General features: G+C 44.3%; 4 protein-coding genes across 8 annotated transcripts; 2 read left to right on the plus strand and 2 right to left on the minus strand.

The window, feature by feature from the left end:
- Positions 1-342: 342 nt before the first annotated feature.
- Positions 343-42756, minus strand: BAG4 (BAG cochaperone 4). 2 transcript variants are annotated; one of them, XM_081221203.1, is made up of 5 exons: positions 42387-42756; positions 24764-24871; positions 9636-9890; positions 8506-8760; positions 343-7797 (listed from the first exon to the last, which is right to left on the minus strand). In XM_081221203.1, exons 1-5 carry the CDS (start codon positions 42654-42656, stop codon positions 7312-7314), a joined length of 1374 nt encoding a protein of 457 aa, XP_081077329.1. In that variant the 5' UTR covers positions 42657-42756; the 3' UTR covers positions 343-7311. The 2 variants fall into 2 exon arrangements, with proteins under 2 accessions (XP_081077329.1, XP_081077330.1); XM_081221204.1 differs by lacking the exon at positions 24764-24871.
- Positions 42757-43041: 285 nt separating this feature from the next.
- On the plus strand, positions 43042-52761 carry LSM1 (LSM1 homolog, mRNA degradation associated). Its single transcript, XM_081221205.1, has 4 exons — positions 43042-43249; positions 47366-47434; positions 48815-48930; positions 52276-52761. The coding sequence occupies exons 1-4, from the start codon at positions 43204-43206 to the stop codon at positions 52444-52446; spliced, it is 402 nt and encodes a 133-aa protein (XP_081077331.1). The 5' UTR covers positions 43042-43203; the 3' UTR covers positions 52447-52761.
- Positions 52762-64807: 12046 nt separating this feature from the next.
- Positions 64808-69992, plus strand: STAR (steroidogenic acute regulatory protein). Its single transcript, XM_081220730.1, has 7 exons — positions 64808-65060; positions 66049-66162; positions 66449-66576; positions 67701-67859; positions 67976-68160; positions 69045-69138; positions 69661-69992. The coding sequence occupies exons 1-7, from the start codon at positions 64997-64999 to the stop codon at positions 69772-69774; spliced, it is 858 nt and encodes a 285-aa protein (XP_081076856.1). The 5' UTR covers positions 64808-64996; the 3' UTR covers positions 69775-69992.
- A 3127-nt stretch (positions 69993-73119) lies between these two features.
- ASH2L (ASH2 like, histone lysine methyltransferase complex subunit) lies at positions 73120-101399 on the minus strand. 4 transcript variants are annotated; one of them, XM_081220729.1, is made up of 16 exons: positions 101118-101399; positions 100391-100457; positions 100126-100271; positions 97126-97214; positions 96750-96844; positions 93037-93132; positions 92217-92312; positions 91269-91344; positions 88707-88800; positions 87745-87962; positions 80468-80635; positions 79979-80172; positions 76180-76272; positions 74735-74833; positions 73947-74006; positions 73120-73850 (listed from the first exon to the last, which is right to left on the minus strand). In XM_081220729.1, exons 1-16 carry the CDS (start codon positions 101303-101305, stop codon positions 73743-73745), a joined length of 1887 nt encoding a protein of 628 aa, XP_081076855.1. In that variant the 5' UTR covers positions 101306-101399; the 3' UTR covers positions 73120-73742. The 4 variants fall into 4 exon arrangements, with proteins under 4 accessions (XP_081076855.1, XP_081076854.1, XP_081076853.1 ...); XM_081220728.1 differs by having other exon boundaries at positions 100126-100277; XM_081220727.1 differs by lacking the exon at positions 101118-101399 and adding an exon at positions 100675-100823.
- Between the last annotated feature and the right edge of the window lie 16319 nt (positions 101400-117718).

A 117718-nucleotide genomic window follows, 5' to 3' on the forward strand; every position in this document is an offset into this window, starting at 1 on the left:
AAGACACACAGAGACATTTTACAGAAGAGAATACACAGATGGCAAATAAGCACATGAAAAGATGTTCAACATCATTAACCATTAAGGAAATGCAACTTAAAGCACCATGAGATATCACTACCTACCCACCAAAATGGTTAAAATAAAAAATAGCGACACCACCAAATACTGGCAAGAATGCAGAGAGACTCATACGTTACTGGTGGGAATGTAAAATGGTACAGCCACTCTAGAATAGTTTGGTAGTTTCCAAAAAATTAAACATGCAAGTATCATATGACCCAGAACTACACTCCTGGGCATTTATCCCAAAGAAATGAAAACTATGTCCACACAAAAACCTGTACATGAATGTACATAGCAGCTTTATTCACAATAGCCCAAACCGGAAACAACCCATATGTCCTTCAAGAGGTGAATGGTTGAACAAACTGTGGTACATCCATATCACAGACTACTACTTAGCAATAAAAAAGAACTACAGATACAGGAAACAACTTGGATGAATGTCAAGAGAGTTATGCTGAGTGGAAGAAAAAAAAAAACAACCTCTAATGGTTACATACTATACAATATCATTTATACAGCATTCTCAAAAGGACAAAATTTAGAAATGGAGAACAGATTAGTGGTTGCCAGAGGTTTAGCATGGTGGGAAAGGAGACGCAGGTGCGGCTGTGAAAGGTCAACAGGAGGAATAGTCGTGGTGATGGGACTGTTCTGTATCTTGACCATACTATCAATGTCAATATCCCAGCAGTGACATCACAGTAAAGTTTTGCAAGATGTTACCATTGAGGGAAACTGGGTAAAGGGTACAGGAAAGCTCTGAATTATTTTGTAAAACTGCATGTGAATTTACAATTATCTCAAAATAAAAACTTTAATGAAAAAAATACAATATAGGGAATTCCCTGGCAGTCCAGTGGTTAGGACTCCGCAGTCTCACTGCTGAGGGCTGGGTTCAATCCCTTGTCAGGGAACTAAAATCCCACAAGCCACGCAGCATGGCCAAAAATTAAATAAATAAAATAAAAAATACAATACAGTTGGTACTCCTATTGATGGGTTCCACATTCACGGACTCAACCAACTATGACTGACAGTATTTGGAAAGAAAAAAAATTCAGGAAAGTTCCAAAAACTTGAATTTGCTGCATACCCGGCAACTATTTACATAGTATCTACATTGTATTTACAACTATTTACACAGCATTTACATTGTATTAGGTATTATAACTAGTCTAGAGATGATTTAAAGTATATGGGAGGATATGCATAGGTTTTATGCAATACTACAACATTTTATATAAGGGACTTGAGCATCCATGGATTTTGGTATCCACAGCAGGGTCCTGGAACCAATCCCACGGATACTGAGGGATGACTGTACTCCTAGTTCTTTTGGATTTCAGAAAAACAATCATTTTTAGTATTATGTCCCATGCCATATGTGGAACACACTGATACTAAAAGGTGACTTGTTGTTTATCTGAAATTCAAATGTAACTGAGAGTCCTATATTTCATCGGGCAATACTACCCTTGGCATTAGCTTACCAGGATAAGCTATATATTGCAAAATAAAAGAACATTTAAAAGTTGGCTAGAGAAAATGTGCCCTGATCTCAGAAACCCCTAAATCCTCCCTTCTCAGCAGCTGGCATCTCCTCTGCCTCACATTTTATTACAACAAATGTGCTACTGCCCACCACTCCTGATGAGAAAAGCCACATAGAGTATAAAACCCTCCTATCTTCACAGAGGAGTAAAAATTATCCAGATAATCCTCCCTTCTCAACTTCAACTCAAAATAGCTATTCCCTCCAAGAAAGATTATGAAACAATAATAATTAAACAGAATAGTCAGGAAGCATTTTCTAGAAGCAATTTGGGGTCTCCAGTATAACAACGCTGTAAAAAACACAACCAAGAAGTAACAGACATCTAAAAAATATCTCTAACATGAAAAAGATGGAGATTGAAAAAGAAAGGAAAATGCAACTTTGTAGGCAATTTATTTGAGAAGAAAAAAAATCAAGAAATTATCATTAATATCTTCAGAGATATAAGATGCTACACCCACAAACAAGAGCAGAATCCCATAGAGAACACAGAGCACAAAAAAATTCCTAGAAACTAAAAATATGATAGATGAAACAAAATTCAGTGGAGTTGGAAGATAAAGGTGAGTAAATCCCCCACAAAGTACAGCAAAAAGGCAAAAAATGAAAGTGAAAAGATAAGTAAATCAAAGAATCAGTCTAAGAGATCTGTAACAGAAACAGCAGGAATTCTAGCAAGATATAATAGAGATTAGGGTAGCAGAGGAGAAAAATAAACAAACAAACAAAACCCAAGAAAATGTTATAGGACTTAAGGGCAGGAGTTTCCAGAACGAAATGTGCCCAGCAAAATAGACAAAAACAGACCCACACCAACACTGTACTGTAGAGGGGACAAAAATATCCTATAAGCTTCCAGGAAGAAAAACTAAATTTTAAACAAAGGATCATGAAAACACATTTTCAAATATGCAAGATGGAAAAAAATTACTTCCTATGCACCCTTTTCCAGGAAGCTACTGGGGAACATGCTCTACCAAAATGAGGGAATAAACTGAGAAAGAGAAAGACACAGGCTATGGAAAAAAGGAATCCAACAGAAGGGGTAGAGAGAATCCCCAGGATGAACAGAAGACACCAGAATGAAAGTATGCGCCAGGGGCATACCAGTGCTGCAGTCACAGGGCTCCAGGAACGCTTCTTCAGGAGCCTAAAATTGATAAAGTATGTCTGAGCGGGCTTCCCTGGTGGCACAGTGGTTGAGGGTCCGCCTGCAGATGCAGGGGACACGGGTTCATGCCCCGGTCCGGGAGGATCCCACATGCCTCGGAGTGGCTGGGCCCGTGAGCCATGGCCGCTGGGCCTGCGCGTCCGGAGCCTGTGCTCTGCAACAGGAGAGGCCACAGCGGTGAGAGGCCCGCGTACCGGAAAAAAAAAAAAATGTCTGAGCATCTTAAGAGAAGATTTAGGGCTTCCCTGGTGGCGCAGTGGTTGAGAGTCCGCCTGCAGATGCAAGGGACACGGGTTCGTGCCCCGGTCCGGGAGGATCCCACATGCCCGGAGCGGCTGGGCCTGTGAGCCATGGCCGCTGAGCCTGCGCGTCCGGAGCCTGTGCTCCGCAACGGGAGAGGCCACAACAGTGAGAGGCCCGCGTACCGCAAAAAAAAAAAAAAAAAAGAGAGAAGATTTAGACAAATGATGGAGGGTTTCAGGTCAAATCAGTCATAAGCACATAGGCAAACAAAATAAGTATGACAAATGATTCACTCCAGAGAAAACAAGGAGTTGTTCAGGAAAAGAAAAGTAAGCAGTTTACTGCATGACTGAGCTCTGGGCAGCATTTACATAGTATAATAACGTACAACAGAATGACCATGTAAGTGGACTGAGAAATTGGAGGGATGAGAGCTGAGATGTGTGTATGGTAGAGGCAGAGAGACCTAACCTTCATCCTCTACAACAGAAAATCAGTAGAAATGACATAAAATTGATAAATCAAAAGGGAGCAATACAAGTGTGTTATTAAAAAAATATGGAGATAATTTTTTTTAAAAACTCAATTGAAAGTAGTTACTTTTGTGGAAGGAAAAATGGGAGTGGAATAGAAGAGTGCTCCTTTTCATAGAATTTACTTTTTTTTAAGATTTTTTTTTGATGTGGACCATTTTTATAAAGTCTTTACTGAATTTGTTACAATATTGCTTCTGTTTTATGTTTTGGTTTTTTGGCCGCGAGGCACGTGGGATCCTAGCTCCCAGATCCTGGATCAAACCCACACCCCCTGCATTGGAAGGTGAAGTCTTAACCACTGGACCGCCAGGGAAGTCCCAGAATTGACTCTTTAAATTGCTAACTTCCATAGAATTATTTGAGTCTTCAAACTCATAACTTTTTTAAAAAGAAAAAAAGATGAAAAAACTCCAGTCCTCGAGTATCCATCCCCCAAAAAACTTTTTTTAACGCCAATTTAATCCATATTCTTCAACTTAAAAAAAAATCTTCCCACCTCTAATGGTATTACACTAACCACCTAGAGAACTGTTTTCAAAACCCCATTTTTCAAAGCACTTAAAAGAATTCCCCACCAACAATGTAGAGACCAGCCCATCCTGCTAATACTTCATTGGGACTTAAATTCATCTAAATATTTACATTGGCGTTTATATTTAGAACAATAGTGGCTAATTATAGAGAACATAGCTGTGTTTAACATGCCAGATCTGGATAACTTTATTCAAGATTTTGACAGAAATTATCCCCAAAGTAATATTAAACTTAGACACTTTTTAAAAGTCCAGATGTGAAATACCAAAAAAAATCTGAATTCAGTCTAGAGTCAATACTAAATCAAGAACTGAATCAGATCCACAAAAAAATGAATACTATTTTCCTTCTTATATTCACTATATTTTCTGGCACAGCTTGCAATTTAGTTTTCCTTTCCTTGACATTGGCATTTGGAATCATTTTAACATGGTTTACACCTTTAAGTTCTAAGTCTGTACTTATCCTGAATACCTTATTATAATTAAAATTATAAATCCAGAAGCAATAGCCCTCCCTTACAGAAAGAATCCAATTAATACATGTAGAAGGAATAAGAGAAACAAAGTCACATTCGAACACCACAGTAGTAACAAGCAAGATCTGCCAGTGGATACAAAAATGTGTGGGCAAAAGTTTAAGCAGAAACAGGACATTTGCATAGCTCACATGATCTCTAGCAAACATTCAGTCATTACAAAGGAAAACACAGTAAGTTTACAGCAGAGAATCCTAGCAGACGCCACCTCAGGTAGTGGCTAAGTTTAATAACACCAGAAATACATTACCGCATCAGGTGTCAAGATACACTGTCACAGATCGGAGGACGCTATGATGACATGACAACTAAATGCGAGGCAGGATCCTGGATTGGATCCTGAAACAGTGAAAGGACATTAGTGAAAAGACTAGAAAATCTCTACTTTCAAAACTCTCTACTTTAGTTAATAGCATTATATCAAGGCTAATTTCTTAACTTGACAAATGTTCTACAGCTATGTAAGATGTTAATATAAAGGGAAGGTGAGCGAAGAGTATACAGAAACCGCTGTTTTTGCAACTCTTCAGGAGGTCTAAAATTATCTCAAAACCAAAATAAGAAACTGTTAAAAAACATACACACACACATATAATGTGTGTGTGTATAATGTGTGATTTATAGATAAAAAAATCGAGACTTCAGGGAAATTGGTATCTTGGGCACTCAGTTAAAAAATAGTGTTCTCGGGGCTCCCCTGGTGGCGCAGTGGTTGAGAGTCTGCCTGCCGATGCAAGGGACACGGGTTCGTGCCCCGGTCCGGGAGGATCCCACATGCCGCGGAGCGGCTGGGCCCGTGAGCCATGGCCACTGAGCCTGCCCATCTGGAGCCTCTGCTCCGCAATGGGAGAGGCCGCAGCAGTGAGAGGCCCGCGTACCGCAAAAAAAAAAAAAAAAAAAAAAATAGTGTTCTCTCCTGTATTAGTCATTGTCTCACTGGTTTATGTTAACTTAGCTTTAAGGTTCTCCCCCTTCTAAATATTTAGTTTCAAGTACAACTTTTAAATTTTCATAGAAAAGCCTTTTGTAACATTCCTATATTAGGCCAAAAATAAAAATCCTAGAATAAAATTGTCACCATATTATCTCATAAAATCACTCATACCAACCTAAGACCCAGCCAATATTTTTACTTTACTTCTTCTCGTCATATAATATGTTTGTATTGTTTTTTTTTATAGGGAGAGGAGATGGCTGGTGGATTTATTTTCTTGTTAATAGGCCTGGCAGTCAAAAAATCACTTGGGTATCTTATTAAGAAACAGCAGTTTTTCCAATAACAGATACTGCATACTGGAACTCACTTCAGATGAAAAAAGTAAGTTATCTACCTAAGTCTCTTCTACATGATAGCATAGAGCTACCTAAGCAAATCCAGCTAAGACCCTTGCAATATCCCTTCCTTAAATCTGGCTCTAAAATGACTGCTATTAGTGATGGTAAACATCTTTTTTATAAAACAGGCAATACTGTCTATGCAATTTATTCTAGAGAAACAAAGATAAACATCAAATCTACCTTTAAAAGAACACAATTTCCCACTCTACCTATGGCTGATTCATTCCCTGAGCATGAATCCTCTTTTACCCTCGTTGTTTCTTGCTGTAAACTGAGCAGATACACTGAGCTGAAATCCCCTCATAGGGATCCTGATGGTGAAGCTAATATTTTAGATGGAGAATAGCATTCTCAAATGGTTGTATTTATTACTTTTGCAGTTATTATTTCTACGTGCTGTGGCATTTAATTTTTAATCTGTGTTCATCACACTGCTCCATATGGAAGCAGCTGTACTAAAAAGATAATTAAGGGGGAAGAAAGGAAATTTTAAAGTGGATCTTCATCCAAATACGATTAAGACAGCAAAAAAGGAAATAGCCCCATTTTCATTCCTATACCCATGCCATTTCCAAATTAACCTTCCAATAGTAACACGAAAAATAGAAGTGGTAAAACTCTAACCTAATGATCTATACAAAAAAGGAGACAATCTACCTCAGGAACTTACTAGACAGTGCAATATATTCAAGTGGTGAAAAGATATAAATTCATCCAGAACTGCCATACTATCTGGCTGTCAGTATAGTCTCTTGAGTAATTATATTAAACATATTACTACAAAATGTACCAAGAAGTAGAGAATAACACTATATTTGTGAACTACAAGTAACAAAACAAAACAGAGGTCCAAGAAGGCTAAAGTCCAAGCTATAATTTACACACAAAGTGTACAGTGAAAGCAGTCACAATGTACAAAAATGTGACAAGTAATCCAGATGTTTAAAAAAACAGAGCCTGTTTGTCTCAGACAACATCCAGTCTTATCCGGTAGGTTTCTGATAAGCCTGTTACATAAGGTGGATTTCCCTCCTGCTGATAAGAAGCAGCTTGCAGATACCCAAAAATTTTTTAAGGGGTGAGTCTACTTGGCAATACTGATAACCCCACAGCTTCCTATTACATTCATTGGTCTGAAAACTGAAAACAACTCATAACCCAACTGTTCTTCCAAGTCCTTTACCAGTTTTTCAAGTTTTATATCAAAGGAAAGTTGGAATGTATTGCTTCTTTTCCTCAACAGGCATTTCAAAAAGAGGGTAATTAACCAAAATCAAGAGTTCTTTGGTCAAGTTAGTAACAGGCTTCCCCTTTGTTCTAAATCCTTTCATAATCCTTTTTTTTCCAATTTTTCCAGTATGGCCTGGATTTTACAAACGGCCTCTTTCCTGGCCTGCCGGACAGAGTCCTGGCCCCCAGTTTCAACTGAATCCAGTTCCAAAAGTTCCTTGGTTAGCAGTTCTTCCAAAAGCCAGTAGGCTTTGTCTGTCTTTTTTCCTACGAACTCTTGTACTTCTTGCTCAAGATACTGGACCTTCTCCAGCACATGTAGGATTTTTTTAATACTTGGGGGAGTCCCTTCATCTGAAGATAAACACTCTTCAGGAAGATTATTACTCTGATCTTGATTGCTGGGATGTTCGTTGGTGGCATTAGCATACAGCTGAGGCTCAGCACTATACTGGACTGGGGAATCCAAGAGCTCTGAATGATCATTGGTCACTGTTCCCGAGGACTCGTACTGATGGACACTGCAAGGAAAGTTGTGCCGGTTCATGCCTTGATCTGATTGGCTATAGGGGTATGAGGAATCCTTGGAGTAGGAGAGCAAAGAGGGGGAAAAAGCTGTTTTAATGGGGATCCATCAACATCAGATTTGTTAGCCCACATCTTTCACCTGACCAGGAAGGCACATGAGAAGACGCCCCACCCATAAAAGCAGACGGCCCTCCTTAATCATTTGAGACGACTACAGCCCTAAAAAGATAAAAGGCAGAGAATTCCTGAGTACAAAGGCTGGCATCTACCCCGAGACAGGTCATCATCATGAACACCTCACAATCTGTCCAGTGACTTAATAAATAGGAGTTAGATAGTTTTTTCCCCTAAAGGGATAAAACCTGAAGACAAATCTTAAAAAGGAACCTGGCCACAAGCAAACGATGTTCAAGTGTGTGGTTTCATAAAACCATGCAATTTCACATGGGTTTTGTCTTCTGTCAGGAGACTGAGGTAATAAAATCTAATCTTTGATTTTGTCTAACATTCCGATGGTATTACAACTGATTTAGTAAATGAGCATTCTCCCGTCGTTTAAAAAAAGGAAATGAACCTAAAACTGCTCTAAAAAATAAAGTCTATTTTAAATAAAAAGTAAACTGGGCTAGGTAAAGCTATAGGTAGTAGCCACCAACATTTTGAAGTTAGTCCCCATTTAACACAGACCAATGCAGAAGAAGTTCCACATTGCGCTCTCTTCATTACCCAGACATTAAGAGGACAACGTCTAGAAGCCTCCTACCTTGGGCTGTGGGGCTGGGGGGGAAGGAGGTGGCCGAGGAGAGCCACTGCTCGGCCATGATGAAGCGCTCTCGCTCACGTAGAGACTCCCGGGTGGTGCTGAGGGGGCAGCTGAAGGCCAGGGGTAACGGGCTCCCATGCCATAAGCCCCCGGAGGAGCCCAGGAGTCCTCCTGGGATCGTACAGTTGGTCCTGGTTGTGGAACACTACGATTACCATCCCCATAAGGATAGTGGGGCACGCTCACTCCAGGGTTCTAGATTGAGAGGAAGGAAATACACTGGTCATTGCTAAAAAACACTTAAAGAAGTAATGAAAATATTCTAGTGTAAACAGATTCAGAGATGCTTCCTCTCGGCTTAACAGGGTATATTTTAGCTGCTATGGGACTAAACTGTAGTATTTCTAATGAGTTGCAAATATTTTCTCCAAACCTAAAAAAGCTTGGTTCCAAAGATATCAGGGGCAGATTTGGTGACCATCAAACTCAGAAAAATAGGGCCTAAACTTCAGTGGCTGAAGCACAGCATATGTCTGTTCCACAGATACTATAAATAAATGGACCCATATGCTATAAGGAAGCACAAATAAAGACATACTAGAACTCTCCTTGAAGTGAACAGAGAAATAAACATGGGATCATTCACAGAATATTAAAAAATATAAACCTAACCTTTTGGGCTTCCCTGGTGGCACAGTGGTTAAGAATCCACCTGCCAATGCAGGGGACACAGGATCGAGCCCTGGTCTGGGAAGATCCCACATGCCGCGGAGCAACTAAGCCCGTGCGCCACAACTACTGAGCCTGTGCTCTAGAGCCCACGAGCCACAACTACTGAGCCCGCGTGCCACAACTACTGAAGCCCACACGCCTAGAGCCCGTGCTCCGCAACAAGAGAAGTCACTGCAATGAGAAGCCCGCGCACCGCAAAGAAGAGTAGCCCTTGCTCTCAGCAACTAGAGAAAAGCCCACGCGCAGCAACAAAAACCCAACGCAGCCAAAAATAAATAAATAAATAAATTTATTTTTTTAAAACCCCAAAAAACCTAACCTCTTGAAGTGGACAGAAAAATAAGCTTGGTACCATTCATAAATATGAAAAAATAAAAACACAACAGACGAATGCTCACCTGTGAAGCAGGATATCCTGGAACCTGCCCCCTAAGAGGGGCTGCTTCAGTCTGGCAGTCCTGCTGGGGATACATCCAACGAGAGACTGGGGTTGGGCTGTTGCCAGGTGAACGGTAAGTGCTTGGAACCTCTGTGGAGTAATTGGTCGGAGCATACCCGGATGTGTAATAAGCCCCCGGGTATGAGGCAGTATTTGTCCCAGGGCCAGTGGGGTATGGTGGGCCATATGCTCCATTTGTATAAGAATTCAAACTCTGTAAAAAAGCAAAGTTGGGAGAAAAAAAAGATGAATGAGTGGATGAGCTGAAATGCCCTCACTTCGAAAACTTGGAGAAGAAAGGAGATCAGGAACTGATGAAAATATGAACTACCTAAGCAACCCTTGAGGTATTCTTTCATATATTACAATCATATACATATCTTAAACTCAGATTATCGCCTTAGAGTCTGTGTCCTAACAATGGGTATATTGTGATGAAGGATGAAGTGATGGCCTTTAGTGCTTCTCAGCCATTTCCATAAGTGCACCTAACAATTGCACCTAACGGCAGGGAACTTGTCCCCACAAACTGAAGAGGGTGTTCCGGGAAACCTGGGAGAATGGCGAGAGAAAGAAGAAAGTAACCATAGTACAACAGAAAGAAAAAAAGACCACAGAGAAAGACCTAGCCCTGCCACTGGCTTTGTGTTTACCCTCTCTGAGCTTTAGTTTCTCCAGCAGGAAAATGGAAATCATAAACATATCTTGCAGGGTTATTGTAAAAATTAATGAGATGACATATATAAAACGCTTAGTATAGTGTCTGGCACGTAGTATGCTCAATGATTTGCAATTTTTATAATACAAATTGTTGTTAGTATTAATGTGGCAAGGTCAGGAAACAAACCCAGATCTGACTCCAAGCCTATGTGCTTTGTATTGATACTATCCTACCCTGCTTCCCCAAATAATAACAGCAGAGACAAATTCCTCATATATTGCTTACTGCAGTTTTACATCACCTATCCAGACTATTACTGACACCCAGAATCCTCAGTTTAGTAATCCAAACAAGATTAAAGCTAAACTCTAAATGATTACCTTAACATTTTCTATTAATTTCTACCTTACCTTGTTAAAATGGTAAAAACAGAATCAAGTTTTCCTGGACCCATCCTTCTAAAACTAGACAATCTTTCCCATTTTAGGTAGAAGAATAAGAAAAGAATCTTGTGATATTAACTAGACTTACCATGGTGATCATTTCACAGTGTATACAAATATGGAATCATTACGCTGTACATCTGAAACTAACATTATATGTCAATTATACCTCAATTAAAAAAAAAAAGAATCCTGATATCTTCTACAGTTGTTAATGACTGAAGAAAATGAAATTTAAGTTTGATTCCAAATCTACCACAACAAAAAGAGGGATAGATTGAAGTGGGAAGGAGGGCATAATTCTGTGGAAAATAAATTCTTAGCCACAGTTTTATGGCAAGAGGATAAAAGACAGGCTACTATCACCACACGGCCAAAGAATTCCATGCAGGGACAGGGGTGAGGGAAAATCCAGCCAGGCATTCCTCGAGCAGCCACTGTGAGGCTAATCAAGTCTTGTGCCTACAGGCTGCTGTGCCTAACCAAACAATCCCTTATGCAACATATACAGCTGAAGACTTGATTTAAAAAAAATCATGTGACTTTTTGTACTGTTATTCAAATTCTAGAAATCCTTCCTAAGGAAATTATTCGACTAGAGAAAAAATCATAGGCATGAATTTGTTCATCACAGCATGATTCACCATCACGCAGAATTGTAAACAACCTAACCGTCCTGTACTGATGGAATGATTAAGTAGACTATGGGCTACTCACTGAGGAAATTTTATTCTGTCTTAAAAACTCACTGTTAGGGACTTCCCTGGTGGCGCAGTGGTTAAGAATCTGCCTGCCAATGCAGGGGACACGGGTTTGAGCCCTGGTCCAGGAAGATCCCACATGCTGCGGAGCAACTAAGCCCATGCGCCACAACTACAAGGCCTGTGCTCTAGAGCCCGCAAGCCACAACTACTGAGCCCTCGTGCCACAACTACTGAAGCCCACGTGCCTAGAGCCTGTGCTCCGCAACAAGAGAAGCCCACGCATCTTAACGGAGAGTAGCCTGCACTTGCCACAACTAGAGAAAGCCCGCGCACAGCAACGAAGACCCAACACAGCCAAAAAAATAAAAAATAAATAATAAAATAAATTAATTAATTTTAAAAAACTCACTGTTAGAACTGACCAGACATCTAATGATATTAAAGAATTATTTGGGCTAGCGGCTGGACGGGCGAAGGCGCGAGTCCCAATTCCAAGGTCTCCCAGCACCACAGTGGCTCCGAGGACTTCCGGGTAAGATGGCGGAAGAGTAAGACGCGGAGATCACCTTCCTCCCCACCCATACACCAGAAATACAGCTACACGTGGAACAACTCCTACAGAACACCTACTGAATGCTGGCAGAAGACCCCAGACCTCCCAAAAGGCAAGAAACTCCCCACATACCTGGGTAGGGCAAAGCGGAGAGATTCCCGCACAGAGGATCGGTGCCGAGCGGCACTCACCAGCCCGAGAGGCTTGTCTGCTCGCCCGCCAGGGCGGGCGGCGCTGGAAGCTGAGGCTCGGGCTTCGGTCAGAGCGCAGGGAAAGGACTGGGGCTGGCGGTGAGAACTCAGCCTGAAGGGGGCTAATGTGCCACAGCTAGCCGGCAGGGAGTCCGGGAAAACTCTGGAGCTGCCGAAGAGGCAAGAGACTTTTTCTTCCCTCTTGGTTTCCTGGTGCGCGAGGAGAGGGGATTAAGAGCGCTGCTTAAAGGGGCTCCACAGACGGGCGCGAGTCACGACTGAAAGCGCGGAGCCCAGTGACGGGCGTGGGACGCTGGGGCTGCTGCCGCCGCCGCCAAGAAGCCTGTGTGCGAGCGCAGGTCACTGTCCACACCGCCCTTCCGGGAGCCTGTGCAGCCCGCCACTGCCGGGGTCCCGGGATCCAGGGGCGGCTTCCCTGGGAGAACGCACGGCGCGCCTCGGGCTGGTGCAACGTCACGCCGAACTGTGCTGCTGCAGGCTCGCCCCGCACTCCGTGCCCCTCCCTCCCGCCCGGCCTGAGTGAGCCAGAGTCCCCGAAGAGGCTGCTCCTTTAACCCTGTCCTGTCTGAGCGAAGAACAGACGCCCTCCGGCGACCTACACGCAGAGGCAGGGCCAAATCCAAAGCTGAGACCCAGGAGCTGTGAGAACAAAGAAGAGAAAGGGAAACCTCTCCCAGCAGCCTCAGAAGCAGCGGATTAAAGCTCCACAATCAACTTGATGTACCCTGCATCTGTGGAATACATGAATAGACAACAAATCATCCCAAATTGAGGAGCCAGGAGTCAGTGCTGTGCCTCTGAGGTGGGAGAGCCAACTTCAGGACACTGGTCCACAAGAGACCTCCCAGCTCCACATAATATCAAACGGCGAAAATCTTCCAGAGATCTCCATCTCAACACCAGCACCCAGCTTCACTCAACGACCAGCAAGCTACAGTGCTGGACACCCTATGCCAAACAACTAGCAAGACAGGAACACAACGCCACCCATTAGCAGAGAGGTGGCCTAAAATCATAAAAAGTCCGCAGACACCCCAAAACACACCACCAGACGTGGACCTGCCCACCAGAAAGACAAGATCCAGCCTCATTCACCAGAACACAGGCACTAGTACCTTCTACCAGGAAGCCTACACAACCCACTAAACCAACCTTAGCCACTGGGGACAGACACCAAAAACAACGGGAACTACGAACCTGCAGCCTGCAAAAAGGAGACCCCAAACACAGTAACATAAGCAAAATGAGAAGACAGAAAAACACACAGCAGGAGAAGGAACAAGATAAAAACCCACCAGACCTAACAAATGAAGACGTAATAGGCAGTCTACCTGAAAAAGAATTCAGAATAATGATGGTAAAGATGATCCAAGATTCTATTTCCCAGATCCAAAATCTTGGAAATAGAATAGACAAAATGCAAGAAACAGTTAACAAGGACCTAGAAGAACTAAAGATGAATCAAGCATCGATTAAAAACACAATACATGAAATAAAAAATACTCTAGATGGGATCAATAGCAGAATAACTGAGGCAGAAGAACGGATAAGTGAGGTGGAAGATAAAATAGTGGAAATAACTGATGCAGAGCAAAATAAAGAAAAAAGAATGAAAAGAACAGAGGACAGTCTCAGAGACCTCTGGGACAACATTAAACGCACCAACATTCGAATTTTAGGGGTTCCAGAAGAAGAAGAGAAAAAGAAAGGGACTGAGAAAATATTTGAAGAGATTATAGTTGAAAACTTCCCTAATATGGGAAAGGATATAGTTAATCAAGTCCAGGAAGCACAGAGAGTCCCATACAGAATAAATCCAAGGAGAAATACGCCAAGACACATATTAATCAAACTGTCAAAAATTAAACACAAAGAAATTATATTAAAAGCAGCAAGGCAAAAACAACAAATAACACACAAGGGAATCCCCATCAGGATAACAGCTGATCTATCAGCAGAAACTCTACAAGCCAGAAGGGAGTGGCAGGACATAATTAAAGTGATGAAGGAGAAAAACCTGCAACCAAGATTACTCTACCCAGCAAGGATCTCATTCAGATTTGATGGAGAAATTAAAACGTTTACAGACAAGCAAAAGCTGAGAGAGTTCAGCACCACCAAACCAGCTTTACAACAAATGCTAAAGGAACTTCTCTAGGCAAGAAACACAACAGAAGGAAAAGACCTACAATAACAAACCCAAAACAATTAAGAAAATGGGAATAGGAACATACATATCGATAATTACCTTAAATGTAAATGGACTAAATGCTCCCACCAAAAGACACAGATTGGCTGAATGGATACAAAAACAAGACCCATATATATGCTGTCTACAAGAGACCCACTTCAGACCTAGAGACACATACAGACTGAAAGTAAGGGGATGGAAAAAGATATTCCATGCAAATGGAAACCAAAAGAAAGCTGGAGTAGCAATTCTCATATCAGACAAAATAGACTTTAAAATAAAGACTACTAGAAGAGACAAAGAAGGACACTACATAATGATCAAGGGATCGATCCAAGAAGAAGATATAACAATTGTAAATATTTATGCACCAAACATAGGAGCACCTCAATACATAAGGCAAATACTAACAGCCATAAAAGGAGAAATCGACAGTAACACAATCATAGTAGGGGACTTTAACACCCCACTTTCACCAATGGACAGATCTTCCAAAATGAAAATAAATAAGGAAACACAAGCTTTAAATGATACATTAAACAAAATGGACTTAATTGATATTTATAGGACATTCCATCCAAAAACAACAGAATACACATTTTTCTCAAGTGCTCATGGAACATTCTCCAGGATAGATCATATCTTGGGTCACAAATCAAGCCTTGGTAAATTTAAGAAAATTGAAATTGTATCAAGTGTCTTTTCTGACCACAATGCTATGAGACTAGATATCAATTACAGGAAAAGAGCTGTAAAAAATACAAACACATGGAGGCTAAACAATACACTACTTAATAACGAAGTGATCACTGAAGAAATCAAAGAGGAAATTAAAAAATACCTAGAAACAAATGACAATGGAGACACGACAACCCAAAACCTATGGGATGCAGCAAAAGCAGTTCTAAGAGGGAAGTTCATAGCAATACAATCCCACCTTAAGAAACAGGAAACATCTCGAATAAACAACCTAACCTTGCACCTAAAGCAATTAGAGAAAGAAGAACAAAAACACCCCAAAGTTAGCATAAGGAAAGAAATCATAAAAATCAGATCAGAAATAAATGAAAAAGAAATGAAGGAAACGATAGCAAAGATCAATAAAACTAAAAGCTGGTTCTTTGAGAAGATAAACAAAATTGATAAACCATTAGCCAGACTCATCAAGAAAAGAAGGGAGAAGACTCAAATCAATAGAATTAGAAATGAAAAAGGAGAAGTAACAACTGACACTGCAGAAATACAAAAGATCATGAGAGATTACTACAAGCAACTCTATGCCCATAAAATGGACAACCTGGAAGAGATGGACAAATTCTTAGAAATGCACAACCTGCCAAGACTGACTCAGGAAGAAATAGAAAATATGAATAGACCAATCACAAGCACTGAAATTGAAACTGTGATTAAAAATCTTCCATCAAACAAAAGCCCAGGACCAGATGGCTTCACAGGCGAATTCTATCAAACATTTAGAGAAGAGCTAACACCCATCCTTCTCAAACTCTTCCAAACAATATCAGAGGAAGGAACACTCCCAAACTCATTCTACGAGGCCACCATCACCTTGATACCAAAACCAGGCAAGGATGTCACAAAGAAAGAAAACTACAGGCCAATATCACTGATGAACATAGATGCAAAAATCCTCAACAAAATACTAGCAAACAGAATCCAACAGCACATTAAAAGGATCATACACCATGATCAAGTGGGGTTTATTCCAGGAATGCAAGGATTCTTCAATATACGCAAATCAATCAATGTGATACACCATATTAACAAGTTGAAGGAGAAAAACCATATGATCATCTCAATAGATGCAGAGAAAGCTTTCGACAAAATTCAACACCCATTTATGATAAAAACCCTGCAGAAAGTAGGCATAGAGGGAACTTTCCTCAACATCATAAAGGCCATATATGACAAACCCACAGCCAACATTGTCCTCAATGGTGAAAAACTGAAACCATTTCCACTAAGATCAGGAACAAGACAAGGCTGCCCACTCTCACCACTCTTATTCAACATAGTTTTGGAAGTTTTAGCCACAGCAATCAGAGAAGAAAAGGAAATAAAAGGAATCCAAATTGGAAAAGAAGAAGTAAAGCTGTCACTGTTTGCAGATGACATGATACTATACATAGAGAATCCTAAAGATGCTACCGAAAAACTACTAGAACTAATCAATGAATTTGGTAAAGTAGCAGGATACAAAATTAATGTACAGAAATCTCTGGCATTCCTGTACACTAATGATGAAAAATCTGAAAATGAAATCAAGAAAACACTCCCATTTACCATTGCAACAAAAAGAATAAAATATCTAGGAATAAACCTACCTAAGGAGACAAAAGACCTGTATGCAGAAAATTATAAGACACTGATGAAAGAAATTAAAGATGATACAAATAGATGGAGAGATATACCATGCTCCTGGATTGGAAGAATCAATATTGTGAAAATGACTCTACTACCCAAAGCAATCTACAGATTCAATGTAATCCCTATCAAACTACCACTGGCATTTTTCACAGAACTAGAACAAAAAATTTCAAAATTTGTTTGGAAAAACAAAAGACCCCGAATAGCCAAAGCAATCTTGAGAACGAAAAACGGAGCTGGAGGAATCAGGCTCCCTGACTTCAGACTATACTACAAAGCTACAGTAATCAAGACAGTGTGGTACTGGCATAAAAACAGAAAGATAGATCAGTGGATCAGGATAGAAAGCCCAGAGATAAACCCACGCACATATGGCCAACTTATCTTTGATAAAGGAGGCAGGAATGTACAGTGGAGAAAGGACAGCCTCTTCAATAAGTGGTGCTGGGAAAACTGGACAGGGACATGTAAAAGTTTGAGATTAGATCATTCCCTAACACCATACACAAAAATAAGCTCAAAATGGATTAAAGACTTAAATGTAAGGCCAGACACCATCAAACTCTTAGAGGAAAACATAGGTAGAACACTCTATGACATAAATCACAGCAAGATCCTTTTGGACCCACCTCCTAGAGAAATGGAAATAAAAACAAAGATAAACAAATGGGACCTAATGAAACTTCAAAGCTTTTGCACAGCAAAGGAAACCATAAAGAAGACCAAAAGACAACCCTCAGAATGGGAGAAAATATTTGCAAATGAAGCAACTGACAAAGGATTAATCTCCAAAATTTATAAACAGCTCATGCAGCTCAACAGCAAAAAAACAAACAACCCAATCCAAAAATGGGCAGAAGACTTAAATAGGCATTTCTCCAAAGAAGATATACAGACTGCCAACAAACACATGAAAGAATGCTCAACATCATTAATCATTAGAGAAATGCAAATCAAAACTACAATGAGATATCATCTCACACCAGTCAGAATGGCCATCATCAAGAAATCTAGAAACAATAAATGCTGGAGAGGGTGTGGAAAAAAGGGAACACTCTTGCACTGCTGGTGGGAATGTGAATTGGTACAGTCACTATGGAGAACAGTATGGAGGTTCCTTAAAAAACTAAAAATAGAACTACCATATGACCCAGCAATCCCACTACTAGGCATATACCCTGAGAAAACCATAATTCCAAAAGAGACATGTACCAAAATGTTCATTGCAGCTCTATTCACAATAGCCCGGAGCTGGAAACAACCTAAGTGTCCATCATCGGATGAATGGATAAAGAAGATGTGGCACATATATACAATGGAATATTACTCAGCCATAAAAAGAAACGAAACTGAGCTATTTGTAATGAGGTGGATAGACCTAGAGTCTGTCATACAGAGTGAAGTAAGTCAGAAAGAGAAAGACAAATACCGTATGCTAACACATATATACGGAATTAAAAAAAAAAAAAAAAGTCATGAAGGACCTAGGGGCAAAACGGGAATAAAGACACAGACCTACTTGAGAATGGACTTGAGGATATGGGGAGGGGGAAGGGTAAGCTGTGACAAAGCGAAAGAGAGGCATGGACATATATACACTACCAAACGTAAGGTAGATAGATAGTGGGAAGCAGCCACAGAGCACAGGGAGATCAGCTCGGTGCTTTGTGACCGCCTGGAGGGGTGGGATGGGGAGGGTGGGAGGGAGGGAGATGCATGAGGGAAGGGATGTGGGAACAGATGTATATGTATGACTGATTCACTTTGTTATAAAGCAGAAACTAATTTAAAAAATTTAAAAAAAAAAGAATTATTTGGGTTTTTTTCCTTTAAGTTTTAATAATGGCATTGTGGTAATGTCTTTAAAACTTCCTTATATCTTAAAGATACATGTTTAAGTATTTACAAGAGACATAACATGATGTCTGGAATTTGCTTCAAAATACTCTAAGGATATATAAATGAAACATGATGGCCATGTATTGATAATTGTTGAAGCTGAGTAATGGGTACATGGGAGATTACTGCACTATTCTCGTTACTTTGGATTATGTTTGAAAATTTCCTTACTATTAAAAAAAAGTTCTTGGGCTTCCCTGGTGGCGCAGTGGTTGAGACTCTGCCTGCTAATGCAGGGGACACGGGTTCGAGCCCTGGTCTGGGAAGATCCCACATGCCGCGGAGCAACTAGGCCCGTGAGCCACAACTACTGAGCCTGTGCGTCTGGAGCCTGTGCCTCGCAACAAGAGAGGCCGCGACAGTGAGAGGCCCGCACACCGCGATGAAGAGAGTGGCCCCCGCTTGCCACAACTAGAGAAAGCCCTCGCACAGAAACAAAGACCCACCACAGCCAAAAATAAATAAATAAACAAATGTGGGGTTAAAAAAAAAAAAAAAAAACCAGCTTCTTCTCTAAAAAGTTATGTCTTCTAATTGGAGCATTATTAAAAAAAAAAAAAAAAAAAAAAAAAAGTTCTTGTTATTTCACCCTATAACATGTAAAGTACATACGATAAATGAAAAGTTGTATTAAAAGGCATATGTAAGGGCTTCCCTGGTGGCGCAGTGGTTGAGAGTCCGCCTGCCGATGCAGGGGACACGGGTTCGCGCCCTGGTCTGGGAGGATCTCACATGCCGCGGAGCGGCTGGGCCCGTGAGCCATGGCCGCTGAGCCTGCGCGTCCGGAGCCTGTGCTCTGCAACGGGAGAGGCCACAACAGTTAGAGGCCCGCGTACCGCAAAAAAAAAAAAAAAAAAAAAGTCATGACGGGTTCGATCCCTGGTCGGGGAACTAAGATCCAGCATGCAGTGAGGTGCAGCCAAAAAAAAAAAAAAAAAGTCATGAAATCCCAAGTATGTCTAGAAACTGGTGGGCTGCTTGGACCATAGCTACTTCCATCTATGTCCAAGTAGACTATTTTCATGAAGGGAAACTTGTATCTAAGGATAGCAAGCTGTGATTTGAAACTTGTCAGCTGACATGGCAACAGAAAATCTGAAACTGAGCAACTGCAAGAAGAATTAAACAAAATCTTTGATAGTCACTGAATTTCTGTAGAAGTCTCACTCTGAATTCCAGAAGAAATCAAGAGACTGGAGCTCTTAAAACTCAAAAAATATCCCCAGTGCTGCTCTTGCTCTAGAGGTAAATGTAAGTATGACTTAGCATTCAAAAGTCAAAATCTTGTCACATGATATGATTCTCATTGCAAGCTAAAGATTATCCAGGAGGTAATACTTCTTCCAAAAGTTGGTTTTACAATTGACGGACTGTTTATAGATGTAGAATCCAAAGAGGAGAAAACTGATCAGGTCTCTCACTCAGAAAGTGATACACTTGTTCAATGGATTCCCTTTCCATTTGGTACATGAATATCAAACAGCAAACAGACCCAATCCAAGTGGGAAAAAAACCTTTTTTTCCATTAGCAACACCACAATTCTTCCTGCTGTGCTTATCTTGAAAAACATGGAAGGCTTCACCACAAAAGTACTCCAAGACTTCATAATTATCAGCAGTCGACATCCAACTTGAGTTTCTACTAATACTCATTTCTGGAACTGCCAAATCTATTATCATCCACTGGTTACTTCCTCATGCAGTATCTCTCCTTATAGAACTATTCCAATTTTTGTCTCACAGGAGCTCCAAACCACAGTACTTAATAAGCTGTATTTTACAACCCAGGTCCCCTTTAAATTAAATGAAAAGGTGTTATAGGTTCTGATGAGAGTCCTTTTGTATCATGATTTCTCAATTCAGAACATTATAAGAGGACTTCAGTTTTGTTTCTTAGAGCATTTCTATTCCCAGGCACTCAGTGTTCTGTGCTGTAATCTCCCAGAACCCAAGAGAATTATCTTCTTTATCAGAAAATCAATGTGAAAACATCCGTCTTCCATCCTTTAGATACGTGGAAAAGAAGCTTTAGAAAAACAAGTTGCATTCATGACCAATGAGAGGATTTTAAACAAAAACACCCCACCACAATCATTACTAGAGAAGCTGTGTATTTATCATGCTTTTCCCAAGTACCCACTGGGTCAATGGATCAGAGCTACAACATGCATGTTTACAAATGATCAGCGTGGGAAGAACATATGTTAGCCTTGCAGTTACTACAGACATTGACGAAGGATGAGCTTATGATCATAGTTCAGAAACGTTCAAAGTTTTTAAGTCTTCTGAAGAGTAGCCTGGCAGCATAGCAAAGAAAACAAAGGAGTTCTTGGCCCAGTTTCAAAGCCCTGATACAGAGGCCAAAGAGAAAGAAAACACTTCTGGGGCTTCAGAAGATGCAGTCCTTGATGCAAATGAAGGCGTTAAAAGCAAATAAGAAGCAATCTTAGTTTGAAGAACTCAGAAAATACCTCATGAGTTTCATCAACAGTCTGGTGAGCCCAAATCTTCTGTTCTGAGCTGGTTTACTTCATGCTGCCTAAACCTGCTCCACAGACCGTCCGACCCGCTCCTCAACAACCCTTACTATTAGCTGAAAATGAGGAAAGCTGTATTTCAAAGACTGTCCCCTGTTCCTGCATAGCACACAGACTGCACCTGAACACAACAGGCTAATCAGCTTTGGGGACTGCTCAGGGGCCCTCCCAACATTCATCGATTCTGAAGAAACGGATATAAATTCCACATTACCAGGGGGAAAGTGCATGAAATTACGCACTCCCGGTTTATAAGAGAAGAGTGATCATGTGGCAAAGCTAACATGAGGCGGCAGATAGAAGGCAAAGGAGTGAAACCACTCAGTTTTTTAAAAAGGAAACCAGTCATATCTACATACTACTACAGGAGTCTGTTTTGGTCAGAAGATAAATGTATAATCCCCATGTGATGCTTCACCAGAAAATACACGTGTGCTAATCCCATACAAGCATATGTCTAGATACCTTTGGGTTTAGAATCCAACAATTTTTGTATCTAAAAGCTCTCTCAGATTATTGCTGTTGCTTTCAAAAAGTCATCACTAAATTAAAAGTGAATCTTTCTTGAATATAGGTAATATATACATGTAATAAATGCCTTTATCTAAGGGGGGGAATGTCATCTCCAAAAATAATCTTTTTTTTTTTTTTTTTAATATGTTGACTCCCTTTTTTTTTTGGCTGCGTTGGGTCTTCGTTGCTGCGTGTGGGCTTTTTTCTAGTTGAGGCTGGCAGGGGCTACTCTTCGTTGCAGTGTGCAGGCTTCTCATTGCGGTGGCTTCTGTTGTTGCGGAGCATGGGCTCTAGGAGCGTGGGCTTCAGTAGTTGTGGCGTGTGGGCTCAGTAGTTGTGGCTCACGGGCTCTAGAGCGCAGGCTCAGTAGTTGTGGCGCATGGGCTTAGTTGCTCTGTGGCATGTGGGATCTTCCCGGACCAGGGCTCGAACACGTGTCCCTGCATTGGCAGGTAGATTCTTAACCACTGCTCCACCAGGGAAGTCCCCCAAAATAATCTTTATCGATAGGAACAATTGATGAAATCAGACAAATTAACATTGCTGAGAAAAACTGTGACTCATGACTTTGGGTTCTGTCTTCCTCTTACATTAACTGTAAAAGTAATGCCTGCTACTCTCCAAATTGATCTACATGCAATCCCAATGAAAATCCCAGCTGCCTTTTGTGCTGAAACTGAAAAGTTCTTTCCTCATTCGCAACCATTGTGAAAAGTAATTTGGCTATATTAAATAAAGATGTACGTAACCAAACCCACCAATTCCATACACTAGGGAAATGCTTGTCTCATATGTTGTACAATAGAAAAGAGAAAAACAATGTTGAGTTAAAGAAAAGAAGCTGCAGGAGAATGCTAGTATGAAACCACTCATATCAAGTTTAAAATCATGTTAAATAATACTATAAAAATGCATATACAAGTAGTAAAAGCATAAAAACACATATGAGACAATTAATATAACTTTAAGAAATGGAAAGAAGTGTTATATATGGGGCTTCAACTGTACTTATTTTACTTCTTTTTAAAAATCTGAAACTTAAAAACTGACAAAGCTAGGAGCTAGATAAAAAAAAGATGTACGTATTTTCTGTACTCTTTCAGAATGCTTGAAATATTTTAAAGTTAATATTTGTCATAAGAAGTCAAAATTTTTAACAACAAAAGCAAAGGCAACAAAACAAAAGCAAAATTAAAAAGTGGGATTACATCAAACTAAAAAGCTTCTACACAGCAAAGGAAACCATCAACGAAAGGAAAGGCAGGGCTTCCCTGGTGGCGCAATGGTTAAGAATCCACCTGCCAATGCAGGGGACCCGGGTTCGAGCCCTGGTCCGGGAAGATCCCACATGCCACAGAGCAACTAAGCCCGTGCGCCACAACTACCAAGCCTGTGCTCTAGAGCCTGTGAGCCACAACTACTGAGCCCACGCGCCTAGAGAAGCCACCGCAATGAGAAGCCTGCGCACCGCAACGAAGAGTAGCCCACACACTGCAACGAAGAGTAGCCCTCGCTCACCGCAAGTAGAGAAAGTCCGCATGCAGCAACGAAGACCCAACGCAGCCAAAAAAATTAAATAAATAAGTAAATTTAAAAAATAAAAAAAATAAAGGCAACCTACTGAATGGAAGAAAATACTTGCAAATCATATATCTGATAAGGTAAGGAGTTAATATATAAAGAACTCATACAACTCAATAGCAAAAAATCAAACAATCTGATTTAAAACATGGGCAGAGGATCTGAATAGACATTTTCCCAAAGACATAGAAGATGGCCAGCGGGTACATGAAAAGGTGCTCAACATCACTAATCATCAGGAAGTGCAAATCAAAACCACAGTGAGATACGACCACACCGGTTAGAATGGCTATTCTCAAAAAGACAAGAAATAAGTATTGGATGAGAATGTTGAGAAAAGGAAACCCTTGTGTACTGTTGATGGGAATGGAAACTGGTACAGCTACTGTGAAAAACAGTATGGAGATGCCTCAAAAAACTAAAAACAGAATTACCATATGATCCAGCAATTCCACTTCTGGGAATATATTCACGGGAAACAAAAACACTAACTCGAAAAGATATCTGCACCCCATGTTCACTGCGGCACTATTTTACAACAGCCAAGACATGGAAACACCCTAAGTGTCCATCACTGGATGAATGGATGAAGATAATGTGATATATATATATATATATATATATACACAATGGAGTATTATTCAACCATATAAGAGAAGGAAATCTTGCCATTGGGACAACATGGATGGACCTTGAGGGCATTATGCTAAATGAAATGTCAGACACAGACAAATACCATAAGATCTCATTTATATGTGGAATCTAAAAAAACAAAAAAAGCCAACTCATAGATACAGAAAACAGACTGGTGGTTGCCAGAGGTGGAGCAGTGGGCTGGGGTGCAGGAACGGGTAAAGGGGGTCAAAAGGTACAAATTTCCAGCTATAAAATAAGTAAATCGTAGGATGTAATGTAGAGCCTGGTAACTATAGTTAACATATTGTACTGTAATGTTTGAAAATTACTAAGAGAGTATATCTTAAAAGTTTTCATCACAAGAAAACAAAACTTTGTAACTGTACGGTTACAGATGTTAACTAGACTTCTGTGGCGATCATTTTGGAAAGTATATAAATATTGAACCTTTACACCGTACACCTGAAACTAATATAATGTTATATGTCAATTATAGCTCCATAAAAGGTCAAATTTTTAGAAATAAGTACATTTTGCGTTTGTTGTTTCCAGGTCCTGAGAAATAATCTATCATGCATCAAGCTACCTTTGCTATAGGTAGTATCTGCCTAGATATTTCCTTATCTTTGAGCTAAAAACATTAAAATGATTAAGATAGAGTGCATTATATAACAAAAGCCCACACACCTTCACTATGAAATCTCCACAGGTTCTGAAAATAAATCGATTCAGTAAGAAAAAATGCAGAACGTCTGTCAATTTTAGACCCTACCTGGCCTTGCATTTCCGGTCTTACAGGATATGTACTTGGGTAAGGAGCCCGAGGTCGGGCAGGAGAATTCCAATAGTTGGAATTGTAGCTAGGATATGGTGGCTGCTCCTAAGGACAAAAAGGAAAATAGATTCACTTTTACTAACATCCTTACATCATTCTGAAAAGTTGATAGAGGTAGGTATAAGTATCGAAAAAAATAGGCAATAGACAAAAAGCAATGGAACCCCACTCTAAAATCACTCATTATTAAAATTGATGCAGATACATGGTCAATCACTTGCCCTAGAACAAAGCAAATATTAACTATTCTTGTGCATTATGCCAATTATAACAAATGATATATCTACTATGTCAAGTTAATTAGCAAAACCAGAGACATTCAATTCGTTTATCCCTCTCCAATCACTAACCCATCACTAATTTAATTAGTGCAGCACAACTGTAGTTCTTTGCCATTGTTAAGAAGAGTAGTATTAATACTTACCTATCTCAACAACTTTGAAACTTGAAGTAATATTTTACTACTAAACTTTACTTCAAATGCATACACCTTCAATACTCAACTTCTTTGCCTGGCCACACCCTAGTTTTTTCATATTCCTCTACTTTCTGCTGTGGCTAAGGTTTCTGCTGGCAGCCCACAACTAACTCAGGATCAGGAATTACGTAGAATAATTACCACTCCAAGGAGAAAATCTAGCTATGGCATTAATCTCTACAGCTTTTACTTCACCTCAAAAAGTCAGTGTCATCATTTTCAATAAGCCAATACACTCTGATAAGAAACTAGATCAACTCAAAACTTTTCAGGCTGTTTTAATATATACATTTGTCATCCCATAAGTTGAGTTATTTTGCTTTGAGCTTTATAGTTTAATTTGAAGCTTAAAGAGGATCTTCAAATCTTCAAATATGGTTTCACAAAGAAAATCACTGGCAGTTGCAGTCTCTGAGAATTTAATTTATCACCATCTGAGCTTAACTGCACTACTTACCAGTTTCATAATACTTTGTTTTCAAAGCATGCAATTATTCCACATGACATTATACAAGCCAGGCAAGTAACATCTCCTTTACATAATACAGCAACTAGAGCAATATAGAAACTAGCAACTTCAGATCCTAACAACCAAATTTCTCAATCAGGCAAATTCCCCTGACTAATCCCCCCCCTCTTCCCCCGTTAAGTGGTATTTGACTAATGAATTGATTTCTCTCTACCAAGAATTTGAATCTTAATTAAAAAGGTGAAAAGACCAGAGTTGAAGCTGACTCACTCCAGCAGTGGGGAACTAACACCTAAATCCCTAGAACTTCCTTGGTTTCTGTCCTTTCCTACCGATCCTCCGAAGCACCCCACACATTTGTACTACCTCTCCACCCACCCTGTCCGCACTCCTTCCTTACTCAGCTTCTCAACACCTTAAATCCCTTACCACTCTTTCCCTCGGATGTTCTCACCTGCAAAAACCTAACCCAGTTTAAATCCAGTGATCCACTGATTCCACATCTGTACTTCACCTAAATATCGGTGGAGGGAAATGCAAGCTCTCTGGTTTCACACAAGCAGACACTCAGCACTGCCTAGCAACTACACTACACTTCCTCAGTATGTTCATCCCACTCACAGAACAACTATTTCACCTTCTTGTCCCCTCAAATCTCCAGTATCCTCTTATCCTACCCCTCATTTTTCAACTGATAATTTTATCTCATATTATACTTAATATGGATCGAATTGGAGGAACAGGTGTAAATTCACATATTTTAAAAATGTAATTTAACCTTGTATGCAAAACAAACAAATATGGGTAAGTGACAGCATGCCAGTTTTAAACAAAGGATTTAGGACTTAATGCAAATTCTAGGAACCCATTTGCACTCCTGCCCTCCACCATGGACTAGAATATCCCATATAGGAGCTGTCATTTCAGCCTGAGTCCCAGAACAAAACACATGAACAAACTTGAACCCAACCCAGAACCTGGAGATGAGCCCCTGCAGCGACATCACAGAACAAAAGCAAGAAATAAATATTCATTGTTGTAAGCTGCAACTCTTGGAGTTGTTTTTTACTACAGGAAAAATCAACCGATGAGATAACTAAACATCGAATTGGTAACATAACCATACAGAAAAAAGAATTATTTCTAATGACTTTTAAATCATCTTACTTTGACTGTACACACTTAGTGGAATATATTCTAAAGACCAGATGAACTGCAAAGAAACCTAAATTGCATCCATTAGGGAACTATTAGTCATAATATTGATATTACTATCTGTATTAACAGCTTTATTGAGATATAATTCACTACCATACAATTCGCTCATTTTAAATTGTCAAAGTCAATGATTTTTAGTATATCCATAGAGATATGTGTGATCATCACCACAACCAATTTTAGAACATTTCAAAACCTGAAAAAGAAACACTGTTCCCTTTAGCTATACCCTCCTATCTGCCATTCCCACAGCCCTACACCACCACTAACCTACTTTCTGTCTCTATAGATTTGCCTACTCTGGGTATTTCATATAAATGGAATCATATAATATATGATATCTGGTAACTGGCTTCTTTCACTTAGCATGTTTTTGAGGTTCAACTATGTGGTAGCATGTATCAGCACTTCATTCCTTTTTGTAGCCAAAAAATATTCCTTTGTATACAAATATCACATTTTGCTTATCCATTCTGGGCATTTGGATTGTTGCCATTTTTTGGCTATTATGAATAATGATGCTATAAACATTCACGAATAACATTTTATGTGGACATATGTTTTCAGTTCTCTTGGCTATATACCTAGAAGCGGAATTGCTGGGTCATACAGTTAACTCTTAACAATTTTAAAAACTGGTATTTGTTTTCCAAAGAAGCTGCACCATTTTATATTCCCATCAGCTAAGTATAAGGGTTCTAATTTCTCCATCTCCTCACCAATACCTGTTTTTTTCTGTGGTTTTGTTTTTATAGTCATCCTAGTGTGTGTGAAGTCATATCTCACTGTGATTTTTATTTGCAGTTCCCTGAGGACCAATGATGTTGAGCATTTCTTCATGTGCTCATTGGCCATTTGCACACCTTCTTTAGAGAACTGTCTATTCAGATGTTTTGTCCATTTTTAAATTGGGTTATTTATATTTTTGTTGTTCAGTCTTAAGGGCTCTTTATATATTCTAGATACAAGTCCCTTTTCTGATAACTGATTTGCAAGCATTTTCTTCCTTTTCACTTTCTTGATCGTGTCCCTTGAATTATAAAAGTTCTTAATTTTGACGAAGTCCAATTTGTCTATTTTTTATTCTGTTGGTTGTGCTTTTGGCGTCTTATCTAGGAAACCATTGCCAAATCCAAAGAAATGAAGATTTATCCCTATGTTTTCTTCTAAGAGTTTTATAGTTTTAGTTCTTACATTTAGGTCTATGACCTATTTTGAGTTAATTTTTTTAATATTATTTATTTTTTGGCTGCATCGGGTCTTAGCTGCGGCACGTGGGATCTTTCCCTGTGGTACGCCGGCTCCTCGTTGTGGCTCATGGGCTTATCTCTAGTTGTGGCACACAGACTCCTCTCTAGTTGTGGTGCACGGGCTCCAGAGCGCATGGGCTCTGTAGTTGTGGCACTTGGGCTCTCTAGTTGTGGCATGCAGGCTCAGTTGCCCCACGGCATGTGGAATCTTAGTTCCCTGACCAGGGATCGAACTGGCATCCACTGCATTGCAAGATGGATTCTTAACAACTGGACCACCAGGGAAGTCCCTTGAGTTAATTTTTACATATGGTGTAAGGGTCCAACTTTATTCTTTGTATGTGGCTATCCAGTTGTCATGTTGTGCCATAGACTCTTCCCTCCATTGAATGGTCTTAGCATCCTTGTCAAAAATCAATTGATGGGCTTCCCTCGTGGTGCAGTGGTTAAGAATCTGCCTGCCAATGCAGGGGACAGGGGTTCGAGCCCTGGTCTGGGAAGATCCCACATGCCATGGAACAACTAAGCCCGTGTGCCACAACTACTGAGCCTGTGGTCTAGAGCCCGTGAGTCACAACGACTGAAGCCCATACGCCTAGAGCCCGTGCTCCGCAACAAGAGAAGCCACTGCAATAAGAAGCCTGTGCACCGCAACGAAGATTAGCCGCCCATGCACCACAACTAGAGAAAGCCCATGCACAGCAACAAAGACCCAATGCAGCCAAAAATAAATATAAGTAAAATAAATAAATTTTAAAAAATCAGCTGACCATAGACACTCTCAATTCTATTCCATGTAGACATATAGGTTATGTATGCCTTTTAATTTCTTTTTCTTGCCCGGTTGCCCTCGTTAGAACCTTCAGTACAATACTGAATAGAAGTGGCAAGAGCAGATGTCCTTGTCTTGTTCCTGATCTTAAGGGAAAGCATCCAGTCTTTCATCATTAAATATGAGGTTGGCTGTGGGTGTTTCACAGATGTCTTTTATCAGGTTGAGGAAATTTCCTTGAATTCCTAGAGTGTTTTTCATTAAAACGTTTTGGATTTTGCCAAATGCTTTTTCAGCATCTATTGAGGTAATCATAGTGGTTTTGTTTCTTATTTGAATGATATGGTGTATTACATTAATTGATTTTCAGATATTAAACCAACCGTGCATTCCTGGAATAAATCCTATTAGGTCATGGTACATAATTCTTTTTATATATTGCTGGATTCAGTTCGCTAGGCTTTTTTTGCAGATTTTTGTACATCCATATTCATAAGAGATATTGGTCTGTATTTTCTTTTCTTGTGATGTGTTTGCCTAGTTTTCCTCTCAGGGTAATAATGGCTTCACAGAATGAGTTTAGAAGTATTCTCTCCTCTTCTGTTTTTAGAAGAGTTTGTGAAGAATAGGTGTCAGTTCTTTAAATATTTGGTTAGATCCATTCAGATTTCCTATTTCTTCTTGAGTTAGTTTTGGTAGTTTGTATCTTTCTAGGAATTGTCCACTTCATCTAAGGTACCTAATTTATTGGCATACAATTAGTCATAATATTCCATTATAATCCTTTTTTATTTCTGTAAGATCAGTAGTAATGTCCCCTCTTTCATTTCTGATTCTAGTAATCTGAGTCTTCTCTCTTTTTTTTCTGGTTCAATCTAGCTAAAGGTTCATCAATTTTGTTGATCTTTTCAAAGAAACAGCCTTTAGTTGCAATGATTTCATCTATGGTTTTTCTATTCTTTATTAACTCATTTCCACTCTTATTTTCATTATTTTCTTCCTCCTGCTTGCTTTCGGTTTGGTTGGCTCATTTTTTCCAGTGTCTTGAGATGGAAGATTAGGTTCTTGATTTGAGATCATTCTTCTTTCTTAATACTGGCACTTATGACTATAAATTTCCCTCTAAGCACTACTACTTTAGCTGCATCTCATAAGTTTTGGTATGTTGTGTCTTCATTTTCATTCATCTCAAAGTATTTTTTTATTTCCCTTTTGATTTATTCCTCTACTTGCTGGGTTTTTTAGGACTGTTTTATTTAATTTTGACATATTTATGAGTTTCCCAAAGTTTTTCCTGCTATTAAATTCTAATTTCATTACATTATAGTTGGAGAACATACTCTGTATATTTCTATCCTTTTATATTTATTAATGTTTGTTTTATGGCTAGTATATAGTTTATCCTGCAGAATGTTCCATGTGCACTTGAGAAGAATGTATATTCTGTTGATGAACAGAGTGTTCTATAGACGTCTGGTAGGTCTAGTTGGTTTATGGTGTTGTTTACATATTCTATTTCCTTGGTGATCTTAGGTCCAGTTGTTCCATCGATTACTGAAAGTGGGGCACAGAAGTCTCTATTATTATTGAATTGTCTATTTCTCCTTTTATTTCAGTAAGCTTTTCCTTTGTGTATTTTGTTGTTAGGTACATATATATTTATAATTGTTATATCTTCCTGATGGATTGACCTTTTCATCATGTCCCTCTTTATCCCTAGTAATATATATATATATTTTTTTCTTTTTTTTTTGCGGTACGCGGGCCTCTCTCACTGCTGTGGCCTCTCCCGTTGTGGAGCACAGGCTCCGGATGCGTAGGCTCAGCGGCCATGGCTCATGGGCCCAGCCGCTCCGTGGCATGTGGGATCTTCCTGGACCGGGGCACGAACCCGTGTCCCCTGCATTGGCAGGTGGACTCTCAACCACTGCGCCACCAGGGAAGCCCCCTAGTAATATTTTTTGTTTTAAAGTTTATTTTGTCTGATATTAGCATAGCCACTCCAGCCTTCCTATAGATACAGTTTGCATGATATTTCTTTTTCCATCTTTTTACTTTCAAGCCATTTGTGTCTTTAAATCTGAAGTATGTCTCCTGTAGACAGCTGAGAAGGAAAAACCTCCTACTCCTACGTTTCTCCTTTATCCTCACACTGTTACCACACTCAGAACACTTCTGATACCAGATGTGGGGGGGGTTTCCCCCACACCAAGCAATTCTGCAACACCAGCTAGGTGTTCCACAATTCAACTTAATTCTGACACTTTCTATCTGGAGATAGCATTAGATTCCACGAGTTAGGGGCTCAGTCCCATGAGACTACCCCCCCCCTTACTTCAGATGCCAATTGCAAGTAGTAGGTCCCCAGGTTACCCACAACTTATGTCTGACTCGGCTACAGATCGGAGGTTCCCATGATCTCCTCCCTCTTGGATTTATTTGCCAGTACAGCTCAAAGACCTCAGGGAAATACTTAAATTTACCAATTTATTAAACGATATGATAAAGGATACAGATGAACAGGCAGATGAATAGATACATGGGGCAAGGTCTGGGAGGGTCCTGAGCACAAGAGCTTCTGTTCCTTTGGAGTTAGCTGTGTCACCCTCCCAATATGTGAATGTGTTCACCAACCTGGAAGCTCTCTGAACCCCATACTATTGGGATTTTTTTTTGAGGTATACGGGCCTCTCACTGCTGTGGCCTCTCCCATTGCGGAGCACAGGCTCCGGACGCGCAGGCTCAGCGGCCATGGCTCATGGGCCCAGTCGCTCCGCGGCATGTGGGATCTTCCCGGACCGGGGCACGAACCCGTGTCCCCTGCATTGGCAGGCGGACTCTCAACCACTGCGCCACCAGGGGAGCCCTACTATTGGGATTTTTATGGAGGCTTCCTCATGTAGGCATGATCAACCCCTCTCCAGTCTCTAAAGAATGGGGAATGAGGCTGAAAATTCCAAGCTTCTAATCATGAGTTGGTCTTTCTGGTGACCAGCCCTATCCAGGAGCCATCCATGAAAACACCTAGAGTTGCCTTGTCAGTATAAAAGACACTCCTGTCACCCAGGAAACTCCAATGGATATAGGAGCCCTGTGTCAGGAACCAGGTTCACACACCAAATACTAGAACAAAAGATGCTCCTAGTGCTCTTATGACTTAGGAATTTACAAGGGTTTCAGGAGCTCTACACCAGGAACCTGGGGCAGAGACCAATATATATATATTTTTCCCATTATCTCACACAGCATATAGTTGCATCTTCTTTTTTTCAATCCAGTCTGACAATCTCTGTCTTTGATTAGATTGTTTAATCTATTCACACTTGATGTTATTATTGATATAGTTGGATTTATATCTGCCATTTTATTTTTTTGTTTTCTATATCTCATATTTGGTTTTGTTCCTCTATTCTTCCTTTACTGCTTCTGCATTAAGTGAATATTTTCTAATGCAGCTTTTTAATTTCTTTAATGAGTATATATACATATATGTATTACATATATGTATATATATGTCTATCTTTCCTTGACCACACCTAGCTGTTAAAGCTCCACAGATTTCCAGCTAATTTCTTTACTGTTTACTTGGGACATAAATTGCTCTACAAACTGATCCAATCAAATCTGGGTTCCTTGGAAGGGACACCTCCCAAAGTCAGTGTTTGAGATGTGTTCCGACCCCAGAGGGCCCCTCCCAGTGATCTCTTTCCCTAGTTCTCTCCAGCAAACTGGCTGGCCTGCAGCCTGGTCTGTATCTGCAGTGAACCTACTGATCTCCCAAATGCCTTTCACGACACCCTCCACAGTTTTTGAGAACCTCCTTCGGCTTCAGCTTCTCCATATTCTGATGCAAATAAAGTCAGTTCCTTTGGGAAAAGAGTAGGAGCTACCGGTTTTACAGCCTGTATCTGCCTCCAGATAAAATGTCTGAGCTACACTCTGCAGTTGGGTTGGGGACAATGGTGTGCTTCTCTGAGACACCCCTGCTTTAAAAGCTGAGCACCTGGGGGGAAAGGGCAGTAGCCTCAGGCCTTCCCAGCTTGCCTTACAAGCCAGGGTAAGGGTGAGCAGAGCCCCAGTGTTCTCAGCAGTGCCCTACCCAAGGTAAAGCCTCCATTCCACAGGTAGGGACAGGGCATGGGTAGGAACCACCACTATTGGCCACACTTGCCCGGAACGTGGCCTTTGCAACAGTAGTTGGGGGCAAGATGAGCAATGTCGATGTGCTGCCCACCCAGGAGGACTGGGACCTGGGGAGCGAAGAAACTTTGTTTTATTTGCCGCTCCAGTCTGATGGAGTTTCTCTCTCACTGAGCTGGGGGTTGGGGGGTGGGAGAGGTGGAGGATGGCACAGAATCTCACTGTTCTTACCGAGTTTGAGTAAACTTTCTAAAAAATAAATGTTTCCTCATTTGCTAAATTCCTTAAGACCATTTCCAGAGACTTTAATTTGGTTGTTTTTTAAAAATATTTTTCACCAGTTTCACTGAGGACTGGGCCCACAGAGCTCCTCACGCTGTCATGCCAGAGCTGCAACCTGCCATTATTTTGAACTTATTTTATATATTATTGTAGGATTGTACAAGTATTTGTAATTACCTTAATATTGTTAGGAACCAAAATTTTCCATACAAAAGTAATAAATACAATCTAAGAAGTAAAAATAATCTATGACATTAAATTTGAATTAACACAAATATGAACTTATTTATTTTTCTATTTTAAAATATTGATACTTATTCACAACATTGAAAATCAACTTCACTCCAATAAAAAATTTTTTTTTTTTTTTTTTTTTTTTTTTTTTTTGCTGTACGCGGGCCTCTCACTGCTGTGGCCTCTCCCGTTGCGGAGCACAGGCTCCGGACACACAGGCTCTGCGGCCATGGGTCGCGGGCCCAGCCGCTCCGCGGCATGTGGGATCTTCCGGGATAGGGGCACGAACCCGTGTCCCCTGCATCGGCAGGCGGACTCTAAACCACTGCGCCACCAGGGAAGCCCTAAAAAATTTTTTAAATACTTATTTTATATAACTCTGTCCATTGAAAAGGTCTAGAAGCAATGACAACACAACAGCAATCAGTATACCGAGCACCCAAATGTAACTTCTGTACCAGTTATTAAGCGACTGGCCCTCAGCTCCAAACACAGCATTCTGTAACTGGCTCTGAGATGCAGGATCAGGAGTCTGCAAACAGTTCTCTTTGCCACTTGCTCACTATTTGGTTCTGCCAATAGGGGGCACTAGGTTAGAGGAGGGGAGAATAGACTTGCTCCCTCCTGCTTGCTCGCCTGCTTCCCGTTCCTGCCAGTGCCAGCCCAGCAAAGCCCTTCAACCTGGGGGCAGCATCAGTCAGCAGAGTCTGCAGACTCCTGGTTTCCCGAGAACTCCCTCACAGGTACCAGCACCAGCTCGGCAGTGCCTCCTCGGTGCCAGCTATACCAGGCCATTCTTCCAAGTTTCCAGGTTCTAATACCCCCAACCTCTTCTCTTTATTCCCCAGCCCCAGGAATTGAGGCTGTTTCCTGCAGTAACTATCTTCTGTGTTACATTTTCTCTTTTTACCTTTTCAGATCTCCAATACCCATTTAACTAATTTCCTAAATCAAATTCTCTCTTTTAAAAGAACTAGTGTAGGTTCTGTTTTCCTGCCTGGATCCAGACATATATAGCTTCTAAATAAAATTCTCCAATTAAAAAACTAAACAAAACAAAACAAAAACAAGGTTTCTTAAAAGAATGGCTGATTTTAACATCTGGGCCAGACTATACAATAAGCCTGGCATATCTTGTACCAGAAATCAAAGAAGCTGTCAAAAATCAATGGGTCAGGGGCTTCCCTGGTGGCGCAGTGGTTGAGAGTCTGCCTGCCGATGCAGGGGACACGGGTTCGTGCCCCGGTCCGGGAGGATCCCACATGCCGCGGAGCAGCTAGGCCCGTGAGCCATGGCCGCTGAGCCTGCGCGTCCGGAGCCTGTGCTCCGCAACGGGAGAGGCCACAACAGTGAGAGGCCCGCGTTAAAAAAATAAATAAATAAATAAATAAATAAACGGGTCATGTCAAAAGGACTTAGAAGCCAAGAAGAGGGGGCTCCCATTGGCATCATATGGGATCATTTAAGCAATAAAAGAATGACAGCAACTGATTGAGACACATTCAAAATACTGAATATATATATGTGTACACATACATACATATGTTATGTAAATGAGTTCATAAAATACTTTAAAAAACAGTAAGAAACAGTTCCCTTTCTGTAATTTTAATGGGGTTTAGAGATGAATAAAAATTACATCTTCCATCTTATCCTAGGAGTCCTTTTTTTAAAAGATGGATAAATATTTATACCTTGATTGTGGTACTGGTTACATAACCATATGTGTTTGTCAAAACTCACAGAACTATACCTTAAAAATGGTAAAATTTACAATATGTAAATATATCATAATTTTTATATGAAAAAAAGAATGTCCTCAATGAAGCAGTAAAAATTATTAATTTTATTAAGTCTTAATTAAAAAGACTGCCTTTGCTTTTTTTCCCCCCTTTTGGACAAAATGGAACAAATCTAAAAATATCCCCAGTAACAATGAAAGCCTGCAGCTCAAGGCCCTCCTAACATGACACTAATCCTATGAAATAGCGTTTGGTTTCACAGGAAGCTGGCTGAAGTTGACAGCTGTTCTATAGACCAAACTGCCGATTTTATCATGTGCCGAAGTCTCTCCAAACTTTTTATGTGCTGTCTGAAACTAGACAAAGGTGATGATAAAAGATGATGTAAACTAAACAAATATGATAAAAGGTTTTCACAAGTAGGAATAATGTGAATTAAAGTTTTTGTGGCAAAGGAAATTTGATTAAAATTATGCAAGAACATAATAAATTTATTTACTTTCTTCTCTTTTGAGAAGAAATACCTATATCTCAGGTGAAGGTTGGAGTCAACACCTTTCATGTTTATCATAGAACTATCTAGTCTCATAAGAAGTGGATGTATGGTTTACAAAGTGACTTGCCACCATGCCTCCAAAAAATAACCCCAGCCCAAGCAAATCTAACAGTAGAGGAATCTCAGTAGTGCTGGTACTACCAAAGATCCATTTACAAGTTTGTTTATATGTTTTGTAAGAATTAGACAAAAAAAATTATTAGAAAACTACATTACAAATTATTTTTATAGCGACATATTCCAAAATCACTAAAAAGCACTTTATGCTCCTGTACTGGCCATCATCACAAATTTCTCAGCTTTAACCTCATTTGGGTCTCTTCCGTGCTTCCCCACAGTGCCTCCTTTCCCCCAGCACCTGCTTCAACATTTACCATATCAAGTTCCCAGTGTATCCCATCCCAGTTCCTTTACCCTCAGATGACCTAGCCTCCTTCTTCATCGACAAGGACATCAGGAGCCAGGAACTCCTCCAATGCCCCTCTCTTACAACTCAAAGCTTCCTTTCTCCCCGTCTAGCTCTGGGAGAGGTTTCTCAGCTCTTCCTCACTTCTTAATTCGCTTCTCCCCAAGCCATATGCCATTCTTTTGTTAGCATCTTTTTTCTCAATCTACTAGCTTACTCTCATCAATTAAGTCTATCTGGTCTATAGTGTCATTCAAAGCTTGTGTTTCCTTATTTATTTTCTGTATGGATGATCTGTCTATTGGTGTTAAGCGGGGTGTTAAAGTCCCCCACTATTATTGTGTTACTGTCGATTTCTGCTTACAAACATCCTCAAGCCATCTCATCCTAAAAATTCTTCCCTCAATCCTGCTTCCCAGTCAAGTGACCACCTTCTCATTTACTAACAGTTTACACCACTTCTCCTGCCATCCAAACCCCCCATTCATTACTTAAATACGGTTTTAAACTCCCACCACTAAAATCAATGATACCTCTTTAATTGCCAATCGAACTGCTTCTCTTCAGTTCTCATATCACTCACCTGCAAAATACCTGTGGCCTCGCTTGGTCTGTATCACACGACGTTCTGATTTTCCTTCTATCCAAGTATTCTCGCTCATTGTCTTCCGGGTCCTCTCTCTCTCTCACCCATCCTAGATCTCAAAGCTCTCCCCTGGCAGCATAACCTGGTTTGGTAATTCACTTACGCTTCCATTTGATGACTCTCAAATCACTGTCTCCAACCCCTGTCTCCCTCCTAAGCCCCACATCTATTGTTTTGTTCCCAGACAACAACTCCTCAACACAACAGACTCTAAAATTGGACATCAAAAAACCACAAAACAAAAACAGAAAATCACAGACGTCTCTCTAATCAATCACATACGTTGCATCAAGAGCTCAGCTCTCAGTAACCACCATCACTAACTGGCTTTCAGCAGATATGAAATAAAGGCAGTACATAAACCCTTGGCCAGTCTTTGTAATTTTTTTTTAGGCTCCTCTATTAACCAATCACTAGTTCTTTTGGTACAAAACTAAACCAGGGCTTCGCTGGTGGCGCAGTGGTTAAGAATCCGCCTGTTAGGGGCTTCCCTGGTGGCGCAGTGGTTGAGAGTCCGCCTGCCGATGCAGGGGACACGGGTTCGTGCCCCGGTCCGGGAAGATCCCACATGCCGCGGAGCGGCTGGGCCCGTGAGCCATGGCCGCTGAGCCTGCGCGTCCGGAGCCTGTGCTCCGCAATGGGAGGGGCCGCAGCGGTGAGAGGCCCGCGTACCGCAAAAAAAATAATAATAATAATAATAAGAATCCGCCTGTTAATGCAGGAGACACAGGTTCGAGCCCTGGTCCGGGAAGATCCCACATGCCGCGGAGCAGCTAACCCCATGTGCCACTACTACTGAGACTGCGCTCTAGAGCCCGTGAGCCACAACGACTGAGCCCAGGTGCCACAACTACTGAAGCCCACGTGCCTGGAGCCCGTGCTCCGCAACAAGAGAAGCCACCGCAATGAGAAGCTTGTGCACCGCAACGAAGAGTAGCCACCACTCACCACAACTAGAGAAAGCCCGTGCGCAGCAATGAAGACCCAATGCAGCCAAAAATAAAATAAATAAAATAAAATAAATTTATATATAAAAAAACTAAACCATATATATCTTCCCATAAAAACCTGTTCCTCTTGTCATTCCTATGAAATCTTTATTCCTATGAAATGCTAAAAATTCAGAATTACCTTCTGTTTCTCTTGAAACCCTCACTTGCAGTTGATATACACCTTTGAAAATTTTTTGAGGGACTTTCCTGGTGGCGCAGTGGGTAAGACTCTGCACTCACAATTCAGGGGGCCAGGGTTCAATCTCTGGTCAGGGAACTAGATCCCACATGCATGCTGCAACTAAGAGTTCACATGTCACAACTAAAGAGCCCAGGTGCTGCAACTAAGGAGCTGGCGAACCGCAACGAAGGAGCCCGCCTGCCACAACCAAGACCCAGTGCAGCCAAATAAATAAATAAATATTTTTTAAAAAAATAAAATGTCTTTCGAATCTATGTAACTTGTTTTTTTAAAATGTATTTTTCAATTATTTTTATTTTATTATTTATTTATTTATTTATTTATTTTTGGCTGTGTTGGGTCTGCATTGCTGCACACAGGCTTTCTCTAGTTGCAGCAAGCGGGGGCTACTTTTCGTTGCAGTGCCCAGGCGTCTCTTTGCAGTGGCTTCTCTTGTTGCAGAGCACGGGCTCTAGGCACGTGGGCTCAGTAGCTGTGGCTCGCGGGCTCTAGAGCGCAGGCTCAGTAGTTGTAGCGCACAGGCTTAGTTGCTCTACGGCATGTGGGATCTTCCCAGACCCGGGATCAAACCCGTGTCCCCTGCATTGGCAGGTGGATTCCTAACCGCTGCACCACTAGGGAAGTCCCCTATGTAACTAGTTTTGAAACACATCCAAAAAATAAGATAGATAGATGTGATAAACATAATAAGTGCTAACCATAGAATCTAGGTGGTGGATATATTGGTTTTCACACACAATCTCAACTTTTCTAGACGTTTGAGAATTTTTATTAAAAAATGTTGAAAAAAACCTGTCTACATTCAGACATTGTTGAAACACATGGCCTTTTTGTTTCTTTTCTGACCTAAGTGGGAGCCTAACTAAGCTGTCTCCCCAAACCCTCCCACTGTAGCCGTCCTCCAAGATGGCTCCCAAAGACCCCTGCCTCCTGCATTCACACGCATGTGAAGTGGCCTCCCACACTGTGCTGGGGCTGGTCTCCACGACCAGTAGTATACAGCAGAAGTGATGGTGGATCACTTCCCAGCTTAGGTTAGAAGAGACTGCAGCTTCCAGCTTGCATCTCAGCACTCTCTCAGATGACTCGTTCTGGGGGAACACGTAAATCCCCCAGGGATCTGGTTAAAATGCACATTCTGATTCGGCAGGTCTGGGGCAGAGCCTGAGATACAGCATTTCCAACAAGCTCCTAGGTGATGCATATGCTGCTAGTGTAGGAATCAAACTGCAGTGCTGCAAGTATAGCTAACAAGGTAAGAAAAGAAAGAACACAGGGAGAGGTTCTCCGTTTTTTCTCCTGCCATATTTAAATAGGTTAATATAAAGTCAAGCCTTTGTAATGGTTCAGTGCAACATCATCTCAATACATTCAATTCTGCCCAGCAATGCGTCTCAAACATGAACGTGCATATGAATCACCTGAGGATCTCATTAAACTGCAGCAGCAGTAAGTCTGGAGCAGGAGAGATTTTGCATTTCTAACAAACCCCCAAGCGACACTGAAGCTTCCGGTCCACGGCCCACACTTTTTAAGGAGTAAGGTTTTATTTTATTTTTTTTTATATTTATTTATTTGGATGTGCCAGGTCTTAGTTGCAGCACGTGGGATCTTTTAGTTGCGGCACATGGGATCTAGTTCCCTGACCAGGGATTGAACCCGGGCCCCTACACTGGGAGCGTGGAGTCTTAGCCCTGGACCACCAGGAAGTTCCAAGAGTAAGGTTTTAAAAGGCTGTATACCTTTTTTTTTTAAAGTCTGACATGTTTGATTATATAAATATGTAAAATTTACATGGCAAAAACCACAATAAAGTCAAAAGATAAACAACGAATTTAGAAAAAAAATTTCCAACACGTGTGACATGTTTATCTTTTTTATTAGTTTCCTATTGCTGCATAAGAAATTATCATCCAGGGACTTCCCTGGTGGTCCAGTGGCTAAGACTCTGCACTCCCAATGCAGGGGGCCGGATTTCGATCCCTTGTCAGGGAATGAGATCCCACATGCCGCAACTAAAGATCCCACGTGCTGCAACTAAGACCCGATGCAGCCAAATAAATAAATAAATAAATATCTAAAATTTTAAAAAGGGCTTCCCTGGTGGCGCAGTGGTTGAGAGTCCGCCTGCCAATGCAGGGGACACGGGTTCGTGCCCCAGTCCGGGAAGATCCCACATGCCGCGGAGCGGCTGGGCCCGTGAGCCATGGCCGCTGAGCCTGTGCGTCCGGAGCCTGTGCTCCGTAACAGGGGAGGCCACAACAGTGAGAGGCCCGCGTACAGCAAAAAAAAAAAAAAAAAATTAAAAAAATAAAAAAAAACTATCATCCAATACTTTTCAAGTTTCAGAAACGTCAACCTGAAAGACAGACTCTTGACATGGTTTACAAATGCCCATGACACATTCCAGTTTTAAGCCCAGTCCCTCCAGCACCATCACCCACCCTGTGTGCACACCTGTACTCCACCAATACCTGACAACTCCCTGCACAATGTTAAGATCTTAACTTCTCTAACCTTAACCTGAAAACACACTTTTGCTTTGATAACACAGCAAGCCCAGGCAGTCGTCAGTTCAGCAGTCCTTCCTCTTTCCCTTCAAGGGAGCCTCGGTCTAGTTTGCCTACCTGTAGGCTAAGCATTTCATCTTTCTACCCTGTTATGGGACTGAAGTCCCACGGCTACTTATTCCACATTTAGACAGAAATTATGGACCTTTCTTCACAATTAACCTCTCACTACATGTTTTTTACTCATACAATTTTTAAAGATATACCATAAAACCCACCCTTTTAAAGCGTACAATTCAATGGTTTTTAGTATATTCAGAGTTGTGCAATCATCATCACTAATTCCAGAATATTTTCATCTTCCCCAAAGGAAACCCCATACCTTTTATCTATCTTCCCCAATGTCCCCAGGCCCCCAGCCCCTGGCAATGACAAATCTTTGTCTCTACAGATTTGCCTATTCTGGACATTTCATTTAAATGGAATCATACAATATTTGGTCTTTGTGACTGTCTTCGTTCATGTAGCATATTTTCAAGGTGCATCCATTTGTAGAATGTCTCACTACTTCATTCCCTTCTATGGCTAAATAATTTCATTGTATGCATATACCATATTTTATCAGTTCTTCAGTTGATGAGCATTTGGGATATTTCCCTTTTTGGCTATGATGAATAACGCTGCTATGAACATGTATGTGCAAGTTTTTATGTGGACGTGTTTTCAGTTCTCTTGGGTGTATACCTAGGAACAGACTTGCTGAGTAATATCCTAGCAGTATGCTTAACGTTTTGAGCAACTGCCCAAACCATTGAACCATTTTACATTCCCACGAGCAATGTTTAGAAATTTTATTATCACATTTTCAACCAATGAGGATGTTATAATTCCTGAAGCAAAGGAGACGTATGCCCCCACCGTATAACGATAATTCTTTACGAAGAATATTGCATTAACAAAACAGAAGTGTATTTCCGGCACGACGACACAGAATAAAATGTTAGAGGTCCGAATATACTGAGTGAGTTAACCTTTCACAGCCAGCAGTTCTTTCATCGTAAAATAGGAACGCTGTGATGACATTTACGTTGCAGTCACCGTTAAGATGAAATAAAACAATCCACGTAAAGGTGCTTTCCTACACTGATTATCCGTGATCCAATGCGGGGCAAAGCTTTAGGGGCAAAGGGCTAAATGCCCAGTTCCCTCCCCTTCCCTCACGTTCCTTCCCAGCGGGAGGGGTTGCTGAGTGACGGAGAAGGCTGCAGCCACCTCCCTTCTCGGGGAGAGCCGACCTGACGAGCCACGCAGGAAAAATTGTTCGGACTTGAAAAGCAAGAGCCGGGCCACTCCAGCCCAACCTCGTCCCCAGGCTAGAGATTCGCAGCCTGCTACTCAGCTTCGCAGGTCAGCGCAGGATCTTTTTTCCTCCTTTCATGGTAAGACATTTATTATGGTTGAAGCAGAAGACGAGGGGCAAAGAGAACACAAGCAAACCACCCCCTCACCCGCGACCCTAGTCTCTGTCTCTCCAAAGCCCCCCTAAGGAAAACACAGGAAACACGATTCATTACAAACTCTTGGAGGTGGATCAATCCCAATAGCCCTCACCCCCAAAGACTACCCTGTCGGACACCCCTGGGACATATGGCGCAAAGCGTACCTGGTGGCCTCCTCCAGCCCGACCCGGCTCCGACCAGGCGCCTCCAGAGGGATAGTAGCCATCGCCTCCTCCGCCTTCTCCCGGCCAGGTGGTCTCAGCCGGGCCGCCCCCGCGCACTCGCCAGGAAATGGGAGGCTGGGGGGGTTCGGGGCGGGGAGGATATATGGGCGGAGGTGGGTGCACGGGCACATCTCCACCCCCAGGCCCGTAATAGCGCCCATAAGACGGACCGTCACTGGGGCCGTAGCCCGAGCGCCTCAAGGCCGACATGGGCTCCACTGCCCCCGGGCGCTTCCCGCCCCCCAAGGCCGGCCCATTGCGCAGGCGCCTGCGGGGGAGCGCGACTGGACCGCAGGGAAGGGAGGGTCGGCCGGCAACAGCCAATCCCGGGCCGGGTCCCGCCCCCTCAGCTGCCGCGTCCTGAGAGTGGAAGGCCGGAGGTCCGTGACTCTGGGGTCTGGGAAGCAGGAAAATGAGGGGCGGCACCGTGTTCCTTAAAAGGGAGAACACATTTCCCCACTGTCTATCCAATCTAGATTCCTCTTCCCCCTCTTATCAGGGATGCGGAAAGCGTATCCCAGGACCGCGCTACGGCCCCGCCTCTTCTTGAGGACGGGCACGTGATGCCGGAAGTGGGTGGGGGTAATATGGTGGCGTTTCCGGCAGGCCCCGGCTGCTGAAAGCCGGGGTGGGGGAGTTGGTTCGGGTCCGGGTTCCTGTCCCGGTCCCGCCGAGGCGGCGACCGCGATAGGAGGAAGGACGTGTTGGACGCGCTGGCTCACCGCCACTATACATTGCAGCCTTATCTCAACTCAACATGAACTATATGCCCGGCACCGCCAGCCTCATCGAGGACATCGACAGTGAGTAGTTCATCTCCTCCGAGTGAAGTCTGGGGTGAGACCCTTCTTCCCAGGAGGGTGCCTCTTAGGAGGGAGCTCATAGAATGAGTCTGGGCCGGGGGCGGTGTGCTTTTAGTAAGGTTCTGGACGTCCGGCGTTGGCATCTTCCACAGGATGCAGCAGCCACGGGACACACCGTTTGCCCACCTCCTAGCCTGCTCCCTGTATCCTGTCTCTCGCAGCCTTCACCGGCCCCCGGGCAAGCTGTAGAATTCACTTCTGCTTTTCAGGGATGCGGCTGCTGAGGCCCAAGTGTGAAAGTTGGCCGCCTCCCCGGTGCATCATCTCCCACCTGCGGCATTTCGAAGTACCAGGTGGTTACTGGTGGATGAATGAGAATTCTTAGAGAAAGGATTCTTCAAGAAACGAAAAGAGTAATACAACAGCAGTTGGACTTAATTAGCACTAAACATAGGATTTATGCTGTGTGGCCGTTTGCAGTCTTCTTTTACCGTTGAGGGTATTTAGACTTTAGGGTTATGGTAATGGAGACCGCTGCCGGACCAGGTATTGCCTTTTCCAGAAAGACTTGAGTCACTTCAAACTTACTTTTTTCTTCTGTTAGACGGTTTTCTCTCGCACTTATTAAGACCTCCCTTATTCCTAGTCACCGTTCTGAAGAGGAGCTCACTTCTGTACAGTTGTCTTTCCTTTTTCCAAACTCTCATCTGTGAATTATTCCTTAAACATTTTTTAAAGTTGTCTCAATCGTGTGATCTGTTTCATTAACTTGTAATTGCTGCAAAACGGTTTACACACAGTTCCAAACAAGTTACAGGAATCTCTACAGTTACTATGTATGTAAATTAAAGAGTGAGTTTATGATTAAATTCTCTTCCTGTCGTTTGAAATCACTTTTTAGATCCAAATTAGTGATTTTTCTATTGAAGGGAAATATAGGTCGGACCAAAGTCATGTATGAACAACCACTGTACAAGCCTGTCTGTAATGGGTGATGAAATCCTCAGTCTTAGTTATCTGAGGATGCCCTTTTGCCCACACCTCTCTCGTTATGTATCTGAATTATTTGAGGCCCCTAACACATCCTGCCATTCTACTAAAAATAATTGCTTTTCTCAAGCCTCTAACCCCTTTTTTGCAGATTCCAAGCTCCTTCTTTACTGAAAGATTTGAAACCATTTCATATGCACCCTTCACTGTGACATTCAGACACTCTCCTCTCCTCAGTCTTTCTGTATTTTCGCCCATCCTCTCATTTGAATAGGAAGTATTCCTCCCTTTCAGTTTGTGTCTTATTTCTCTTTCCTCCCACTGCTTCTGGAACCTTCTTCCATTAATATCCTGTTGCTCTCATATCCTCTCTCGCTCCCCCTCTGAATCCTCCCCTTCATGTATGTTCTTGTCTGTCGAATCTTTTCTCAGTTGTGTTTCACCATCAAATTCCCATCCCTTTTTTCACACCTTTACCCCCAAACCTCTTGAGTAATCTCCCATTTTAACTCTACTTCCTGACCACCTGCAATAGACCACCTACCTCTATTAGTCCTGCAATCTGATTTCTTTTGTCAACACACTACTGAAACTGCAGTCTTAAAGACACCTTCTGATGCACTCCTCCGAGCTCTTCCGTCTCCTCTGCAACACTGTGATACCATTACCACGGGATTCTTCATTTTCTTGATTTCTCCAACACTGGTACTTGATTTTCTTACCTCTGCAACCGTTATTGTTCCCTAAAATAGATGGACACTTAGGTCCCATCTTTGGCTTGCTTCTTTCTTTAAATCTCTAGCAGGGCTCCTGGACTTTAATTATTATATCACCTCTTTGTGGACTTATCCAAAAACTGCTGTGATCCTGACTTCTTTGGCCAGTCTTACATCTCCAGTTGCCAGTTGACATTTCTACATAGGTGTCCTGATACCACTTCAGAACCACTACAGCTAATCACCTTCCACTGAGCTTGCTTCTTTTACTGCCAGCTCTTGGTAAATGGTCCTCCCTGACATGATGACTCAGAATTCCTACATCTTCTTTCACTCATCTCTTCAGCACCCCACTCTCTCACACATACCCACATATACACACGCACTTGGCTGATAAATCCCAGCCCTCATAACTGCAGTGTCTTGGTCCTCCCATCCTGTCCCTGCCCATCTCTCCCCTGGTTCCGGTCTCTTCTTCATGTCTCAGACTCTGGGTGTAGCCTCAAAACTGTTCTCTCTCTTCTGCCAGTTTAATCTTCAGAGTTTTCTTGTCCCCTGTGAAGTCACGTCCAAACTCAGCCTGCTCCCAGGACTTCTCTGACTTCATCTCCTGTTCTTTCCCTCACACCCTCACCTTTTCGCCGGACGCTTGGACACATAGCTCTATTTCTTCTGCCTAAATTACAGATTTCCCGCCTCTTCCCCTTCCCTGTCACTCTTCCTGTGGCCAAAACTGTCCAACTCAGATACCTGCTCCAGCTAGATATAGTTTCTCTCAGTCTCACATAATTAAGATTTGCTCTCTTGTGGCACTTAATTATAGCGCCAGAAAGCCTATAAATTCCTTCAGGAAAGAATCACTGTCTTGTCCCTCTGTTCTGCATCTAGCAGGTACTTTATCCGTGGCATTAAGGAACAAATGAATGACTTTGGCTACCTGTTCTAGTGACGGGCTGACTATCATTCTTCAGTGTCAGCTCAGGGTCACCTCTTCAGAGAGCTTTTCCCTAGCCACCCTCTCTTCTGTAGCTTCTTCCCCTCTTTTCCTCATCCTGCTATCTTGTTTATTATTCTGCTAGACTACCCACTATAGGGCTTTTTTTTTTTTTTTGGCTGTACGTGGGCCTCTCACTGTTGTGGCCTCTCCCGTTGCGGAGCACAGGCTCCGGACGCGCAGGCTCAGCGGCCACGGCTCACGGGCCCAGCCACTCCGCGGCATGTGGGATCTTCCCGGACCAGGGCACGAACCCACGTCCCCTGCATCGGCAGGCGGAGTCTCAACCACTGCGCCACCAGGGAAGCTATAGGGCATTTTTAAAAATTTGTTTGACTTTCTCCACCAAGAATATAAGTTCCTAAGGTTGGTGACTCTAAATGTTACTCTGTACTGCAGCAGTCCCTAACCTTTTTGGCGCCAGGGACCGGTCTCACGGAAGACAGTTTTTCCACGGACCCGGGTGGCGGGGCGGGGGACAGCTCAGGCGGCAATGCGAGCGATGGGGAGTCGTGGGGAGCGGCATGTGCAGCTTCGCTCACTCGCCCACCTCTCACCTCCTGCTGTGCGGGCCCGGTTCCTAACGGGCCTCGGACACCAGTCCACAGCCCAGGGGTTGGGGACCCCTGCTGTACTCTATATCGAGGCCCCAGAACAGCACATAGCTCTCCATAAATTTTATTGAACTTTTGTTCTAGTTTTATTATCAGTATCCTCATTCTGCACGTCTGAGGTTTTTTTTTTATTTAAAACCTTCCCTGATTCCAGAGTGTGAAATAGAAGCTCTCCATCTCAGTTGAGGGGAAAATAATTCTTGAATTAAGATCATAAAGATCACCTAGATTCAATTTCCAAATTTGCAGGTATAGAAACTGACATGACACTGAGAGGGTTTAACTGTCGAGCATCAGCATCTAGAACCAGTCGGCCAGGCCCCCTGACTATGTGCCCAGTCCTTGTGCCCAGTCCTTCCCCACTCTGCCGCCCCCTCGGATTCTTTCATCACCGGTCTTCTCATCTAAACACCGGGCTGCGGGGTCATCCCTCTAATTCCTCAGTGAACTCTGCCTTAAATACACTGGAAGAGGAAGTGGTGGAGCTTAATCTGCTATGAACTTTGTTTTTGTTGTTACCCTGTAAACTCACAGGCTAACCGACTTCTCATTGCAGTGGCTTCTCTTGTTGCAGAGCACGAGCTGTAGGCACACGGGCTTCAGTAGTTGTGGCTCACGGGCTCTAGAGCACAGGCTCAGTAGTTGTGGCGCGTACGGGCATAGTTGCTCCGCGGCATGTGGAATCTTCCTGGACCAGGGCTAGGACCCGTGTCCCCTGCACTGTCAGGCGGATTCCTAACCACTGCGCCACCAGGGAAGTCCCAACAGTTCATTTTTTAAAGATCTTTTTTTCTCTCCCCAGAAAAGCACTTGGTCCTGCTTCGAGATGGAAGGACGCTTATAGGCTTTTTAAGAAGCATTGATCAGTTTGGTACGTATTAGTCACAGACTTCTCCTGTACTCTGGATAATAAGAGCTGCCCACTGTATTTTTGTGTTGTTTCATATCGAAGTTTATTTGTCTGCAACTTTTTTCACGTGTCTGGCATAATGGAATATTGGTTTGAACCATTACATCATTGTTTTCTAAATTACAATTAGGTGGTTCAAAAGCTTGTGTTTACAAGCTTGTATTTCTAAAACTGGTTTTCACTAGAACATGTGCTGACAGTGTTCTGGACTATTTTTTATTTTCCCCATTAGAGGGAGCCAGATGATAGAAATAAACTCAGTCCACTGAAAAAGCTGCTCATTTGTACATTGGCTTGGGTGTGACTACTCTTCAAAGCAGTTCCTGCCCTGAAGGTAATCCCTCCCTGTCCAATGAAAAGTGGGTCAGAGGCCTTTGCTGAAGCTTTTTAGGGACTCCCAACATGAAGCTCAGAATTTTATACCTTGGGATACATTAGACTCAAGGTCTTGGTCTTGGTTTTGCCTCCTGCATTTTTCTAAAGAGACCTTATATTTGCTTCTGTCTTAAGGAACTTCTCAGTTCATATCAGCATTTGCTGGACATCTGCTTAGGTCAGTGGCTTTGGGCCTGAGGAAAAACAACATAATTGAAACACATGTAAGAATTATAGACGATAAGAGCACAGATACTGCGTTTCTTCACGTAAGACAAACAGCACCAATTGAAAGAGGAAAAGGAATTATTCTTCACAGATTGTGGTTCTAAACCTTAAGTCAAATTCATCAGACTACATGAGGGAAAAGTGGTCAATAGTGACTTTACTCTCAGATTACCAGATTATGGTTATCTGACAAAGGGAAAAAATAGGTTACCGTTATATCGTAATCCATGAATACCTACATTGGGTTAAATGAATAATGAATCCTAAGTACTGAAACAAAGTTAAATCTTCGGTAAATCATCACACACACATACCCACACAACATAGAAAAACGGTTTCCTTCCAAAAAACCCCAGAGTTTTAATTTCTGCAGTTGTTTGGGCTTCAGAGTTTTCCAAGTGCCCTATCATTTGTATTTTCTTATAGCCATGTTGATATTAGCAACTAACTCATAAGGAATTTAATTTTCTTCATTTATTTCCACCATCCTCCTTATTAGTGCAACATAATCCCAAATACTCTCTCAGTTTGCAGTTGTTTAAAAGTCTCCTAAGTGGTTTGTCTCAGTGTAATAGGAAGAGATTGTTTGAAATTTTAGCTTTTTCCAGAACTAGAAAGTTTGAAAATCATGTTCAGCTAAATCTTTCTACTCAAAATAACTGATTAATTGAGTGATGGAGCTTTACCTATAAAGTAATTTGAACTAAATATCTTTGTTTCTTCCCTGTACACTTATAGCTAACTTAGTGCTACATCAGACTGTGGAGCGTATTCATGTGGGCAAAAAATACGGTGATATTCCTCGAGGGATTTTTGTGGTCAGAGGAGAAAATGTGGTCCTACTAGGAGAAATAGTAAGTGAAAACTGTTAAGCTGCTATGGCTCTTGATAATCATGCCAGTTAGGTTTCTTTTTTCTCTTTTCAAGAAGGAAAAAATATATTTTCCACCTTCACCCAGCTTCTCAAGGAAACCACCCAATTAGCTTAGGAAAACTACATTGTAAAAGGAAAGCTACAGAGAGCAATTAACTTTGTTTCAGTGCCTCCTGGCATTTTAAAGGTTTTGATCCCATTAGCAGCAAAATACCATTGATTTTTACCTGATATCATAAAAAATACTGTCCTACATGGGAATTCCCTGGCAGTCTAGTGGTTAGTACTCCCGATCTCACTGCCAAGGGCCTGGGTTCAATCCCTGGTTGGGGAACTAAGATCCCACAAGCCACACGGAGCAGCCATAGATATATATATAAATATATATATGTAAATACTGTCCCACACAAATGTGTTTGTTAGTATGTTGTTATTGTATCTCTAATAGCAGAAAATTGAAGCTTGATACCTAACAGGAGAAGAATAATTCAATGAAATGTGGCTTGTTAACACTGGAATATTTTGCAGTCATTTAAACAGTTGGTTACAAATGGTTTTTCATGACATAAAGGTAATTAGTGGTGTTTGGGGGAAAGACACACTGCATATACAATGAGATATCTATGTTTTTTAAAGGGGGGAAGGAGAAAGAATGGCTGCAGAAGAAGCCTTTCTGTTAACTTTCTGAGGATGGGCTCAACTTCACTTGCATACTTAGCTCCCAGCCAAGGAGGAGAGGTACCTGTTATCTGTTGTCAGGAAAGCCAGCTGGCAGGTGAAAAGTTAAATCCTCTAAAGTGGTATTACTGTAGGTCTGTATGTCTTTGTGTGTGAACTATTAGAAAACTATTCCCCCAAAATATATATTAAAAGTACTTAGACATTTTTAAAGAAAATAAAACTTGATTTCACATTTTACATGAGACATTTACTTTAAAAGAAAAGTACTTTATTTAATACCTTTGACTTGATCCTCATGCTTCTGATTATTGGGCTTTCCAGGAAAATCAAACCTTGGCATTTGCTTGATTTTATCTTTAAAGTTTTCAGTAAAGTTTCCCAATCCCTAGCCACATCTTAAATCACGTTTACAGAAGTCTTTGGAGCGAAGTAGTTTGGTCCATAGCTTTTTTTTTTTTTTTTTTGCGGTACGCGGGCCTCTCACTGCTGTGGCCTCTCCCGTTGCGGAGCACAGACTCCGGTCGCGCAGGCTCAGCGGCCATGGCTCACGGGCCCAGCCGCTCCGCGGCATGTGGGATCTTCCCGGACCGGGGCACGAACTCGTATCCCCTGCATCGGCAGGCGGACTCTCAACCACTGCGCCACCAGGGAAGCCCTCCATAGCTATTTTTAATGGTAGACCATTTGAGAAAGTAAGGAGGTAATTTTGCCAGGGTCATGTTCATTCAGAGACCTCATGTCGGAAACAGCTGGAAACAACTAATCAATACTGTCCAAGTATTGCTATGAAATAACTTTTTCTAATTTTAAAAATATTGTTGTGGTTGATATTTTTGGTTTCGGTGTATGTTTAAGCAGCGGAAATTGTCACCTCTTTGTTTTAAAGAGGAAATGTATTACTTCGCTGTCGGGGGAAAGATTTAAGTTAAAATATCCACGCATACTGTGCTTCAGTTATATAGTAGTAAACACCACATCCATGTTTTCTGTGCTAGTTACATTGGCACAAACATGCCCCTGTGTAGATGTATGTAAAGAGAAGTGAACTTGTGTTTATTCTTAAAGCTTCATTGTTTCCTGGGGGCCCTTTTGTGGAGAAAAGTGCTCTTTTTTTTTGTATGTTATGGTTTGGATGCTGCAGAATTCTTATAGTGGTACCACTAAAGAAATATGGTTCAGGAAATGCTTACATAGTTCTATGAATCGGTAGTCAGTTTGAAGACATTATGAACCAATTCTAGGAAAACTCAAACCTAGAAGCCATTTGGATTCTGTAAACATTCAGTTGTTTGCAGAGTCCCTGGATTCTACCTCAAGGATGATGAGACACACGGCCTTAAGTAATAAGCTGATAGTTAGGAAACAGCATTATCATAACCACATGAACAGCTCAGCACATAATATTGAAAAGCCCAAGAAGTAGTACACTAAGCCAAGAACATTATCTTCCCTCCTGCTGCCCATGGGTTGTGAGGGAAGATTACACTTGATAATATATATTTTGCTGGATGCAGTTAACTTTTGACCCAGGGCAGGGCTTGCTTATGTAATTTATGTGGCTTTCATTCTAACCTTTCTGGTGAGAGTCCTCCATCTGCTGTGTCACTGCCTGCGGGTTCCGAGGCCTTAGCAGCATCTGAAGATAAGTATCCAGTGGTCGGCTGGAACGTCTGGAGAGTTTGTGTATGTGCTGATGCCTTCCCAGAATTTTATAATTAAAAGTCAGAGAGGAGGATGAGAAGTAAGAATGCCCTGTCGGTATAGGCTTTCCATGTTACTAAAACACAGAGTGACACCTGTATACTCATCTTAAGGAGAGTGAACCGAGTCTGTAGATAGATAATTTTATAGCAAGGTTCTGCGTTATAAAATTGGTTATCAAATGTTTAGAAGGTGTTCAAAAATAAAAATATTAAGCATATTATGCCATATTAAGTGGGAAAAGTAGCCAATATTTGCGAGAAATACATTGGGGCCAAAATGGTTTAGTAACCTAACTGGTCTGCTGAGGTTTTCTCTAGAAGACTTGTTGCCATGGAGGGGGAATAAGTCCTGTGTTATAATGTAACAACTCCTGGTTAATGCGACAGAGGGACAGTTTATTGCCTTTGGCTCGGGATGCAGCCAGGGCCTGGTGTGGCCGGGGGTGGGAGGTGGTGGTGCTACTTTGAATCAATGTTCTCTACCTTCTTACTGAACACAAACCCCCAGAAATTAGGCTGACTTTGATCATGTATAAATACAAAATTTATTTTAAGCCATCTTGACCTCAGTACCTTCTCTCTTGGATTCCCTGGGGTTGGGGAAATAGCTGTAAGCAGCCCTAATCTTTTTTTTTTTTTTTTTTTTTAAGAGAAGGAGTACTTGTCTAATGTAGGACTTTACTTTGGATACACGAAAGCTTTGTTACACATGCCGATACTGATCCCTGTTAAACCACACTCATATGTGTTCTATAGGAGCATTGCCAGCCATTTCTTTGTAAAATTTATCTGTCCATAGGATATTTCTGCCCTATCTCAAGTAAGAAAAATAACCCAAGCCAGATATAGGAATCCATTTAGGAACCGGTTTGCCTTTAGATCTATGATGTTTTCTATTCTTGGTCATCAGGTGAAGTTTTCCAAACCTGCTTGTTTTGTAGGACTTAGAAAAGGAGAGTGACACACCCCTCCAGCAAGTGTCTATTGAAGAAATCCTAGAAGAACAGAGGGTGGAGCAGCAGACCAAGCTGGAAGCCGAGAAGCTGAAAGTCCAGGCCCTGAAGGATCGAGGCCTGTCCATCCCTCGAGCAGATACTCTTGATGAGTATTAAGTCTTCTGCTCAGAGGCTGTAGCTCCTGGGGAGCAGGGGCTGTCACCAAACCAAGTGACACATTTGAGGAGAGACTGCAGAGCTTTGAAAAGTCATTTTTATTTGGAATTCTTTCACATATGCAACATGAAGAAATCGTGCGTTTTGTTTTGTTTTTTTAATAACAAAATCGTTTAAAGAAAACAGTGGCATGGACTCCTTTCACACGTCACTGTGGACCCAGCAACTACTTCTTTATATTGCTCTTCTCAACCCAAATTAGTGGTTACAGGGAATATTCTTCATTTGCTTGTAAATAAAACATGAATCTCAAAATTGCAATGTTATTATTTCCCACGTTTGAGTTGCCTTCAGTGAAGAGTCATTAAATTTCGGCTCTCAGGTATAAGCAGTCCATACAGCACATGCTGGGATCTCCCTTCTGTCACAATTCCAACCTGACGGAATGTTTTCATACCAGATATCCTGCGGGTCCTCCTTTCTCCCCTTGTCATGTTTTTATCTGATAAGAAAAACAAGTTTTCAGGCTTGAGGAGGGCTCTTTCCGTGAAGTTTTGCACTTACTGATTGTAAGAGAAGCTGGTGTTTGAGAAGCAGCTGTTTCTGCTTCACCAACAGCTATCCCAGCTGCGTTCCCTTGAGATCCACGTAACGACTTCTCTAAATATTCTGTTAATTTCGTTAGGTTTTCTAGTCCTTTAGATTGAGTCTTGAGCCTCGTATGCTGTGATCAAAAAGCACAGATAAAATGGTGTCGCAGTGACTGATATATCTAGGTTATTCTCAGCCAAGCCAAGTGATGCCCTTTTTCTGGAATGATGTTGATCACGCAGGAAGCGTTAAGAGGCTGTACTTTCTGTACTTTCCGAGGGTACAGGAGACATGGGTTAAAACCTGGACTCTGTTCTCTCTAGCACCTTGGGCTCAAGCAAGTCACTTATCCTCCCTGATTCTCAGTTTTAACTGTAAAATTATTCCAGATACTTATTTTATAGTCTGTTGAGCAAAGACATTCTTTGCAGGGAAGATATTTATAGCCAATTCCTATGTTTGAGTTATTTTATAGTATTAAATATACCACGTTTTATGAACTCAGATGTTTTTAAAACTGCCCCAAATACAGACTTCTGAGCTATTCATTGGGTTGGTTTCAAGGTAGCTAATTTGTGAAGAACAGTCGCACTTAATGATTTATCTAGTGTGTTTCATCTCTAACCTTACTGTTGAATAGCCAGAATTTGTTATTAACTTCCCACACAAAGGGAAGACTTGTGGAAGAGGTGACTAACTTTCACTACAAGAAGATGTTTTTTGAGAGTCAAAAGAATTACAGCCTTCTGTAAGCATTCTGCTTTTTTCTGAGCACCACCGTTTCAGAATATCCGGCACCTTCAAGAGATTCGGATTCACTGTACTCGTCTTTTCAACCTCCTTCAAACAGAATTCCAAATGCAATCAAGAGTCATGATTTATTCTTACGTTCAAAGAAGAAGAATTTCCACAGTAGTCCAAGCCATAGCTGGGCTTCAGTTATGCGTAATAATGTATTGCCTTTAGACCTTTGTCACACAGGCAGCAGCAAAGAGAGCTGAAGGGTGGAATGAGACTCCCTGCTTCCCTCCTGTTCGTCTCCCTGCTGCTCAGAGCAACGGCCTGCCCTCAACTTTGCCCAGTCCAGGCTTTTTGCAGGAACTGAAATCGTGCTTTTTTCCTGGACCACTGCGAGTACTCCTCTACTGTTATCAGGCTTCAGAATCAATCTCAGTTCTATACCTTTGTTTTGTCTTTAATAGTTTCTTCCAATAGGGGTTCCCATGAGACCACTTTCAAGGAAAACAAACAAGATCTACTGCAGCCCCTTTCCTGGCGATCTTTATTCTGATGTAACTGGGTACAGCAGCCTCTCTCTCTCTCCCCCAGCTGTTCTTTTCCCCTTTCCTTGGCCCTTGACCTTACGTTGCGTGTTGTCGGCTGAATTTAAGCCACAGTATCTGCTCTCCCCCGCTGCTCGGATAAACTCCCAACAGGCCCTGGATACTTAGCAGAACCAGATACCCTCATGCTGCCCATTGTGCAGGGCTTCTCAGGGATGCCGCGTCAGCATGAACCCCAGGGGTATGACACAGATGTGACGGCTGGAGAGTGGCCTCAGTTTTGCTCACAGGAGTATGGGTGGCAGGTCAGGAAGAGCGAGGTACAGACGGCAGATGGTGCAGGCCAGCAGGCAGAGCAGATGCAGCAGGCCCTGGACGAGGCCGGAATTTCCTGTTCTCTCTGCTTAGGACATACTTGTCCCAGATAACTGCAAGAATCCTTCCCTCACGACCTGTTTTAAATAGCACACCTCCCCCTTCCCCCCTCCCCCCTCCCCCCACCTATATCCTTGGCAGCTTTGCTTTTCACCAGAGCAAGTATCGCAATCCAACATAAGTTTCACTTCTTTACTGTCTGTTCCACTCCCCCACTAGAATGTAAACCCTTAAGGACAGGATTTTTGTCATGTTCATTCCTGTAGTCCCACATCTAGGATGATACCGGGCATATACCAAGTCTCAGTACATATTTGGGGGGTTGAAGGATGGGTTGATGCACAGATGGATGGATGGGGAATGCAGTGAATTCAGGCTGGTCAGATAAGATGCTTCAGAGACCACTGAGGCCTCAAAGGATGAGGACGGCAGGACGCACCGAGCATCCGGGAGCGGAGTGATTAGCAGAGATCCTTACACTGCATGTGGAGATGTTCTCCTACTGCCCTCACTGGAGACCACAGCCCCCCAGGCATGAAGAGTCTGGAGATGATTGGTGTGCCAACATCTGGAAGAGCGTCCCAGGGAAACGGGGTTGGGGATGGGGGAGGACTTGTCAGGGTTGCTGGAGGCAACAAATACTCTTTAGTCCATGTCCCTCCCCTTTGGGGATAAAGAGCAAGAGACTGCTTCATAGGTGCTTGCTTTTGCCAGCGAAGCAGGTTTTGTATCTAGTTAAGTGACCCAAGACCTCCTAGCCTGAAAGAATTAGGAAACCCATCCTAGAAAATGGCACGTACCTACGTGTCCCAAAGCTCTGGGGCTGTCCACCCTGGTTCGCACTCCCCCACCTGTCTACTCCGGCTCTGCCAGGGCTCCTTGGGAGCAGAAAATAAAATCAAGTCCTCTTCTTTTCTCCTGTCTCACTTCACTGCTTTGCCTCTCTTTTTCCCCCTTCTCAACCTCCTATTTTGTACCTATTCTTTAAAAAATATATATATATATATATTTTTTTTCCCCCTAACTTCAGACATTCAGCAGCTGTTACTGCAGGACCCAGGGGTAGAAAATGGTCTCAAATGCTGCTGCTCTGGAAACACAGAGCATTGAGTGGTGTCAGAGCACCAGCCGGCCAGCAGACAGAACCACAAGGAAGAGAGAGGGCCCAGTGCTGGCTGTATCCAAGGTCAGAAACCCAGATTGCCTGGGAATTCATCCCTAAGACCCAGTTTTATTGACGAATAAGTTTGCATACAGTAAAATTCACTCTTTTTTTTTTTTTTTTTTTGCGGTAGGCGGGCCTCTCACTGTTGTGGCCTCCCCCCCTGCAGAGCACAGGCTCCGGACGCGCAGGCCCAGCAGCCATGGCTCACGGGCCTAGCCGCTCCGCGGCATGTGGGATCTTCCCAGACCGGGGCACGAACCCGTGTCCCCTGCATCGGCAGGCGGACTCCCAACCACCGCGCCACCAGGGAAGCCCAAATTCACTCTTTTTAGTGTACAATTCTGTGAGTTTTAACAACTGCATATAGTTATATCACCATCACCCCTGCCCCTGTGAATTTAACTTCTCCCTCCTTCCCCAGCCCCTGGCAACCACTGATCTGTTTTCTGTCCTACAGTTTGTGTTGGCAACTAATTCAAAATTTTCTAAAAATAGTGTGCAGGTCAAATAAAATATCTGGGAAGTTAAACTCAGCCCACCTGCCTTCAGTTTGCCCTTCTGGTTTAGGCTATTACAGAAGACAGAGAGCTTTAACTGTGGCCCCTGCCAACGTCCCTGGCTCACCTGCTGGAAACAGGCAGACGAGAACAAGGGAACCAGTGTAAGGGGAGAGCTGAGCATCACCCTGAGATTTGTCAGGCATGAGAGGCAAATATGGGCTCTGCTTTTCAGAGAGAAACAGGAGATTTTAAAACGTGAAGAGCACACAGGCATAAAAACGAATGAAATAATGCCATCTGCAGCTACATGGATGGACCTAAAGATTATCATACTAAGTGAAGTAAGCCAGACAGAAAGACAAATACCATATATCACTTATATGTGGAATCTAAAATATGACACAAATGAACTTATCTATGCAACAGAAACAGACTCACAGACATAGAGAACAGACTTGTGGTTGCCAAGGGGGAGGGGGGTGGGGGAGGGATGGAGTGGGAGTTTGGGATTAGCAGATGCGAACTATTATACAGAGAATGGATACACAACAAGGTCCTACTGTATAGCACAGGGAATTATACTCAATATCCTGTGATAAACCATAGTGGAAAAGAATATGAAAAAGGATATATATATATGTATGTATAACTGAGTCACTTTGCTGTACAGCAGCAACTAACACAACACTGTAAATCAACTGCACTTCAATTTAAAAAACAAAACAAAACGGTGAAGAGCACAGGCTGTGCGTCCTGGTTTCTTCACTTCAGAGCTCTCCGAACTTGGTCCAGCAGCACCTCTCAGCTCCCTGTCTGCAAAATGGGGATCTAATAGCACCAGCTCTTTGGGTGGTGGTAAGGAGTGAACACGTGTGAAGAGCTCAGAGCCACCCCTGGCTCAGGAGCGCTCCACGCCAGCTGTTATCATCTGCTGAGGCCCCCCAGACTCATGGGATGCCTTCCATCCCCTCACTGAGCTTACACTTAGTCTTCTCTGTACAAATAAGAATAACAGGGCTTCAAAAAAAAAAAAAAAAAAAAGAATAACAGGGCTTCCCTGGCAGTCCAGTGGTTAAGACTCCATGCTTCCAATGCAGGGGACGTGGGTTCGATCCCTGGATGGGGAAGTTCTGCATGCCACGCAGCGCAGCCAAAAAAAAAAAAAAAAAAATGAGTGATAACATAATGGCAACCAACTCAAACTGAGGAATTAAGTGCTGGATTACATAAAATGTTCTCCGGGCTTCCCTGGTGGCGCAGTGGTTAAGAATCCACCTGCCAATGCAGGCGACACGGGTTCAAGCCCTGGTCCGGGAAGATCCCACATGCTGCGGACCAGCTAAGCCCGTGTGCCACAGCTACTGGGCCTGTGCTCTAGAGGCCATGAGCCACAACTACTGAAGCCCGCGCGCCTAGAGCCCGTGCTCTGCAACAAGAGAAGCCACCGCAGTGAGAAGCCCACGCACTGCAACGAAGAGTAGCCCCGGCTCGCCGCAACTAGAGAAAGCCCGCGCACAGCAACAAAGACCCAATGCAGCCAAAGATAAGTAAATTAAGATAAATTTATTAAAAAAAAATTCTCTGAAGGGAGGTAATCCATAATGACCTCAAGCCCAATGAGTTAAACTTGCCTTAACTTTCTGCTGCCCTCTCACAATGGCCCCTTTGGGGGAAAACACTCCACTCTTTAGATATTAAATAAGCACATATCCTATAAGCAGGATGGAAGAGCTGGAAGAAAATCAGTACTTATTGATAATCTACAATGTGCCAGGCTCCATGCTTCCCAGTCATTTACTAAACATTCATTCAGTATCTATTAATTATCTAGCACTGTGCTAAGTGCTGGGGAATCAAGAATTTGGAAAGGATCCAAGTCCTCATGGCGTTTCCAGGTCCTTACGGACGGAGCTCACAGACACGGGAAGAGGGGGGATCTACAGGTGTGCGGGCAGAGGGTCTACGGGAAAGCTCTGTTCCTTCCTCTCAGTTTCTCTGTGAATCTAAAACAGCTCTTAACACAGTCTTTTAAAAAAGGTGTGTGTGGGGAATGGGTAACAGTCTTATTGATACTGTGATAAATGTCTGTCGGGGGGCCCAAAGGTATTGAATTCTAACTAAAGAGTAGGGGGATGGGGTGCCCAAAGGGAAGCCTTTCAGGGGGTAACGCTGTGAGCTACCCTGAACGTGGAGGGCACCTCGGGAGCGCGCTGAGCTGGGCAAGACGAGAAGGGTGGCTGGAGTCGCGAGGGCCCAGACACTGGCTGAGAAGTCAGGGCTTGGTCCTGGGGTCTCTTGATGTATTGTTACCTGATTCAAGCCTTATAACCACCCTGAGAGGATTACACAAAGAAAAAGAAAAAGAAAACATACTGCTATTTTATAGATGAGGAAGTTCAGATTGAAGTGAGGGGCTCCCAACCATAAAGTAAGTGGTGGCAGTGGGATGGGAAGTCTGTCTGAACTTGACCTCTGTGCTTTCTGCCCTCCAGTCCACAGTTTCCCCACACGCCCCAGGTCGAAGGCCGCTGGCGATGCCCAGTACTCACCTCCTCGGGGCCGGGCCACACCAGCTCCAGGTCCCCCTCCTCAACTCCTGGCCTCTGCTTCCCGGGAACCTGCGGAGGAATCTTCCCACGCCCACCCGGCTGACCTCTGACCTCTGCCTCTCCCTCCAGCCTTGACTTCCCTCCGCGCCCTACAAACATTCCACAGCTGAGCACCCCTCAGATTTCCGCCCCCACCCCCGCCCGCTCCATGCTGTACCTGGAGCACCTGGCCCGCAGCCCCTCTCCCACCTGGCTGACTCCTTCCTCATCTGACTTCCCCCCAGAAGCACCCCCTTCCTCCTCCTGTGTCCTCAGGTGCTCCCTCCTCTGTACTTTGGAACCTCCTCATCTGCCCTACAGCTCCCCAGAGGGGGTCACATGGTTCGTTTTCCCCTGTAACTGTAGAGCTACACAGTGGACACTCAGCAAAGGATTGTTGAGTGAATGAGTGGGGTCCTCCCTCCCCGGCCCTGGGCCTTCCTGTCCAGCACTCTGCACGGCCTGGGCCGCATCTCTTCCCTCCCGGCCTGCGGTGCCCTCCAGTCTCCACCCTTGTGGGCTCTGCCCTCATCCAAAAGCAAAGCCAGACACAGAGGACTTCCAGAACCAGAGGGAATTCCCAGACGTCTCTGCCTACCTTCCTGCTCAGAGGGACCGTGAGAGTTAACAAGGCGCTCAGCCTGGAAAGGCTGAGGAAGAGAACCTTGGCCCAGGAGGAGGTCACCAGCACCCCACACCCATCCCAGAGTCAGTGGCAGGCTCTGACATCAGCAGCAGCCTGTGCCCCGATCCTGCAGTCTCCCCATACCACCTCCTCCCCCTCACGACGGCCATAATTCTCCCCAGGACAGCAATGGCAGGGCCTTGAACGTGATCTGCCGGCCTGTCCCATGGTAACCCCTCCCCTCCCCGACCGAGAGGCACGTGTGCACGAGGGCGCACGTGGGCCAGGACGGAGGAGAAGCCTGGGGCGGCTGGCCTGCTGCCTTCCCCCCGGGCCCCCCGACCTCTTTCCACGCCGCTGGCTCAGGCTGGAGACAAACAAGAGGCCAAGGCTCTCCCTCTGGTGCCAGCTTCCCTGTGACTCTGAGAGGGATGGAAACAAAGCCCACAGGCAGCGTTCCTAAGTCAGAGCCAGCTCCCCAGCTGCTCCCTGTAGAGAAGGAACAGGAACCTGCCCTGAGCCACCACCGCCGGGAGCTGAGTGCTGGGAGGGCAGGGGAACCAGCCCCAGAGAACAGACAGCAAACACACGCACACCATGACACAAATCAGGACCGAGACAACCCCTCTAGGGAGACCCACAGTAAGGGACAAGTCAGTTCCAGAAGGCTGGGTGGTTAAGGCCTCACAGCTCATGCGGGCGGCGGGCACGGGGGCCCTGGAGGGCGGGCCGGGCCGCCAGGCAGCCACTGCTCGGAGCGGAGCCCGGACAGGCGTTTCTCCGGGTCGCTGGCCGCATCCCACTGTGCCAGCATGGCCTGAAGGGGGCATGTGGGATTCACCTGCTCCCTCTGGACCCCAGGCACCGGGCTCCAGGCAGGTCCTGTCCGTTTCGTCCTTTCTAGAGTGAGGGGGACAGCAAGAGCTGGTGGGGGGCCTTCCCTCCATCTCCGTGCAGTGGTGACAGGACACGGAACTCTCTCACCTGGGGGACAGGCCCAGGACCAGGGCCAAATTCAGTGTGATCCTCTCGACCCCCAACCTTCTTGCCAGGTGAATCCGGCTCAGAAGCAACCTCAAGGTCAACCTTAAGAGGAAAAGATGTCATTGGAGACCAACGTGCAGCCTGGAATGAGATCCCCTCACTGGGCCTGGACAGGAGCGTGGGGACTGCAGAGGAGAGGCTGGGCCTCTCGCGAGTCCCCGTTCAGACCACAGGGCCCCCCAGAGTGGAAACACTGGGCTGGGCACCCCAATACCCTGTCTTTTGAACCTTTCAGCTCATGCCAGGCCCTACGGCACAGCCTGGCCAGCCTAGGTCACTCGGGAAAGCGTAAAGAAGGGCGTGGGGCATGGCCAGGCCCGGGCCCCCTCTCTTTGTGTCTCCGGCCCGTTCTCCCCTCTGCTCTGTGAGCTGACAGGACTCAGCCCTGAGGCGTGATCCTTGCTCCAGAACTAACCCCTGAGACGGGAACTGACCCTAAACAGGGCTTTGGTAAAGGCTGTTGATAGAAATGGATGCATCAATAATTGAGCAGCTGAACACACGAAGTGTCGGGGGGCTGCAGGAGGAGCCGTGAAAAAACGGACTGAAGGTTGTCGTCCCAGACCTGCCGCCGACCAGCTGTGTGACCTTGAACAGCTCATTTCCACCGTCAGTTGAAACGCACAACGTGAGAGCTATGACTTTTCAGTTTCGTTTGGAGACTTAGCGAGGACTGTAGCCCAGGAGCCAGCCTCACAGCTCTGAGGAACTGCTCGGAAGCATGTGTGAGTTAGGTGAAGAGGGTACGCGCAACAAAGCACATGTCTCAGGAGAAGGCTGCTGCTAGTCACGAGGAACAGGTATCTCCTTTAATGATTTTAGTGCTTTTTTAAGTAAGGGAAGATGCAAGAGTCCGGGTTCACAAAAGTTTTCTCCTGAAAATCTCTAACTATCTGAGGGCCAGTTCTGCCAGTTTTCCCAGAGCACAGAGTGCCTCATCCTGATCTTCGCCCTGAAGTCCTTTTAGGGGTAACTATAGGTCAGCGACTGCAGGGGCTGTAGAACTGGATGGTGGGCAACATTCCTCAGTTGGCAGTACCCTCCCCTTGGTCGTAGTTTTGACCAAGGTTTAGGACGCATCTCATGACCAGTTTGTCCCATGGCGCTAGGAAGGCTCATTCTTAGGTCTGGTGAAGATTTCGCTGACATAGGCCACTCAATGTGCTGTTACTGAACTAGGCCCATAACAGTCTTACTCGTCTGTTATAGTTTCCCTCTTACTGGAAACTACAGGAATTGTTTCCCTCTTACTGCTTCTTCCCATATCTAGGGTTACACTATTACAATCATTGATCTTATGTAGAACTATTTATTTGCTTAATCAAGTCGCCTAGTTGTCATTATTTTCATTGGAGGGTCCTTCTATATAGGTTGGAGAAAGTCCTTTAAATGATATATTTTCTAGTATATGTAATCTTGTTACAGGTCATGGGGCATCTGATCTTCATCCAAGGATTACTGTGATAAGCTCCAGAAACACACTTACAATGTCCTTTTTTTTTTTTTTTTTTTTTCCTGTGGTACGCGGGCCTCTCACTGTTGTGGCCTCTCCCATTGCGGAGCACAGGCTTCGGACGCACAGGCTCAGCGGCCATGGCTCACGGGCCCAGCCGCTCCGCGGCATGCGGGATCCTCCCGGACCAGGGCACGAACCCGTGTCCCCTGCATTGGCAGGCAGACTCTCAACCACTGTGCCACCAGGGAAGCCCACAATGTCCTTTTAATAATTCAACTAAACTTCACAATAATGTAACCAGGAGCCAACAAAAGAAGTGAGCCTTGGGCAGTAAGTACAAACTTGGAAGACAACTGACAACATTAGAACTTAATATCCACTAGAACTTTTTTTTTTCTCTAAAACCACCTTCATTTCTACCAAATATAGCCCAATTAAGGCTAATTTGTTTGCAAAATAAACTTGGCCTGATTATTTACGTAAGTGTAATTGATTATATAGGCTCTTTTAAATTATTTTTCCTGGAACTTTTCATAAGGAATTGCAGATTGAACTTTTAAAAGCCCTCTCAAGTTGAGCCAGGAAAGCCATGCCAAGGGCTTGCCATTAGATTCCGCCACAATAACTATAGATTTGGGTGAATTCCTCTCTTCTCAAGGTCTCCAAAATACCTTGACATTCTTGCACCTGCCAGGAGTTGACCTTCCTTATTCACCTGATAAGGCTACTGGGAACCTGAAAGTCTCCACTTTCTGGAGAGATCAAGTAGAAAGAAAAGATAAATGTTTCAGTTCTGCTTACAAAGGTCCAATTTACCAAGTTGCTATAAGTCATAATTAGCTTAAGGTTTCCTTATATCTAGAAAACAAAGATTAAAAGCCAGTGATATTTCTGACAAAAAGTCATAAAAATTATAACCATATTCATCAGTTATCAGCCATATATAACTAATCTTTTTAAAAAAATAAATTTATTTATTTATTTATTTTTGGCTGCATTGGGTCTTCGTTGCTGCGCACGGGCTTTCTCTCGTTGCGGTGAGCGGGGGCTACTCTTTGTTGTGGTGCACAGGCTTCTCATTGCGGTGGCTTCTCTTGTTGCGGAGCACAGGCTCTAGGCATGTGGGCTTCAGTAGTTGTGACACGCAGGCTCAGTAGTTGTGGCAGATGGGCTTAGTTGCTCCGCGGCATGTGGGATCTTCCTGGACCAGGGCTCAAACCCATGTCCCCTGAATTGGCAGGCGGATTCTTAACCACTGCGCCGCCAGGGAAGCCCTGTAACTAATCCTTGATCTTGATCCTTTAACAGTTTTATTAAGCCATCAGGGTTTCCAGTAGAATTCTTTAATTTCTTACCCAGTTCAGTGGTTAGTTCCCAATTAAGTACTTGTAAGCTAAGTTCTGTATGTATTTTACATCAATCTAGCTGGGGTGTTAGTCAGAGGTTGGCTTTCTGACACCCCTTAGTTGGCCTAATTGAGGAAAGACATTTGGCCAGCCTCACACCTAGTCACTCAGTCCAGACCATTCAGTGTCTTTCTGGAGGCAGAACTGGGGGTGGGGGGGGCACCCCCACCAGTATCTTTCAACTGGGCGTCAGGTACCTGTTATACACCACCAAATAAAACTCTGGATTATCAACCAGTAACTGGGAGATCTGAGAACCAGGAGAAACTCACCCAGATTCGTCTGGACTCGCTGAGGAGGTGGATGGGAATAAAAGGCCCTTGCTGCTGCCAAGGTTCTGAATCCTCATAGTGTTCAGACGGAGGACAGAAGTTAGCTCTGTGCTCCTTCACGGTCAGCAGAACTGTCCACGGAAAAAAAAAAACGTACAACAAGAGAGCTGTGAGTTTCAGTTCTACTGGGGGACTTACTGAGGACTACAGCCTGGGAAACAGCCTCTCAGATAGCTCTGAGGAACTGCTCTAAAGAGGGAGAGGTATGGGGGACGCTGGCTTACGTGTGATTTAGGGGAACGGTACCTGCACTCAAGCACACATTTTGGTAGAAGGTTGCTCCTGGTCACAAGCAACGGATTTCTCCATTCATGACTTTAGTGCTTTTCTAAGTATGAGAAGATGTAAGAAACCAGATTCATAAAAAATTTCTAAAACATTATAATATTGATAACTGTCTAAGGGCTCACTTTGCCTGTTTTCCCAGGGCACAGTGTGCCTCATCCTGATCGTCTTCCTGAATTCCTTTCAGGGTGTCCTGTAGGTCAGCAACCGCAGGGGCGATGACTTGATTCTTGTAGAACCGGGTGGGAGCGCCGTTCCTCCCGAGACTTCAGGCCCCTCATCCTGGGGCTGGGTGGCCTCTGCCAGCTCTGCCTGCCTGTACCCTATCAGAAGCCCTGGGTGCTCTCCCAGGGCAGAGCTTCTCAAAGCCTAATGTACAGTTCACAGAATACCTTCATGGCAATCACCTGGGAAATTTTTTTTTAAATACAGGTTTCAGAGCCTCAATTCTAGACTCGTTAAATCTGGAATTTTTGAGCATGAGGGTTACAAAGCTGCATTTTAAACAGCTTGCTGCTTGAGAACCCCTGTCACATGTGCATACTTTTTTTCTAAATTGCCTTGACCTCTGCTGCTCCTTTTTTTCTCTCCCCTCCATCCAGCCTGGTCAGGCACCAGCCTCCCAAGCCCTTTCCCCACCCCCGCCCGCACTCCCCGCAAATGGCCAAAGGCTCCTTGTGAGGCAATCCCTCTATCCTTGGTGCCTTCCTTTACACGATGAGTGATGGCTTTTTTATCTCCTGATGATGAAACACAGCCTTCAGCTGGAGGCATTTAAGGCGCAGGACGCAGGGTCCGGCCGCGGCTGCAGGACCCAGAGGCCAACCCTGACGGCCCAGGAGGAGAGGAGCCAAGAGCAGCACCACCAGCCTCCACGCCTGCCCCCACCGCCAGGGAACCATGCTCCTTGCCACGTTTAAGCTGTGCGCCGGGAGCTCCTACAGACACGTGCGCAACATGAAGGGTGAGATCCTGGGGCCCCCCTGTCCGGCCGACCAAGAGCCCGCAGGCAATGTCTCGTGGGGAAAGTGTGGGCTTGGGGGGGCAGGGGACAGGCCACTCAGGTCCCAGGGGTGTCGCTCACTGGGGGAGCCTTGCAAGCCTTCTCCCTCCCGTACCTCAGTGTCCCCCGTGCTGAAGAACAGAGTCGGATACGTAGGTTCCTGGGTGCCTTGCAGACTCTCATCCCCAGCCTCCCCTCCAGGGCTCCGAGCTGTCTTGGCTTCTTCCTGACTCTGCCTTTCTCTAGGATGGGTACCAAGGGTGCCAGGGAAGTCCGAGCCGCAGTGGCAGAGGCAGGAGTCAGCCTGGAGTCCAGGAAGCTGTGTTGACAAGCCTGAGGCAGGGAAGGCGGGAGACGGGGGGCGAAGGACAAGAAAGGGGAGTAAGACAGCCGAGGAGCACATAGAGGGAAGGTGGGTGAGGTGGGGAGTCTCGCTGTCATCGGTTAGGAGAACGAAACCAGGGCCACTGGAGTCAGTCCCCTGCTGTCGCTGAAGGGACCACAGACAAACCTAAGCAAGTCCTTTCTAATTACAATGGGTTCAGGTGGCCACTGTTTAGATGGAAGCCGCACTTGGAAGACCTGTACCTGGCGTGGGGCTGTTCTCTCTAGATCAGCGGGAACCCCCGGGCACAAGGAGCAGTTACTCACGCAGAGGCCACACAGACCTCAGGGAACGGGTGTCTGTAATTCCCCTTCTGCAGCAGGATAGGTTGTTCAAAGCTTCTCTCCCTTTCAAGAAGGAAACTTCGGCAAGCTTGAGTGGGGCCCCTGCCTCCAGGCCCGGCCAGCCCAGGAGGCAGGAAGGTTTCTGGGCCCTGGAGGTATTCCTGATCAAGCCACTTTCTGCCCCAGGCCAGCTTCCTCCTCTGTGACGAGATGAAGAGGCGGAACATTCTCTAAGGGGCTTATCTGCTCCTAAGTGACAGTTTCCCTCCCTTCCCTGCAGGGCTGAGGCACCAGGCTGTGCTGGCCATCGGCCAGGAGCTGAACCGGAGGGCCCCGGGGGGCCCGACCCCAGCTGCCTGGATTAACCAGGTTCGGCGTCGCGGCTCTCTGCTCGGTAAGTGCTGAGGCTTCTGGGGCTTCTACCAGCGGCGGGGGGCTCCGGGGCGGGGGGGGCAAACGATGTGCATGTGGCTCTGATCCCTCCCCCCGCATCCCCCAGGCGTCCTCACTCACTTTGATGGGAGTGGAGTTGTTCATGGCTAGACCCCCTCCCTGTCCCCTGTGTCTAACTTAACCTGCAGGCTGGACCATATGGCTTTGGTCTGGGCTCTTCAAAGATGAAAGGGGTGAAAGCTCGTGGGAGGCTAGGAAGCTGAGTCTCTCCGTGGCTTTGTGTCCAGGTTCTCAGCTGGAAGACACTCTCTATAGCGACCGAGAACTGGCCTATATCCAGCAGGGAGAGGAGGCCATGCAGAGGGCCCTGGGCGTCCTCAGTGACCAGGAGGGCTGGAAGAAGGAGAGCCAGCAGGTAAGGGCAGGTGCGGAGGAACCCACAGCTCCTTGCTCTTCGCGGGCCGTGCTCAAGGCCAGCTGGGCTCTCTGTTCCTCTCAGAAGTCCGGCCTTGTGCAACAGGCACTGGGCAGCAAGCAGTTTTGACAATTCTCCTTTCCCAAGAATATATCCCCAGATACCCCTCTCCCCCCAGCAAAGATGTCCTGGAGACTCACGTTTGAGAAACGTTGTTCCTGTATCCCTAGCTCCCCTCCAAATGCACCGTACACCCATTCAGACCATGCAAAACGGGGACTCCAGGGGCAGGAGAGGCCTCATCCCCCTGGGTCAGAAGTTCCAATGCTGAAGCACAGTGTCTGTGCTGTTAGCCCGCCTATGGCTGACCTCACAGGGGTGACCTGGGCTCACGCGCAACAGGGCTGGACTGGGATACGGGTGGCCCAAGGCCCTCTGGGGCGTTCTGCTCCTGGGCACTGCCCCTTCACTGGGAGCTGGGAACAAGGCGTGCATTAGAGGCCAACGGCTCTACCGAGACTTTGGCGGCTTTATCTTCACCAGAAGCTCACGTGCTGCCCATTGGCCAAAGTTCAGGTGAGATGTTTCCAAGTTCTCAGAGTGAACAGACTACAAGTTTGCGAGTTGGGAAATCTGGGATCTAGGCCCAGCAATGCTCTTCGCTAAGGGTCCTGGGGCATCTCACTGACCTTCTCTGGCCCTACATTCCTCTGGTGTAAAATGAGGGATTGGACTTTTAAAAAAACCTATATGTGAAATTAGCTGGCTGTAAACCACCTTCCCTGCTCCCAGGTGCATCTCTCTCAGGATCTTTGAGCTTCTGAAGTCAAGTAAGGGCCTTCTCCGGTGGCCCTTACCCACACCCATCAACATTTACACGCAAGAAAAAAGGGCCCAGGGAACAGGCAGGTTACCTCCCCAGTCCTCAGCAGGTGTACGAGGCAGGCGGCAGGAAAGATGACCTCCGCCACCTTAATCAGAGATGGTTCCAGGCTTACTCAGGCTTAGCCTAGAGTTCCCCTGGCTGTTCGCCTCCTGCCTTGCCTGGCACTGTCTACGTGTCCTAGGCCGGGAATATTTTTTTCTAACCTTTCCCTTGGGGCTCCTCTCTTCCCTGCCGATAGGCGAATGGGGACGAAGTGTTGAGTAAAGTGATCCCAGACGTGGGCAAGGTGTTCCGGCTGGAGGTGGTAGTGGACCAGCCCATGGAGAGGCTTTACGAAGAGCTCGTGGAGCACATGGAGGCCATGGGCGAGTGGAACCCGAATGTCAAGGAGATCAAGGTGGGGAGGCCCAGGCGGAAGGATGGCCACAGCAGTCGGGAGGGGGCTGTGAGCTGCGGTGTGCCTCGGCCCCCCACCTGGCTGAGTAGTGACTCTGGTTCTCTGTGGCCTGGCAGGTCCTGCAGAAGATTGGAAAAGACACAGTCATCACTCACGAGTTGGCCGCAGAGGCGGCAGGAAACCTTGTGGGGCCCCGAGACTTCGTGAGTGTGCGCTGTACCAAGCGCCGGGGCTCCATGTGTGTGCTGGCTGGCATGGCCACACACTACGGGGAGATGCCCGAGCAGAAGGGCGTCATCAGGTAACACGGGCAGCAGCCTCAAAAGCTCCCTTTTTTAACACAGGCTGGGGCCATGCACCTGCCAAGTGTGTGATGCATCCCCAGCTCTAAGAAACCAATCCTTGGTTCCTACCCTCAGCTTCCTTTCAGAGGAAGTCTCATTTTCCATCGCAGGGTGGGGAAGACAAGACTGGCCACACTTACATAACCAGTTTGTCCTGACCCTCCCAGCAAGTTTAAGAACCTTAGTAATTTTCTAAAACAAGAAGTAGGGCTGATGGGACAAAGTGAGAGAGTGGCATGGACATATATACACTACCAAATGTAAAATATAAAGCTAGTGGGAAGCAGCGCATAGCACAGGGAGATCAGCTCGGTGCTTTGTGACCACCTAGAAGGGTGGGATACGGAGTGGGGGAGGGAGACGCAAGAGGGAGGGGATATGGGGATATAAGTATACATATAGCTGATTCACTTTGTGATACAGCAGAAACTAACACAACAATGTAAGGCAATTATACTCCAATAAAGATGTTTAAAAAAAAAAAAAAAAGAAGTAGGGCTGAGGTTTAGCTGGTATGCTCAGGTCCCACTGTAATGTTGATTAAAACAGAACCCATACCACTTGGAACAGTTGCTACCCGAGTTTCCCAGGGGCCCAAGGCACCACCCTGGACCCTTCCTTGACCTCCCCGTCATCCAGCGACTAAAAGGCACCACAGGAGGCCTCCAGGCTTCAGCTCCAGCTCCAATCAGCATTTGTTCTGATGAGCTGGTAACCGTGCCAACTGTTAAATGTCACCCTTGGCAAAGGACACTTCTCTGATGAGATTTGGGAAAACTAGTCAGCGTTCGAGAACTTGGCTTTGTCCCCCTGACCTGACGTGTCTTCCTTCACCCGGCAGAGCTGAGCACGGCCCCACCTGCATGGTGCTCCATCCCCTGGCTGGAAGCCCCTCAAAGACCAAACTCACCTGGCTGCTCAACATTGACCTCAAGGTAAGGGGCGGGGGAGGGGTGCTCGGGACAGGCGGTGGTGAGCAAAGTAGGCTCTTACTGCTCCCACATCATCCCGCACACAACTGCAAAGAGCCTCCATTTTGAGGGAACTGGACCGCTGCAGAGGGGACACTGGAGTGATGGCCTAACTGCTGTTCCATCATGTCAGAAGCCTGCACTGGCTCCCTCTTACTTCTCGTATCAAATTTCAATGCTGTAGTTATTATTAGAAAGAAGGAAACTTAGGCCTAAGAAGGTATGGTAGCTAGCTCAGGGTCACACCGCTGGGCAGACGGGGCTGAAATCTGCCTGGACAGCAAAGCCAGCGCTTCTGACGGTCACGACAGCAGGGCAGTAAAGCAGTCCTCCGGCCCCTGACCCTGATCAACTGAACGGGGGCACGTACCAACGGAGCTAGGAGGCCAAGCCTAGGCAACCCACCAGGTGTGTGATCGGGCACGGCAGTGTCTAGAGTGGAACGTCACCCACAAGATGGCCAAACTCTTCTAACTTCAACTCTAGGGATGGCTGCCAAAGACTATCATCAACCAGGTCCTCTCGCAGACCCAGGTGGAGTTTGCCAACCACCTGCGCAAGCGCCTGGAGTCCCGCCCCGCTCTTGAAGCCAGGTGTTGAAGACCAGCCTGCTGCTGCCAACGGCTCCCAGCTGAGCGCGCCTGCAGGCTCACGAGGAGGTCTCTGCTGGAAGCCTACAAGTCTGTTAAAGATCTTCATCCAGGGACAGTGGGATGGGATGGTGGTGCGTGTCCAGTATGATACTAGAACTCAGATGGGTAACATTTTAGTACCAAGAAAGTGGGGACAAGGCTCTTTTAACTTCATTCACTGATGAGCTGTAAAATGAAGCACAGGGGTCCCAAAGTATTTGTAAAACTTTTTTTTCTGGGTCCTTACTTGTCTACCTAGAAACATCTTTAAAATGCTACCAGTTAACGAACGCAGGGTGCACAGGGTGCAAAATACAAGGATTAGGACCGCATGCTTGATGAGCTCAAGAGCTCCATTCCCTGTGGGCAATGTGTGCAGACAGAGCAGGTCTTACACAGGGCCTCCTGAAACCCTCTTCTCCTCCACCAAGGTGGTAGAGAACTGCGCCAAAGAACAAGCAGCTCCCACAGCGGACACCGTCCAGAACTCTAGTTCAAGTTAATGAAAAAATACAAAACTAATGATCAGACTGATTCCCCTACTTCTTCCATGAGCAATAGTCAGAATAAAGAATCGTAACTAACACAAAAACTTTAGTCTGTACCTGTTTTAAAGTTCTACTCTTAAAATCCATGCTAGTAAATTGCAACTTCCTACTAAAGGAGTCATGGATGAAGACTGTAATTAGTTAAACTAAGTCCCCGACCTCACTCAAAGGAAAAACGCCAGGGGACTTAGGTCATTCAATTATGTACGACCTGTTACCAGAATCTTTCATAAAAATTTAATTTACACGATAAGCACAAGACTAAATCAGTTCTTAAAAGAACTCTATAGCTGGTAGCTGATTAACGGGCATTGGAAGATGAAGATTATGACTGAAGATTTTTATTTACCTAATTAAAAGGATAGAACCAAAGGCGAGTGACAGAATGGTATTACTAAGATAAAATCAAACAAAAGCAAATTTTATTACTTTCCCATTAGTGACTGTTTAGACCTAAAAAGGGAGCTGAATCTTTAGTTTGGAGTCTATTACATTTCCTCTTAGCTTGACTCGGGGCTGCCAATTTCTCTGCTTTAACAGGTCAATGTTTGACTATTTTGGAGGAGATGGCTGGAAGAAGGGGTGATAGGGTGACAGCAAAATCCCTTTCCAAGATTCAGAGAATTGGTGCTTAAAAAATGCAAGTTGAAATGGGGTTATTTGGCTAAAATGTATAAGCAGGATGAAAACCTAACCATTATCACTTGAAGCTTTTCCATTCCAGTGCTAACAGCATTGATGATTTACACCATTTGGAATTAGAGTTCTAGCTTATTTATTAAACAAATGAGCAGTCGCAGGAATGCTGTTATAATTTATTGAGGCATTGAGAATTTACAACTGATAGAGATATTTATTAATATTTATTCTGATTGTTTCTCAGTAGTCTATTTTTGGCATAGATGAAATTATGTTTATCCAGCCAGGAGCTTCAGAGTGAGATGGGATAATTGTAGAAGTGTTTCTAGAACAGAATTGTCATCCACTCCCAGCTAAGAGAAAGGGTTACTTGTTGAAAGATGCGTAGAGCAACATATGCTCCGGTTTCAAGAGAACAGGCTGACAGTAAAGAAATGGGCTTTCAACACACACCACGGTTTTGAGTTTGATTATAATTTGCCTTTTTCAAACTATGCAACTGTGTCTTTGAGGTATGTGGGGAGGTATTTTCTCACTTGTTTAATTTTACACTGGAATAAAATGAATTGTCAGTGATCATCTGCTTACAGAAACCATTTTATATAGGACTATAAGAAGAGTGGGTATTCTTTGAGCCCTTCAAATGAATCTAATCAAAACACACACAAAGAATATGCAGTATAAACAAGCAAAAATCATTATTTCTGTAACCTCCGATTTATGAAAGTGAAATGCACAAAACCCTAATTTGATCGTTTAAATGGAGAGTGGGTGCGTAACTTACATGTGTGGTAATTCATGCTACAAAGAGTTCATCTCCAGCTTCCTCTAGATAACACCATCCTCGTTTACTTAGAGTTCTTCAAACCCTGATGATCCAGAAGCTTTATAACCAAGTCTGCTCCATAAGACCACGAATGAATAGACCTCAGCCTGATTCTGTTGGGTTTCCTGTTAAGAGAGGTGGAATGACCGAAACAAAGACCCTGGGTCTGGGTGATTCATTAGGAGACAAATACATTAGTCAAAGCTTCTGTGTTAAGACACCAACAGTCACTTGAAATTTGGGAAATTAAACAGGCATAATATATGGGGATCCTTGGCAACATATTACCGGACTCTTGGTGAACCACTCTATGAACCTAGGTAGGAAGTTACACGCAGGGAACTCTGGAGCAATCCTGGGAGGACTGCATTGCGACTGATTAAAAGGGGGACAGGGAAGCACTTAGGGACCCCCGGGGAAGGCTCATTCTTACATTCCAGTTTTTAGTCTTCTGAAAACTGTCCTTTAATCATCAGGTATTACAAAGGAAGCAAGGCAGGAAGATAACCTGCAGAGATCAACACACAAGTTCAACGGGAAGAGCTGGAGGGAGACCATTTACCCTTTTAAGTTCCTGTTCACCTTTTTAAAAAATATATATTTATTTAGGACTCCCTGGTGGCGCAGTGGTTAAGAATCCGCCAGCCAATGCAGGGGGCACGGGTTCGAGCCCTGGTCCAGGAAGATCCCACATGCCACGGAGCAACTAAGCCCATGTGCCACAACTACTGAGCCTGCACTCTAGAGCCCGCGAGCCACAACTACTGAAGCCCATGCACCTAGAGCCTGTGCTCCGAAACAAGAGAAGCCACCACAATGAGAAGCCCATGCACTGCAACGAAGAGTAGCCCCCGCTCACTGCAACTAGAGAAAGCCCATGTGCAGCAACGAAGAACCCAATGCAGCCAAAAATAAATAAATAAATTTATTTATTTTAAAATATTTATTTATTTATTTGGCTGTGCCAGGTCTTAGCTGTGGCACGCGGGATCTTTAGTTGCGGCATGTGGGATCTAGTTCCCTGACTAGGGATCGAACCTGGGCCTCCTGCATTGGAAGCGCGGAGCCTTAGCCATTGGACCCCCAGGGAAGTGCCCCCTGTTCACCTTCTTGAGAGTCGGGTTTCACAGGATAAGAGGGGGTGGTCAAATTGGCTGGAGGGAACAAAGCAACGGGGGAGGGTGGAGATAGAAACCTGTCTCTCCTCCAAGGCTGGCTCCCCTTCCTCAGAGTGCCTTACTGTTCCGACACTGTCGCCACATGGACCCCAACCTGAAAGGGAAGCAAAGTGCCACACACACTCGAAGACAAGTTTTATTTGGGAAGAGTTTCTAATTGTTAAAGCTGCAAGTTCCCTTCACAAGTATAGTTCTACAGACCTAGTAGTTTCAGAGATCCCAGTGTTCAAAGGTACACCTCAAAATTAAGAACAAAAACACACCCACGGCGAAAGGGAAGAGCTGTTAGACTGGTTTGGAATGTACAGCCATGGATTTTAGCTGTTCTCAGAAACAGGCCCACCACTTCCTTGGGAACCAGGCGGGATGGAGGCAATGCCCGCAGAAGGACATGTCTTGAAACATGTTAGCTACTTGGGCAAGGTTACCCATTCCTTAGAAAACACAGTAAGCAGCAGGTCTCAGCTGGTGGGGTACATGGCACAGGCCCAGTTCACGGGGCGCTTATGGGATCCCAGGGTCGGCAGCTGTTGGGAATGGCACACGAAGTAAAAGCCGTGATAGAAGGGACAGTGCTGAAGGGCAAGGAGTCTCTCTCAGACCCACCTGGCCTCTAATTTGCTACAGCAGAGGCCGTGTTCTGCAGTATCTTCAGGAAAACATTTGCCACAGTGAAAAAACAAAAACAAAATCCGCTCATATTATTCCCCAGGAAGTCCGTGTCTGCAAAGGAAAAGGGACTTGGTCAGGGTTCCCACGGGGGACTCCGCCTCCCATCCACTTCTGTTTCCACGTGATACAAGACGTCAGCCAGAGTGTGTTCCACCACGGCGCCCCAGCCCATGTCACTCATCTGCGGGAGGAACAAGGAACAGAGAGGTGAGGTGAGACGGGAGCAACTGCAGCAGGAAGGCTGAGGATGCACGCAGACATGTTCAACGTTACTCACAGGGCGGTACATGAGATCCTTCGGAGGATACTTGAAGCATGGTCCAAAGTTAATGGAGACCTGGGATAAATTCAATCCAAGCAGACATGGAGAAACAAAAGAAGAAAGCAGTGAAAACCTTAACGTGACACGGGAAATTTCTCGCTTTAAATGTAGCTGTGATATTCACGGCATAACTGAAACAAATGATATACATTAATACTGCTAGAAGTGGTCAATACCCTATAATAGCCATCAAGAATTAGGTGAATAAAATAAACTTGTGCTGATTTCTGTTTATAACCTAAAGATTTCCTTATATTACTTCAATGGGGGCTACTGACAGAGGAAGAGGACATGGAAACTTCCAGGCATTGCCTTTTCAAATAATTTGGTTTTTTTCAGCGGGTAGGCTCTAATGATAGTCCCTTCATGCTGGATCATATTTTTTTAAAAATCACTATAAGCAACTGTTACTAATGATGGTAGGTTATCACGACACATAACACCAAATTGATTTATGCGTGTAAATACTTTATATCCTTTACACTGAACAACAGTGACCACACAGTACATCCAAAGGAAAGGTATGGGGCTTTACAATAACTGCATGATCTTTACCTGTCCAAGCAAATACTTCGTGGAGGACCCACATGTTTTTGGAACAAGCAGCAACGGTAGGAATATGCTCCCTTCCCACTCCTCGGCCTTTCAGATTTCTTTCGAGAATCCCATCAATGGCTCTTTCACCACAACCGTCCACCTATCTCCCTCAAGTTGTGTTCATAGGATGAACAGACGATACGTACCGTGCAGCTCTTGTACAGCGAGATGGCCGGAAAGTAAACCCCCTCAAAAATATCTTTGTAAGCCACACCTTGATTGACACCATTTTTATAAAAAATTATCTGAAATAAAAACCATGGTTTTACTTCAGAATTTTAAAAAAGAACAAACTAAAAAAGAACTCCGTTGGAGAACCCTTCATTAGCAGTGTGGTGGTAGCACTCGAAGAAATCCTGAGAATAGCATGTAGCTTGTGTAATAGCAATAGCTGACATTTATATAATACCTTAGATTTTTCAGAGCCTGTCTACATGCACTATTCCAGCTGGTCCTCAGGGGGTTTTTTTGGTTTTTGGGGGGTTTTTCTGAGGTGCAATGGTGCCTTTTTTTTTTCTTGGTCCTCAGGTTTATTTGCTTTCTGAATTCCTATGCTACTTATACCGAACAGTTCCACTTTCTGTTTTTCATTACATTATATCTATAAAAGGTAACTGGTTGTCCACTGACCCCTTGAAACTACACCCTTTTGAGCTCATTTACCTGTCCCCTTCCCTTGCCTCAGGTCCTCACTTCTGCATTTCTACTTTGAAAATCTCGCAGGACTTCTGTCAAAGTCTCTGAATCCTCACTTCTTTGCCCTTTCTCTCTCAAAACTATCCTGAATATTCTCGTAACCACTACGGATGGACTTCAGAAAAGGCTCCTTTTTCTGAAGTAACTTTCTCTACCTCTTCTTCCCAGCAAGAGCTATCTTCTGCCTGGCTGTATTTTCTGGCTGTATTATCTCCTTAGTTCAATTAACTGTTTCCCTTTACTACTTTTTCCCTAAAAACAATCGTAATCCTAGTTTATTTCTCCTACATTTGCTTCTATTACTGATGCAGGTGGCTTCACAGCATTTTTATGGAAAAATGTTTCCAGCTCAGAACTTTCTTCCATCCCTTCCCCTTCTATTTTGGGCCCTTGTGGTTGGTCCAGATGCACCAGCCCTTCTTTGATTGTGCTAAGACCTTGGGCAAACATGTTCCCAAAAACCCTGGAGAAGGGAGGCAGGGAAAGTTCTAGAAGGCACTGAACGAGCCATCACAGCTCCTGCTGCCCCCTGGGTCACACAGCGAGGCCCTGAATCTCCTATTCCAGTTTCCTCCTTCCATACGTGCTACCTCCTCTGACAAAGGATAAGTATCTCTGACTTGCTTCCTCAGTTGCCCTCAGACTTTCTTATTTGGCCACTGTTTCATACCCCCTTTTCTCTAAGAATCCAGGTCATCCCTCTCATAGCAGCAGCAGGTAGCCCAGAAAGAACAAAACACGCCAGGCAGGAGAGTGCGCTGGCCCTGCTGCTGCTGTGTTAGCAGAAATCCCTTCATCCCCACTGTGGGCCTCAATTCCCTCACTTTCATAATAAGGGGGTTGGAACCAATGTTCAAATTCTTCCAATTCTGACATTTTGATGACCATGACTCACCTCGCTATGGGGAGTCTGCTTTAGGCTCTTCTCTGCCTTATCCACAAAGTCTTTTTCTTCAAAATACAAATAACTCTTGAACTTTATCAAAGCCTTGAAAACCAAGAGAGAAGAAAAAAAAAAAAAGGAAAAATGAAGCATCAGCTACATCATCATGGGGGGAAAAAAAAAGCCAGATTCACAAAAATAGCACTGAGTCCTTGTGTTCTGAACAGAAATTTAAAATCTTTGCAGAGTCAGCTTTGTTAGATTTTGAACAACTATGTGTGTCTTTAGAATTACCAGATGGCACATGCTTGTTAAATATTTTCACAAAAGGCCCTTACTAAGATTTGGGGGGGGTCACTTCCTTCCCTCCTACTTCCCTACCTGTTTCTCCCACAGGTGGTCTCTGGGTCACTCCTTTCTTACTGGTTCCCAAGACTCTGTTTAACTATTCACTCCCAGGTAATCATATGATATTAATTTTCTTTTTTTAACTTTTTTTGTGGCTGCACCACGTGGCTCGTGGGATCTTAGTTCCCTGACCAGGGATTGAACCTGCACCCTCAGTAGTGAAAGCGTGGAGTCCTAGCCACTGGACCGCCAGGGATTTCTCTGACATTCATTTTCCTAAATTTGAATTTTTTCACACATACATACACTGAGCGTGGTGAAAAAAATTCAAGAGGTATACAAGAACACAAAATGAAGACTATCTCTCCCACCATGTCCCTCCACACTCAGTTTTCTGTTGCCAAAAGCAATCACTGTTCCAGTGTCCGGGTATCCTTCTAGAAAGTCTTGGCACATATTAGTATCTTTAAAATTAAAAGGCATACAAATGGTAGCATACTATCCATTCTGATTTGCATCCTGACTTTTTCATTCAACAATATACACCTGAGGTCATTTTATATCTGTATATATGTAGCTTCTGAACAGATCCACAGTATTCCATTTTATGGACATATTAGTAATTGCTTATTCAAATTAAAAACAAATTTTTATAATGGAAATGAAACAGTAAATAATTTTAAGGATTCCAACAGTATCCTCGTGGTAACTGTAGACCTCCGTGCACTGTAGAACCAAGCACTCATAGGAGTGACGAGAGTCAGCAGTGTGATGCCACCAATACAATGTGCTCTGACTGCTTATTATCAGAACAACCTTAGAGGAGACACCACCCAACTTAAGCACTTACTCTAAAGCTACCATAATCAGGACAGTGTGGCACTGGCAGAAATAAAGGTCAACAAATACATCAGCGGAACAGAGAGCCCAGGAATCGATCTCCACAGTCACTGGACTGTCACAAAAGGAACCAAAGAAATGAGGAAAGGAGTTTTCAAAAAATGGGGCTAGAATAAGTGGGTATCAACACAGGAAAAAAACCTAAACTTGTGGGCTTCCCTGGTGGCGCAGTGGTTAAGAATCCGCTTGCCAATGCAGGGGACATGGGTTCGAGCCCTGGTCCGGGAAGAACCCACATGCCGCGGAGCAACTAAGCCTGTGCACCGCAACTACTGAGCCTGTGCTCTAGAGCCCGTGAGCCATAACTACTGAGCCTGCATGCCACACCTACTGAAGCCCGCACGCCTACGGCCCGTGCTCTGCAACAAGAGAAGCCACCACTATAAGAAGCCCACGCACTGCAATGAAGAGTAGCTCCCGCTCGCCGCAACTAGAGAAAGCCCACGTGCAGCAACGAAGACCCAATGCAGCCAAAAATAAACAAATAAATTTATAAAAAAAAGAAACGGGGGCTTCCCTGGTGGCGCAGTGGTTGAGAGTCCGCCTGCCAATGCAGGGGATACGGGTTCATGCCCCGGTCTGGGAAGATCCCACATGCCGTGGAGCGGCTGGGCCCGTGAGCCATGGCCGGTGAGCCTGAGCATCCGGAGCCTGTGCTCCACAACGGGAGAGGCCACAACAGTGAGAGGCCCACGTACCGCAAAAAAAAAAAAAAAAAAAAGAAACGGGCTTCTCTGGTGGCGCAGTAGTTGAGAGTCCGCCTGCCGATGCAGGGGACACAGGTTCGTGCCTCGGTCCGGGAGGATCCCACATGCCGCAGAGCAGCTGGGCCCGTGAGCCGTGGCCGCTGAGCCTGCGCGTCCGGAGCCTGTACCCCGCAATGGGAGAGGCCACAACAGTGAGAGAGGCCCGCGTACCGCAAAAAAAAAACAAAAAACCTAACCTTGACCTCTACTCCACGTCATTCACAAAAATGAATTCAAGGTGGATCAGAAACCAAGCTTAAGAGCTAAAACCACGTTTTCAAAGAAAACATGGAAGAATACCTTCATGACTTCCTCAGAGCAGGCAAAGATTTATTAACTCATAGAAAGCAATATAATTGTAAAGAAAAATCGGAGATGGACTCATAAAAATTAAGAACTTCAGTTCATCAGAAGACACCATTAAGAAAATGAATAGAAAAGTCAGAGCAGGAGAAAAATACTTCTTAAAAAGCTATTTCCAGGGGCTTCCCTGGTAGCGCAGTGGTTGAGAATCTGCCTGCCAATGCGGGGGACGTGGGTTTGAGCCCTGGTCTGGGAGGATCCCACGTGCTGCGGAGCAGCTGGGCCCGTGGGCCACAACTGCTGAGCCTGCGCGTCTAGAGCCTGTGCTCCACAGCGGGAGGGGCTGCCATAGTGAGAGGCCGGCACACCCAGTGAGGAGTGGCCCCTGCTCGCCGCAGCTGGAGAGGGCCCTCGCACGGAGGCGAGGACCCTCGCACGGAGGCGAGGACCCGCGAGGACGCTACACAGCCAAAAATAAATAAATAAAGGGGAAAAAAAAGACTATGCATAGCAACTTTATGTATAATAAACCCGAACTTGAAATGGCCCCAGTGTCCATTAATAGGAATATAGGTAAGCACTGTGGTATCACACAATGGAAACTACCCTGCAGTAAAAAGGAACAAACCACAGATTCCTGTTAACAGCATGGAAGAATCTCAAAAGCATTATGACAAACAATAAAAGCCAGACACAAAAGATCACACACTGCATGGTTCCATTTACATGAATTCAAGAACAAGCAAAACTAATGGAAGAGAATTGTGATGCGGGGAAAACTTCACAACAGTGTTGCCTCAGTGCCGGTGGGAGCTGGCACTGACTAGGATGGAGTATGAGGGCACTTCGTGAGGCGTAAGATTCAACGTGTCCACAGGGGTTTGGCTCAACCTCAAAACTCAGTGAACGTACACTTAAAATTTGTACATTTCATTTATATTGTACATTTTATATCAAAAGAAAAAACTAAACAAAAGTTAATCTCTAGCTAATGATATTCACCCTTAAGTACTTGGCAGCGGTTAAAAAAACATGGATGAATGGGTGGGTGGGTGGGTGGGTGTGCGGGTGGAGGAATGAATGCGTAACATGTTAATGGCAGAATCTAGGTGATGGGTATTCAGACACTGACTTTTAAATTCTTTCAATTTTGTTATGTCTTAAAATTTTCAAAATGGGGGCTTCCCTGGTGGCGCAGTGGTTGAGAGTCCGCCTGCCGATGCAGGGGACACGGGTTCGTGCCCCGGTCCGGGAGGATCCCACATGCCGCGGAGCGGCTGGGCCCGTGAGCATGGCTGCTGAGCCTGCGCGTCCGGAGCCTGTGCTCCGCAACGGGAGAGGCCACAAGAGTGAGAGGCCCGCGTACCGCAAAAAAAAAAAAAAAAAAAAAAATTTTCAAAATGACATGTTGGGAAAGATGTAAATGGATAAGCATCATTAAGAGAACACACAGTTGAAGGCATCAGCTGCCACGGGTCTTCAAACCCAGGAATCTCTCGGGAGGGCAGACTCACCTTATCTTTATAGGTATCGGGCAGTGACTTGGCTGTCTCTGTGTCTTCAGGAAGACTGATATAAAATCCCAGGACATCTCCCTGTCCATAGCCAGAAGAGTAGTGTTTGCCAATGGACTGGTGGAATTTGGTCCCCTTTTTGCTCCGCCAAGAATAGCTAAATTTATCATAACCTAAGGGTGCTTGAAGGTTACCTGTCCCAATAAAAAGATATACAGGAAGTCAGAACTGCAAGTCAACTCTGGTTTGCTAAAGGAAAATATTCTACTCCTTTTTTATTTTTACTTTTTTGCCAGTTTTGTAAAATGGCTAACAAACTATTTCTCACAAGCAATGAGTTATAAAAATATTCCTAGGAACTGCAAACCACCTAAACCCTCAGGAATTGAATTTTATGACCACAATAAAATAAGCCTACAAGTCGTGAAGCTTTGCCAGATGGTCTATACCTCCACCTGTTGCCACGTCCGTATCATAGCCCCAGCTTACCTAACGGCTGGGACCAGCCCAGTCTGGCAGCGGTGTCTGGCGGCATCTCATCCACTGTGATTTCAAAGTACCAGGCACCTTTCCGAACCCCGTGAGAAGCCCGAACCATAGAGTAGCCCTTCTCTCCGACCACAGTCAGCCGGTCATCGGAGATCTTTAACTGGGGAGCTGCAGTGATGGAGATTAAAACAAAGGCCTGCAACTTATTTGAAATACTTGGAGACAACTGTCACAAACTCTTACCCTCCAGTAAAACGAAATAAAAAATCCGAAATATCAAGTCAGGAATTTGAAATATTAGTTCAGGAGTTTAAAAGTCTCCAGATATAGATGAAGGAGGAGAAAGAAAGAAAAAGGAAGAAAGCTGTCGAGTAATCAGTTTTTATTAAATGTGATTATTTAAGATGGCAGGTTAAAACTAATTATACTTGTCTATTCCCTAATATATAACAAACCAATTGTAATGTGTTTGGATCCTGATGTGAATAAACCACCCTTTAGAAGACTTTTTATTTGAAACAATTTCAAACTTTCAAAAATAGTGGAGTCCTCACATGTCCTTCACTCGGCTTGCCAAGTGTTAACACCATCTGTGACCATCACACAAGGATCAAAACCAGAAAACTGACATTGACACAATACTGTTACACTAATCTATAGGTCACCTCCGAGTTAAGCCGATTATCCAAATAACATCCTTTTTTCGTTCCAGGATCTAATCCAAGATCCCCCATTTCATCTAGTTGTCGTGTCTCCTCAGGTCTTTCATGACCCTGACATTCTGAAGGGTACTGGTCACTTGGTTTGTAGAAATGTCTCTCAAACAGGTCTGTCCGATGCTTCCTCCTGTCTGGGTCCAGGTCATGCCTCTGCCAGGACACCACTGCAGTACTGCCGGGCCTCTCAGTACGTCAGGTCAGGAAGCACATGCTGTCCAAATGGTGATGTTAAACTCTGATCACTTGGTTAAGGTGGTGCCTTCCAGGTTTCTCCACTGTAAAATTACTATTTCCCCTTTGTAATTAATAAGTATTTCGTGGGAAGATAAAAAGATATTTGAGACAGTCAAGGAAATCTGATTTGGACTGAATTCAGATGATAGCAAGGAATTATATGTTTTGCTAAGTGTAATAAGAGCTTCTGGCTATAAAAGCAAACTCCATACTTTTTAGAGATACATATTTTTAAGAGTACACAGGGTGAGACTTACTTCTTAAAAATTAAAAAAAAAGAGAGTGAAATAAAGGAGTGGATAAAACAAATACGGCAAAACCTTGATAACTGTTAAATCTGGGTGAAAACTATATGGAGCTTCACTGTATTCACCTCTCGACCTTGGCATATAGTTTGAATCTTACTTTACTAAGAGACCATTAAGTAACATAAGGGGACAATCTAAACCAACTGGAAGGGACACTGTGACTTGGAAGTGAAGCAAAAAATGACAAAAGGCGGGAGAGTATTTTCATGCTGTGTAGGTTGATTTTATAGATGTAAAAGCATCTCCAACCCAATTAAGACTTAACTGAGGGAAAAGCATTTGAAATAGTATTTGTGGGACTCTAGAAGTTGTCTGAATTCTGCTGGAAGAACAAAATTTAGTTTCATTAGCTTTTATAAAGGCTTACGATTTATGAAATACTTTCATAGGTAGGTAGGTAGGTAGGTAGACAGATGGCCAGACAGACTCCCCCTCACAACTCCCACCTCCACTGGAGAAGCAGACCACGTGGCTGTTCAAGATCACACCGCAGTTGGCAGAGCCTGATTGAAGCCCTGGCCCTGCACTCTTTCAGTGACCCCGCAATGGCTCTTGTATTCAGGAGATACAATGATAACCTCCCTAAATTAAATGCACATTGTTTAACAGAACTTTCTTAGGTATTTGGCAAATTCTACCTTCTCAAATACAAATACTTCTTCCTTTACTCCTTCCTGATCAATTCAGTCCTAAAGCCATTAGGTGGGGCTGAGCAAGGTAAGTGTCTGTGACAGAACAGGATATTAAAGGGTCTACCTCCTCACAAAACTTTTTAATTACAAAGGGAAAAAAGAGTAACTTTACAGTGGATAAACCTGGCAGATACCACCTTAGCCAAATGATCAGTGGACATCACCAGTAATGGGACACATTAAAGTCCTGCACCACCTACAGGACGTAGTATGTGAGATTATTTCTGTGATATGCCTGGTGAAGATGCAGAACTTGGATCATGAGGAACGAGATGAAACCAAACTGAGGGATATTCTGTAAAATAACTGCCTTGTAACTTTTTTTTTTTTTTTTTTTTTTTTTTGGCGGTACGCGGGCCTCTCACTGTTGTGGCCTCTCCCGTTGCGGAGCACAGGCTCCGGACGCGCAGGCTCAGCAGCCATGGTTCACGGGCCCAGCCGCTCCGTGGCACGTGGGATCTTCCCGGACCGGGGCACGAACCCATGTCCCCTGCATCGGCAGGCGGACTCTCAACCACTGCGCCACCAGGGAAGCCCTGCCTTCTAACTTTCAGAAGCCTCAAGGTCAAAGTCTAGGAAAGATGGAGAAGCTGTCCCAGACTGAAGACTTAAGAGTCACGACAACTAAATGCAGCAAATGATTCTCAACTGGACCCTTCTGCTATAATGGACGTTCTGGACCAACTGGGCAAACTTGGATAGAATATGAGCATCGGGTGGTAGTAATCAGATGCTAATTTCCCGAGTTTGATCGCTGTGTCAGCTCTGTAAGATGTGAACGTTTAAAGAAATGTCCACTAGTTCTTTCATATTCTTCCTTTCAAGAGGTGGAGCCTAATTTCCCTCCACTTGAGTGTGGGCTGCATTTAGCGACTGATTTCTTGTAACAAATATAATGAAGTTGAAGTGACTGCCCCACTTCAAGATAGGTCAAACTCTTTACAGCTCCCTTGGAGAACTTGCTCTAGGAGAAGTTAGCTTCCATGGATGAGGACAAATTAGCAGTCTATGGAGAGGCCCACACAGTGAGGACCTGAGGGTGTCCTGTCAAAGCCACGTGACTGAGCCACCTTGGAAACAGACCGTCATCCCCAGCTAAGAGCTTGACTGCAACTTCCTGAGTCTTCCTGAGTCTTCCTGAGCCAGACCACACACCTAAGCTGCTCCCAGATTCCCAACCCTCAGAAACGATGGGATGATAAACACTGGTAGTTGCAGAATGCTAAGTTTTATGGTAACCCGTTACGCAGCACTAGGTAACACAAGGAGAATGTCCTTGTTTGTAAGAAATGCACAATAAAGTTCTCAAAGGTGAACCAGCAGCATGGCAACTGACTCTCAAGTCGTTCAGGGAAAGAAAAAAAGTTTAGTGCTGTTTGTACAACTTTTTAAAAAAATAAATCAGATTATTTCAAAATAAAAAGTTTAAAAGATACAATATAGATTTATTGTTAACTTTTAAAAGGCTCAGCATAAACAGCAGGCAGCCACTGCTATCCTACGTATTAAATTCTAACATGTTACTGCTAAATAAGGGCCAGTGTTCTCCCATTTTTTCCCCTCCAGAATTATAGCTATTACGTATGGTGAAACATAACAAGGTTCACTTCTTAAACCCTGAAGTCACTTATTTGGCCCTTCCCTACTATCAAACTATCCTTGTCACTCACAGGAGTCAAACCGATCCATGTACAAGGGTCATTAAACTGAGGGATGACGTCCAAGTGACTTCACTTGACTCCTTCACTTCTAAATGACTAGCATCAGTACAAGTGTTACCGCTTTTAGCATCAATTCAAGAAATAATGAATGGGCTTCCCAACGGAATAACTATATGGACATGTTTAGATTCAATTCAAAGAAACAACTGAAAGAGGCATATTTTAAACAACTGTGAAAATGTGAATATGGACTGAGTATGGAATAATTAAGAAATTATTATTCACCTCTATCCGGTAAGATAATGCCACAGTGGTTATGTTTCTTAAAATCCTTGTTGGAGATATATACTGAGATATCTATGGGTGAAATAATATGCTATCTGGATTTACATTAATACTTCAGAAAAACAGCAAAGAAATCCATGAGGTACACTTGTCTAAAAGTAGTTTATTTAAATTCACTTTCACATTCTAACGGATGATGAATGCTATTCTCTGAATAATTGAATAAATTATGCCATTAAAAGAACTATCATACATTAAAAAGAGTTTTGCATGACAAAAAAGTCATAAACAAAGTTAAAGGACAACTGACAAACTGGGAGAAAATGTTTACAACATATTCCACAGACAAAGGGCTAACTAACATCCCTAGCATATAAAGGGACAAAAGACCAAAATTCCAACAGATAAATGGGAAATAAAAAAACACAAACATAATTCACAAGGTAATGACTCTTAAACATGAAAGAAAATGTTCAAACTCAAAGAAACACAAACTAAAACACTGAGATTCCATTTCTCACCTCTCAGACTGGCCAAAATTAAAATCTAGGACAACACCTTCTGTTTGTGAGGTTAGGGGGAAACAAACATTCTCTACGTTGCTGGTGGGAATGCAAACCGGCACAGCGATTTGAAGGGGAATTTGGCAAAATATCTAACAAAACTAGGTATATGCGTACTTACCGTTTGGTCCAGCAAATTCCACTTCTAGAATTCAACCATGAACGTATACCACCAACAATACAAAAACACACACGCCCATGGTTATTCACTGACTCCTGATGAATCCAAAATCCTGGAAACAATCTAAATGCCCATATTCAGAGTGGTTGAATAAACCATGTACATCCACATAATGCCGTATCATAAAGTTAAAAAAAGAAAACACTGAGGGTGAGCTCTTTGAACGGGCATGGAGTAACTGCATGACGCAAAATGCAAGACTATCTACAGTATGCCACGCTTCATGTACGAAAAAAGGAGATAAAAGGAAATACACGTGTGTGTGCTCACCTGTGCAGAAGAAATAAAGGATGAACTAGAAACCAGAGAGACTGGTCATGTAGAGGGTGGGTGGGAAAGTGGGAGAAAAAGAGGAAATGAGAGTGGGGCAGCAGGGGTGAGGAGGGATGACACTGTGGGCAAACCTCTGTGAACGACAGTAGCTCTAGAACTACAGTCATGCTGCACGTACCCTTCACACTCTCCCCTGACACAGACGCACATGCCCCCAAGATGTGGGAGAACCCCGAATGGCACACCAACACTAACGACTGAGCCTACCGTATCACAAATGAAAAACATAAGCACACTGAAGGAGGTGGGGAAGGAAAGAACTAATCTAAGTCAGCCTTATCCTGATGGGATATGCAAGGCTAAGACAGAAAGAGCTGTACATAAATGCCGTAATCTAGTTAGGGAATGTTTCCTACAGTGGTTTGCCATTCTCAAACCACCTTATGTGCATATTAGACGTGAACGAGTAAGAAAATGTATTGGAGGCAATTAGAGTCAGGTTTCTTACTGTTCAAGAAAGTTACAAATACGGAAAGGTGGAAGGCTGGAACAACCTTGTGGTGTTTGATTAAAATCCAAGTAGCAGAGTAAACTCAGTATAGGCATGTATATATGTGTCGGTCAGGATACGGACATACATTTCCCACCTCGGTCCACTGAGGGAGCCTAGAAGCAACACCCTGTAACAGTAAGGACACAGAACACTCACATCTTCATTTCTAAACACCATTCTCCAATCAAAGGAACCCGGGCTCCTTGGAGAAGGAGCCGATACTTGGCCTGGAGCACGGAAAATATGAGATGAACCAGAAACATCTTGTGACGCCAGCAAGTAAGGAAAAAAAAAATGATGGGGCTTATCGAAAGGACACAAGATTCCATTTGCAACAACGTAGGTGGACCTGGAGGGTATTACGCTCAGTGAACTAAATCAGACAGAGAAAGACAAATACTCTGTTATCATTTATATGTGGAATCTAAAAAACCAAATGAATGTACATGACAAAACAGAAAGAGACTGACAGATATAGAGAACAGACTAGTGGAGGAGGAGGAGAGGGAAGGGAAGAGGGGCGAGATAGGGTTAGGGGATCAAGAGGTACAAACCACCATGCATAATAAATACCCAATAAATAAATAAATAAATAGAGCAACTATACCCCAATTAAAAAAAACAATGATGCTTTAAGGATATATTGTACAGCATCAGGAAATATAGCCATTATTTTATAACTTTAATGGAGTATAATGTATAAAAATATTGAATCACTATGTTGTACACCCGAAAGTAATATAATATTGTAAGTCAACTATACTTCAATTAAAAAAAAAAAGGAAAACACAGGAACCAACCTAAAGAAGCTCCTAATGGCCAAAGCTGGAGTAATTTGAGCACCAAAATAAATATCTGTTAAATGCACACTGATAAAAATAATCAATTAAATAATAAAGAAAGGAGGGAATAAATAGCAAATGATCAGGCAAATACCACATGAACAACTGTCGCCGACAAGATCCACTGATGGATGCTAAAATTAGTGGGCAAAACTTTACAGAGAAACGGGATACTTGCCTAGCCTCGCAGTATCTTTCCCTAAGATATTTATGAAGTACAAAGGGAAAGACAATAGAGAAAGACAGCAGAAACCACCTTAACACAACCAATAATAAGACACCACAACCAATGATAAGACACCACAACCAATGATAAGACACCACAACCAATGATAAGACACATGGACATCACCAGCTCGTGAGGTGATGCAGTGGGAAGGATTCACGTCTGTGGTGTTCTTCCAAAAGTGCAACACCTCAGTCTAATCATGAAAAAAAGTCAGACAGACCCTCACTGAGGAACAGTCAACAGAGTAACTGATTAACACGGCAACAGGCTAAGGAGAAATAACTAAATGCAATGTGAGATCCTAGAAAAGAGGCACTAGAGGAAAAATTGGTGAAATTTAAATAAAGTCTTTAGTTTCAGTCATAGCATTTACTGATGTTATTTAATCTCCTGGGTTTGATAACTGTACTATGGTTATGTAAGATCTTATTATTAGGAGAAGCTTGATGAGGGATATATGGAAATTCTATTATTTTTGCAACTGTACTGTAAGTTTAAAATTAGTTCAAAATAGAAAGTTAAAAAAAAAAAACCCATACCATATATAATTGGCTAGAGCTTATAAGAAGAGAAAAGGAAGAAATTATTTCTTGCACATCCCGGCTAGGTCTAGTCAGAGATGGGAGTGAGGGAGTGGTAGCAGAATGACGTGTCCGTCGAATTCTAGACGGGACGCAGCTGACGACAGAAATTCAAAGTAACACTGGGTCCAACGCGAACATTAACAGCTTACCTACCTCGATCATGTAGGGCTAACAAAACCCGTTCATACAAGCAGGCTCTGTAGAGGTCTCCAGGAATCGGTTTTCCTGCCCAGCAGTCGAGTTCAAGCTTCTCAGGGTCGGGGGCGTGGGGATCGGGCTCAGCTAGAATATACCGATAGCCATCTTTGTTAAATGGGTGTTCCAAGGGGTAGCCATGAGGGGGAAGGCGCTGAGCAGAAAACAAAGGGTCACTGCAGAAAGGAAAAAATAAAATCAAGAAACTAAAACCCCCTCTAGCTCCAGTGCCTTCAATTCTGTAAGAAAGGCCTCTGATTTATTAGAGTTCAGCTGGAACACATGCAACTTCAAATGCTTTTCATTATTCACATAGATGACCCTGCCCTCTGCAGGCAAAACGGGGAAATGAAAATTACTGTAATCTGTATGGATACCTATGAAACTGAGCCAGTAGACCACAGGGGAGGAAGGGTGCGGAGGAACACAGGCAGTTGCCTTTAGCGTATTTATTACCATAAACTAAAGAACAGAAACTCAAGAGAGATGAGCACGTACTACCTATCTCCAGGCTGAATAAGAAATGACCTGGATGTCGCCACCTCAGTACTGAACAAAGTGAAGGGAACAGCCTTGAGAGGGGAGAGGCAGAAAGTTTACGTAAAAGGGCTAACATTCAGTATCGGTTTCACTCTCTCTGGTCCATCTACTCTTCCTCAAGATGCCTTAATGGAACTTTACTCCCAGGTAAATCACCACAGGCGTGCTGCCCCAGGGCTGTTGCCCCAGGGCTGTTTCACTTAGTAACAAGTTGCTACAACAGGTCACCTAGTCTGGGGCTCATTCAAAGTGCTAAGGATTTGAGGAAAAGGGACAGGCTTGCGTGCTCAGACACCTGAGCCCTTCCCCGCTGACGGGCTCTGCCGTCCGGCCGCAGAGGGCGCTCTAACAGTGGTCAGTGGGGTGGGTGTTCTGCCCACCTCCGGGCCTTCTTGGTGGTCCCGGTGGCCCCGCCATCCTGCTGTTTGCGCTTAGCTCCTCTTCCTTTTCCACTGCTTCCCGCTGCAATTCCCCCTTTAAAGAAAAGGCAGATCACGAATGAGCTGTGACAGATGCCCCGTGGGGATGCTAACACTCCCAGCGTGCATTTGTGTAACACCACAGGAGGATTTCCTGCCTGAAAGCAGACTGCGCTTCACCCTGGCTCAGAACGATTCTGCTGAGAGGCTCCCACCCCAGGACTCTGGGTTCTGGCATTAAGTCCAGTGAACCTAGCACTAACGATACCTGTGTTATAGTTTCGACTTTCGCTTCTTAAGTGAACTGCAACTACTAGTACACTTTCCGAGGATGTGACACAAATGCATTTTCACTCGTTCAGATTCCAAACACCCAGAGCTAGAAACAAGTGCATGGATAAAACCCTTTTCCACCCAAATGAATACAAACACCCATAAGGAGAGAATATCCTCACTACAAGGCGCGGTGCGCGCGTGCTTGAACTCCACATGGCGCACACTCCGTAAGCGTAAGAGAGGCACAGCATCTGCTAAAGCACTGGACTTGAATTTCCAACAAGACAAAAGTACACCAAACATGGAAAACAAAAACAGAGGTACTAAAAAGGTGTTTCTGTCCAGTGCTGCTAGGCATCCAGTACGGTTATCTGTGACACGAGCAGGAAAGGCGGCTTTAAATTTAGCAGGCGATCTTTACAATTATTACAATTGTGCCAATGCCCCAAATTTAGGTTAGACTAACCTGGCTTGTGGAATTAAGAGAAAATACCCATAGAGAATTTATAAATTTTATTTTTTAAAAAATGAGCTACATACAAGGGCCACAAGGAATACTACCTTGTATATTTCTAAAATAGGTGCTCTGAAATATTTGTCCAGTTCTGTCATTCCTCTCAGTTTGTTTTTCGAACTTCCAGAAAATATCCCTGGACTGTAGGAAAACACCTTTATGTAAACAACTGCATGAAGTAATGTATCAATTTGGGGCAAGCTTGGAAATTATCAGCAGTTCTGCTGCAATAAAAAGAGGATCAAGGGCTTCCCTGGTGGCGCAGTGGTTGAGAGTCTGCCTGCCGATGCAGGGGACACGGGTTCGTGCCCTGGTCTGGGAAGATCCCACATGCCGCGGAGCGGCTGGGGCCGTGAGCCATGGCCGCTGAGCCTGCGCGTCCGGAGCCTGCGCTCCGCAACGGAAGAGGCCACAACAGTGAGAGGCCCGCATACCGCAAAAAAAAAAAAAAAAAAAAAAAGAGGATCAAGACACTGAAGGCAGGTCATATTCTGCATAGACAGGACCAGATTCATGCTGAACTTCCTTTTACGAACATACCAGGTTGTCATTCCTGGTCCTCATAAAAGGCTTAATGTTAAACGGCTGCAACATTAACATCTCTAGTTCGAGTTACCTTAATCAAAAAACTATTAAGTTTTTATCGGCATCTGCATTTCAATTATTTTGCGAGAAGTTTTAGATCCATCTTGAACAAAACAAGCAACACAGAGGGGACTGCTGGCCATGTTAGGCAGAATATGACAACGTACAAGCTTCCAGTTACCAACATTAAACCGGAACTACTGTTTCATATCGAGTGCTACGGCCACCATCTCCACAATGCTTTAAAAATGTAACTTAGGTTTAGCTTCTACCACGACTCAGCGAAAAGCATTTTCCAAAACGCAAAATACTTAAGTCTGAGAGGCTGAAAGAAGACAGAGGAGGAATTCACCTCCAAAAGAGGCTCCACCTGTAAGAACAGAAGTGGCACCATGTATTTGTCAAATGTTAACAATTAAAAGGAGATTAAAATTACAATTATGTAATTTAACAATTACATAATTTTAACAAATAATGTAAAAAGATGAACAATACACTTAGCTATTTCCCACCCATCTTAGCGTATTAGTAACAGTGGAAGTGATTACATATTTAAGATGCTACCACTGCAAAAGACAAGGTAATGACACCATGTGTCAGATGAATAGCTAGCTACCGCCCCATTATACCCACTCTCATTAGATTACCATTAGCAGCAAAGGGCCTTCCTGCTCTGAGATGGGTTAGAGAGCAAAATGTGCTACAGTGGGTGATCAACACAGAAATGCTGTCATGTGAATAAGCTGAGGATTAAGGGCAAGAAGAATGAGAAGATGGGCAGGAAGTGTATCATGTAACAGCTGAATTAAGGAAAAAGCGTGCAGAGCAAGTGAATCTAAATTAAGTGTTAGTTATGAAGATACAGATGGGGAGTCTAATATAAACACAGCGAATCTGACCTTAAAACTGTACCTTGTTTTATGCTAAATCCGTTTCACTTAAGACCAAACCGTAGTGTCAAGTGACAAAAAGTTCTCCCCTACTACCAACTGTCAGACTCCTGGCTAGCTCCTAAAAATTGAGATTTGGACTTTAAAGCATCTTAGTAAATATCCAGTGAAGAGTCAACCCACAGACTGCCCAATTCTAGGCACATCTGAATTCAACAGCTTACAAGGATTTCATCGATGAGACACTGAAACACTTACCATTTAGATTCCCACTGGTAGACACGGCACTGCTTTGTTTTTGGTTGTCATAAGCAGGACCAATGTTACTAAGATCCTAGAGGGAAAAATATTCAATTATAAAGGGAGGCTATCTAATCAAACCAACCTGGCAATGCTCAAAAGAACAGGAGAAATTCTAATTGAATGACAACCTAGATCTGAAACCTGCAGAGGTCCCAAACTTAGATGCTTCAGGGATCAGCCAGTAACACATGTGAGGCAGCCAAGTGTAAGGATCCAAGTGGTTTAAGAATGAGGATGAGTGGCAACCAACCCGTGCTGGGGGGCACGGCTGGGTCAAGGGTGCACCTCCCTGTGGGAACCAGACCCAGTGTAGCCAGAGCTTCGAATTTTTTTCTCTTAGAGCTTCGCATTTTACAAGAAAAGGCAGAAATCTGAATTTCTATATGAAATCTTAAATTTTCAGTGTGGGCAGATCAAACATTTTAAGGTACAGCTGAAAGATCTGACCTCCCGAGATGCTGAATGTGACCCCTGCCATTTAAACAAAGAGGGGAAGTTTTCTTTTTCCTCATATTATGCTAGATACACAACACAAATTCTTCTTCACAGCCAATTTTTCTTCACACTAACAAATGTTTTTAGAGCAAAATCTGAGATGGAAAGAAAAGGAGAAATAACTTGGAATGGCATATTTGTGTTACAAGTGAGGAAATGGAAGTTAAAAAAGACAAAAATGACACGCATCAAGTCATAACATTTTAGGGAAGAGCCAGAACTAAGACACCAGTCTCCTGGTTTAAGGTGAGTGTTCTTTCTTTCCATGTGTAGTAAGAACCATTTATCTGGAATCCACCATGCTATGGGCATTTGTAAGTGGCAAATATACAAATATAAACAAACCCTGATTCTCTCTGTCCCCATGGCTTAAAAATCAAAAGGGGATTATGAAGCATATTAATGTACCTGATCCAGAAGGCCAAATTTGGGGTAATCTTCTTCTGGGTCCTTACTCCCAGGATCGGGGTGTTCCTTTACTAAGAATACATCTCTTTCTTTACTCTAAAAGGAAACAGTATTTTAGTATTACTGGAAATTTTATACTTAAAATGAATGGATGATGAACCGCTAACTCCAATCCCTAGGTGTAATCTCCAAATCCCAAAGCCCGCCCCCCACCAGAAAAAAACCAAAACACACAACAGTACTGTTTTTCCCTGATTAGAAAATTAATGCATGACCATCAAAAAATTCAAATAGAGAAACTTAAAAAAATGAGAGCCACTGTCCTTCATAACCCTCACCCATCCCTGCATCTCACAGAGATACATACTGTTAACAGCTTGCGCTGACTTCTCCCCAGGTGCTGTCTCTAATTCTAAGGACAATAATGTTCAGAGTTGTTTTTTTTTTAATCAAAGAAAACAATTGTCTCCAATTTCAATATAAAAAATTATACTTGCCAAAGTGCACTGGACAAAGGTTTCAGCGTCGTACATAAAACTACCACGTCTTCATTTAAGACACAATGTGCAATTTACTGATTTTGTGTGAAAACTATTAAAATTCACAATTGCGCTCCAAGATTTAATACTAAGTTGTTCTCATTTTCTCCGTCATCACATTATTTCAAGGAGACCAAAACATATATATATATATATATATATATATATTATATATATATATATATATATATATATACACACACACACATATATACATATAAATTCTTACAAGGAACACTGGTTTTCTAAATGTTGAGTCTAGTCAATTTTAGCCTACTTACCATCGTCTTAACAATGTTATTTGGCCAGGTCATTTTCCCAGGTCTCTGTCTGGTCGTCATGCACTCCCAATATTTATCAATAAATGGTATGATATCCTAATTTTCAAAACAAAATATACTAAAGCTTTTATAGTTGCTTTCAAAATTATACTCACAAAAAGAAAAAACGCAGCATTTTCAAAGACCTTGTCAGAATCAAAAGACAAATTCATGTTTTGCCTTTTAATAACTGAACAAATACATAATTGCATGCGAACAATATATAGGTTGTGGGGAATTTCAAACAAGTATACATATACAAGGACTTCCCTGGTGGTCCAGTGGTTAAGACTCCGCGCTCCCACTGCAGGGGGCACGGCTTCGATCCCTGGTCGGGGAACTAAGAGCCGGCATGCAGCAAGGCGCAGCCAAAAAAAAAAAAAAAAAAAAAAGATTCTGATTCAAACAAGTATATACAACTCTTAGTCACATAGGGCTTATAATCCAGTTAAAGGGAAAAGATCCGCCCTAACTCTGTAAGATGACTCCCAAGTACTCTCTCTCCTGAGCTCCTGTTCCTCTCCACCAGACGCATCTCCACCTGGAAACCCCGCAGGCACCTCAGACTTCTCGTGACCGAGACTGAACTCTGTACCTCACCTCATAAATCTGCTCTTAACACTCAGAATCGCCCGTCACCCAGAGTCACAGGCTTGACACACGGAGTCACTCTTGTTCTTCTCGTACAACCTGCGCATCTAAACGGTCACCAAGTGAAAATTTTTTTAATATATATATATATATTTATTTATTTACTTACTTACTTGCTTACTTATTTATTTATTTGTTTGTTTGTTTATTTGGCTGTGTCGGGTCTTAGTTGTGGCGTGCGGGCTTCTCTCTAGTTTTGGCGTGGGCTCTAGAGTGTGAGGGCTCAGTAGTCTAGCGGCATGTGGGATCTTAGTTGCCCGACCAGGGATCAAACCCGTGTTCCCTGAACTGGAACAGCAGATTCTTAACCACTGGACCACCAGGGAAGTCCCACTAAATGAATTTTTAAATTTCAGAAACTTTTCACCAATTAGGGCTCCTTTCCACCCCCACTGCTTTGACTGTGGTCCTCGCCAGTCCCTGCTTGCATGACTACAACAATCTCTGAGCTTGATCCTCTGGCATCAACTTCCCCCCATCCTAGGCCACCTCCCCCAGCCCACCAGAGTTTGTCCGCCGCTAACACCTTCCACCAGAATCAGTTCCGTGAACACCAAATCTTTACTAAAAGGAACCAGGCTGAATCAGGCAAAGCACAAGGGAAGACTGGGATGTTTTGTTGTTCCAGAAAGGAAGGAAGAGTTCAAAGACTGAAGAGGGACATATCAAAAAGTGTCAGGAGTCAGCCGGGATGGGTCTACACTGGTCAAATCTGAGCATCAGAAATCCAGAAATCCCATAATGGACTATAAAAATCAGTGATTCTTAAAATTAAAAACAACAACAACAACGGTGGGGGGGAGGACTCTTCTTTACAGAAGAACTGTAAACCAGTAAATGTATTCCGTTTACAATGACCATTCTATTAACTGCTTCAGGCTAGGACAGTCAATGGCTGCTACAACCACTGCTTGAAAGCGTTCACACAAACGATGTATTACCCCATAAATTACTTAATAATTACAAAGAAAAAGGGGTCTCTTTACAATGGAAACATCAAGTAGTTAAATTCAGGATGACTAATAAATAACCTCTTTACCCAAGTAGTCAAATTTAGGATCACTAATAATAAAACAAAGCAATATCTTATGTCTCCTGATGTGATACACAGAAAAACACACACTATCTACATAATATTCTTGCCAAAAATGTTTAACCCAAACCTAATCATAAGGGAATAATCAGATAAGTGCAAATTGAGGAGCATCATGGCAAATAACGGTCTAGGCTCTTCAAAATTTCAAATGTTATAGCAGACTAAAAAAACAAAGTAAAATAAAGGAACTATTCTAGAGATAAAAGAGACATTACAACTAAATTTAATGTGTGATCCTTGATCAGGTCCTGGATAGAAGAAAAGGCTATGATGGATATTATTTAGACAATAAAAATACTGAGAAAATATACACTCAATACACAAAAATATAAACTGTACATTTAAGATGGTTGTATTGCATCAACATTAAGTTTTTTCAGTATGATCACTGTACTGTGGTTATGAGAGAGTATTGGGTAAAGTGTAATATCTACAATTTAGTCTCACATAAGCTTAGGGGGACTATATAGATATGGGGAGATAAAGCAAACACAGCAAAATGGTAAAAGCTGGCAAATCTAGATAAAGAATAAACAAATGTTCATTGTACTATTTGAATTTTTCTATATATTTGAAAAATTCAGAATAACAATTTAGAGGAAAAAAAAACTAAGAGGCAAACCTAATCACAGCACACCTCTATTTAAATGCGTTCTTTTTAATGTAGGAAAAGAGGTGGGGGGGTGAGGCGTGGGGAGGGGGACCCTCTGCTGACTCCTCTGGCTTACAGGATTAAGTCCTAACCTCTCTGTTTAGTAGAAAAGGCCCTGGTCAGTCTGATCCTGAATATATTCGTCTCACTAAATACCTTACACCAACCAGTGTCTTTCTTTTTTCTTTCATTTTTTTTTTTTTGGCCTGGCCGCACAGCTTGCAGGATCTTAATTCCTCAACCAGGGATCGAACCTGTGCTCCCTGCAGTGGAAGCATGGCCCCTGCAATGGAAGCTCCAAATCCTAACCACTGGACAGCCAGGGAATTCCCCAACCAGTGTCTTACAAACTGTAGGCTGCAGTCAATTAGTAGGGTATAAAATCTATTTTGCAGGTCAATACTAGCATTGACTAGAATAGAAAATATCAGCATGCAGAGGGAAAAGATCAGAGTGTGCCTCAGTTTTAAATGAGAGTGGGTACATATGCATGTATACCAGGTCACAGTGTAAACTCCAAAGTTGTAAAATTTACTTAACTCATATTTTGTTACCATGAGTCCCAGTAGGAAAGACTCACAGATGGGCTGATCATCTAATTCTGAGTCCTGACTTTAGTCCTGCTGTTTTCCAGTTTAACAATAAAGGATGAATCTTTTTAATAAACTGGCCTTTTCCCCTGACAAAATCTGTGATTGGCATCCATAAAAACAGCTCAAACTAAGCTGAGAAGGTTCACCTCAAGGTCTCATTATTAACTGTGGGACAGACAGTTGTTTGTTTCTATAAAGCCAATCAAAACTATTTAAGGATTTATCTTTTTTTTTTAAATACACTCTTTTTAATATAAGGATTCATCCTTCTAACAGCTAAGCCAATGACACAATGAGCACACACTAGGAAGTTAGTAAATCACATGAAATGAGAACAAAGTAACCCCTTAATTCGTCATATATTCATAAAAATTGGGGGGAAAGAACTTACTGTTAGACTGTACAGTTGACCCTTGAACAACTCTGGGATTAGGGGCACCGACTGTCTACACAGTCAAAAATCCTCATGTAGGTTTACAGTCAGCCCTCTGTATTTGTGGTTCTACATCCAAGGATTCAACCAACCTTGAAATGTGTAGTACTGTAGGATGTACTTAGTGAAAAAAATCTGCACATAAATGGACCAGTGAAGTTCAAACCCATGCTGTTCAAGGGTCCACTGTATTTAGAAGTTCCTCCTGATTCTTTGGCATAATTGCAATTACAATAATTCTATCTCTACCTTATCTTTGGAGAACATGGTTTTCGGATGTTCATCCTGTGTTCGGGACTGCCAGGTTAGGTTGGCCAAAGCACTAAGGCACATTTCTTTCAAGTCTATAAAAACAAAAAGGAAGAAAAAGTTGCCTGTAGTAATATATCCCTGTTACCAAAAGAATATTCAACTAGGTGGTCCACAGATTAACAACTACAGCAGCAAAGAATAGAGTCATCATTTGATCTGAAACGGACAATAGCAATTATTCAGAGCTAAGCCCCAAGGTAACTTCTACCGGCTACCAAGCAAAGGTTTCCTGATTCCGCTGAGCCCAAATCCCTTTTCTTTGCCAGCTAACCAGAGGACAGTCACTTTGCAGTACTCCGGAGTTTGTCCTTACTTGCTTGCTTCCGGAGGAAGTAGGTATTCCCACTATGATGGCATACATTGCAGTGGAAACTGTAGTTGGTCATGAAAGGTAGACAGGATCTGGAGAACAGCCAAATTGTGCAAATTAGTGAAGTTCTGAACACACGCTTATGAGAAGTAAATCAACGGGGATCCTTTCCCTCAGTGAAAGTTACATAATAACACTAATGTATTAATATACTCTTAAAACTTAAAAAGGTCATCAAGGGAATTCCCTGGCGGTCCAGTGGTTAGGGTTCCATGTTTCCATTGCAGGGGGCACAGGTTCAGTCCCTGGTGGGGGAACTAAAATCCCACATGCTGCGCAGCAGGGTCAAAAAAAAAAAAAAAAAAAAAGTCACCAAAACAGGGCTCATATTTTTACAAATACCTGGATTTTTCTGTCACAAAAATTTAGTAAGACATTATCCACTGTAGTTGATAATTCGGCATCTGCAAGGTTCTGACCTGAGCCCTATCCAAGCTAGTTTATTATAGTTTGTAAGCACCTAAAAGAGTATACCAGGCGACTTGTGGAAGAAGACAAAGTAGTCTCTCTAAATATCTTTACATTTAAATATCTGTATTTATATTATATTCAAGTATCTTTGTAAAGTGCCAATACCATTGTTGGAAAGGGCAGACAGGTATAAAAAGATTAATTTTTAAATGTAAATAATTATTCAAGAACAACACAGAAGTCACAAAACATTACTTGCCTCATTACCAAATGAATCCTACAGATTATAGTCTTATTTAAGAGTTTAAAGGACCCAAGAAGTAACTTCAGATTTAAGAGTTAGGGAAGATTTTTTGAGGACACAAGTTAGGATTTGGAAAGATGAGTTGGTCTTCTTTTCTACAGGCAAACTATTTTGTGTAGAGATGAGAAAGTGCAAACTAGGAGGCAAAGGGGCAAACCGGTGTACACAAGTTTGGCCAGGGGAGGGGAGTTGTCAGGGGTACGGTGAAAGATAAGGCTTGAAAGGTAAGAAGTACAAGAGGCCTTACATGCCCGGGGAAGTGCATCTTCTCTGTGGGTAACAGGAACATCTTGAAGGGGAGGCCACCTTGTGAAAGCAGTAAGTTTGGTGATAGGATGGGTCTGAAGGGGGGAAGAGATTAGAAACGGGAATATGGAAGAAGCTTCTGTAGCAGTTCCAGCAGATGGTTTAAAAAAAAAAAAAAGTCCTCACCTCGAGTGAAACAATAAAAATGGAAAGGACAAGCAAGTGTACAAGAAGAAAAAAATTGCTCAAGCTTGGTAGCTGATTTGATGGGGGCGGGCATGAAATAAAAGGAGTCCTAACCACTAAGACTGCTTGTATCATAGAGGAAATCTTCTAAGAGGTGAGCTGGGGGCAAGAGAAGGCCTGTTTGAAGGCAGAGAGGAAGAAACTGGTGGAGGGAGAGACTGAGGGCTAACAGGAACCATGCATTAGAGAAGTGTGGTGGCTGTACTGGGTGACTGGAAAAGTACAGGGAGAGCTTGGTCCTGAAAAGGAGAAAGTAAAAGAAAAACAAAAGACTGGTTTAAGTTGGAACAGAAGAAATCAAAATAAAGGCAGGTTTATCTTGGACTTTGCTGAAACTGGTTTAAGGTAGCCTTAAAGAGATGCTCCCAAGTGTGTGTCTACTGCCACCACTCAAGGGATTAAGAAATATCCTTATGACTGTTAAGATCGAGTTCCCTTACCTTTACCTCTCTCTAGAGCCCCTTCCACTAAACAGTCCATTGTGATAAGCTCCCTTACAGAAGAGATAGGCAGGTATATAGTTACCTAATTCAAATACAATCAGGTGTTTAGAGCAGCCTTTTTCATACCCTGCTAGTTCACTCACTTCCTCCAGCTCAGCCATAAACGATAATCTGTCCCACCTGCTGGGTTTTAGGTATAACTTCTCAAATTCAGGTACAAACTGGTCTCTACCAAACCTCTGAACTGTGGTTTGATTCATTGCTGGATTGTTCCACATTATCACTCTGATAAATTTCCTTTCCTAGGCCCTGTTTATCCAAACAAATTCTCCTTGGCAAAAGTGGCCCAATTTTAGGTCTTTTCTAACTGACCAGCTTATATATTTTCCCTATAGGTCTTTCTACCAAGATCACTTCTTCCTGATCCTTCAGTCATTTTCTTTCTTTTTTAAACATTCTATCCTTGCTCACGAGTCACATATTAATCAGAACGTTAGTATTTCTTTCATCAAATTATAAAGGAAGGTTATTTCTTCACAAACCCATCCAAGGGGGGTTAACTTCAGAATTAACAACGCAGCCCTATTCTGAGACAGTCTTACCTAAATTTATTTGTATAATACGGACCATAAAGAACACCCCAGAGAGGGAGCAGTATAGTTATTTCCATAGACAGTGAGTCAGTAATGCTGCCTTGCTAGCTGTTGACCGAATCCCCAGAATAAGTAAAGGAGCATTTCATTCTCAATCGTTCATAAAATGATTTTAATTCACTAGAAGACGTTTAAAGACTGGAAATTGGTTTTGCTGAGGAGAGAATTCAGGACACCTGAAGGTAGTGAATTAGAAACCAAAAGGAAAAAAAGGATGGTTCAGGCATGAAGAGGACTGGCCATCTCAAATTTTTGACATCAGGCTTTTTCCACCATACACAACAACCCTTTCCCCCAAATCCACAATACCCAATAGAAGGTTTAAATGACATTGTCTCAAATTTGTTTATTTAATGCTTTGTAATTACATGGTTTGTCTCCCGTCCAGGTCCTAAGTGCAAAAACAGGGATAATAACTATCATTATACCTGTTAAGGGCTTGCCCTTAGTGGACAGAAGACACGCTCAGGCTATTAAAACAATTCCTGATTCAAATCCTACTACTCACTGAACAGGGATCAGGAGACACAGGAAATACTACGCATTTACGTTTGCCTACACACTGACTATTCAACTGTTGGACGTGTTGAGATCTAAAATTTACAAAGTGATTCTTACAAAGTCTACGAAAAATACTCACGAGGTATCTATGCCAAAGGTGTCTGCTGTGAACCATTTGGTACATATTCCACACTGCAGCTCCACCTCTCCCAACTGGCGACCATTCTCTTCATCCACGGAGCCCGCCTGAGTATCCATCACCTCTGAAGTATCCCCAGCACCTTCCTGTGTCCACAGAGCCATGAGAGTATCAAGTTAGTTGACCTGACTGTATTTTTGATTCGCTTAAAAACTTTAAAAACCAACCCTATTTTGCTCTGCAAACATCCAAAAGAAATACTTACTAGTGTATCCTTTCCATTAGAGGATTCTGTCTCCAAGCCACCACTTACATCAACTGAGTTTGCATCCCTGTAAAATAAAGAAAGCACTCAGAAAGAAGAATTTTTAAGAGAAACACACCTGAAAACGCCTATTCCCAAAGATGATGATCAAAGTACAGCTGAACTTCACACTCCTACTTTTTTCAGCAAAGACTGTTCTCAGACTGGATGCCCAGCATTAGGAAGAATGCGACCAAGATAAACGCAAGCCCATGGGGCATCAAGGAAACCTAATCGGCCCTTACAGACAAGTCTACAGAGGATGGAACTGGTCCTGGGGGAGGTTCGAAGAGATGCAGCTTTTCCGCTCTGTTTTCAGAGGGACCATTACTTCCGCCAGTCTGGCAGCGCAAAGTGGTTTCCTCTCTGGGATTTCTGAAAGGTTCCTGCTAGAAAGTGACCTATCAGCACCCTGCTGGGGTAAAAGGGCCGGGAGGTAGGAGGAGAAACTTGGGGGACAGGCCAAGCGGCGGGCGGGACTAAGGTCCGGGAGGGAGCAGGGAGAGCCATTGGCCGCAGGACCTGGGTTCGGAAGGGGCGGGCAGGAGGGCTCCCGGGAGCCGCGGGATTCCGAGAGGGGCGGGCCTGCCTGCCTGCCTGCCTCCCTCCCTCCTCCCTCCCCTCCCCCTCCCTCCCCTGTCCCCCTCCCTCCCTCCCTCCGTCCTCCTCGGGCTGCAGGACGTCTCACCCGCTTTCGGCCTCTCCAGAGCCAGGCTCCGCGGCTGGAGCAGCAGACGTCCCCTCCCCGGCCGGAGCGGCTGCTACCGCTACTACCGGTTTCGTTTCCCCTTCTTCTGCCGGTGTTGCATTTGCAGCCACTGCCGGCCCAGGTCCTGCATTCACTCCCGGGCCGGGTACGGTTCCCGCCGCCGCCATCACTGCCGCCTTCCAGACTTCTCGCGAGAATACTGTCTGCGTCTCGCGCGAGTTGCTCCCTGGCCCTCTAACCTTCAAATAGTAAAGACTCTCAGTGAGTACACCGCCTGCCAAGGGAAGGCGCTCTGTAAGCCCGCTTTAAGGTCTGGAGGGCCGACAGAGGTGGGCGGGGCCTTGGGGCTGGGTAGCTACAGACCGAGCCACGTGAAGGCGGAGGAGGTGAGATTACTAGTTGGATTTCCTCTAGGACTCGCTTCATTTCAGTGTGGACGCTGCGCATTTTTGTGACCGGGACGAAATCACCGCGCAGATGAGGAGCCTTGAGAGCGCTGGCAGCCTAGAGGCTTTGAACGCTGTGATGTGCATTGCAGACGTTCCTCACCGTTAGACGTGGGAAACGTCTTCCCGCTCCAGAAGTAGTTTGTTGTGCTGCCCTCGTGATCTGCCACTTTGAGCAGGTTTCCTAGTGGCGTCTAGAGATGGGCGGCTTAGTTTTGTGACTTTAAAATGAATTGAAAATTTAAATCAAAAAAGTAATTAGGGGGCTTCCCTGGTGGCGTAGTGGTTGAGAGTCCGCCTGCCGATGCAGGGGACACGGGTTCGTGCCCCGGTCCGGGAAGATCCCACATGCTGCGGAGCGGCTGGGCCCGTGAGCCATGGCCGCTGAGCCTGCACGTCCGGAGCCTGTGCTCCGCAACGGGAGAGGCCACAACAGGGAGAGGCCCACGTACTGCAAAAAAAAAAAGGGAATTCCGTGGTGGTCTAGTGGTTAGGATTTGGCGCTTTCACTGTGGCGGCCCAGGTTCAATCCCTGGTCAGGGAACTGAGATCCCGCAAGCCACACAACACGGCCAAAACAAAACAACAAAAGTAACTGGTAATAGATCACCATGTGATTTGGCATTGAACTTTGAAGTCATTGAAAGAATTGAGTTGAACTGATTTCTAAATGGGAATCTGCTTGTTTATGTAAACAAAGATTGTCAGCTCTTACATCTATAAACACGAAAAATAGGAATAGAATTGATGCTGAACCTGTCTCATTCTAGCAGTAGTGATATTCATGGATATATGGATTAACTGAAAATCTAATCCTCAGTCTCATTAAGAATTGCATCTCTAATACAACTTTAATTTTTGTTTAGTAATCAAAATGTATACTATGTTTATTTGATCAGTCGTATACTGATAATTGAAGAAATTTTTTTTTTTTTTTTTTTTTTTTTTTTTTTTTTGCGGTACGCGGGCCTCTCACTGTTGTGGCCTCTCCCATTGCGGAGCACAGGCTCCGGACGCGCAGGCTCACTGGCCATGGGTCACGGGCCCAGCTGCTCCATGGCATGTGGGATTTTCGCAGACCGGGAGACGAACCCGTGTCCTCTGCATCGGCAGGCGGACTCCCAACCACTGCGCCACCAGGGAAGCCCTGAAGAAATATTTTAACACTAGAGATTTATGGTTACAGAAAGTATATAAAAATTTAATTTCAACTTTTATACATATTTTTATTGCAGAGAAGTGTTTAGACTTTAGTAAAAAATAGATATATACACATATGTATTACCTATATATTTTTATATGTGGGTGCATATATATATATATGTTACATTTTATCTTATGAAGGAAGAAGAACGGAAATAAGATGATGTAAAATTTCCAGCTATTAAAGAAATCTTGTTCATGTATTTTTTGTTTTGTTCTTTTTTTTTTTTTTTTTTTTTGCGGTACGTGGGCCTCTCACTGTTGTGGCCTCTTCCGTTGCAGAGCACAGGCTCCGGACGCACAGGCTCAGCAGCCATGGCTTATGGGCCTAGCCGCTCCACGGCATGTGGGATCTTCCTGGACCAGGACACGAACCCGTGTCCCCTGCGTCAGCAGGCGGACTCTCAACCACTGCGCCACCAGGGAAGCCCTGTTTTTTGTAAGTATACTCTTCAGTGGTTTTTATTTATTTAGTTAGTTTTTTAAGAGTTTTTTTTTTAATGTGGACCTTTTTTTTTTTTTTTTAAGTCTTTATTGAATTTGTTACGGTATTGCTTCTGTTTAGGTTTTGGTTTTTTGGCCGCAAGGCATGTGGGATCTTAGGTCCCGGACCAGGGATTGAACCCGCACCCCCTGCATTGGAAGGCAAAGTCTTACACTGGACCTCCAAGGAAGTCCCCGTTTTGGGGGGGTTTTTTGGCGGTACCACATGACTTGTGGGATCTTAGTTCCCCGACCAGAGATTGAACCCAGGCCCTGGCAATGGAAGTGCCAAGTCCTAACCACTGGACTGCCAGGGAATTCCCTATATCTTTTTTTTTTTTAATGCCAGTAGTGACACACTAAATCGATTTGATGACCCAAATTTGAAAAACACTGGTATAGCATTGTTTTCAACAGGCAGTGGTCTGGGGATTGAACCCTGGACAGCATCTGCATTTTATTTTATTTTATTTATTATTATTATTATTTTTTTGCGGTATGCGGGCCTCTCACTGTGTGGCCTCTCCTGCTGCGGAGCACAGGCTCCGGACGCGCAGGCCCAGCGGCCATGGCTCACGAGCCCAGCCGCTCCGCGGCACGTGGGATCCTCCCGGACCGGAGCACGAACCCATGTCCCATGCATCGGCAGGCGGACTCTCAACCACTGCACCACCAGGGAAGCCCAGCATCTGCATTTTAAATGAAAGTCATGAATTGATCTGAAACCAAGTCCCCCTAAAACCAAGTTCCCTTACTGAATTTATGATTAATCTCTCTATCCAAAACTTCATTCCCTTTCTTGTCCCCTCTGACCTCAATTCCTTGTTTACTGAACAGTAATCAACCAGAGTCAGATGATTAAAATTGCTGTGGTCAATAACATCGTTAATGTACTAAAATTGTTATTATAGACATCACCATTAACGTACAAACTCAGATTGTTTCTCCAGGGCAAGATGAGCTAATAGACCCTGGCCACAGAATGTAAACCAGAGACATTCTGACTCTTGAAACTATGATTAAGAACCAGTGTTCTTAATCACAATGTGAAATGTCACAAGACAGTGTTTAATCCCAGCCTCTTTGGTCTTCCCCTTTAAAACACCCCAGACTCAAAGACCAAGTTGGAGAGTGGATCTGCAGCTTGTCTCCCACTCCCTCACTTGGTGCCCTGCAATAAACGCTGTACTTTCCCTCACCCCATCCTGGTGTTGGTAGATTGAATTTGCTGCACGTTTGGCCAGCAGACCTAAGTTCAGTTTGGTAACATTCATTTAAAAAGTCCTAAATGATTTCAATGGAGTAATAGAGTGGTGGGGGCAGAATTCACATTGCAATGGATTGAGAAGTGAATAGAGGGCTGGAAGTAGAAATAGCTGTGTAGACAAATCTTGCCACCTTTTTCCTGAGGCATTTTACCTCTATAAAGAGAAAGCCTGAGTCAATAGGGCAAAATGTCAACATCTGCTAAATTTGCTAGTCTGTTGCATGATGTCTTGATGTCTCATCGCAGAAAGAATTCAGTGAGAAACAAAGTGATAGGTAAGAAGTGGATTTATTTAGAGAGAAACATACTCCACAGACAGAATGTGGGCCATCTCAGTAGGTGAGAGTGGCCCCCAGGGTACAGGGTTGTCAGTTTTTATAGGGGTGGGTAATTTCATAGGCTAATGAGGGGGAGGACTATTCCAAGTATTTTGGGGAAGGGGTGGGGATTTCCAGGAATTTGGGCCACCGCCCACTTTTTGACCTTTATGGTTGGCCTTGGAACTGTCATGGCACCTGTGGGTGTGTTATAGTGAGTCTATTCAGAAGCTCAAGGTCTAGTGGAAGTCAACTTGTCCGCCATCTTGGACCTGTTTGGTTCTAATTAGTTTATGTCGTGTCCCTGGGCTATGTCATTCTTTTAAAGATTGTGCCCTGCTCCCTTCCCTCCTGTTTCAGTTCCAGCAAGGAACCAGAACCTGTGCCATCAACATCAGGTGTGAGTGAAATTGCAGCTTACCCTCTGTTTCCCATTGCTGATGATCCTTCAGCTCTACCATCTCTCACCTCCACTCCCTCCTCCAGTCAGTAACTCTTTTTTTAAATAAATGTATTTATTTTATTTATTTATTTTTGGCCGTGTTGGGTCTTCGTTGCTGCACGCAGGCTTTCTCTAGTTGCGTTGAGCAGGGGCTGCTCTTTGTTCCGGTGCACAGGCTTCTCACTGCAGTGGCTTCTCTTGTTGCCGAGCGTGGGCTCTAGGCCCGCGGGCTTAGCTGCTCCCTGGCACGTGGGATCTTCCCGGACCAGGGCTCGAACCCATGTCCCCTGCATTGGCAGGCGGATTCTTAACCACTGTGCCACTAGGGAAGCCCCTCAGTGACTCTTCTTGTCTGTTCATTCAATGCCAGCCCCTGTGCGCCAGCTGTTGTACTGTAGTACTGTACTTTTCAAGGTACTGTACTGTAAAATTAAAAATGTTTTCTTTATTTTTTGTGTTTGTTTGTTTTTTATGTATTATTTGTGTGAAAAGTATTATAAACCTATTACAGTACAGCACTATATAGACGATTGTGTTAGTTGGGTACCTAGGCTAACTTTGTTGGACTTACAAACAAATTGGACTTACGAATGCACTCTCAAATGGAACTTGTTCATATGTAGGGGACTTACTGTAATAATGATCTTAAGGGAACAAAAGGACAAACTTATCAGGCAAGAGAATTAACAATGACAAAGATAACAAATCAGTTGTAAAGACTCCCAGTTCTACTTCAATGGTAAAGACTAGCCTAAAGCACTGTCTTGAGCTGTTCTGCAGAATTTAAATCCCTCCTCAAGTGCTCAATCACCAGATCAACTGGAACCTAAGGGGTGATGATGTTGACCTTTTCTGACCCTCCTGACTTCAATCAACTAAAGCTTGGACTGCCCACTGCTCAAGTCCCTTCATGAACATGCATGTACCCTTAGGTTAAAACTCCCAATTTTGCTGTTTGGAGACACTACTTTTTTTTTTTTTTTTTTTTTTCTTTTTTGCGGTACGCGGGCCTCTCACTGTCGTGGCCTCTCCCGTTGCGGAGCACAGGCTCCGGACGCACAGGCTCAGCGGCCATGGCTCACGGGCCCAGCCGCTCCGCGGCACGTGTGATCTTCCCGGACCGGGGCACGAACCCACGTTCCCTCCATCGGCAGGCAGACTCTCAACCACTGCGCCACCAGGGAAGCCCTGTTTTGTTTTATTTTTGTTTTTGTTTTGGCCACGTGTCTTGTGGAAACTCAGTTCCACAACTGGGGATTGAACCCGGGCCCCAGCAGTGAAAGACTGGAATCCTAACCAATTGGCCACCAGGGAACTCCCAGGACAGGTATTAAAGTGAACTAATCTACTGAGACCTAGTCCCCCAAAACCAAGTTACCCTGCCGAGTTTATGGTTAACCTCTGTATCCAAAACTTTATTCCCTCCCTTTCTTGTCCTGTACCTGTTCCCCTAAAGACAGGAGCATCAGAGAAAAGGGGGATTGAAACTGCCAGGGTACAAAAGCCTTTCCCTCCCCGCCCACTCCCCCACCCCCCCCCCACCCCCCGCTTCTTTTTTTTTTTTTGGCTGTGCTGCGTGGCTTAGCAAGATTTTATAGTTCCCCGACCAGGGATCAAACCCGTGCCCCCTGCAGGGGAAGGGGAAGGGCAAGGTCCTAACCACTGGACCACCAGGGAATTCCCCTCCCCCACTTCTTTTTGTAGGAAAAGGCTTTAGTCTCCTCGACCTTCCCTGAGTTCCAAAGACCAGATTCAAGCAGTTATTAACTAGAGAAGTGAAGGAATGCAGAAGCAAAGGAAAAGCAGTCAAAAACAGCAGTTCAGCCATGAAACAGAGTCCTAGTTCATCCTCAAGGGATATACATAACAATCTGACACGGATCTTTGGGTTGTTTTATAGGAACTAAGACCTCCCCCAACCCCACCACCCAGGTGGAGGATGGTGACTACTTGCTGAGACCCCAGACTGGTTGGAACCAGAAAGTTGATGATTGACATTCCTGGAACACCACTGTTACCTCACCACCACCCAATTAGGAGAAAGTGACACACCCCGCAGCCATCACCCCAGATGTTGCCTTTAAAAACTCTTCCCTGAAAACCATCTGGGAGTTTGGGTCTTCTGAACACAAGCTGCCCATTCTTGCTGGGCCCTGCAATAAACCTTTCTCTGCTCCAAACGCCGATGTTTTGGTTTGTATGGCCTCACTGCGTGTTGGGTACATGAACTTGGGTTCAACAACACTACTTCTGTCACCTTTTGAGCGGAGAAAAAATGGTCCAGACCCTTAAGGAACTGAGGATTTTCTTCTCATTTAAAAAGAAAACAGAGATACATGTGAACTGAACTGGATTCTAATTCTGCAGGAACTGACCCAAATCTGTGTCCATTTTACATCTCTCTGTCAGCACCCACACTCGCCTCTTGCATGAATATTTTCTTGCTGTTCCCTCAGAAATGAATGAAGCTTTCCAGAAATTTCTACCACTTAACAACCCACTATTAGACCTTCCTCCTCCCAGGAGCCTGCCCTTAGCAAAATACAGTTATCCCTTGGAATCAGGGGGATTGGCTCCAGGGCCCCTGAGAAAACCAAAATCTTCAGATGCTTAAGTCCCTTATATAAAATGCATACAACCTACACAAATCCTCCTGTACACTTTAAATCATCTCTATGTTACCCATAATACCTAATACAATGGAAGAGCTATGTAAATAGTTGCTGGTGTATGAGGTATTCAAGTTTCGCTCTTTAGAATTACCTGGAATTTTAAAAAGTATGTGTTTTTGATTTGCAATTGGTTGAATCTACAGATGCAGACCCTGTTGATATGGAGGGCCAGCTGGAGTGGCTCAAGCAGTACTTCACAGAAGCCAGACATCTGGCGGGGGGGGGACCTGAGATTTCTGCATTTCTAACAAGCTCCCAAGTGATGGCAAGGATGCTAGTCTGCGGATCACGCTTGGAGTGGCAGGGAGCAGAGTGTTTCTAGCTCTATTTCACCTCCCCACAAGCTTCTCTAATGTGCTCCTTTTCAAAAGTGTTACTGAGCCAAACTTGGGTCCGAAGTAAAGCCAATCTACCGACACCATGTTGTGGTGAAGGAGAGTAGCATTTATCACAGGGCACCAAGAAAGGGGTCCAAGGCAGCTAGTGCTCAAAAGATCGAACTCCCAGATGGGTTTCAGGAAAGCATTTTAATTTTTTAAAAAATATTTATTTGGTTGTACCAGGTCTTAGTTGCAGCATATGGGATCTAGTTCCCTGACCAGGGATCAAACCCAGGCCCCCTGCATGGGGAGCACAGAGTCTTAGTCACTGGACCACCAGGGAAGTCCCAGGAAAGCATTTTTAAAGGCAAGATGAGGGAGGGGAAGTCCCAGGATGCACACGTCTCTGATTGGTCAGGGTGGTGTCACAGGGGTTAATAATCCTTAGGCTCCAGTAGGTCTGGGGGCTATGTTCTCATGGTCATCAAGTAGTTAATTTCTTCCATTTAGTGGTGGTTTTAGCGTCTGGAAAACAACTCAGGAAATGTGCGCCAGATACTGTTATCTAGGTGCTTCAGAGAGGGGCGAAAGCAGAGGCTATGGGGGAGGGGTTCTGTCCTGGGAAGGCCCCATAACATCCTGCTTGGTTACAACAGGGCTTTGTTTAAAACTCGCAATAACTAACCCTGCTTAGCTATTACTTGATGTAGCAGAAGAGTTCTGAAATTGTAAATTTCCCCTCTTTTCCCTCTTTAGTCTTCTTGCCACACTCCTTCCCTCTCTCCATTTCCACAAAGTGCTTAACACTGGCTTTGCATTAGAATCACCTGGGGCGCTTAAAAAAAAAAAAGACAATACCCTTTGGACAATATAACTGAACACTGTAAAAGAGGGATCCAGAAACTGAGAGCTTTAAAAAAGCCTCCCACGTGGTTCTAATGTGCCTCCGGGAGAGAGTGCTGCATGACAAAGAAATAGCCTTTACAGGGACTTCCGTGGTGGTTCAGTGGTTAGGACTCTGTGCTTCCATTGCAGGCGGCACCGGTTCGATCCCCGGTGTTGGGGAAACTAAGATCTCACAAGCCGTGCGGCCAAAAAAAAGCCTATAATACACGTTCTTAGAAGAACAGAAAGGACGCTGCACATAACTAAGATGTTTGGGGAAATGCTTTTCCTCCCACACGAAGGGATTACCCAGGAGATGAGAAAGGGATGGGCCATGACTGTAGTAAGTCCAGATAGACTGGGACTCAGCCTTGCGGAGATGGGGGTGCCCTGGTGTGGCCAGATGAGGCAGGAAGACTCCCGTGCCCTCTAACCTGGTCCATCCATAGCGGAGGCAGCAGCCGGAGCTGAAGGGCCAAGGCTTCAATGACACACATGGGCCCATAACTGGATACCAGGTGGGACGAGGGAAGGCTCAGTGGGTGCCTAAGTGGACAGGTAGCATCAAGTACCAGCTGCCCCAACCCTGACACCTGAAACCCTGTCCCCAGGAAGAGAGAGGAGTGTCAAATGAAGCCTGGATGTACCGCCCCCAACGGAACACAGTTCACGAGAAATTCTGTGTTGGATTATACAAAGAAATGTAAAGAGAAATTAGGTTGGATTATGTGGATGAAAAATGTCACCTGCCACATCAGTAAACAAAGGATGTTGCAGCCATCAAGCCATCACATTATAGCCGCCCCAGCTGTGCACCCTGAGGGGATTTAGGATGGAGAAAGCAGGATGCTGGCCCTAGATAGCTAAGCTAAGGTGCACATCAAAGGAATGATTTCAGTGAGCCCAGACTCTTGCATCATCCATGCACAGAAAAGCACACTAAATTCATTAACTTGAGATGTCTGGTTTTCTTTAATTAACAATAATATTTTTTCATTTTTGGCTGCGTTGGGTCTTTGTTGCCGCGCACAGGGTTTTTCTCTAGTTGTGGCGAGCGGGGGCTACTCTTCGTTGCGGTGCACAGGCTTCTCATTGCGGTGGCTTCTCTTGTTGCAGAGCACGGGCTCTAGGTGCCTGGGCTTCAGTAGTTGTGGCATGTGGGCTCAGCAGTTGTGGCTCACGGGCTCTAGAGTGCAGGCTCAGTAGTTGTTGGCGTAGGGGCTTAGTTGCTCCGCGGCATGTGGGATCTTCCCGGACCAGGGCTCGAACCCATGTCCCCTGCATTGGCAGGCGGATTCTTAACCACTGCGCCACCAGGAAAGTCTCAACAGTAATCTTTTGATGTTCCGACTATGGGGTCTTTGTTGCAAAAACTCCTACATACCCTGGCTCTTCCTTTACCTCTTCAGAGCAGTCCCTCAGAACTATCTAAGAGGCTGGCTTCTGAGCTTAAGTCCTCAGTTTCGTCTGCAAAATAAAACATAATTCTCAACTTTTAGGTTGTGCATTTTTTTCAGTCGACAGTTATAAAAAGATAGTTATATTCCTTGCCGTCTTGAGCTGTGGACCGAGAATTACATCTATGACACTGGCAAAGATGAAAGTGTTTGCCCTCCAGAAGAGTTGTATTTGTACTTTATAGAGAGGATTCTGGACTCCTAAAGGCTTCAGTGTCTGACGGAGAGAGCTTGTACGGAAACAAGCATGCCGCATCCCTGTACCAGCCTTTGCCAAAAGTCTCTGGATACTTTCCTAAAAAAGTGCAGTTGGTTAGATGCCCAGAACCCTAGATTCCTAGGGTTCCCCCTGCTCTCCCCCCCACCACCCTATGCCCCAGTGGTTTTTTTAATTCTCTACAAAGCAAAACAAAGCACTTTGTGTTCCTTGTAATTGTCCAAAAGATGAAGATAATTATCGTGGTGTTTCATCTCACTGAAGCATTCCTTTAGTCTCTGCTGGAGCTCTTGGTCCTTAATCTCTAGTGTTTATAAACTGAGTTGACTAAAGACTCCTGATTACTTCCATTAACCAGGTATCTGGGTCCTACTCAACACATTTTAAAAGAGTTCTATTCTTCCTTTTATTAGAAAGAGGTAATTCTCCATGTGGGTAGGGATTTTTATCTATTTTGTTCACTGATGTATCCCAGACACCTAGCCCAATGGCTGGCACATGGAAAACACTCAAGAAATGTTTGTTGATGAATGGTATTGCATTTCTCTCCTATGAATGAGGCTTGTCTCACTGTGAGGCCAAAGTTGCCACCAATCCCTGGGGAAAGCAGCCCAGAGGGTTCAGTAACGGGCTCCTCTGGCATCTGAGAAGTTTGGAAACAAGTTGTCTTTGTCTATCCAAGGACACAGGGGCACCAACTGGCTGGTTCTCCACTCTGGCCCTTGTCGTGGATGTAGGTTTGCTGTGATAGGCTTGGATGAGCGGAGCTGATGTCGTCAAATTATGTAGCTCAGCGGTTCTGAAAGTGCATTCCCAGGACTGGCAGCATCAGGCTTATCTGGGGACTTATTAGAAATGAAAATTCTCGGGCTTCCCTGGTGGCGCAGTGGTTGAGAGTCCGCCTGCCGATGCAGGGGACACGGGCTCGTGCCCCGGTCCGGGAAGATCCCACATGCCGCGGAGCAGCTGGGCCCGTGAGCCATGGCCGCTGAGCCTGCGCGTCCGGAGCCTGTGCTCCGCAATGGGAGAGGCCACAGCAGTGAGAGGCCCGCGTACCGCAAAAAAAAAAAAAAAAAAAAAAAAGAAATGAAAATTCTCAGGCTCCACTGCAAGACCTAGAATCAGAAACTCAGGGGGTTCCACCCAGCAACCTGTGTCTTACCAAGCCCTCCAGGTCGTTCTGATACGCTCTAAAGTTGAGAAGCGCTGGGACTTCCCTGGTGCTCCAGTGGTTAAGACTCTGCGCTTCCACTGCAAGGGGTGCAGGCTCGACACCTGGTCAGGGAACCAAGATCCCGCAGGCCATGTGGTGTGGCCCAGAAAAACTTGAGAAGCGCTGATGTGGCAGGGTGATGAGGAGGAACAGTGTTGGAAGCTCAGGTCCCATCCTGAGCGCTATGAGGGCATGGACCTACTGATGCTGGTACCGATTCCAGTGCGTGGGGAGAGGGTTTCCCCCATACCACCAAGCAATTCTCAGGGTGACCTACAGTTTAATTCTGACACTGTCTACCCGGAGATGGCATCAGCTCCCACAGGTTAGGGTCTCAGTCCTACAAGACTGTCCCTCCTCCCCCACTTCAGACGCCAATAGCAAGTCCACGTTGTCACCTGTGCCTCTGACCGACTGGGTAGAGATCAGAGGTTCCCAGGCCCCGCACCCCACTTGGGTTCCATTAATTTGCCAGAGCAGCTGACAGAGCTCAGAGAAATTGTTTACTTCCATTTGGAAGGGATGCATAGGGCAAGGTGTGGGGAGAGGGTGCAGCGCTTCCATGCTGTCTCACAGCACCCCACTCTCTCCACGTCTCCCCACGTGCTCACGAGCAAGGAAGCTCTCTGAACCCTCTCCTTCTGGGTTTTTATGGAGGCTTCATTACACAGGCATGATTGATTAATCACTGACCACTGGTGATTGAGTTCAGTCTCCAGCCCCTCTCCCCTCTCAGGTCACGAAAGTTCCAACCTTCTAATCATGTGATTGGCTCCCCTGGTGACCTGTGCCCGGCATCTTTAGATTTCACAAAGTCACCTCATGAACTTACCAGTAGACACGTATATTACTCTCATCACAGGAAATTCCAAGGGTCTTAGGAGCTCTGCCTAAGGACTGGGACGAAGATTATTTATTTATTTATGCAGCACAGCGTGGATTGAGGGACATCCGGGCCCTCGGCAGTGAAGGCACCGAGTCCTAACCACTGGGCCGCCAGGGAACTCCCCCTATTTATTTAAATCACAGCATGCAAACAAGGTGCATCCCTCCTCCTCCAGTGCTTCCGGGAGCTCCTGATACAGCCTGTTTAGAATGCGTGGGTTAGGCCCTAGGGAGTTTCTCTGGGGAGTCCCCATGGAGAGCTTTCTCTTGAAGGCCAGAAAGATGGGCAGGGAGAGAGAGGGTAACTTTTCCCTTGCTCTAGTCCTATCAAGTCCTAACCAGGCTGTGGTAGGTGGTGGTTCTGGAATTGCGGGGCATGAGCTGTAGCGAGAAGCTGAGTGGAAAGGAAGCTGTGTGGTACAGGAATCCCCAACCCTCTGGGGAAGGTCAAGAGGACAGCAGTTATCTGAGGAGACTCAAAGTAGGGGACACCTGAGAGTGAGCTTGCCTCATTCAGGTGTAGGAAGAGACGAAATCTTTTTTTTTTTTTTGGGGGGGGGCACGGCTTGTAGGATTTTAGTTCCCCGACCAGGGGTCGAACCGGGGCCACAGCAGTAAAAGTGCAGAATCCTAACCACCGGACCACCAGGGAATTCCCTTTTTTTAATCCTTTTTTTTTTGGCCGGGCCACACGGCTTGCGAGATCTGTTCCCAGACCAGGGATTGAACCCATGCCCCCTGCAGTAGAAGTGTGGAGTCCTAACCCCTGGACCGCCAGGGAAGTCCCAAGAGACAAAATCTTGACCTCCTTTCTTTCCCCTCCTCAGCAAAAGGAAGGTTCTGAGTGAACCATCAACTTTCACGCAGTTACTCCAGGATTTAAGTGTTCATGATGCAGGCCCAAGAGCCAGGGTCCTCTGCTTTCCCCTCCACACTGAACCCAATTACCCCTCTGGTCACATACACGGTGTGTGGCACCCATATGTGAGTGTCACACACGCAGGCCAGCTGTCTCACGGGTCAGGATCAGCAGCTCTCCCTCCTGTTTCTGATGACCCATCCTCAGCCCTGCAGGAACGTGAAGGAAGCTGTAAGTCCGGAGGAAGAGGAAGCTGGAGTGCCCAGGAGCCATAGAGGAGCCAGTGGCTGAAGGTTCTGCTTGGAGGTGCTAAACAGGACATTCTGTCAACAGAGAGACTAGCCACTCACTGTTGAGTGGTGTTTCCAATAAATTTTTTTTTTGGCTGCATCACACGGTTTGTGGGATCTCAGCTCCCCGACCAGGGATCGAACCCGTGCCCCCTACAGTGGAAGTGTGGAGTCTTAACCACTGGACCGCCAAGGACGTCCCCAGTGAAATCTTGACTTCAGCGAAGAATGGTGCTGCCCTCATGTCCTCTGCGGCTGGAGCGCTTCCATACCCAGGGCTGAACAGGTGGAGGGGATGAACCTCCGGACACACACTCTACAAAGCGCCCGCACACAAAGATCTCTTTTGCCCCTGGGCAGTGGGATGGCCCCTTGCCCGGAAAAGGGACAATCTAGGCTGCCGTCTACGCGGGTTCGGAGAGAGAAAGTCATACCACTCTCTCCCCAGATCGGACCAGGTCCACTGGCATAATTGGTCAGTGAATTGAGGAAAGGCGTAGCAAGTTCATCAGGCTGCAGAGTATTTGGGTGTCAACACGCCTCTTGGCAGACATCAGAGCTTTCTAGCTTGCTGTAGAGGTCCCTCGTCTGTTAGAGGCTCAGCTTGGGAGCCAGGAGACACAGCTCTGGGTGGGCTTCTGGCGATTCTCAGAGGGTTCAGAAGCAGAAACTGTCCCAGGAGTTGGGGGATTGCCTGAGTGACAAGGACACTTATACCCAGGATTCCAATGCAAATCGGAACCTCTCCTACAGAGGCTCAGAAGTTTTTATTTTTTGCGGTACGCGGGCCTCTCACTGTTGTGGCCTCTCCCGTTGCGGAGCACAGGCTCCGGACGCGCAGGCTCAGCGGCCACGGCTCACGGGCCCAGCCGCTCCGCAGCATGTGGGATCTTCCCGGACTGGGGCACGAACCTGCGTCCCCTGCATCGGCAGGCGGACTCTCTACCACTGCGCCACCAGGGAAGCCTAGCTCAGAAGTTTTTAACAGTTCCAAGTCCTGCCTGTCCTTTTGGAGGGCAGTCTTGCTTCTCCCAGGTTGGGGTGGACGGACTAGGAGAAGTTTGAACACAGACACCACCCTTAGCTTTTCTTAACCTAAGGGAATGAATGGAACGGAGTCTCTTTGAGAGGGATGCTCCCTTCCTTGTTTTAACGGAGTCTTTCAGCAGGAGGCAGCACTGAGTTGAATATCGTAACTGGAAACTAAAAACCATTCCTCTTCAGAACAAAAGGACAGCTCAGAGTCTTCCTTTCAAAACTGTCTCCCTGTGCTCTGGCCTCCGAACAGCTGTGGGGAGGAGGGATGCACCTCTACTTTGGTCATGGGGCCTCCTCTCTGCCACTCTCCCTGCAGGACACATTCAAGTCATACTCTTCAGAATGTGTGCATTCAAGAAAACCTTTTTTTTTTTTCCCAAATGTCGGCTGCACCAGGTCTTAGTTGCGGCAGGCACACTCCTTAGTTGCGGCATGCGTGTGGGATCTAGTTCCCTGACCAGGGATCCAACCCGGGCTCCCTGCACCGGAAGCTTGGAGTCTTCCCCACTGGACCACCAGGGAAGTCCCAAGAAAACCTAATCTTTAAGAGCCACACTTTTCTCCAATTAATCTGCAGTTTCCTTACTTTCTCACACTCCTTTAACCGGCTGCAGAGAGGAGAGAGGCTTTGTTCTAGTTAATTCCAGAAACTGAGGCGTCTGTTGCCTATCGCTGGGGTGCTGGCTCTTCCACACGGGATTAATTGTCCTGAAGCAAGGGGCGCGTGTCCTCTGAGGGGGGTCAGGGAGGCCTGGACGCGCTAAATCCTGAAGCTTATTTTGAGGAGGCCAGGTTTATGATTTCAGCAATGAAAGCTGGATGCACAAAGCAAGAATCACTCTTGCCTCAATCGCTAAAGGCATGTTGCCTCGCCAGGCCGGCTCTGGAAAGCAGGGCTTGGCTTTGCTCTCCAGTGCCTAAAACAGTGCCTGCACATAGGCACACGGCAGGCACTCGATAAATAACCTTTGCACAAATGAGAAAATGCTACCAATCTCCTAAAGCCCAGACCTCCGTTCCAACCAATATGGTACAAAGGGCATGGGTTTTGGGCTTCCCTGGTGGCGCAGTGGTTAAGAATCCACCTGCCAATGCAGGGGACACGGGTTCGAGCCCTGGTCCGGGAAGATCCCACATGCCACGGAGCAACTAAGGCCATGCGCCACAGCTACTGAGCCTGTGCTCTAGAGCCTCCGAGCCACAACTACTGAGCCCACGCACCACAACTTCTGAAGCCTGTGCACCTAGAGCCCGTGCTCCGCAACAAGAGAAGCCACCACAATGAGAAGCCCACGCACGGCAACGAAGAGTAGCCCCCGCTTGCCGCTACTAGAGAAAGCCCATGCGCAGCAAAGAAGACCCAACGCAGCCAAAGATAAAAAAAATAAAAATAAATTTATTAAAAAAAAAAAACCTACCTGTCCTACAAAATCCCTTCTCCTCCGTGAAGGTTCTCCAATTCCCTTAACCCGTGGCATCGACACAGCCTCCACACATTGGACAATCATGTCAATATTGCTTTATGGCATTTCTTGGCGTCCTTTTACCACTCACAGTACCCCTCATCTCTGGATCAGGTTGTAAGCTCCTTGGGAAACACACAATGTAGCTTTAATAGTTGTATTTTCCTGGTTCACAGCATGCGGCACCTGCCCCACAGTTGTCACTGGATCCCCCCACTGCAGAAACAGAGCTTTTGGTGATGTCCGAGGGTGGGCAGGCCCAACTATGAAGGTTTCCTTGAATATCTCAGTGGATGTTAAATTTCCTAGATTATGTCAGTGGATGTTAAATCGGACCACGGGGGCCTTATCTCCCCAACGAGATTTTAACTTCCTCGAGGACAAGGACTGTGTCACAGACCTTTGCCACTCCGCAGCACCCAGCCAGGATGATGCTCAAGAAATACCTGGGTTTTCTGGAGGAGATACTTTTGTTCTGTGGGAAAGGCTCACAACTTGTGAAGAATTTTCTTATTGTCAGAGAGGCCAACTTTTATACTCTGTCCCTTGGATCCTGAGAGGTAGGACCAAGAAGGGGAATGCACTTGTGATCACGTAGACTTGTGAGCAAGGCCTCTGGTTGGATGTCAGAAGGGGAGAGGGAGACGCTTCTAGGGGAAAGCTGAGGGATTGGGAAGACTGGGCCAATCTCTAGTTTCATCCTAGTTGGGGCTTTAGTTGTTGGCTTTGCTCAGGTGGTGGCCCCTCCACCGTCTTACTCCCTAGCCACGGGAAAAGGACGTGCTGCCTGCCTGGAGTCAACATGTTCCCACGGCCGGGTCCTTCTGTGCACTGTCACCAGGCACAGGGATTCCAGCTGCCGTCACAGTCTTTGCCAGGAGAGGAGACTCCAACTCAGCTATAGAAAAAACCAGGCAAGGGACCTGGCCACTAAGGCCTTCTGCTCCCCAAACGGCAGGTTGGCAAGTGCTGAGTCCAGAGCTGGTGAGGTCCAGGTCAGCCATGCCCTCTTGGTCAAAGGCCATCCACCCCCCCCAGCATACCCTGTGATGAGAAATACCTGCTGCTTCTCAGCAGGGACCTCTACCTGGCATTCAAGGCCCTTAGAAATCTGGTCCCCCTT

This window comes from Mesoplodon bidens, assembly GCF_964165515.1.
Source record: "Mesoplodon bidens genome assembly, chromosome: 20".
In the NCBI taxonomy this organism is placed as follows: Eukaryota; Metazoa; Chordata; class Mammalia; order Artiodactyla; family Ziphiidae; genus Mesoplodon; species Mesoplodon bidens.

Coding starts and splice junctions, on each gene's coding strand:
- BAG4 (XM_081221203.1), bottom strand. CDS start 42,656: ATGTCGGCCTTGAGGCGCTCGGGCTACGGCCCCAGTGACGGTCCGTCT. Junction 9,891..24,763: donor GACCGGAAATGCAAGGCCAG/GTAGGGTCTAAA, acceptor GCTTTTTTACAG/AGTTTGAATTCTTATACAAA. Junction 8,761..9,635: donor CAGGATATCCTGCTTCACAG/GTGAGCATTCGT, acceptor CTCTCAATCTAG/AACCCTGGAGTGAGCGTGCC.
- LSM1 (XM_081221205.1), top strand. CDS start 43,204: ATGAACTATATGCCCGGCACCGCCAGCCTCATCGAGGACATCGACA. Junction 43,250..47,365: donor CCTCATCGAGGACATCGACA/GTGAGTAGTTCA, acceptor TTCTCTCCCCAG/AAAAGCACTTGGTCCTGCTT. Junction 48,931..52,275: donor TGGTCCTACTAGGAGAAATA/GTAAGTGAAAAC, acceptor CTTGTTTTGTAG/GACTTAGAAAAGGAGAGTGA.
- STAR (XM_081220730.1), top strand. CDS start 64,997: ATGCTCCTTGCCACGTTTAAGCTGTGCGCCGGGAGCTCCTACAGACAC. Junction 65,061..66,048: donor ACACGTGCGCAACATGAAGG/GTGAGATCCTGG, acceptor CCTTCCCTGCAG/GGCTGAGGCACCAGGCTGTG. Junction 67,860..67,975: donor CGAATGTCAAGGAGATCAAG/GTGGGGAGGCCC, acceptor GTGGCCTGGCAG/GTCCTGCAGAAGATTGGAAA.
- ASH2L (XM_081220728.1), bottom strand. CDS start 101,305: ATGGCGGCGGCGGGAACCGTACCCGGCCCGGGAGTGAATGCAGGACCT. Junction 100,278..100,390: donor CTAATGGAAAGGATACACTA/GTAAGTATTTCT, acceptor ATGGCTCTGTGG/ACACAGGAAGGTGCTGGGGA. Junction 91,345..92,216: donor AATTTGGCCTTCTGGATCAG/GTACATTAATAT, acceptor TTTTCCCTCTAG/GATCTTAGTAACATTGGTCC.